At 43.4% G+C, this 141,781-nt stretch overlaps 9 protein-coding genes and 1 long non-coding RNA gene across 23 annotated transcripts in view; 4 read left to right on the top strand and 6 right to left on the bottom strand.

The window, feature by feature from the left end:
• The window catches only part of LOC308471747, a 12,473-nt gene extending 4,818 nt beyond the window's left edge, over positions 1–7,655 (bottom strand). Inside the window, exons 1-2 of one of the 2 annotated variants that reach the window (XR_013983137.1) lie at positions 7,000–7,655; positions 455–576 (exon numbers count right to left, since the gene is read on the bottom strand). This is a non-coding gene — a long non-coding RNA (uncharacterized lncRNA). Of the gene's footprint in view, positions 1–454; positions 577–2,382; positions 4,482–6,999 lie in introns of those variants that run through there. The other variant, XR_013983138.1, reaches the window with a different exon arrangement.
• CTNND1 (catenin delta 1) overlaps positions 1–21,252 on the top strand; it is a 60,786-nt gene extending 39,534 nt beyond the window's left edge. For 6 of the 10 annotated variants that reach the window (XM_080994240.1, XM_080994237.1, XM_080994245.1 and 3 more), the window contains 15 exons: positions 7,669–8,132; positions 8,227–8,410; positions 9,211–9,328; positions 10,265–10,418; positions 10,780–10,797; positions 12,529–12,597; positions 13,542–13,669; positions 14,313–14,463; positions 15,309–15,501; positions 15,635–15,749; positions 16,700–16,787; positions 17,217–17,264; positions 18,228–18,319; positions 18,748–18,804; positions 19,078–21,252. In XM_080994240.1, coding sequence (XP_080850366.1) covers positions 7,669–8,132; positions 8,227–8,410; positions 9,211–9,328; positions 10,265–10,418; positions 10,780–10,797; positions 12,529–12,597; positions 13,542–13,669; positions 14,313–14,463; positions 15,309–15,501; positions 15,635–15,749; positions 16,700–16,787; positions 17,217–17,264; positions 18,228–18,319; positions 18,748–18,804; positions 19,078–19,089 — 1,891 coding nt within the window. In that variant the 3' untranslated portion in view covers positions 19,090–21,252. The remainder of the gene's footprint in view (positions 1–7,668; positions 8,133–8,226; positions 8,411–9,210; positions 9,329–10,264; positions 10,419–10,779; positions 10,798–12,528; positions 12,598–13,541; positions 13,670–14,312; positions 14,464–15,308; positions 15,502–15,634; positions 15,750–16,699; positions 16,788–17,216; positions 17,265–18,227; positions 18,320–18,747; positions 18,805–19,077) is intronic. The other 4 variants (XM_080994241.1, XM_080994244.1, XM_080994242.1 and 1 more) reach the window with 4 other exon arrangements.
• A 14,088-nt stretch (positions 21,253–35,340) lies between these two features.
• Positions 35,341–42,547, top strand: OR6Q1 (olfactory receptor family 6 subfamily Q member 1; the record flags this gene model as incomplete). Its single annotated transcript, XM_080982049.1, has 2 exons — positions 35,341–36,537; positions 41,597–42,547. Exons 1-2 carry the CDS (start codon positions 35,401–35,403, stop codon positions 42,545–42,547), a joined length of 2,088 nt encoding a protein of 695 aa, XP_080838175.1. The 5' UTR covers positions 35,341–35,400.
• Positions 42,548–44,836: 2,289 nt separating this feature from the next.
• Positions 44,837–52,932, bottom strand: LOC308463540 (vomeronasal type-2 receptor 26-like; the record flags this gene model as incomplete). The annotated part of the gene is made up of 4 exons (XM_080982032.1): positions 44,837–45,768; positions 47,083–47,206; positions 50,121–50,942; positions 52,873–52,932. 4 exons carry the CDS (start codon positions 52,930–52,932, stop codon positions 44,837–44,839), a joined length of 1,938 nt encoding a protein of 645 aa, XP_080838158.1.
• A 9,073-nt stretch (positions 52,933–62,005) lies between these two features.
• Positions 62,006–62,959, bottom strand: LOC308463534 (olfactory receptor 10W1-like; the record flags this gene model as incomplete). The annotated part of the gene is made up of 1 exon (XM_080982018.1): positions 62,006–62,959. The coding sequence occupies one exon, from the start codon at positions 62,957–62,959 to the stop codon at positions 62,006–62,008; it is 954 nt and encodes a 317-aa protein (XP_080838144.1).
• Positions 62,960–67,322: 4,363 nt separating this feature from the next.
• LOC308471346 (olfactory receptor 10Q1-like) lies at positions 67,323–68,622 on the bottom strand (the record flags this gene model as incomplete). The annotated part of the gene is made up of 2 exons (XM_080995302.1): positions 67,323–68,243; positions 68,383–68,622. 2 exons carry the CDS (start codon positions 68,620–68,622, stop codon positions 67,521–67,523), a joined length of 963 nt encoding a protein of 320 aa, XP_080851428.1. The 3' UTR covers positions 67,323–67,520.
• A 5,456-nt stretch (positions 68,623–74,078) lies between these two features.
• Positions 74,079–79,449, bottom strand: LOC308471078 (olfactory receptor 10Q1-like). Of its 3 annotated transcripts, none has more exons than XM_080995021.1 (2): positions 79,244–79,449; positions 74,079–75,398 (listed from the first exon to the last, which is right to left on the bottom strand). In XM_080995021.1, the coding sequence occupies exon 2, from the start codon at positions 75,385–75,387 to the stop codon at positions 74,428–74,430; it is 960 nt and encodes a 319-aa protein (XP_080851147.1). In that variant the 5' UTR covers positions 75,388–75,398; positions 79,244–79,449; the 3' UTR covers positions 74,079–74,427. The 3 variants fall into 3 exon arrangements, with proteins under 3 accessions (XP_080851147.1, XP_080851146.1, XP_080851148.1); XM_080995020.1 differs by lacking the exon at positions 79,244–79,449 and adding an exon at positions 75,740–75,769; XM_080995022.1 differs by lacking the exon at positions 79,244–79,449 and adding an exon at positions 75,697–75,737.
• Positions 79,450–85,103: 5,654 nt separating this feature from the next.
• LPXN (leupaxin) lies at positions 85,104–101,702 on the bottom strand. The gene is made up of 9 exons (XM_080994939.1): positions 101,482–101,702; positions 96,900–97,069; positions 94,913–94,968; positions 93,126–93,228; positions 92,327–92,494; positions 91,811–91,984; positions 90,798–90,879; positions 87,898–88,046; positions 85,104–86,331 (listed from the first exon to the last, which is right to left on the bottom strand). The coding sequence occupies exons 1-9, from the start codon at positions 101,492–101,494 to the stop codon at positions 86,065–86,067; spliced, it is 1,182 nt and encodes a 393-aa protein (XP_080851065.1). The 5' UTR covers positions 101,495–101,702; the 3' UTR covers positions 85,104–86,064.
• A 6,746-nt stretch (positions 101,703–108,448) lies between these two features.
• On the top strand, positions 108,449–126,054 carry ZFP91 (ZFP91 zinc finger protein, atypical E3 ubiquitin ligase). Of its 2 annotated transcripts, none has more exons than XM_080994751.1 (11): positions 108,449–110,114; positions 111,267–111,292; positions 114,124–114,339; positions 115,108–115,144; positions 115,839–115,925; positions 116,237–116,365; positions 118,423–118,470; positions 119,376–119,454; positions 119,750–119,864; positions 122,504–122,603; positions 123,059–126,054. In XM_080994751.1, the coding sequence occupies exons 1-11, from the start codon at positions 109,720–109,722 to the stop codon at positions 123,567–123,569; spliced, it is 1,743 nt and encodes a 580-aa protein (XP_080850877.1). In that variant the 5' UTR covers positions 108,449–109,719; the 3' UTR covers positions 123,570–126,054. The 2 variants fall into 2 exon arrangements, with proteins under 2 accessions (XP_080850877.1, XP_080850876.1); XM_080994750.1 differs by having other exon boundaries at positions 108,453–110,114; positions 118,420–118,470.
• A 2,425-nt stretch (positions 126,055–128,479) lies between these two features.
• CNTF (ciliary neurotrophic factor) lies at positions 128,480–136,742 on the top strand. The gene is made up of 2 exons (XM_080995800.1): positions 128,480–129,866; positions 131,393–136,742. Exons 1-2 carry the CDS (start codon positions 129,753–129,755, stop codon positions 131,879–131,881), a joined length of 603 nt encoding a protein of 200 aa, XP_080851926.1. The 5' UTR covers positions 128,480–129,752; the 3' UTR covers positions 131,882–136,742.
• Positions 136,743–141,781: the final 5,039 nt, after the last annotated feature.

Genomic DNA, 141,781 nt, shown 5'->3' with positions numbered 1-141,781 from the left:
ACAGTCAAATGGGTGTTTTCAGATGGGGGCTTAAGGCTACAAATAGGTCAATGGCAACATTTTTTAAAAAACTGATTTCACCCAGAAAGGGTAAATCCCCCCAGAAAGGGTAAATGGGGTGGAGATTCAGATTATAGTAGGCTGATGACACCGGCATTGTGTGGATGCTGCGAAAAACTTCTATGTGTGAGAAGCACTGATCCCACAGTAAAGGCCTGTCCCCTTTCTTTGGTGTAGTATGATCTTGCGAATATCAGCTTCCATTGAAAAAACCCCGCATCCCAACCACCCAGACTTAAATACCCTGATTTGTTGTGGAGACACAGGGTTGATAATTTATCTTAGCTATTCAGATAGAAAGAGGGTTGTTAAAAGTTCAGGCTTTTGGCAAAATGGAGCTGAATAGTCGCAAACTCCACGGCATAGTTTCCATTCCTCTTCTGTGGTCTCCTACCTGTCTTCTGCTGCTTCATGTCAGTTTCTGTCTCTGCCTGTCCTTCGCTCAGTGTTGACCCAGAGTATTCATCCTCAGCACAATTTCAGTTCTGTTCACCCCCTTCCACTGTATACAGTATTCTGCAGATTAAAGTACATGGATTAAAGGTATGTAAAATGTCTATCTTGTCTAATACTCCTTTGCTGGTTGACATTGCTGTCAGAGAGGAAGAATTTTGACCACCTTGACTAACCCCTGAAGTAGGTGACTTTGTCATTAATCGGTTGTGGTAGCTTTTGGCTGCAGAACTGAGGCCTAGAAGGGGAGAAGTGGTGTCTTCTGCCTGACCTGCACAGCTTCTAAACTCTGCAGGTTTTTGATGGAGCAGAGTGATGGCTTCTCTTGCCCGACTGACTTCATGAATGTTAACAATGGATGTATTGCCCAGGACGCATCAGGGCAGGGTGGGTTAGGGGAGGCTGAAATTCTGCAAAACCTGCTGCTTGGGCCCAGTGGACAACTTCATCCAGTTTTGGCTTCTCAACAGATAAACAAGATCTCCAAATACGCATAGGAGATCTGTGTTCAGGATCTCCTGAGGATTCTCAAATTACTTCAGAGCAGCTGCAGTCCTACCCCATCCCAGTTTGGACTGCTCTTGCTGGACAGGTGGTGATGGTGCAGTGTTTTGTTTTTCCGTGGAAATGTTTCTGTTTCATGAGTTCGTCAGGAGCAATAAAGGGATGTTTTGATGCTGTTTTGAGCATGATTTGGTGGATAAAAATTTAACAATAACAAAAATAATGCCTGAAAACTCAGGACTGCTTAAAATGCCCATAACCTCAGGCTTTTTTTGCTGCTAATGCATGTGGCATCTTAAGTTTAGCCAGAGGAGTGAACAATTAAGCGACTTGCTCACATGATTATAGAAAAGCAGCTCCTTCCTGTTCTGTATTGTTCTGACCTGTGACCTGCACAGTTAACATTGATGCATAAAAGCTGCTCCAGTAGAATTTCCATGCGTGGAGTTTGACTGCCAGTTCTGAAATTGCTGTGCTTTGTGCAAGCAAATAAAGGTTGAATAAACTATTTATTATTTATATTTATTATTTTTTCCACCTTTCCTTCGAGAAGCTCAAGGTGGTATATATACATGGTTCTTTCCCTTTCCACATCTTTATCCTCATGACAACCGTGTGAGGTAGGTTAGTCTGAGAGAGTGCCTGAGCAAAGGTATGTTCATTGAGCTTCAACACTGATTGTGGATTTGAACCCTGGTCTCCTAGGTTCTAGTCCAGTACTCTAACCACTCTGCTACACTGGCTCTGTGGAATCCATGGAATTGTAGAGTTGAAAGGGGTTACGAGGGGGGTAGTAGTAGTAGTAGTAATAATAATAATAATAATAATAATAATAATAATACAATTTATTATTTATACCCCGTCATCTAGTCCAACCCCATGCAATGCAGGAATCTTTTGCCCAACATGGGACTCAAACCCACAACCCTGAGATTACTGTATTTTTCGCCCCATAGGATGCACCTAGGGTTTTTTGGGGGGGGGGGGGATAAAAAAATTATTCCCCCCCCAGGTGCAGGGCTGGGGCGGGGGAAGCGCCCCACGGCTAGCGGAGTGCTGCGCGAAGCCCGAAGCTTGGGGCGTGCTGAGCTCAGCTCCCCCCAAGCTTCTGGGTGCCAGCAAGCTCTCCGCTAGCCGTGGGAGAGCCGCGCGACTTTGAGAGCTGTGTCTCCCATGGCTAGCGGATAGCTTCCTGAAGCCTGGAGAGCGAGAGGGGTTGGTGCGCACCGACCCCCCTCGCTCTCTAGGCTTCAGCGAAAGCCTGCATTCGCCCCATAGGACGCACACACATTTCCCCTTCATTTTTGGAGGGGGGAAAAGTGTGTCCTATAGGGCGAAAAATACGGTAAGTGTCTCATGCTTTACCGACTGAGCTCTCTCCTTGTGCTGCCACCTCCTGTGTTGAGCTGTGTGTGCGTGTCTGTTGTCCATTCTCTTTCCTATGATGGTAACTAGCCAGATAACATCTTTACTTGTTCTGAGTAAGGAACTGAACTTTACTACTTTTTTTTTTTAACCATTGTGACTTGGCAGCTTGCCCTTGTGAAGAAAGGCCTCAACAGCCTTTTAGTATGTTCAGTGTCCTCTAGCTCAGTAATCTGCCATGAAGGTCAGGAGACCCACTTGTGAGCATTCTGCTAAACTTCTGAGGCATGCACGAAAAACACCAGGAGGTGATGTGGTCTGACAGTAAGCCACTGTAGAGGATTGATTCCCCCACCCCCCACCCTGTGCTCTCGTATTTTCACACGGAAAGTCGGTACGGGTTGGTTTGCTGCTTTGAGACGATATGACGGTTTTGATGAAGTTTCCCAGAACAGCTGCCAGGCCCAAGTGTTGCCTTTTGAAGAGCCCCAGTTTGAATCCCTTGCGGTGAGAAGGGAGGGGTTAAAGCTTGGACGAGTGTCTCTTGTATGCTCTGTGATCTAAGAGATTAGGGCATGTAGGGAACAGTATTTGTGGTTTCAAAAATAACCCAGAGCTATGCGACTGTCTTGTATGAACACGTTTTCAAGCTGGAAAGCAACTGCCAAGTCAACGGCGCTTTGCCTCCAGAAGGCAGCTTGGACACTTGCAGTCTGGTGCACAGTGGTCTTCAAACTTCCTTCCTTCAGGGACTTATTTCCACACTGACTTGTCTGATAAGGAGCTGGTATTTGCCTGTCCTTTTGTGTTTCAGTGGATATTAGGGTGCCTTCTCTGTTTATGTAGGCCACTGGCCAGGCCTTTCAGGCTGTGCTATTGTTCTGAATGTTCACTGTTGAATGAACCCCATGCAACAATGGCCATACAAGAAAGGGAGGTAATGGGAGGCCCCGCCTTAGATGGAAGCTTCATTGCTTTGCCATAGCAAATTTCCTTGATGGGTTTCCTACAAAATATACGCTGAAAACCACCAATCTGAAGCAGTACTTTGGAACTGGGCTGGGCATCATGCAGCTCCTGAGGAATCACTTGTGAAAATCTATGAAAGCAAAAGCTTAATGCACTTTAAAACAAAAATAAAAAACAGCAGCTTCCTCATAGAATACAGGCTGTTAAAATGCTGAAAAATTGGAAGTGAGGCATTAAGGCAGGCATAGGCAAACTCGGTGGCCCGCCAAATGTTTTGGGACTACAGCTCCCATCATCCCTAGCTAACAGGACCAGTGGTCAGGGATGATGGGAGTTGTAGTCCCAAAACACCTGGAGGGCCAAGTTTGCCTATGCCTGCATTAAGGAGTCAGAAGTCACCCTTTCAGCTCTCATTACAGCTAAATTAGTGGGCTAACTCAAATTTGTCCTGCTTGAACATAAGTTCCCTTCCTCTTCAAATCATCCACAATATATGCATCATGCCCTGCAAATGTGACTTCAACTAGGTTCTTGGTGTTCCTTAAAAACATGACAAGAGGTTCAGCAAGAACATTGAACCACAAGCCAGCTTGACAAGAATGTTTGCTACAGATATGGATATGAAATCTGAAATCATGTTGCCTGATAAGGGATGGGTCGTCCCCCCTAATTTGTGTTTGCAATTTATAGGCCACCCAATAATCAGAGTTCTCTGAGGCAGCTTACAGGATTTTTTAAAAGCACACATAATAATAGAAACAACAAAATAAAACCAAAGCAACAGTGTTAAATCACAAATCACTTTAAAACAAAGTGGAGGAAAATAAATTTTTCAGCAACCAATCTGTTTAAAACCAATGAAAGTAGGGGCTTTGCCTTTCCAAAGCTGCAGTGTGCACTGACTAAAACCTAGTTGCTTTCTGGATTATTCCCATCTCTGCTTAAAGAGCAGGTGAATCTTGAAACCTGTCCACTCTCATTCAGGCATTTAACTTTGAATCAGAGCAAACCATGACTAGGGAATTGGCTTCTTATTAGCTGGGCAGAGCAACATTTTCAGAGCAGAGGAACACATTTATTCGGTGGGAAAGTAGTTAGAAGCTGAATACTAGCAGTGGAGAGAATTCTCTCCCTCCCTCCCTCCCTCCCTCCCTCCCCCCCATTGTCTCTTTTTCTCTCCACTTTTTTGGGTGGGAGGTGCTGCGTGCGTTTTGCAGGTTTCCCACCTGCGTCTTAAAAAAATGGAAATTTGATCATACAAGCAGTCCCACCCCCCAGAATGTCTGCTTGAATATTTAAAGATGAAAATGAAGGCTATGCCTTCTGCCCTCCCCATGATTTAAGGTGGGATTCCTTGGGGCCACACACTCCTCAGTTGCCTCTTTCACCCCATGGGACCACTTGCTTCCTCCATTCCAGCTTTGGGACCACTCTGTCAGGATCCCACTCCTGGCCAAGGCTTGGGTATGGAGATCAGGCAGTATGCTGAGGTTATGAAGAAGTGCCTTCCTCTGACTTGGGCTGGTTTCCCAGCTACTCTGGTGTTGTCCATCACCAGCTCTAATTGGTCTTGCACAAGCATCTCTCCCAATGTTGCTGCTGCTACCCACTTCCTTTTCTTTTCTTAACCACAGGCGCCAGAGCCTGATCTCGAGAGACCGTATACGTGTAAAGCATGACAGCTCCACTATGCAGATATAATTCCTTGTCCCTTGGGAGGCTCCCCAGTCCTGGACCAGACCACTAGTGTGAAGTCTGCGCTTTGCTACTAAGCGGTGGCTCCCCCTAAGTTGATTCAGCAAGGAAGCTGCAAAGGAAGCAGCTCTTCCCATTAGGCCCCCTTTGGCCCAACATTCATGCGTGCAAAACCACTCCAGACAGTGGGTGGAGGAGGCCTTGGGTGTACGTCCTTGGCAGTGCATCTGCGTGGGCACAAATGACAGGTGTTGGAGATGCACTGTGTGTGTTTACACCCTGAAAGCAGGGTGGGCTGGGGGTTTCTGCTGGACCCCATTTCTGAAGGAGTCTGCGAAGATGCACATCTTGTTGTCTCCTTTCGGGTTGCAAAGCATTGGGGTAGTTTGGCAAAAGCAAAACAAGTCTTGAGTTTGGTCTCAGATTAGTAATCATCATCACCATCAACTTGGTGTGTGGGTGTCCAGGATAGAATATTTTTTTTTGGGGGGGGAGGAAGTTGGGTAATCTTGACATTGCTTTCTTTGTGCACGCTTGGTTTGGGTATCAACAGTGTGGGCTTACTTGCTCTTAGAACTATGCATTGCATATGGATATAGATAAGGACCCAGGGACTTGGTGCTGAGGATGCTGATCCAGGTTGCTGCATTTTAAATGGGGATTGGGGAAGCTTTGCAAGCTTTACAGATTGGAGAGATGGAGCACAGCTTAACCAGCCACACACAACTCTGCTCCCAAAGTGGGAGATCGGTTCCTGCTGAGACTTCCTGGGTCCTCCTTGTGCAGTTCTGTTTCCAGCAGTAAGAATGTTTTAAAGGAATATGGAGCCACCCGGAACATTAAACCTGTGAGGCTGATCTCAGGGTCGGGGGATCCTTGGCCATCTCCATCTTTACCTAAAAACCTTCCTTGGACACTGTTTAAGCTTCTTCCATGACTGTGAGTACCTGAAAGCTTTTTATATTACTATTGCAAAAGCTGAAGTGCTCTTGGTATCGAGTCTTGTCCTGTCTCCTGTGCTTGTATACTGAGTTATATAGGCCCCAAATGCATCCATTAACAGGAAAACCAAGTGTTAGAGGGACTACATTTCCATGAGGAGGCAAGGGTTCTGTTCCTTTAAGGCAGTGGAAGCATGGGTTTTCCTGCATGTTGCAGACCTTGCATCCATTCATGCCATGTGAATAGTTTGTGAAAAAAGGTATCCTGATGCTACAGACCCCTGTAACCATTTTGTCCTTGTAGCACCATGATGAAAGGGACTTATGCTTTCCTTGAGGATGTTAAAAACAGTCCCGAGACCTTTTCTACCACTCTCTCTCATCCCTTCCCTACCTTCACCTAGCCACTTTTCTCTTTCTCTCTCCTCCCTCCCACCTTCTATTGCTTCAGTCACACTTTCCAGGGTACAGGGTGTCTCTTAAGAGGGTGACTGGGACAGGTTGGGAATCTCATGGCTGAGCCAAGTTTGCAGTGCAGGTCTTGCTTTTATATTTAGAAGGGATCTTGGGGAGTTAAGCCAGCACCCTGCATGAAATGTAAGACCTCCAGAGGCATTTGCAGTCATTTGCTCCTAAGCAGATATTGAGTGTGTTCAGCTTGGGTGTGTGGTAGCTCAGTTGTGCCATGTCAGAATTTGGTGTCCTTGAAATCTCACCATCTAATCTAACGGGAGTGTCTGCCTGGCTTAATTACTGCACACTGGAAGTATTGCAAAGCGGAAGGCCTGGCTGAATAAAGCACTGGAAGTCTTCTTCTGAATCTTGGGTGTGTTTGGGGCAGGAGCAGGTTGGATGACCTACAAAATGCAATGCCTGCGGTTTGACACAGATGGTGCCAAGTTGCCCTCTGGTGGCCAGGCTGCAGTAACATATGAGAAATGTCTATATCTTAAAGGAGGCGAAAGGTGCTGGAAAAATCCCCAGTGACAAAACTACCTGGGAACTTGCTCACCTCTCTTTAAGAACAACAACCATTTCTTCCTGGGCCCAGCTTAAGCCGCTAGTGTAAGCTGCTGTCATTGTTATTGTCTGCTTCTAATTTCAAGACAATCCCAGCACTTGGGTGCTTGACCCCGAGAGCTTGTGGTCACCTACGTATCTGAAAACTTGAACAAGAAAGGAAAGTCAAGGTGATGCAGGGAAAGAGGGCCTTCTTACTTGGTTATACTAGGAAGTTCTGCCACCACCTGTTCCTTGCAGCGGTTCTCAACCTGTGGGTCCCCAGATGTTGTTGGACTACAACTCCCATCATCCCTGAGCTCTGGCCTTGCTAGCTATGGGTGATGGGAGTTGTAGTTCAACAACATCTGGGGATCCACAGGTTGAGAAAGGCTGTGCTGGAGGATTGGCTGTTCGGGCACAGCTTTTTGGGCCACACTTTCAGCTTTTAGCATGGCAGCAGTGGGGATGTTATGGCATGACTGGGTCCCTGCGTTACCTTATCCTACCAAGAAATTTAAACAGGTGGTTGGTGATGGTGGAACCCCTTCTCAATCCTTGTCCCTCAGGTCTCTTCTGTAGATAGGCAGACCAGCCTGGTTCCTGTCTGTGGCAGTTCAGCTGCTTTGGATGACTGACGGATCCTGAAAGTAACTTGCTTCTCTTCCTCCCTCCTTTGCAGGAGTTACGAGGACATGTTGGTGGATGATTTGGCTAGAGACCAGTACTACTGGGCCCCCCTGGCCCAGCACGAGAGGGGCAGCCTAGCCAGCATGGATAGCCTGCAGAAAGGGGGCCCGCCCCCGCCCAACTGGCGCCAGCCCGAGCTCCCCGAGGTGATCGCCATGCTGGGCTTCCGCCTGGATGCGGTGAAGTCCAACGCCGCAGCCTACCTGCAGCACCTGTGCTACCGCAACGACAAGGTGAAGACGGAGGTGCGCAAGATGAAGGGCATTCCGGTGCTGGTGGAGCTGCTGGACCACCCCAAGAAGGAGGTGCACTACGGGGCATGCGGGGCCCTGAAGAACATCTCCTACGGCCGGGACCAGGACAACAAGATCGCCATCAAGAACTGCGACGGTGTCCCTGCTCTGGTGCGACTGCTAAGGAAGGCACGCGACATGGACCTCACCGAGGTCATCACAGGTAATTTCTGGGCCCTGGGAGGGAATGTGGAGGTGGAGGCATCGGAGCTCTCCCAGGCACTCCTTGACCAGGCAAACTCTTTCTCTTGGCGCAGGAACACTCTGGAACCTGTCCTCTCACGACTCGATAAAAATGGCCATTGTGGACAATGCCTTACATGCCCTCACGGATGAGGTCATCATCCCACGCTCTGGATGGGAGAGGGAGCCCAGTGAGGACTCGAAACCCCGCCACATAGAGTGGGAGTCGGTGCTCACCAACACCATTGGCTGCCTTAGGTAAGCTGGGGCTGCCCTGCACCTCCAGGCACACCTTCGTGCTCCGTGTGCTGGAGGCCGTTGATCTGCATGTGAACTTTAAGCAGACACCTGAGTGACCCTGCTGTAGGTGCCTGGCTGATGTTCACGGCGAGCACATTCCAAAGTTGGATGCCACCACACAAAAGGCCCTGTTCTTAGCAGACGTAAGGCAAGCCTGATGTTTGCCAGCTTATTGGGAGGAGGCTTTGGTAGAAGTGAGATGAACCATTTAGACTGGACTCTTGGAGCTGAGATTGGTGCCTTCTAATAAACTGGAGATGCTATAACTTGAGAAGACCAAAGAACTCCTGCTTTGCCTTAATCTTGAATTCCTGACTGCAGGTCATCGGAGCAATGTACTCTGGTGTCTGCCCCCTAATTCTGGCTGGGCTAAAAGATGGGCCACACAGAGAAGAAACAAGATGAAGTTGCTGGTCTTCCTGGCTGCCTTGTGTTTTTTTGGTTTTCTTTTTGCTGCTGCAGCAGCAGAAAATTGGGTGACAGAGAGGCAGTGTTGGAGCTGAAATAGATAGCCCATGAGGTCTACAATCAGCCTGATTAGGACGGTGTAGCAGGTTGTATGAGGAAAAGGCTGGAAAAGGCTTCTGCCATGATGTTTGACGGTTCCCACCAGAGGCTTGAAATCTCCACACCAACCCAGCACAGACTTGAGAGTGAAAATGTGGCCTAAATTTAAGCACAGGAAAGCAGACAGGCTTTAACAGCCACTACCTGATAGTGTCTCCATCTTCCTAATGTTTCTTTTTCTCTTTTTGTAGAAATGTCAGCTCGGAGAGGAGTGAAGCCCGCCGAAAGTTGCGGGAGTGTGATGGGCTAGTGGATGCCCTCATCTACATTGTCCAAGCAGAGATTGGCCAGAAAGATTTAGACAGCAAGGTAAAGGGAGTGTGGGAGGAGGTAGCCCTATTCTAGTTGCCACTTGCCCTTCTGGGGGTAGGGAGAGATTATTCTGCATCAAATGCAATGTGCTGTGTTTGCCTGTCTTCTGATTTTCCCCTTTTCTGAGAGCGGCATTTAGGTGGTTATGAGAGGCTTTACAGGGCCTGAGTCGGAGAGCCTTTAATTTTCACCCATACCAGGAACATTTCTCCCATTTTATAAAGAGGAGATTCCCAATAAAGCACATAGATGTATCTGTTTTCTCTTCCCCACCCCAGATCCACCCTTGTAAAGTTGGGCATAATGTTTGCCCCGCCTGCCCTTTTGTAGGGAGCTGCCGCTTCACAAAGTGGTATTCCACTTGGGTGTCTGGGTTGTTTCACAGATGCACTAAGGCAGCTTGTCTCTCCCCACCTCCCCCCCCCCAGCTGATGCCTTTTACATCAGGATGGGGAGCTGGATCAGCTGGTGGGCCAGATCATTAATCCCGCACCAGCAAGCCGGCTTTGACAAAGCTCCACTGGACTGTTGTAAGCAGCTGGCTGGTGATTACAGGAAGCCCCTTTGAAGTCTGTTTGCAGGCACAGCTTGGATTCAGACAACACCTGCAAATGGACAACGGATGGTGGCCCCCCTCAGTTGCACTAGGCAGTTCCCAACGGGCAACATCTTGGTGCATCTAATCTTGATAGGGCTTGCTGTTAGTGCCCATCAGTGAGGAGAGGGCATATTGGCTCCTGCTCACAGCCTGAATGTGTTGCTGCTGTCAGATGCCCCCCCCCCCCCAATTCTTGTCCCAAGGTGCAGAACACTACCGGAGCTCCTGCTTTTCCACCTTTCTTGTACTTGCTTATTCTTGTGCACGCAACTCCCTACCTCTTGAATTTCTGTGACCTTGATGCCCATCTTGAGGAACTGTCTGTCTTTTGCCAGCTTGTGGAGAACTGCGTTTGCCTCCTGAGGAACCTGTCCTACCAGGTGCACCGTGAGATCCCCCACGCAGAGCGTTACCAGGAAGTGCCCCTCAATGCGGCCAACAACACCGGTCCCCATGCAGCCAGCTGCTTTGGTGCCAAAAAAGGCAAAGGTAGGATTGCCTTGTTCCCTGCCCAGCCTTGCATAGATGGGGTCAGGCTAGAGGACAGCAGGGAAAGATGTTTCTGAGTGCTGCTTAAGTTGTCCTTGGCCTCGTAAAGACAAGCTGCTGCTTTTCCACTGAAGCGTTCTACAGCTGCAGTAACTTTTCCTGGCTCTCCTGCTCTTTTGTCTCTCAAGGCCTGATGACTGGTCTTTTTGGTGTGTTAATCAAGGTGATGGATGGGGGTTTTCAACTAATTTGTGGCCTGTTTCCCCTTCTCTTTTGCTTTCCTTCCAAATGGCCTGTGAATCCTGCTGGCATCTCTACTCTCTTGCCTCCCTTCTCCCCTCTCCTCCTCCTCCACCCAAAGACGAGTGGTTTTCGAGAGGTGAGTTGAGCTTTTTTCCCAGGGGGTGGGCGGGGGCGGGACACGCTTGTTTCTATAAAACATGTGACTTTGCAATCTCCTGCCAAAGCTTTTCTCTGCCCTCCTCGCCGCTGTGACCAAACCTGACCAGTAGCACGAGCACACAGTACTGTTCTGTGTTTGAAGAATACATTGCCCTTGCTTGGGAGACAGTGCTGAGTTCATAGCCTTGCATTCTGCTGGGGTTGCACCTAAGAACTCCCTTCAAGAAAAGGAGCACTGGGTGCAGAGAGGACTAGCATCAAATCTGCCTGTGATGGGGAATCTTGTAGGCATCCAGCTATTTCTGGTTTACCGGATCCTGTCAGGCCCAACCAGCATAGCCCAGTAGTCAAGAATGGTGGGAACCAGGGGTCCAGCAACTTCTAGAGAGTCACAGGCTGGTCTCCCCTGCGCCACACCTTTTCAGATGCAAGTGCAAAATGTGAATGTGACAAAGCATGTTTGGAGATGCATGTATTGTATACGGGTGCCTGTTAGAAAGCTGCCGCTTGTCTGTAATTTTCAGCTGAGTGTAATCTCTCTGTGTGAACTGACCTTTTCTCTTTGAGACATGAAATCATGAGATGTCAGAGGGTGGGAGAGATAATAATGCCTATGGAAAAAACAGCTAAGTAACCTCCTTGTCGTTGTGCCTGACATCTGCAGCGAGAGGAGCCCTTTCCTTACTTCTCTGTTTCCTGCTGTGCTTGTTTTCCTTTCCTGCTTACTTGTGCCACTCCTGGTCTTTGCGACATTCACTCCTCCCCCACCCTGCAATAGTTAACTTGAAAAAAACACGGCTCTTGAACAGAGTAGATGGTGCAGATTGGGAGAACGCCAGCTGTGCATTATTATGCTCAGTTTGTATCGCCTCCCAAGGAAACCTCCCTCTTGGACCCTAACCAAAGACATTGCATTGACTTGCACGCTGCATGTTTCCTGGGTGCGGGTGGTGAAAGTGCCAGAGCAGGGCGTGTGGTGCAACAGCTGCCTGAGGCAGGAGAGCGCCGGCCCCAATCTCAGTGCTGGTGTGGCGTGGTTAGTGCGGAACAGCAAGAAATCAGGCCTGTTTTGCTTGACAGCTGTGCAGGGCTGCTAGTCTATGTGCTTCTCTAGCCTTGGCAGTTTTGAATTGAGTAGAGTGGGGTAGAGTGGGACCATAGTTCAGTGGTAGAAATCCTGATTTTTAAAAGTTCTTCTTTCAGTTTCTAAAAATACATATAACAAACAATTCCCCTATACCCCCACCCCACAGGAAGCATTCCTCGCATATACAATGTACTTAGTTCAGTCAAATGTTAGTAAATTGTTTAGAATAGATTGCATCCGTTAATTCATTCCTGGAATCTTCAGTTAAAGCAAGGGTGGGATGGGGGTGGAAAGAGCAGAAGTAGAGCCTGCTGGATCAGGCCAATGACCCTCTGGTTGCTGCTGGACTCCGGCTCCCGTCAGTCCCAGCCAGCATGCCCAGTGCTCAGGGATCATGAGAACTGGAGGCCAGCAACCTAGGGAGGACCGCAGGTTCCCCACCCTTCAGTAGAAGGATCTCTGGTGGCAGTACTGCACAAAGACTCTGTGACTGGAGATCCACTGCCAGTTATTGCCAACAGTACGGGGGTCAGTGTGTTGGTGATGAAGAGCTTTTGGAAATTCTCCCTCTCTCCAGTTCCTTTTCCTAATATTGTTTGTTTGGGTTTCCCTCCCTACAAGGTAAAAAACCGGCAGAGGATCCTTCTACCGATATCGTAGACTTCCCCAAAAGACCAACCCCTGCAAAAGGTAATGTTTCTTACCCTTTTTCTGGGCAAGGGCAATGGCTTGTCTGATTTCCCATAGTAGGGAAGCCTCCCTGCTTGAGACACTGAGTAGCCACAGCTAGTCAGAATAGACAACACAGAGCTAGATGGACAAACGTCTGATCTGGTTTAAGACAGCTTCTTAAAGGTACCCCTTTCTCACTTTTGGATGGGGATGGGCAGAGTAAATTTGTTTTAACTACTTCTCCTGTGTGGTATCTTGTTGTGTGAGCTCCCACATGATCAGCCTTTAATGCAGGCAAAGGACATGAGATGTGCACAGGGTTTGGGTGAAGGTGGGAGATTCTTGAACTTCTCAGCAAAGGTGTGGCATGCAGGTGTGCTGGGAAAATAGCCATTCTTGCTCTGTAGCTGCAGCTTCCTTACCTGAAAGGTAACTGAATAGCATTGATCCAGCAGTGTCTAGATCAGTTGGCAAAACCTATATGTATTTATTTTTATATTATTTATATTTATATAAGATATATAAATATTAAATTAAATATAAATTAAATATAAATATTAAAAATCTATAAATAAATAAAATTATAAAAATAAATAAAATACAGTATGATGCTAAGGGGAAAATAATACATATTTGCCATCATTTTAGTGCTAGGCAGTGTTGGCACCAGGCAGTTCTGCCACGGGGAGGGTTTTTTATTTTTTCTTACCAAGGGGGCACTGCTATTCCACCCCCCAGGCCACCACCCATATTGTGAGGAGCTCTTTGGGGAAGAGTTACAGCTCAGTGGTAACCATCTTCTTCTCGTGCAGAAGGTCCTGGAGTCATAATCAGTGTTCAGAGCACTGAACTAAATAAACCCAAGTGCATAAGGCAGCTTCCTTTGTTTCTGGTGGGGGGGGGTACCTAAAAGGGAGCTTGGCAGGCTTGACGTGAAACTTCCTTCTCTGCCGTTTTGCTAGGTTATGAGCTCCTCTTCCAGCCGGAAATTGTCCGCATATATATTTCCCTGTTGAAGGAGAGCAAAACTCAAGCTATCTTAGAAGCTTCAGCAGGAGCCATCCAGAATTTGTGTGCTGGCCGTTGGACGGTGAGTGGGCCACCCGAGAGAGGCAGGGACTGCAAACTGGGATCCGCCTTCTTCTTTAATTAAAAAAGACCTATCTTGGGCAAAAGTTTGTAGTTAAGGCTGCGGGCAAAGCAGAGAGGCCTCATTGTGCATAAGTGAGTAGGAGTCCCATCTGGTCCCTCCTAGCATCCCAGCACATGTTGAACTGGACAAGCAGGTCCAGTTTAGAAGGCAGCAGCCATGGAAGTCCCTGGCAATGTTCTCTGTGCTCCTTTCATGGCTGCAAGGACCGTCCATTCACGAATCCCTTGGATAGCTTTTCATGTCTAGGCTGTAGTCTCGGCCTGATGGGGAATTTCCGGAGTGGAATAGTGAAGTCAACATTGTGGTTAAGAAGGCATTTGGCAAGCTGGGTGTTAACTATAAAAACAAACAGCTGGTCTCCGCATTGGATTGACTGTGGACTTTTGCTATGGGAATTCCTAAGAAAACTGAGCTCTCACTGTACTAATGTTGTGGGAACGCAGAGGTAAGGCCAGGGGCATTTTGTTCAGGGGGAAAAAAATTATTCCTGGGTATGGAGCGCACTTTTTGGGTAGATCTAATAGCTTCTCATGTAGCTCTTTCACTAAAGCCAAGTGTCTTGTGTTTTCTCTCCTTGCAGTACGGTCGGTACATCCGCTCTGCGTTGCGCCAGGAGAAAGGCCTCTCTGCCATTGCGGACCTGCTGACTTATGACAGCGAGCGTGTGGTGAAAGCTGCGTCTGGAGCCCTGCGCAACCTGGCAGTGGATTCCCGTAACAAAGAGCTGATAGGTGAGAGCAGGAAGGGAAGGGACTTGGGTGGATTTCTTGTCCTGTCTCAGCAGTTGGGTGTGGGTAACACTTCGGGGGGGGGGGGCGGATCCTTTCCAAAACACATGCTAGCTGAGTTATGCCAAGAATCGGCCAAGCCAAACACAACTCATGCTGCTTCTTGAAAGATGCTAAGTGCCAGGGAACGCATTGGTGGTCAGGGTCCCTGTGCCCATAGGCAGTAGGATAATTGTTTGTGGGTTTGTGATCATTATTGATCAAGCGTCATAGAATATTGGAAGGTGGAGGTTGGCGAGAAAAGCCTTTGCCAACCTGGTGCCCTCCATCAGCCCCAGTCAGCATTGCCCAAGTTTAGGGGTCCTGGGAGTCCATCCTACAGCCACTAGAAGGCACCAGATTTGGGGAAACTGGCATAAAGTGATGCAAGGTTCAAGTGTTTTGAGGGTTTCTAGGCTTCTCCAGTATATATCTATTTATATAAAGTTCAATTTCCGTCTACTCCAAACAACATGGCTCCAAAGTAAGGGTTGATGGGAGTTGTAGTCCCAACAAGAGCACTAGCATTTTGTTATGGCTTTTCCTGCCACCTAGCTAAATGAGGCTTGGCTGGCAACTTGCTCTGCTGGGTGAATGAATGAAGTTCTGACAGTTGCATTCCCTTGAACAGCTCAGAACAGAATCCTCCCTCTCCGCTATATTCAGCCTGTGCCTTATATCAGTTTCATGGTAGGAGAGCCTTCAAGGTCTAAAAGAGTCTGTTGGGAAATTCTGCTTCTGTCTTCTGATTACTTCTGTTTATATTGTTCCTTTTCCCCTAACAAACCCTGATCTTCTCCTTTTCCTAGGCAAGCATGCCATCCCCAGTTTAGTGAAGAATTTGCCAGGGGGACAGCAAACGCCGGCTAAGAACCTCTCTGAAGATACTGTGGTCTCTGTGTTAAATACCATAAATGAGGTCATTCTGGATAACTTGGAAGCAGCCAAGAAACTGCGGGAGACGCAAGGCATTGAGAAACTGGTGCTGATCAATAAATCTGGGTGGGTGCAGCTCCCAAGGGGGTTAAGTAGAGGGTGCCTGCACAGATTCCTACAACCCCCCATCCTTCTCTTGGGAAGCTTATGGGCTGGGCTGTTTGTTCTTTTGTAATAATCTTCTGTTCTCTCCTCCTAGGAACCGCTCAGAGAGAGAAATCAGAGCAGCTGCTCTTGTACTGCAGACAATCTGGGGGTATAAGGAATTGCGGAAGCCACTGGAGAAGGAAGGATGGAAGAAGTCTGACTTCCAGGTATCTGGGAGTTAAACCAGGGGTGGAATTTTCTGAAAATCCCAATATTGAGCTTATCCACATGGATTTTTTTCTAATCCCCGCCTCACTCGCCAAGAAGAGAGTTCTCCCCACTTCAGTTCCACTAAAAACACAAACAATTCTCGCATGTTATGCAAAGTCTTAATATCTGTACAGACGTACACTCTAAGATTCCTAAAGTAAACAGCACATAAACAAAAAATACTGCACTGCATATAACTATACAAATACAGTTATATTAACTTACAAAATTATGCCGCAGAAATATAGCACAACGTGTGTTTTGACTTTTATACGTGTGACGGTGGGTTTCAACAAATGAGCCCCCCATCAGCAGAAAGGCTTTTGCAACGGGGGGTCCCCACACACCCTCCTAATTGACACTGGAGAGGTCAGGGGAGCCCCCAGAACAGCATGTGGGGGAGGAGAGGGGGTGTCATTTTGACTGGCAAGCAGAAATCCTTCCCCCAATCAGACACTTGACATAGTGCAATGTTGTTTCTTTTGTATAATTTTGCATATAAATAATTGGACTGGGTTCAGGCGCTTGATGCACAAGGGTGGTCCAGTGTAAGAGCAAAGCTTGATGAGGTCAGAACTGTCAAAATTATGTACAAATCGGTTCAAAATGGATTCCTACCTCGTCCAGCATTCTCACCTCTACGCCACACTGTGTCGAAAGAGCAAAGGGTGAATCCAGCCTTTCAGTTGAAGGCCTAGGTTCTCAGGGCAGGCTGCATTCAACATCTGCAAAAGCTTGTTTCTGCAGCCCTGTCCTCTTTAATGGGCGTGTTTGTGTTGTGTTGGGGTGCACCCAGAGCCCCCATGGATGGCAGCCTATGCTTTGAAGTGCTGAGGAAATACTTAGGTAGCTAGGAACATCAGCACTAATGGCAGCTTAAATATACCGGCTGGTTCCTTCTTTTCAGGTGAACCGGAGTAACAGTACTCGAAGCCAGGGTGGCAACTCCTTTGATGACAGCACCTTGCCCCTCATTGATAAGAACCAAAAAGGAGGTAAGTGCAAGATTAGTTGTAACTTTTAACATGATATTTATTTTGTTTAAGACACTCTTCATTATCACTGAGCTGCAGCAAGAGCCCATTAGTCAAAGAGCAAGACAAAAAAAAGAGTGAATGCATTTGTTTTTTGAAAGGGTGGCTTAGTGTTGCAGCAACACAAAATGTCATCATTCAAAACTGTCGAAAGTTGCAATCTGTAGAAGGATTTTAAGACTATTAATATTTGCTCCTAATCAGTATTTCTAGCATAGTGAAAGGGAATGACCAAAATTGCCAGCAGGCTTTCTGCTGGTGGGAAACTTCTGTGACCTTAATTGAATGGCTTACACTTAATGCTGCTATAGATAAGACAAGTCCCACATTAGTCAAAACAAGGAGCAAGGACTTTGTTGCTAACTGCTCTGATTTTTATATTCTGTGCAGACAAGAAATCTTCTCGAGAGGAGATCCAAATGGGCAACATGGGACCAGGTATGGGAAATTCAGTGGTAAGAGAGAGGTAGAGATTGATTGGTTGGTTGGTTGGTTGGTTGGTTGGTTGGTTGGTTGACTGATTCATTCATTCATTAATTCATTCATTGCTGCTGGATAAACTCCAGCACCCTTCTGTGTATAGCTGTGCAGTGTTCTAAACCTGTCTCCAAAACCTAGTGGGCCACAGGTGCTTTGTCATCTAACTCAGTCCTGTACATGTGAACACACCAATACATAGCCAGTCCAGCTGTGCAGATGCTGTGCTAGGTTCTTGCCAGTGCTGTCCATCAACCCCACAGAGGTAGCTAATCCTCCTGCCACTTAGTAGCTGGAAGGCTAGCTTTGATAAGAATAAAGCACAACCAGTGCTGTTACTGGTAAGGTAAGTTGAGTATAGTTTCTCTGGCTTCAGTGTGCTTGTATCCTGCTAATAAAACGCAGTAGGTAGCTGCATTAGGGGGATAGCCTTGCTTTTATGTAGGCAATCAGCCAATGATAGATCCCTTCTAGGCTTTCCAAAATGAAACAGGATTCATCTTTCCCCTCTAGATGCTTACAGCTAATACATTCTCGTTATCTTCAGGTTGACACAGCTTTTTCAGAAACTAAGGCTGGCGTATGTCTCTCTCCCTTAAATTAGCGGGCTTATTACACTCTAGGGTGTCCCAGGGCTAGGCAGCATTGTGGTGAGTCCTCTTTCCCCCCCAGTTCCATTGAGCTAGCTAGTAGGGAGAACTACCGAGTGGAGAGAAAAGAATGCGGAGGGGATGATGGTCAGTGCTCTGTGTGCACACGTCTTCTCATCTGTAAATCAGCAAGGAAGGAGATGATGATGCTTGTTCCCTGGCTGGCTGGGGAGATGTAAGTTGACTCTTGACGCAGAGGAAGGGAAGAGTGTGTCCTTGCTTACCTTGGGCCCATGTGACGTTTCCTCATATCAAGCCTTCCTCTTCATTTCAGACAACTACTCTACACTGAATGAGCGGGACCATAATAGGACATTGGAACGATCTGGAGAAGAAATGGAATCTATGAAGGGAGCCCCACTGATGGTAAAGACTGGGATATGCCCATTGAGGGAGACCTCTGGGGCATAGGTGTTTCTGGGCACGGGTAGCAAAAAAGATGGGGAGAGAACAAGAGAAGCTTGCTGTCCAAGCTTATTTTGTAATTTATATACCCCTTGACAGGTTTAAAGACAAACAAAACCCTCAAAGCTTAGAAAACCAAGGATTTCTAGAACTGAATAATGCATTGGGAATAGTGTTGATACAAACCATCTCTCCCCGCCCCCGCACCAGTGTGTTTTGGGGGGCTGCAGAGTTGTTAACTAAACACGTAACCCATGTCTTTGTTGACTATTCACACCTTCAGCTCAGCCTCTCTTTCATTTTCCCCAGTGACTTCTCAGACTTCTTGCTCCCTTTTCTCCCCTTCCTACATAACAACCCGTCCTTACTAACAATGTGTGTGTCTACAGCAGGAGGAAGGGCAGGAATCCTATGCGGAGAGTGATGCGTTGCTTTATCCTCCTATGGTATGTCCTGTGGCTTTGGTACTCTTCTGCTTCTGTATCCAAAAGCAGGGGAAAGGGAAATATGGCCTGTTCCTCAAATCAATAAATCAAGCATTTGCAGGGGCAAAATCTGGGACGTTGCTTAACAATCCACTTTTCAGAGACCCGCTTCACTGAGGACACTTGGAGTTTGGATTGTTTGATTCCATGCCTGCTTGCTCTGTATAAATCTTCTCCTTGTTTCCATTGGACTTGTGGCTATGTTAACCTTGGCTTTCTTGTCTCTCTCCACAGCAGAAGATCTAGAGCTGCCACCATCTGCCTTCTCTGTTTTGAGTTTATAACATACTTTGTATAACACTTTGTGGTGAAATGGACTGACTCTCTCTCTTTTTTAAAAATCTCTTGGGCACACAAGTCCAGCCACCCAGCGCCAAATGACTGGCCCCGCCTGAGCCCACAGGGCCTCACACCTCCCTGTAGCCGGCTGCGCCCATCCAATTCCCTGGACACTTCTTTTTGTCTGTATTTTTCAAAAGTGCAGCAATTCCTGAAGACCAAATACTCCGATGGATCTCACTCAAGCAACTAAGGCAGAACACTATGAAATTACAAGCTTCTCGTCTGCAGCAGATGATGGAAGCCCCATGGTGCAGATGGATCTCAGCTGAAAACCTACCATACTGGAACTAGGTTTTTTTTGTTTTCTTAAATGCAGTGTCTTCTCTCTCCATGGAGAAGAACTCAGAGGACCAGTCTCCTCCTTCTCTTAGCCTATAGAATATATTTTTGTGTGTGATTCTCTTTTTTTTTCTTGCAACAAAGGATGCTGGAAGTACTGGAACATTCCTGGTGGTGGTAGTGGTGGTGGTTTGGGAGGGAGGGAAGGGGGAGGGGATGACAAAGGAGGGACAGCTTGTGAGTGACTGCCATCTGGATGCAAGATGGCCTTAAAGAATATCTCTTTGAGATGACAGCCCTCTGTATCCTCATAGGCTGAGGAAGAATGTGTGGGTTTGCATCTGTTTCCTCCCGTTTTCTTGCTTCTTGGTAGTTTTAATCTGAGAGGGATTAAATCAGTGCCTAGGAAGCTATTTATTTGTGGGAGAAGAGCAGTTTGGGGTGCAGGGGGGTTGAGGGAAAGGTGGAATCGGACCAGAGTACGTTAAATGAAAGTTGGTGAAAGGGACGGAAGTCTCCATGCCTAGAAGCAGTGATGTTGGCTGTCGAGAGCGGAGGAACCACATTGGCTGTGTCTGGTTTTGGGGTTGCCGGTGGGTAGTTTTGGCTTAAGCAGTGGGTGCCTGGGTTGGGCTGCAAAAAGTGCAGAAGGCTGTTGAAGTTGGGAAGCTGGGTGATGTGGAAAGTTTGTGAGGGAGGGAAGACTTGTCTGTAAATATTGCCCAAATCCTCCCATGCAGGCAGGGGAATGAAAACTCTTAAATCTGTCACTATGTACACGTGCCTTTCTTCGCCACTGTGAAAAAGCTTTGTGCCCTTGGTAGTTTTGTGTGAGAAAGGCAAAAGGGCTTGGGCTGGGGAGATGGATATTTTGGCACAGAGTTGCGCTCCTGCTTCCTCTCTCTCTCTCTCTCTCTCTCCCCCTCTCCCTCTCCCTCTCCCTCTCTCTCCCTCCCTCTCCCCCCCCCCTTGAAGTAGAACCAGAATCCTAATTGTAATTGCCGTGGTGCATCCTAGTTGAGTGAGAGAGATCAGGAATGAATCTGTCAACCACCTAAAGGGCTCATGGGTTGGGGAGAGGTGTGAAAGCATGGTTAGGCGAGGGTTACGCTGTGCACCTTAATAGCTCACCTGTTTGGGGGAGCAAGAGGAACTTAGAGGGTCTGCTTACAATCTTTGTCCTAATCTGCAAAGCAGCAGTAAAGGGGACAATAGTGACTAGCTCTGGGCACCATATTGGTGACTCCCACCTTTCTTTTTTTCTACGGAAGATGACTGCAGTCTTTCCCTCCCTCCCAGCCTCCCAAGCTCTGCCTCTGCCTAGTAACTGGAAGGAACTCTGTTGCCCTCAACTCCTGGTATTCTCTCCACACTAACAATCCACATTGCACAAGAGGGGGTGGGGGAAGACCTAAAGTGGAAGATTTTTCGGTGCCTCTGATATGCTCCTATCCCAGTTTTTCTTTCCTTTTTGGGGGGAGTGGGAGGGATCAAACATGCAAATCAGCCTTCTGAGGGAGGAGTCACTTGACTTTTTCTAATGTAAAACACTATTTCCTTTTTTATTTCCAGATAAACCAAAAAAAAGCCCCTTCCCCACTGACCAATTCAATGCTGTAAGAGGGACTAATAATTCACTGACTTCTTTTGTTTTGCTTTTCCTTTGCACCCCTGGGGGAGGGGAACATCCTGCTGTTCCTTGAGTCCTGTGCTCACTCTGTAATGCTTTTAAAGTGAAATGATTTTTATATAAATAAAGTTTTAAAGTGTGTATTTGTTAAAATGGAATTGCCTTCTCCAAATATTGTTGAGTCTGTCATTTGTTGTCTTCATATGTGCTGCAGACGAATATCCCTGAATATTCACCAAATCAGACTGGATTCACTTGGCAAGAGTCAGACAGGCTTCTTCAGGTGAATTGTAGCTATAAAGTTAATCAGGGACCTTGAAATGTCTTCCCAGTGAAGATTTTACACAGACCATCCACAGTATAGTGGCAATCGTCCACCTCCATCTACATTGCAATGAACTAAACTTTTAAACCTACCCAGTAAACTTGTCCGTAGGATGATTTCCTGTTTTGAGAGTGCCTTGTTCTTCTTTCCTCTGAGCCAAGAGTTAGGAGGTTTTTGGTTTTTTTAAAAAATAAACTATTAATTTTTAAATTAAAGACAAAATACAAGTACTGTAACATCAAACATACTGATTCAAAGGTAGGGGGAAAGAGAAATACTAGGATGGATTACAGGGAAGGGAAGAAAATGGAAAATAATACCTTATATTAATTCATGCATCTTTTATCATCACAAGCAACAACATCAAGAAATCACTTTATCTCAGTATTCTGAAATATATCTTCTCCACAAACTTAATTGGACCATTAGTGGTCTATGTTCTGTCTGTAGTTGTATTCATGTATGTCAAAAATTTAGCTCAGCATAAAAATGATCTGATTTGGATCCTCCCCTACTTAACTTTTTTAAATATGTGAGATGCTCAGAGAGAGCTATACCTCAGACTCTACCAAGCCAAACAACCGAGGGAGGTGAAAAAGATTTCCATTGACTGGCTATTGACATTCTTGCTGCCCCTAATAATAGAAACGGAAGGGGCAGCAGTATTGCAGGATCACTAGAGAAAGCCCACTGACTGCCCACTTGCCATGAAATGCAATGGAAGGTCCAAGCTTCTGAAAACCAGAGTTTCCTCCCTTCCTTCCTTGCCACCATTTCTCCCCCAACAGATGCTGCAACTTTGATGGATAATATGAACATGAAAAACACAGAAAGAGAAGCCTTGTTTGAATGAAAACAATGAACTGGAGTTTTGTTTAGTTCTTCAAAAGATGAAAACAGGAGTTTTGCCAACATTTGCTGTCTCTTGCAACCAGAGGGGGGGAAAGGCAGAGGTTTGAGATCAAAAGCAACAAACCTATGATGGCGCGAAAAGGCAATTAAGAAACCAAGCTAGGAGAAGAGGGATCAGCGAAGAAATCTTGTTTCTTCCCGCTTGCCGTTTCTGTAGTGGAGATGAGAACTTTTAACATGAGAGGGCTGGTTTGTTTGCCCACTTCACAATACACCTCCTAAATAATTGGAAATAAAGCACATAAATGTATTCCATCAATTTAGTTTACAACATTTGCTAAATCTTTAGTTTGTCAGGGGGATTGTTTATTTTCTCTAAACTTTCGGATCCTTAACTGCTCAAATATATGAATTCTTAAAGGCTTGATATTCAATACAGTGGTACCTCGGGTTAGGTCCGTTCTTAACCTGAAACTGTTCTTAACCTGAGGTACCACTTTAGCTAATGGGGCCTCCCGCTGCCGCCGCGCGATTTCTGTTCTCATCCTGAAGCAAAGTTCTTAACCCGAGGTACTATTTCTGCGTTAGCGAAGTCTGGAACCTGAAGTGTCTGGAACCTGAAGCGTCTGTAACCCGAGGTACCACTGTATTTACAAGCCAGGCAATGGGCTCCTCCTAAGGTCTTAGGATATCCTGGGAGGGTGACTTCAAATGTCAGATTGAAGAACATAAGTGGGATCAAATTTGGATAAATGCTTCATTAAAAATTACCTCCTAGGATTCAGTAATCCACTCTAAAAATGATACTTGGGTGGATGTCCTCTTTCTCAGCGAAGTAATAGTTCCACTGCAGATCTAAAAGGTCCTAACCTTTTAGGTATCTGGAGGCGACCCACCAAATATGTGAAAATCCAGATGGAATGCCCCAGGAGCATAGAGAACTTTCACTGCAGATTCTACAGGAATAGTACCATCAAAAGTGTATTAATTAGGATTACATTTGTGTGTGAAGCAGTGCCCTGGAAAAGAAAAACCACTGCTGCAGTGATACATGTATGTACATATTGATGTGACATGAAGCATCTATTATTTATTATATTTATTAGTTGCAGGGCTGGCCCAAAATATTTTGGCACCTGAGGCAGGCCCCCAAATGGTGGTCCCCCTCCCTGCCAGGGAAGGAGGAGTGAAGGAAGATCTACATCAGGAACAAGTGGGGAAGAAATATCAACATTGGGATCTGCTGCCCAGGTGGATCCTGTTACCTCAGGTGGTCACTTCACCTTGCCTAATGGGTGGGCTGGCCCTAATTACCGTAATTTTCGCTCCATAACACGCAGTTTTTTCCTCCTAGAAAGTAGGGAAATGTCTGTGCGTGTTATGGAGCGAATGCCTACGGATGGCGGGGGAATCTGCTGCAGTTGTGAGCAGTCCGTGGCTCGCTTTGAAACAGCAAAGCGGGTGTAAGCGGCTCCTGTCAGCGAGCCGAGCCGGGGAGGAGGGAGAGAAGCAGAGCGGGGTTGGCTGCTTTAAAACAACCCCGTGCTCTATGTCCCTGCCTGCAGTTTTTTGCTGTCCGATTTTGGATTAGCCACTGTAGGGGCTGTGTGTGTGTGTGTGTGTGTGTGTGTGTGTGTGTGCGTGCGCTTGAGCTATTGTTCTCCTCCTCCTGCTTCCCGTTCACTCTCCCAGCGCCCTGGCTCTCCTGCGACTTTAGGATTGATACTCTGGGGGGGGCATTGTTCTTGTCTTGCTTCCCGTTCACTCTCCCAGCGCCCCTGCGACTTTAGGGCGACTTTAGCATGGATTCACATGGATCCTCAGGATTTTTGCATTGGGCTACCCCAAACTCACCGTCAGATCACATGTCTGTGGCCACAGCATGAACCACAAAAATCATACATCCACTGTTTCGTTTAGAATATTTTTTTCTTGTTTTCCTCCTCTAAAAACTACATGTGTGTTATGGTCTGGTGCGTGTTATAGAGCGAAAAATACAGTAGTTGTTGTTTTTACAAAATTGAAACTCAAATTGACTTACCAAAAAGCAAATAAAACAGGTATAAAACACCACTTTGAATCTATTGTGTTGGTGTGAATGTGACCATTTGGGCACAGAGTTTCATATGTGGTGTTCCAGGATACTGGCAAAGATTCTGGCAAAGAATCTTTCAAGATATCACTGCTATTCTGAACCAGATAGGTGGGGTTTTTTTGGACCCAGGGCTCAAAGTCTACATCTGGGCTGTCATGCAAATATATAATTCATTTTCTACTAGCTGCCACAGGACTGGGAATTGTTCACCAAGTTGATTGTAAGGTGCTGGTGGGTGGTTCTTTTATTTTTTAAATTTTTTATACCGCTCTTCATCAGTAGATCTCAGGACAGTTCATGGCACTAGCTGGAAAATTAACACAAAGCCACTGTGCTCTTAGAGGAGAGCACAGTGCTCTTGCATCAATTTGGCTCCTTTTTTGCATTATGTGATTAGTCAGGGAGGTTTCGTTAAACCTCTGGATTCCTACAGAACATTTTGGCTGGACTTATCACCAAGGCACCTATTATTTTAATATCTGACTGTTGTCCTGTGTTTTATCATGAACTTGTGGTCCTTTTTACCCTCTGGCGCAATACTCCTATGCATATTGTTTTTTGTTACATTATTTTTTTCCTGTATTACTGCTGCATGCATGGATGGATGATTTATGTGTGTAACAATATAAAAAGCAAATATTAAAAGTATAAAAACCTCTATATTGGATAGTGCCAGTAAGGAATAATATCTACCCTCTTATTTAAATACACAAAGCAGTTCAGAAAGTGCTTTATGGTCTTTGTTACTGTTTTCAAAAGTCTGTGAAAAGATGAATATTTATTGCAGAACTACTTAGGTAGATCCCTGCTTTCCCTTTTTCCCCTTAAAAAAAAATGAAGAACCAACTTTGAGCTATCCACTTTCTCATATCAATATCCTTTCACATCAGGAACATTTTCTTTTTGGAAATGTATGCCCCCCTGTGTAAGTCAGTGAGCCATATTCCTCCTTCACTCTGTTGTTCCATTTCCATGACTTTCAATCTACCCAAAGCATGATCAGAACTAAGACCACCAAGGTCATAAGGGAGGCATTGCACTATGGAAGCAATGATCGTATCTCCATCATCAGGCCACAGTGTGGTGGTATTGTTATATCAGAAAATATCATGCATAAAACTACAGAGGTGGTGTCTAATTTCTTTCTATTCACTGAAAGAGAGAAAACAGGACAATTTACATCCTTTCCACATCTCAGAATTGAAAATGGGATGGGGGCATTTCTCCAGATGATTACTTGGATGATTATTACTCAGAACCCAGATTATTACTCGGGGGTCTTGTTAAGTTTTTGTTTCTTCAGTAAACAAGGTCCTGGAGTTTATCACTGTGATGATCACTGTGTAGAAAGAGGAAAGGAGCATAGGAAGACGATAACTTCACTAAGGGCCCTCCAATGGGTGCCAGCAACTGCATAGCGTGGGGTGGGTGGGTTGTGGGGTGGAAAGAGACTGGACCAAAGTAGTCCTTTAAAGTTTTTTGGGCCTTCATGTGGATCTCCTCATCTCGAAACAGGGTGTCATTCATCCTCCATCTAAATTGACCAGTTGTTGTAAGTTTCATTTCCATCTTCACGGCGTTATGGTCGGAGCAAGTTTTTGGGCAGATTTCTACCTTCTTAATCTTTGGAGCCATCCCACTAGTAATCCAAATTTGATCAATTCTGGTCCAGGTCATCATTGCTTGAGAGAAAAAAGTTCCCTCTCTCTCAAGAGGGTTCCTCGTTCTCCATATGTCTATTAGGTCCATATTTTCAGTCATTTCAAAGAAGGTCTTCGGAAGTCTCCCTTCCTTGGAGATTGTCAGTCTTTGTGCCTTGTCCATATTTGTAGAGACCACACCATTCATATCTCCCATAATTATTACATTGTAATCCAAATAATCCATCAGAGTTTCATGAAGCTTCTTAAAGAATTCCGCCTTGCCTTCATTTGGTGCATAAACTCCAACTATTAAAATTTTTTCTCCTTGTACTTGTATTTCAACTGCCAGGTATCTTCCTTGTTCATCTTTAAACATCATTTTTGGGGTCCATTTCTCTTTTACATAAATCACAACTCCTCTTTTCTTGACTTTGTCCGATGAGATAAATTCTTGTCCTAATCTTTTATTTATAAGTAGTTTCCTGTGTACCCTGGTTACATGAGTTTCTTGTAAACAAATCAAATCCAATTGTTCTTTTTTCAAAATATGAAACACCTGTCGTCTCTTCAAAGGCATGTTCAGCCCATTGCAATTCCAACTGAGGAGTTGCAGGGCCATCCTATTGTTTCTCCGTTACTCCTCCTACTGCTCCAAGTTGTTGCTCTTCCTCTGATGGCGGTGGTTTAAGTCCAAACGATAGGTTCAAAATATCTAACGCTCTCCTTTGTTCTAGAATTGGATCCACCGTTCCCTTCTGTAAGTCCTCGTTATTTCTCTCCAGGAACTTCTCTTTGTCTTGGATTGTCTTTATTTTCACCTTCTTTCCCTTGTAGTTAAAGGACAGTCCTTGTGGAAACTCCCACCTAAAGAGGATGTTGTTCTTCTTCAGCAGGTAGACCAAATCCTTATAGAAGGTTCTCACCTCCAAGATATATTTAGGGATGTCTTTAAAGATTTGTATAGGTGAATTTTCAATTTCCAAGGCCTTTTGGTAATGTAGTTTTAATATTTTCTCTCTTTCTTCCGTGGATCTGAGAGTAATCAGACAATCCCTTGGGGTCTTTCTGTTCTGTCTCCTGCCCAATCTAAATGCTGTTATTATCTTAAATTCTTCCTCCTCCAAATCCTCCTGCCAAAAGTCAGCAAATGCTTGTGTTAGGAACTCCACGAGGCTGTCCCCTTCACTCTCGGGAATTGATCTTAATTTCAGGTTTCTCTCCTTTCTCTGTAATTCCATCAAAGACAGGGTCGCATCATGCTCATATACCTTCTTAGCAATCGGTTCTAACTTCTCCTGTGCCTCTCCAGCAATTTTTCTGGCGTCCTCTGCAATTTTACGTGTTGCCGAGTTTTCTTCAATCAGCTTATTTATAGATTCTGTATTGGATGTCACACTTTTCGTGTTCAAGTCCAATCTCGCTGTTAGTTCTGTTAGTTTTTGTGAGTTTTCTGTACTCTGCTTTGTCAAAGTCTCCAAAGATTGGTTTATCTTAAGTAATGCCTGTGTCACTGACTCCATGGAGGCAGCTGTCACTTTTTCTTGCCCAGCTGCTCCTGTAGGAGTTAGACTAGAAATTGAGCCTCTTTTCTTTTGTTGCAGTTGTTGCTGTTTAGCTTTAGCTCTGGTAGTTATCTCTTCTGCCGGGCCACTCATGTCCCTTTGAAATAAATCTAAAGGCCGATGTGGAAAAAAGAGTGATCTGGGACGCAAGCAAAGCTGTGATGCGAGGATTTCTGATTCAACAAAATTCAATAAAAAAGAGAAAGCAGAATGAGAAGAAGGAAAAGATTTTGGAAAAGATAAAAGAAGGAGAGAAAAAATTAAGATCAAAACCAAAGTCCCAGGAGATTTTGAGAGAGATCAAGTTATATCAAACACAATATATGGAATTGATGAATCAAGAGATTGAATGGAAGATAAAGCAAATGAAACAAAAGACATTTGAATCGGCAGATAAATGTGGCAAACTTCTGGCTTGGCAATTGAAGAAAAGGCAGAAATTAAATACAGTTACAAGCCTAGAAGTGGATGGAAAGAATATATCTAAACCTAACGAGATTAGAAACTGTTTTTTGAGCTATTTTAAAAAACTATACTCTCAAGGGCCACAAAATGAAAAGGACATAGATGAATTCCTTAATAAATATGGATTACAAAAAATCTCTCATCAAAGTAAGGTGGATTTAAACCAGAGAATAACAGAACAAGAGATAGAGGGTGCCATTCAGGACATGCAACTGGGCAAATCTCCAGGACCAGATGGACTGACTTCCAGATATTACAAAGCCTTGAAGGAGTGGTTGGTTCAACCGTTAAAGGAAGTCTGTAACGAGATTTTAGAGGGGAAAAAGGCACCAGAGTCGTGGAAAGAAGCTTATATTACACTCATACCAAAGACAGAGACTGAAAAGACTCAACTTAAGAACTACCGCCCAATATCATTACTCAATGTGGATTATAAAATTTTTGCAGATATTTTGGCAAAAAGATTTAAAAGAGTGTTGATGGAGAAGATTCACAAGGACCAAGCAGGCTTTCTCCCAAAAAGGCATTTATCAGACAATGTAAGGAATATAATAGACATTTTGGAACTACTAGAGGTGAACTTAAACACCAAAGCAGTGTTGATCTTTGTGGACGCGGAGAAAGCCTTTGACAATATTTCTTGGAGTTTTATGAAAAAGAATCTTCATGGGATGGGGGTAGGTCAAGGTTTTGAGAACGGTATGGGTGCGATATATTCTGAACAAAAAGCTAAGCTGATTGTAAATAATGTGATAACTGAGGAACTTAAGATAGAAAAAGGAACACGACAGGGGTGCCCAATTTCCCCATTGCTTTTCATTTCTGTTCTGGAGGTGTTGCTAAATATGATTAGAAATGACCAGCAGGTTAAAGGTGTACAGGTCGGAGCTAAACATTACAAGTTAAGGGCCTTTGCAGATGACTTAGTATTGACCTTACAAGAGCCAGACACTAGTACGAAAAGGGTGTTGGAGATAATTCAACAATTTGGCCAGGTAGCCGGATTTAAACTGAACAAACAGAAGACTAAAGTCTTAGAAAAAAATCTAACAGTCATGGAGAAGGAGAAATTTCAAGAAGAGACAGGTTTGACAGTGGTTAAGAAGGTGAAATACCTAGGGGTTTACTTGACATCTAAAAATTTGAACTTGTATAAAGACAATTATGAAAAGTGTTGGTCAGAAATTAAAAAAGATCTAGAAATATGGTCAAATTTGAAATTGTCAATGTTAGGCCGAATTGCAGTTATTAAGATGAATGTATTGCCTAGAATGTTATTTTTGTTTCAAACTTTGCAGATTCTTGACAAGATGGACTGTTTCAAGAGGTGGCAGAAAGACATTGCGAAATTTGTCTGGCAGGGCAAAAAGCCCAGAATAAAATTTAAAGTACTTACAGATGCAAAAGAAAGAGGGGGATTTGCCCTGCCGGACTTAAAACTGTATTATGAAGCAGCAGCGTTTTGCTGGCTGAAAGAGTGGATGCTCCTCGAGAACACAGATATCTTGGATTTAGAAGGTTTCAATAATACATGTGGTTGGCATGCATATCTATGGTATGATAAAATCAAAGTGCATAGGGCCTTTAAAAATCACATTGTCAGAAAAGCGTTATTTAATGTTTGGATAAGATATAAAGACTTGTTGGAAAACAAAACCCCTAGATGGTTGTCACCCTTGGAGGCTAAGGCATTGAAGAAACTCAATATGGAGGCCGAATGGCCAAAGTATTGGGAAATCTTGGAACAAGATGGAGACAAATTGAAATTACAGAGTCATGAGAAATTGAAACCTAAAGTACGAGACTGGCTCCATTATTATCAAATAATGGAGGTCTACAAACAAGATAGGAAAATTGGCTTCCAGGTGGAGAAATCAAAATTAGAAACTGAATTGTTACAACCCAATACCAAGAATTTATCAAGAATGTATAATTTGCTGCTGAAATGGAATACACAAGATGAAACAGTTAAATCGGCTATGATTAAGTGGGCACAGGACATTGGTCATAACATTATGTTTGCTGACTGGGAATGGTTGTGGAACACCGGTATAAAATTTACGGCATGTAATGCCTTAAAGGAAAATATTATGAAAATGATCTATAGGTGGTACATGACCCCAGTCAAGCTAGCAAAAATCTATCATTTGCCTGATAATAAGTGTTGGAAGTGTAAAGAAACTGAAGGTACTTTCTATCACCTTTGGTGGACGTGCCCGAAGATTAAGGCTTTCTGGGAAATGATATATAATGAAATGAAAAAGATACTTAAATGTACTTTCCCGAAGAAACCAGAAGCCTTTCTCTTGGGCATTGTCGGCCAATTGGTGTCAAAGAAAGATAGAATCTTTTTTATGTATGCTACGACAGCAGCAAGAATACTCATCGCAAAGTATTGGAAGACACAAGACTTACCCACTCTGGAAGAATGGCAGATGAAAGTGATGGACTATATGACACTGGCTGAGATGACTGGCAGAATCCGCGACCAGGGGAAGGAGACGGCGGAAGAAGAATGGAAGAAATTTAAAATCTATCTTAAGGACTATTATAAACTTGATGAATGTTAGAATGTCGAGGTTTTGAGAAAGAAAGGGTTACAGCGATATAAGATTAGACTGAAGGAAAGATTAAGAAGACATATGTTTGACAGAACTATTTAGAAGTTGCTGGAAAATTTTGGACATTGGGATGCAGAAAGGGGAGGTATGGGGGAGTCCGAGAAAGAAGGTTTATGAAAAAAAGGTCATGAAACTGTTTGTATGTCTTTTTATATGTTTGTATTGTTTTAAAAATTTTGTAAAACCAATAAAAATTTATATATAAAAAAAAGGGAAAGAGACTGGACCAACCTCTACCTGTCCATCCTGTTGAAGGGCAGCCATGGTACGCAGCATTCAGGATGGGTAGGAAATTGCAAAAAAAATACAACTAGCAAGCATAGGGCTAGTTAGTGCATGAAGGGGTAAAGGACCACAGAGTTATATTGCTAAATAGACTCGGCTAGGTCACACACCCCTCTTCTGGAGAGGGAGGACGTGAAGTCTCTCTATCATGCAACAATATGGACATGTGTAAGCTTGCTCCCAAACTTATAGCACATTCTTGGAACTCTATTCTGTACTTTCTACCCAATAGTGTTATATGCCTGTATTAGCCTTGCTGCTGCATGGTACAATGCATTATTGAGACCTTGAATCTGTAAGTAAAGCATTTTAAACTTAGCAGTGTGTAGTCTTCTGATTGCAAGAGTAGTAGAACGTGGTCAGCTGCTGTGTGCAGCTGAACAGAATAAAAATGGTGCAACAACTTATATTCCTAACATTATAAAGGTAAAGGTAAAGGTACCCCTGCCCGTACGGGCCAGTCTTGACAGACTCTAGGGTTGTGCGCTCATCTCACTCTATAGGCCGGGAGCCAGCGCTGTCCGCAGACACTTCCGGGTCATGTGGCCAGCGTGACAAGCTGCATCTGGCGAGCCAGCATAGCACACGGAACGCCGTTTACCTTCCCGCTGGTAAGCGGTCCCTATTTATCTACTTGCACCCGGGGGTGCTTTTGAACTGCTAGGTTGGCAGGCGCTGGGACTGAACGACGGGAGCGCACTCCGCCGTGGGGATTCGAACCGTCGACCATGCGATCGGCAAGTCCTAGGCGCTGAGGTTTTACCCACAGCGCCACCCGCATCCCTTCCTAACATTATACTACAGCTTAACTCTGCTACTGGGGCGTTCTCTCTGTAGGAGAGTGCACAATGCCCCACATTTTGAATCCAAGTACCCAGCTGGTTTATTTTGTTGCTCACCCACACAGGTGGGCCCACAAGGATTCATATAGCTTAGTCCGTAGAGCATGACTCTCTTAATCTCAGGGTCTTAAATTTGAGCCCAACTTCGGCAAAAGCTCCCTGCATTGCAGGGGGTGGAACAAGATGACCTTCATGGTTCTTTCCAACTCTACATTTCTACGATTCTAAGACCTATTTAATTCTCCCCACAGGAATTTCCCTGCATGTTTGCAGCCTTCAGGGGAGCCTGCACACAAGGCCTATAACAGAAGGCCTCCCCCCAGATGGTTTGTCCTCCTTAAGACAGGCAAGACCAGCCTCTTCATTAGGGTCACCCCAGGCTGATTATGGAGGACTGAGACGGTTTGCAGATCATCTTGTAATATTTATGTGGTTGCCACCTAGTGGCCAAAAGGCAAAGGTATGCTAAAAACTGTGTAACAGAAACCAAGAAGTTAAACTAGCTATTGCTCATCTTGCTGGTGTAGCCTGCATTTATTATACATATGAATGCATTGACAGTGAGCCTAGTGAGGAGTTTGAAGATCACCAATTTCTGGCTTCCCTGCATGCCCCTTTCCACCCACACAGACACCTGCTGCTGCAGGAGAACCACTTTCCACCGTGGGATCCCACTGGGCTGCAGTTTGTCTGTTGAATACCAGAGTTGTGTAGGTGCAGCAGCCAATCATTTGGATCAGTCCCTATAGAAATGTCACTCTCTCAAGAGGATTCAAAGGCCTCAGGTGCCCTTATAAAGTGATGTCTCTCTACTCCAGAATTTTTTATACTTGAATGCCTGATCTGTTTTCCAAGTAGCTCATCAAGGGATAATTGGGCTGTGAATCTTACACCCATAAGAAACAAAGTGTGAATCTCTTGGCCCCCCAGCTGATCTTATATAAAGCCAGCAGCTCCCCTGTTCAGTTTGCCTGCTGAGATGGCCAAAGGCATAGCTATGCATAGTCAGGTCTTGGGGGTTGTAATTTTTGGCGTGTGACTGATGCTCTGAGCAGTTAGAAAAGAAAAGCTGAGTGGGCCAGTTTTTGTCAAGCTAGATCCTGATTCTACTTAAGGATCGGGCTCATGGAGTCTGTAAGCAGAATCCTTCTCTGCATGCAAACGTAGCCCGCAGTAAAACAGGAGAAAAACCATTTTGACTGATTCCTTGCTCTTGACCTGAAGTCAGCTTGGCTGGTAAGTAGAGGAAGGGGTTTTGTGCTTTATTTCTGCAGAGGCTACATCTCAGTGACTGCAAGATTGGCCTTGTGATTTAAGGTATGTATTCTCTCCTCTCTGATCCCAGTTTGCTATGAGGACACAAGCTTAGTTTTCTTTCATTCTTATCAGAGCCTTTCAAGGCATTTTGCTGTGGGAGGCAGAAACATGCAAACACTTTCCCCATGTAAAGTCATGTGTGCATAGTACTGAAGACTGGTTTTCCTGGGAGTGAAAATACAATGATAAAAAATTAAAAGCCTAATAATTCACGCTCCTTCCATGACACCCAAAAATGGTTGCCTGAAATTTAAAGGCAGGGAAGCTAACATTTTTCTGTCCTTTCCCATGGCTACCCAAGCCTGTATCTACCTGCAGAAATTGGTTAGCTCCCAATACCACTCCTGGTAACTGACAAAACCAAAGACAATTTCTGAAAAGAAATGCTATAGGAATAAGCATGTGTATTAGGAACACATGTGTAATGTGCTTCAGCAGCAGAATGCTGTTATCAACTTTTGTTTGTATCATTTGAATTTCACTTTCATTTGGCATTCCAGGCTTATGTTCTTTCTTTGACTCAGAAGATCAGAACAAAATATGGTGTAAGTGTGCACTGTATAACATAGAAGAATCTGCTTGCATTTGTTCTGGAAAGGTTAGCCATTGAATCAAACACGGATTAATACAGAAGATGGAGTTGGATTGACTTCCAAATTGATGTACAGGGTTCCATCTTTAAGATGATTTGATCCCTCTTCTCATTTGCATTCCTTTAACAAAGTTACATATTATGTTTAGATCCCCACTGAGTATGACACCGGAATATTTGTTTTTCTGTTCACAATCTTACAGAGTTAAGCACATCTACAAATATTATTTAATGGGCTTGATTCTGCTTTGGGTTGTGGCAGTGTGCTTTACTAAGCAAAACAGGAAGTTGCCTTTATAATGAATCAAATTATGAGTTCATGTAGCTCAATATTGTTTTTGCTGACTGGCAGTGGGCTTCAGGCAGGAGTTGTTCCCAGCCTTTACTGGAGATGTCAGGAATTGAGCCCTAGACTTCTACATGCACAGCATGTGCTCTGTCACCAAGCTATGGTCCTCTCCCAAATAGTCTTCAAGAAAATGAGTGACAACTCCAGCTTTTAACTATATGAATATTAAGTGAATCTTAATTAACTTAATTTGTAGTTTTCATGGATTGTACAAAAACTAATTCCCATTAAATGTTGCCCATGAATGTTGCATGAACAAAAGGCAACTATGCTATTTGTTGCTTATCAGAGTTATCCCTCCTGGTTTTCTTTATATATTGTTTTAAAAGTGTATGCTGTCCCAGATTTTTCTTACACTCCACCCAGGGTCTTTTACACAATTCTGTTGACTAATTGCCACATTTCAGTTTCTTCAGCCTCATATATTTTTCTGTCTTTCTTAGGACAAAGAAAATATAACTAAGGGTCCCTAGGACCAAAAGCATAAACTCTCCTCAGGTGTTGGATTTTCTCACTCCATCCAAAGACAGCTGAAAAAATAAAATTGGAAAAACAAAAAATAAATAAATAATTGAGCAGTTGCAATGGATTTTCAACTGGTGTCCCATCTTCTTTTTAGTTTTCTGATTAATATTGTTTTGTTTTGTCTCATCAATGTAGTTTATGTTATACACACGGAAAAGAATATGGTACCTTTTTATATTTTGTTTATGCTTTGATTCTTCAAGACATGAGGGGCAGGGGATTAAGTTCTCTCTGTGAAGTCTTGCAACTTGAAATCAAATGTCAAGACTGGGGAAGGAATAATTTCTGTTCGACAAGGAGCAATAGGAGTTTCTTTCCCCAAGTAGGGCTGCAAGATACTGGTAATCCTTCCTGAAACTCTGAAGAACCACTTCCAGTCAGTGTAGACAAAACTGAGCTAGATGGGAAGATGGTCTGACTCAATATAAGGCAACTTCCACTGCGACCATGCTAATACTCCAACTAAGAGGTTGGAGATGGAGGCTTGATTGAGTCGTGCCTATTAGGAACTTGAGTTCCACCAAAGTAAGATTTTGAATTGTTGAACCAATCTCAGAAGGTGATTCACATAACTATATCCCGGTGGTTTCAAAATGCTGTTGAATAGGTTTTGTGAATGATTCAACACTTGTCCACTTTGTGAGTCACTACAACCAGGCTTAACCCATCCTTGGAAAAACGTCAATAATAGGGTGAATTGTGATTTTGGAAAAAATATACAATGTCCGTTACACATCCTAAATGACCAAAAAGCCAAACTGGGTTGACTTCATTATATGCAAATGTCTATGATTGAAACTTGAAACTTACTTGTATCATCCTGAGACAGAATTATGGCTTTGTTCAAATCAAAGATAATGAAAGTGGACTCAGATGTCCTTGATCTGGTCATTAGAACAGCAAATGTTGGGATTTTCCATTTGGTATCTCTTTATCACCAACACATCTTTGTCTGTTTCTCTCCCCCTCCTCCTGTTTTTGATGCTGGCTGTACATGCAACACCAAGACTATGGTGAACAACACCTCGGCCCCTGAATTCATCCTACTGGGCTTCTCTGGATTCCAGGAGTTTCAGATCCTGTTGTTCTTCAGTTTCTTGGTAGTCTACCTCTTCATTCTCCTTGGCAATGCCCTGATCATTCTCCTCTCAAATATGGATGTGGCTCTACATGTCCCCATGTACTTCTTTCTGAGCAATTTCTCATTCCTAGAGATGTGCTACACCTCAGTCACAGTTCCCCGGCTGCTGGGGGACTTTCTCCATGGCCCCCAAGCCATCTCCTTGCAGGCTTGCATCACCCAGATGTATTTCTTCTTCTCGCTTGGTACCACAGAATTTTTCCTCTTGGCTATTATGGCCTATGACAGGTACTTAGCCATCTGCCAGCCACTGCAGTATCCTGTGCTCATGAACAGCTGTGTCTGTGCTTGCCTAGCCTGCAGTTGCTGGCTGGGGGGCTTCCTGACTCCCTTCTTGCCCATAGCCTTCATCTCCCAGCTCCCCTTCAATGGCAGCAACCAGATCAACCACTTCTTCTGTGACACGAGCCCCTTAATTAACTTATCGACTGGAGACACCTTCATGGCTGACACAATGGTCTTTCTTGTCTCTGCAGTGATTGTGCTTGTGTCCTTTCTCCTGACTTTGACTTCTTATGCCCTGATTGTTTCTACCATCTTGGATCTCCCATCTGCTTCTGGAAGGCACAAGACCTTTTCCACATGTGCCAGCCATCTCACGGTGGTCACCATCTTCTACAGCACTGTCATCTTCATGTACCTCTGTCCACATTCCGGTCAGACTTCTGAACTGGAAAAAGTGGTATCTGTGTTCTATACTGTCATCACCCCAGTGCTGAATCCCATCATCTATACCCTCAGGAACAAAGATGTGAAAAAAGCCTTGGGAAAGGTCCTCAGCCGAGTAAAAAACACATGTCTGAAGAACACACAGAGAACTGCCCTTATTGTATTGTCATGAACCTCGGCATACTTAAGTTGTTTGTGCATTGCTGTGAATTTGCACTGAGAATTTTGTAACAAGACAGGTATTTGTTAAATGCATTTTAGTTTATATTAAAACTACATTTCAAGGTCTTTGTAAAGAAACATGGCGGCATCCCAAAAGATTCATCTAAAAATAATTACAAGCAGTATATTATCAACACACAATTTGTGCTGAGCACTTGTCTGCAGGGGTCTTTTGTTGTTGGGGTCCATTATTCTTTCAGTGACAGACATTAAAAAATTCATGCACTAAAGCCAGGTTAGGGAGATCTTTCATAAGTTCAGGACATTTCTTTTCTACGCAACTGTCATTTTCTGATATATTTACATTACAGTAACCCTTAGCCAACATTTGCTTAGGTGTTCCACATGGGCATGATAAATGCTCCAAGCTATTAGGACAGAATACTAGCAGTGATGGTGAGCACGACTGAGTAAAAAATATTAGAGCTGAGAATTTGAAATACACATTCAAGAGAAGCAGCTGCTGTTGCCTTTGCACTTCAGCATGTAGAAACCACACATTTGAATGTTCTCCCTCACCACCACGAACACATACATACACACACCTTATCAGGGAGAAGGGTTCTATCATAGTCTTTTTGCAGGCATGCCCATTTTCTATTCTTTGGAATTTTCTTTATATTCAGCCATGCAATACTATCCTCTGCCACCTGAAGTGGTCAATTCCATCAGAAGAAGCACTTGTTTCTGCTGATCATGGAACCTAGCTTGCAAGGTGGCTATGGATGACTGCAGTCATGAGCTGGTTCTCTGTAGTATCTGGCAAACATCGTGCAACTGCTGGTAGTAATTTTCTCACATTGTGTCTGGATTAGAGATGGGAAGGCCTGGAAGAAAACTGGAAAAATGGTCTCCACCCCAATTTTTCGGTTTCCCCCCAGGCCTTCCTATCTCTAGTCTGGATGCTGTAGGAACTGGCTTCCCACTTGGTGAGAGTGGGGTACACATGTCATACCTAGGATAAATGGTCGTTTGTAGCCACCCATATTTTATAAGGGGAAGCTGGAATTTTGATTTCTAATCCCAATGCAGGGATAACTTTAGTCCTGGGTCAACCACAGGGACCCCATGTCTATTTCCATTCCCTTCTTAGCTCCTGTAATGGAGGTGACATGTGATGTTCTTTAAACTCATGGCAATAAGGTGAACTAATGGTTGCCAGAGCGAATTCTTTACCCCATAACTTTCTCCACGGCCCTTTTAACTGGGTTGTGCCCATGCTCAGGGTCTCTATTTTTGTTGTCAGGCTTGTGGTTGGAAAACATTGTCCATCCAGATCAAACTGGTTAGTGACTCTGAATGGCTTGTTTTTGCCTGCCATTGTAGAATATGGCTTCACTTGCTTCCATGAGAAGCCCCATCAAAGGCTAAAAAGAAGTTGGGAGCATGCTTTGGGTCAGTTCACAAATCCACATTCATTCACTTTAGCATCGAATGGGGACATGCAAGGGTGGATCAGCCACTGTAGATATGATACCCAGACTTCTGCCTAGTGTGCTGCTTTTTGATTGAGTCAGTTCACACATTCAGCTGCTAGTTATCAAATGTACAGTGAACAGTTTATTTGAGTGACCAAAGCTCAGTGCAGATTCAATTCCTGGCATATCTCACTTCCAAAGTTCTTCCAAAGCAGGCTGAGAGAGAGATCTGCCTGAAATCCTGAAGGGCTACTGCTGGTCAAAGTAGACAAAGCTGGGGTGGGTGGACCAATAATCTGACTGTAAATGGCAGGTTCCTATGCACTCATCTTTTTGAGTCAAAGGCTTGGAGCTTTCTGTAGAGCAATGAAAATCACTGATAAAATACCAGAATTATTAGAATGGAGAACCAAATTTCTTGAATTTCTTGAATTTGCGGAGAGGGCAAAATTAACAGCATCAATTAGCGGCTACTCTAATCAAAAAATTAATAGAGTAGGAATAAATGAAAAAAGTCAGTGCTGGAGCTTAATAATTAATATGCAAAAGTTTAAAAGGCACAAGGAGATAGGATAATAATATATTAAGAATGGAAAAACAAATAAAGTGAATAACGCAACAACAAAAATAATAGTAGGTAAAGAAGATTGCACCCGGCTGGACGGAAGGACTGGGCTGTGGGGGAGGGAGGTGAACGGATTAATTGAAATTGTTAAAGATTGGTATAGGATTTAAGAGATTTAAATTTTATAAAGATTCTATAAGAAAAGCAGAAATCAGCAAGAAATATAAAGTAAAGGTATCAGAGAGGAGATCAGTGTAAATGAAAACATGAGATTTATGGTTTTGTTACATATGATTTTATTTTGGAGTTGTCTGTTTATTTTGGAGTTTGTTTGTTGTAAAGAATGTATATTATGTGAATAAAATAATAAAGGATTTGGAAGAAAAAAGAAAATAAAAAAAACTGCAAAGTGCTAATGAATGGGCATAAAAGATGTGCTCTCTACAATACACATCTGCTGCTTTGTACTTTGAGCTCCATCTGCAGATGTTTATTTTAAAAAAAAAAAAATTACCAGAACTTTGCAAACATACACACACACACACACACACACACACACACACATCTCACCTATGTGCCTTGGTGTTCCCTAACTACTCATTAGAGAGTCCATTCCCTGGTGTTGCAGTAAGAAGAAGGTTCATGCAACTATATTGTGACTCATTTTTAGACGGCAGATCTTCCTGGGGGTTTAGAGTCATCCAGCAAGCATGACTGTGAGGAAGTGATATGATCTAAGGAGGAGAGACCATCCCAAGCAGTATCTCTTCACTATACAAGGAGAATTTAAAGGCAAGCAGAGCTGGACAACTTTGTCTTTAGAAGCATGGGTGGTGAGTACTCTTAGCCTAGGGCAACTACTTTTAAAGAACTGCCATACTGAATGAAGTCTGTGGTCCAGCTTCTTCTAGATTCTTGATTTTAAGACCTGGTGGGTGTGCTGTGGCCACTAAATGAAAGTCCATTGAATTATTCCACTTGGCCACTGGACACTGCCCCCCAAAATGGGTATGGGGAACATCCAAATGCTTAGGAGAAGGTCACCTGAAACTGTGCATTAGATAGGAATGAGAAAAACCAAGGGTATGTCTTCCTAGTCTTCAAAGTCAGCTAAACATGATAATATCATCTATCCCACTGAAATTTCATACATATACTTTACTGCTAATAAGAACATGTAGTTTTTAGGAATACCCACCCCTGAAACACCTGTCAACCTTATTAAGTACTTGACCTTGATGAGGTCATATTCACAACCTATGGGTTACTGATGCTTTGGGTATAGGGAAAAATACATGCCTGTCATCAGTCACATTGACAAAGGGCTGGAGTTAATTTTTGCAGGGTGTGTACAATCAAAAGCAGAAAAAAGATAATATCACATACCTATGGGTTGGAAGGTACCAATCCATTTAATCTAACCACCACTGCCCCTCCCCCCTTCAGCCACCTCAAGGCAACAATGGTGCATTCACAGCTATTATGTTTCAATCAAGCTTGCTTGATAAACATTTGTTGACCTCTCAGATGATTCCAGATCAGCTGCTGCCTTTGAGAGCAAAACCCTGACATGCTTTTTTCATGCTGTGTTCTGGGGTTATCAGCTTGAGCCAGACAGAATTGTCCATGCTGGAAAAGAAAGCATCCACCCAGCCTTCTTTAGAGCTGATTTGGATATGTGTGTGTTTGGAGGCGGGGATTGCACTTTCTGAACTCAAAATGCATTCTTACTGGCCATACAGCTCTCTGATTATTCCACCTTGCATCTAGATCAGTTTTGCCCCATGGGATGGGGAGCACACATCTGTTCCCCACTTGTTTCCATATGAATCAGTCCTTAGATTTAGACATTTTTTCCTATTGTAACTGGAAAAAGTTATCCATGAGCTCTGGCTAGGGGAGAGTTCCTTGATGCCAGGAGTGGGGAGCCTGTGACCCTCCAAACACTACTGGACTCCAACCCCCCATCAGCCTCAGCCAGCAGAGCCAATGCTCAGGTATGATGGGAGTTGGAGTCCAACAACATTTGGAGGTCCACTGCTTCCCCATACCAGCTGCACACCATTAATAGCTCAGATGTGAGCCCAGGAAACAAAGTAAGATTGTGTCTTGAATCCTATAACTTGGAGTGAGCCCCATTGACTTCAACCCTGAGTAGACATGTGTAGAATTATCCTGTTAATGGATCTCACTTTACACCAAAGGTGCTACAAATAAACCATCAGATGACTGACTTCTGCCATAACAGAACCCTAGGATGACAGAGAACTTGAATCCAAACCTAAATTTATAGTATGTCTTGAATTCCTCCTGCATAATAATGACAGTCTGGAAGTCATCCCATTCTTAGGGATGATTTAAAGTCTATAGGAATAATTCCCTTTAACCTTGTGAGAATAGGAACCTCCATTTTCTAAGACCCCACCATTGTTGTGCAGAAAAGCTTTCAGAGAAGCGTCCATAGATCACTTGGATTGTTCCCTTAGTTTTAATCCTTACTACAGGGTTGTTGTGAGTGGCCCAGAGTTAACACAAGGACTTAACATTAGTTCAGTGGCAGAGCTTCTGTTTAGCATAAGGAGAGCCATGCTGGATCAGACTAAAAGCCCATCTAGTCCAGCATTTGGTTCTCACAATGGTCAGCCAGATGCATATGGGAATCCTGTAGGAAGGCCTGAGCACAACAGCGCTGAACGCCCTCTCCACTTGCAATTCTCAGCAGGTAGAACAAAGGGATAATGGCTAGTGGCTGTTGATTTGTTAGCAGCTGTTGGTTGTTCCATGTGCTACATACTGATCCACATTGGCTCTTTAGCCACATTGCCTTGGTCACTTCTTGGTGCAAAGGGGGCTTAGAAAAACTGAGAGAAAATAAATGATGTGTGTGTGAAAGAGAGACAGAATCTACCTTATTTTAAAAATAAAATCTACACAATATCTGAATGTTTAGAATTAACCTTCTGCTTTTATCCATGGGGCACAGTAGCCTAACAATGCTGTGCCGGTCCTCTTAGATGCAGCCTCAACATGAGAACTGGACCCTTGTGGAAGAGTTTGTCTTGCTGGGCTTCACAGGCATCAATGAGGGGCGCCTGCCTCTTTTTGCCTTCTTCCTGGTCATGTATTTGCTGACCCTGACCGAAAATGCCATCCTGGTCCTGGTGGTGGCAACAGAAAGGCGCTTGCACACCCCCATGTATTTCTTCCTCCTCCACCTTTCATGCCTGGACATGTGGTACACCTCCCTCACCGTGCCCAAGATGCTGGCCAGCTTTGGATCTCCTGGTGGTCGAATTATCTCCTATTCTGCCTGCTTGGCCCAACTTTACCTCTTCACCTTCTTGGGCAGCACTGAGTGCTTCTTGCTGGCAGCCATGGCCTATGACCGCTATGTGGCTATTTGTGTGCCTCTGCGTTACCAGGAGATGGTAGGCCGAGATGCTTGCATGCTTCTGGCTGCTGGCTCATGGCTAGTGGGGTTCCTCACCCCAGCACTGCCTATCTACTTCATGTCCCAGTTGACTTTCTGTGGCCCCAATGTTATAGACCACTTCTTCTGTGATGCTTCTCCACTCATTGTCCTCTCATGCACTGATGTCTCCCTGAAGGAGACGGTTGACTTCCTGGTCTCGCTGATGGTGCTCCTGGTTTCCTCTGTTGTCATTGTAGTATCGTATGTCCGCATTATCTCCACAGTGCTGAAGATTCATTCCGTCAGAGGGCGCCACCGTGCCTTTTCCACCTGTACTGCCCACCTGACAGTGGTGTCCATCTTCTATGGGACACTCTTCTTCATGTATGTACGTACTAAGGTGGCCTCATCGATCAACCTCAACAAGGTGGTGTCAGTATTTTATGCAATAGTCACCCCTGTGCTCAACCCCCTCATCTATAGCCTACGGAATGCAGAAGTGAAGGGGGCCTTATACAGGGTTATTTCCAAGACAAAGCAGCTTGCAACGTGACAAGAACACAACCTGATTTCTTCTGGGGGGTTGGGGGGATATTTTGCAGCATAAGCCATTCCTATCTACCTGAGAACCATCCTTAATAGCTCCCTTTGCTCCACTCTTCTTGTTCCAATCCCAGCTTAGCTGAGGGATCACAGGTAAGCTGTCACCTTTTAACCTTAGGTTGGAATTTTTGTAGATGGAAAACTATCTTACAGAATTGCTGTTGGTGCAAGATTGCTGTTGGCACGGTAACTGATCCAAATGAGAATCTACTCTAGAGTTATGGGCAGGGAGACATTTAACTGCATACTTATCCTCCCCCCATTTTATTTTCTGAAGAAAATGTATAACAGCTAATATTAAAAAGAAAATAAAAAAATCCATGCCTCTGTATCAAAATAACAGCTAATGATATTTCAACTGATTAAACAAAAATAGCTGTACTGAACTCCTATCAACACTACATCACATTCTTCTCTATCACTTCAGCTCCATTGCTGCTTGCTCTGAGGAGTGATACAATGGTCCTAGAAATCTAAATAAGTAAATCCCATCCCAGAGAAAGGCATGTATCTGTGAAACCGCTGACAACACAGCTTTCTTATCCCTACATCTTACTGACTAGACCTGGTTTTCAGTTTGGACATTTAAACATTAATACAATGTAAGTTTAACAAGAATATAACTATGTACATGGCAGCATTTCCTCCCTTTCAGCACGGGGCACAGTAAGCCATGAAGTCCCTGTGAAAACACTTTTATTATATTGGGTATTGGTGGAAGGAGTTCTGCTCCTTTCCACATGAACCCCGCTCAAAAAGGAGTGGAAACAGTCCAAAGAAGATGGGAACTCCATTCTTTTCCCCTAAGATACTTGTGCATTTATGTGCTGCTGTCCCTGCCACTATTAACTGCTTAGAGTGGAATTCAACATTGCACTCTTCCCTTCTTTCCATTTCTGCTTGCCTGATTCAATGGCCCCCTCTCTCCTCCCACTGTGTGCTGTTCTGGGGTTATCCTGGACCCACTCCCAGTCAATTTCAAGGGGTGCAGAGGGAGGAGAGAAGAGAAAGCCCTGTTGCATAAGCAGAAGTCTTTGTGCAGGGCCTTTGTTGACAGGACTCATTTAATCGAATGTCACCTTTAATTTTTAGTATGGTCATTGTTTGGAGTTTAATTGTTGATGTTGTAAGCAGTGCCGGATTTACGTATAAGCTAAACAAGCTATAGCTTAGGGCCCCACTCTTTTGGGGCCCCCAAAAAAAATTAAAGAAAAAAACACCTGGATGTACATTTGCAAAATATAAGAAAAAACAAATGAAATAAAACCTACATACAGCAACAGTGTTTTGTGTTGTGTAGGCTTCTATGATGTAAGTAATGGGCCCCGCCTGCTAGCCTGCTCCCTACAATATCACTGGTTTGCTCATTTTTAAAGGAACTTTTGTTATTACCAAATGCCAATGTGTTTACATTATTCAGTTTGTTATGAATAAAAAATCATTTTACGTTAGAGCTTAATAATTATTTCACTATCAATATATTTCTTCTTAATTGTATTTCACTATTAATATACTTCTTAATTGTATTTCAGTTCAACAATTACTTTCATAAAATATATATTTTGTTATGTGCAAATGGCTTTAGATACCTATTAGGTCGATAAATTGCCATATAGCATATATTCAACACAAAAAACAGTGACAATTTGTTGTTGACAAAGGACAGCTGGACATATAAAGGGCCCCATTACCTTCAGTAGCTTAGGGCCTCATCAAACCTAAATCCGGCCCTGATTGTAAGCTGCCTTGGGTGTAGAGCACCAGTGAGAAACCACCTGGCTGAGAACCAAGGCCCCTCCTCCCATGTGGCCTACTACTACTACTACTACTACTACTACTACTAATAATAATAATAATTTATTATTTATACTCCGCCCATCTGGCTGGGCTTCCCCAGCCACTCTGGGCGGCTTCCAACAAAATATTAAAATACAATAGTTTGACAAACATTAAAAGTTTCCTTAAACACTAGGTCTCCCCCCCTTTTTTTTTGCCAAGACACGCTCACTTGCCTCTACAGCTGATGTCATACATGGCATCAAGTGTGGACAGGTAAAAAGATGGCTGGGCTGGGCCAACAGGGGCTTCTGAAGCAGAGATCAGCTTCTAGGTGCTGCTTCTAGGTGCTGTGCTCTTTACAAGGGGCTCTTTCTGGCTCCCCAGGCCTGGTGTAGATAAACAGAAAAGTGGGACAGAAACGCTTTTCCTAAATACCATATACATGCTGTCCATTTGTAGCTCATGGAGCATAAGCAAAGTCTCCTTTGCGTGGAAGTTGTCTGCCCATCAGGTGGTCCCTGTTATTCTTCTTAGGGTGCAAGATAATTATGTAGCATTTGGGGAAGAAGAGGCAAGCCAGCAAACCAGCTCCAGAAGCCAGGATGGCGAAGATCTCCACGGCCACCGTGTACTTCCCTGTGGCACTGAGATAGGAGGGCACAAAGGAGACCCAGACGAAAGTGAAGACCAGCATGCTGATGGCAATGTGCTGGGCCTCATTGAAAGCTGTTGGCAGCCGGCGGGCTGGGAAGGCCACCCCTAAGCTGATGGTGGCTAGAAAGCCCAGGTACCCCAGCATGGTGTAGAAAAACTCAACTGAGCCTTTGTCACACTCCAGGGTCACGAGAGGCCCCCCATGTAGTGGGTTCTGTGATGGGAACGGGGGGCAAACTGTTATCCAGCAGACACATACAGCAGCTTGGACAAGGGAGCAGCCCAGAGTGATAGTGCCAGGGAGCTTGTAACCCACCCACTTCTGGAGGCAGCTGCCAGGCTTAGAAGCTCCAAAGGCCATCACCACAGTCACCGTCTTGGCCAGGGTTGCAGAGAGGCAAATGGCAAAGACCAGGCCAAAGGCAGCCTGGCGGAAGGAACACGTGAGCTGGGATGGGTGCCCAAGGTACATCAGAGGGCAGAGGAAGCAGAGAGCCAGGGAGGTCAAGAGGAGGTAGCTGAGCTTGCGGTTGTTAGCCTTGACAACTGGGGTGTGGTGATGCTGTATGAAGATACCCAAGACTGACAGCGAGAGCAAGAAGAACAGGGAACTGCAGGTTGCCAGCACCACACCCAAAGCTTCCGTGTAGGACAAGAAGTCAAAGATGGTTGGGATGCATCTGTCTTGCTGCTCATTGGGCCATTGTCCTGGAAGGCACTCCCAACAGGTGGCACTGTCTAGAAGGGAGGAGCATGCAGAACAGGGGTGTTCACTGTTCTGGTGTATTAAATAAGGCAGGTTTTCTTTTAAAGGCAGGGATGGAGAATCTGTGGCCAGTGGCGGAGCTTCATGCTCCGGCACTGGGGGGGGGGCAGAGAGCAGGCAGGGGCGGGGCTGGCGCGTGTCCCGGGGGCATGGCACGCCACCTGTGAGGGTGTGGTGTCCAGCACGGGTGGCAGGGCAGCTGCAATGGCACCCCACTGGGATCATGCTGCCGGGGGCGGTGTGCTCCCCCTGCACTCCTCTTCCTCCGCCAGTGTCTGTGGCCCTCCAGATGTTGATTGGCTACAACCCACAGTATCCCTAATCATTGGTCATACTGAGGTGAATGGAAGCTGTTGCCCAGTAATATCTGGAGGGCCACATGTTCTCCCACCCCTGTTTGAGGGCATGGCAATCACACAATAATATGCAGTGGCTACAGTGATTGCATTGGTAATTTAGTTATTTGCCGCCTCCGCCACTCAGAAGGACTTCGTGAGGGAGCCTTCATTTCCTATAAGGCACATTGTTTGGCTGCATGTGGCAGTGGGTCAGGGTTGCATGCCAGTGATTGGCAGGACTGAATCTAGCTGTGGGTGGGGCCTGTGTGCCTCTTCCCCCTCCCCAGCCTGCACACACACTTTCATGTGTATACAGCCTGTGCCCCCATTCTTTCCCACACTCATACACAATCACAATCTCTGTGATCCCCTTGCATGCCTCCTCGGTTAACTGGTGCTGGAAACAATTCAGGAGTGTTCCCCACATCTGTTATAAGCAGTAAGACCCATTGCTTTAGTGGAAATCCAGTGGGGAGAAAGCAGCCCCCCTCAAAAGGAAACTTGCACCATGTGCCGTTTTGCTGGTCCTGTCACTGTAGGACTTTGATATGAAAAAACAGTACCATGAGCAAAATGATGCCTTCTGTGCCAGTCTGAAAGAAGGGGTAGGGAACATGTGATCCTCTAGATTTTGCTGGATTACAACTTCCACAATTCCTGATAATTGGCTATACTGGCTGGGTTTGTTAGGTTGGCATCCCAGAATATCTAGAAGGCTACATGTTCCTGCACCTGCATCGGAAGCCTTCTCGTGGGCCTGGGCATTGTCCCATATTTAAGAAGTGGTCCTTTTTACCACTGCTGTTCAGAGTGTGACCTCTAATGCATGCATCTTGTAGTAACACACAAGTCTTGGGTACTGGGGGTGGGGATGTGGCTGGGGAGGCTGCCCGCCCAGTGGTAATCATCAGCCACTGAAAACCCAATGTCTGTTAAAGTGGTGTTTACCTGTTCCACTGGCAAACTGACCCTGGGGGCACTGCAGACAGCTGTAGCAGCAGTGTGGCATCCCCTGCAAAGGCAGCTTCCTATATCCAGGCAGGCAGCTTTCTGAACAGATTGAACGAGGCACCTAGGAGGAAAAAGGAAATGGAAGACTGCTTACCTTCCCCAGGTGCAGTGACATTGCGGGACCGACACTGTCTCACATGATGAGATCAGATGATGGGTCAGTTGCTGGCCGGAAGGGGAGGTCAGCAAGCCTTCCTCACTGGCTAGAGCTATGGATTCAAGCCTGCCCAAAAACTGGCCTATCGTAGGCAGGCTGCAGGGAAAGGCCATTCACAGGAGGCAGACCCAACTCAGCCTATAGGCTTCACTTGGGTCTGCTCTTTGGGAATATAAAGCAGCCTGCCTCCAGCCTTCTCAGCCACTTTGCCATTAGATTCAATCACTCAGTCAATCAATCAATCAATCAATCAATCAATCAATCAACATAGTAATAAATCAAACCTTATCAAGTGTCAACCAATGCATGATTATAAAGTAAGTAAACCATATTTTTAAACTTATTTCCCAAGTTGTTGCCTTATTATTTATTAAGTGGGGTAAGAAGGGGGATGCGTTTGCAGTGTGGTGCAGTGGTTAAGAGCGGTAGATTCGTAATCTGGGGGACTGGGTTTGCATCTCCGCTCCTCCACATGCAGCTGCTGGGTGACCTTGGGCTAGTCACACTTCTCTGAAGTCTCTCAGCCTCACTCACCTCACAGAGTGTTTGTTGTGGGGGAGGAAGGGAAAGGAGAATGTTAGCCACTTTGAGACTCCTTCGGGTAGTGATAAAGCGGGATATCAAATCCAAACTCTTCTTCTTCTTCTTCTTTGAAGCTGGACTTGCTCAAAACAAGGTTTTACAGCCTAATTTCTAAGCTTTAAATTTTTGTTGGCAAGGGTGGGATTTTAAAACTCTGATCAACCTGTGTAGGAGCCTGGAGGGGTAAATTGCAATTAACATACCCTTTCCTGCCCATTAAAACCCATCCCACAAAGAGAACCCCGTTAAACTGAACATGCAGGGTGGAGAAGGGAGAACAGTCTGCCTAGTAAGCAGAAATGCTTTTGTTTGCTCCATAATTTCTAGGCCTGATGTTACCTTATTAGAGAAGGGAGATAGGGAGAGGGTCAATACAAGTAAGGAACGTACCTGAGCAAGGCCCCCTGCCCACCTAATGGCATTGTCATGAATCAGAAGCTCTTTCCTCAGCTGAGGTCTGGAATGAAGAACTCCAACTTTTACAGCCCTGTAAGAGCCATTGGGCAAAATCTGCAAGTTCATAATATCAAATGTAGCCGGAATCTCACCGTTCTTGAAAAAAATCTCATCTGATGCAGTGGTAAAGTTGATATTCTTTAGGTAATGATGGACCTAAAATATCAGGAGAAAGGGAAGAAGTGGTTGTTTCTATATGTAGCTGATTGTGTGTGTGTGTGTGTGTGTGTGTGTTTGCTTATATAACCTGATTAATTCAGATGATGATGATGAGAATAATAATAATTTTATTATTTATACTCTGCCCCAGCCACTCTGGGCGGCTCACAGCACATATAAAAACATAGTAAAACACGAAACATTAAATAGCCTTGACAGGAACAGGCATTAGGGAACCAACAGAAATGTGTTTTCCTACAGGGAAAGCATTACATGTTTTTTATCCTGCTATATATTTTAGAAAGTGGTTTGTCTTTCTGCCCATCTGTTTTCGATTCATCTGAACACCTCTTGAGATATTGTTGCCAAATTTGACATGATAATTCCCAAGATGCAGGCACCTGTTTTGGTTTACGTTTGGAATTCAGGTGCTGAGTCAATACGTTGGACCAAAACATCTCAAACTTCACCAGTTTGGACACCTCTGAAGATATTGCCACCCACTTTGGAACAATGGTATTGCAGGAGGCACCCACCAAGACTGCAATCCTGCTGGCTGAAGGGGTCTGCCTTGCCATCACATTACCTGCAGTTTACATTGGCAAAGTAGCACCCAGAAGAGCTAAAGTCTCCTGTTTTCTGCAATGTGCTCCAGAGGAGAAGGAGACACAGCATCTCCTTCCTTCTCCCTGTTTCCTACCATATAGGTTTCTGAAGACCCTAACTGATTTGAGGCTGAATCCTGATTGGATGTTCCCCAAGTCAACCCAGGTCAGGTGGCAGGCAGGGGATATGGAGAGCTCTAGAAACTGATAAACAGGCTGGAGAATTTCAGAAGGCCATTTTCACACAACTCTCGTATCAAGCAGGTGTGGCTTACCATTTATTTTTTTAACAACAGTTATACGCTACTTGATTGTAATAGAGCATCAAAGCAGTTTACACAATAAAAGCGGGGAAATAAAATTATTAATAAAAGACAGTCAAAAACAGGTATTTTAAAAACATTCAAAACTAATTAAAATCAACAGTGGGCTAAAAACCGATTGAAGCACATATAACTTCTACACGTCTGGAAGTTGCTTGGTTTACCCAAGTCACTCAATAAGAACCAGTGGCCTTGGAGTTCTTTCTCCCTTCTGCGTCCTGATCCCTCAATATGAGATTTATTGGTGCAACATAGAAAAGTCAAATGGCCCAACCCGAAGCCACCTTAAGATCTGGGCATATGTTGCACTCATTCATATTGAAGATCCCAGTCCTGAGCTGTATTAAGTGGTACAGACTGGATAGGAAGATATCTAACTGAGACAAGTGGAATGGATGGATGGACTGGTTTTCTCTCCGGTTGTATTATAGCTGACCCCAGTGTGCATGTGTTTGCACATTTCCACTAAGCGGGCAGGGTGGGTCGGGGAGGCATGCTTGGTTCGAGTTCTTGCCCCATGTCCTCTCTCTGGCCCCCTACTCTGCCAAGAATATTGCTCCTTGCTAGCAATGTTTTCTTGTAACTTTTAGGACATTCAAGACTTCTAAAGTTCTTCCAACCTAGAACCCAGTTCTGCTGAACTCTACACAAGCAGCAACTGAGTCTAGACAAGAAGAGGAACAACTGACTCACTTGCCATGGCTGGAAATCCTTCGTTGTGGCACACCTTCCATGGGTGAAGGGCCCTTTGTCCCATATGCAGGAGATCATGTTGTGGTAGGCTGTGATGAAGGCCCTGGCTGCAAGATAGGCCTGATATGTGGCAGCCCAATTCTCTAGATCGAAGAGGAGCAAGTGGCTGGCACCCACCTGCTCTACCCCAGTGCAGAGTCGGGGTGTGTTTTTTCCATCAGTTTTTTCTAAACCTGGCCAAACACAGTCAAACAGATTTTGCCAGAGCACTTTCACCAAATGGCTGTTGGGATAAGCAGCAGGGCTAAGCGTGGTCAGGAAATGATCGAAACCTGAGATTTTATCCGAATGAATCCTCAGATCCAGGCTCCCATTCAGGAGCTGTAATGCCTCCTTGGTGAACATCTCTGGGATCACAGCAAGGCTCGTTGTCAAGATCCACGTCTTACCGGTAACGTTTTGTGCTTGTAGAGCACCGGCAAGCAGCTGGAAGTGGATGTTGTAGCAGTGGCACAAGAAAACACTTGCTAGTGAGTTCCCAATGTCCCTAGCAGCTGCACTCATCTCCAGCTGGGAATAGGGGTCATGGATTGTTTTGGACAGGGCAAGGCAGCCCCCTGTCTGGCCCAATTCCTTCTTCAAAACGGTCTCCATCTGAGCAGCATCGCTGCCAAAACTCACCACACCCACCCATGTCCAGTTGAAGTGCTGCAGAAGCTGGCAGAGCATAGAGGGCTGGTGGCCGCTGGAAGGCACGGTGCGAAGGAATGATGGGAAATGGAAGTGGTCAGAAAACTTGGGATCTTGAGAACCATGGCTGATCTGGGGGATAAAAGAGGGAATCATGGATTCTCTTTCCTTATTTTGTACCTTATTCCTTACTGCCTGCTCTCTAGAGACTTATCTGCCATAACTCGCCATTATGTCATGGATTTTTAATAAAGCATCCTTTTCATAACAGCGTTTTTAAAGAATGCACAAGGAAAGGAGATACACAGTAGTTGAACATCACCATCATTCTCAATAATAAAATGAATAATGTTTCCATGCAGCTCAGCGGTGGAGCATCTGCTTTGCCTGCAGAAGGTCCCACTTTTAATTCCAGGCAACTCCAGTCATTGTTGACAATACTGAGCTATATGGACCGATGGTCTGACACAATATAAGGCAGATTCCTGTGTTGCTAAGTGACTACAGCAGGTAAATATGGCACATGGAGCAAATGGGCACTGTCCTTGCTCAAAGGAGATACGATGGCTGAGAAAGGTAGAGGCTACAGAGTTAGAGAAAGGGAAAACAGAATATAAGGCACTGAGTCAAAAGAAAGTAAGATGAAGAAAAAGTAGCACTTTTGAAAAAGGAAACTTCCCAGCAGTTTTTTCAAAAGTGTTGAGATGAAAGCAGTGCAAATATCAGAGCTGAACTACACATTACACACACACAGATATGCAATGGAATCCACCAAGCCTTCTCCCTCTTCTTTTTGTTCTTTAGGAAAATTATTTTGGAGCAGGGTGTGTGTGTGTGTGTGTGTGTGTGTGTGTGTGAGAGAGAGAGAGAGAGAGAGAGAATATTCTTAATCATTTTCCTGCCTACTACTTTTACCCTCCTGCCTGTGCTCTGTTATCTGTGTTTGCATGTAATGTAAAGTCAAAGGGAATGTAATGACATTAATAAAATGTTAAAATAGATGGGTATGGGAAAAGCCTGAGGGAAGATGGGGTTTGTACAAGATTATTAAGTTCCAGGAGAATGAAGAGGGTGAAAAAGAAAATTGAAGGAAGATGAATAGGAGAGATGTAAAAGGAAGAATAAATATTGTATAGTGATTGCAAAGATGGAGAAGGAACTTGATGAAGATAGAGGAAAAATAAGTTGGGGATGTTAGATGCTAGCAAAATAAGTCAAAGGATTAAGCTGTTATGTTGCACTCCTAAGCACACCTACTGAGGAAGGAGCTCCCCTTGAATTCTGTGAGCCTTCTGAATAAATATTAATAGAACTGCGCTGCACACATTTAGGATGAAACATGTCAACAGCTATACCAGGACAGCATCACGTAACAATATTATGTTGACTGACATTACAGGCAGGCAGGTATATAGATTGTGGCATGGTACACCTAACAAACTTATTTAAAATCTGTCACCTGCATCCCTACATTACCAGGAAGCACAATAATACAGAAGCCAAGGCTGGTCAGCTGAAATCTGTCTTCTGTTTCCATTTCATCCAGTAATTCCTGCAGCACAGAGTTGCTTTATTTACATTCTCTGTTCAACTATGTGAGTTGCCAGTATCTTTTCTCTCTCTGTGTGTGTGTGCTGACCAGAGTGTGGAGATGTTCAGAGAGCTTGGAGCACCCTGAGCAGCTCAGCAGACTCCACCTGTGCCATAGACAGTACTGACGAAATGTTCCTTATATTTAGCACCCAGGGTATGATGAAATTAGTTAGCAAGGACACTTTCCCAATTCTTAGAATGAGAGATGGAGATTTCATTTTGAAGTTGGAAGAAGATTTTGATAGGAAAGTCCAAGGTCTCTATCCATCACACAGACAAAACTTCCTGCTAACTTAACACATTCCAGCTGTAGAGACAACGAAAGCTGGGGAAGCACACAAATGTGTGTGCATGTGTATATGTTTACAGCAATTCTTACAATTACCCTGTCAAACCCATTTGATTACTTTTTGTAAACTGAGACCATCTAGCAGGATATATAATTGATTTTCCTAGGTACGCTGCTTACCTGAGGGACTCTGTAGAGGGAAAGCACTTGTGCTATGGGCTCTGACTCTGGAGAAGTCATTGCGCCAATGATACCGAGAAGCAAAGGCCGAGAGCTGCAGCTGAAGTTAGGCACCAGTTCTTGTGGGCCTGATAAAAAAGAAAGGGCACCTTTCAGTGCTTTGGCTGGTGAGATGCATGAGTCATAAAGCTGGAGGCCCAGGGTGATATTCTGTACTAAGCCGGGGTCCTTATTTGCTTCTGAAAGGGCAAAGAGAATGGCCAGAGTGTGCTGGAAAAACCGAATGCGGAATCTGAAAAAGAAGTTTTGAGCACAGTTGGTATTTGTCTGAGCAGATGTTTATCAGAAGATCCACCCCGCCCCCCACAGAAGAAATGGTCATTTAAGCACAAGAATTATTCTTCAATGCAACCTCCTTCTCTAGGTCTAGCATGAATTTGATCCTAGTAAACTTGTGACTTTCTCCCTTTCAAATGAGAAAATGTTTGAGAGAAGGCATGGGTGAGCTTACTCATGTGTGCAGTGTGCAGTTATAATGCTCCTGCTCTGAGACTCCCATCCAAGCTGAAGAAAGGGAGCACAAAAGTCACTTTCTAGAACCTCAATTTGAGCTTTAAGGTTAATGATAGCCAGCATAATGACGTGTGTGGAGAGGTTTGAGTGTATTGGACAGAAGAAGAAGAAGAAGAAGAAGAAGAAGAAGAAGAAGAAGAAGAAGAAGAAGAAGAAGAAGAATAGTAGTAGTAGTAGTAGTAGTAGTTTGGATTTGATATCCCGCTTTATCACTACCCGAAGGAGCCTCAATGCGGCTAACATTCTCCTTTCCCTTCCTCCCCCACAACAAACACTCTGTGAAGTGAGTGGGGCTGAGAGACTTCAGAGAAGTGTGACTGGCCCAAGGTCACCCAGCAGCTGTATATGGAGGAGCGGAGGCGCTAACCCGGTTCCCCAGATTACGAATCTACTGCTCTTAACCACTACACCACACTGTGTTGTACTTTGACAAAGTAGCCTGCATTTTACTCCCAGTTCATCCGTGACTTGGGCCAGTCACAAGGCTCATCCAGACATCTTATTTTTGCTGCATTTCTGGGCACAGGTCCAAACTTTAAAGCTCCATGACTGAGCATTGTTTTTCTTTGTTTTGTCCCTGTGCTTTCTCCAGAAAAACCCACAATGCCACAAATGGCAATGCAACCCAAAAGGCAGTCTGGATGAGCCCCTCAGCCTAAACCTTCACAGAGCTGCTTTGAAGATAAAATGGGATAGCTCCTACAAAAGTCACCTTAGAGCATTAAAGTGATAATGCTCTTCATATGTTGTTAGACTCCAAATACCATTACCCCAGTCAGCATAGCCAATTGTCAGGGACAGGGATGATGGGAGTTGTAGTCCAACAAGAGGTTCCCCATCCCATTCGTAGACTGAGACATAAATGTAATCTTACAGCATAACCTGATTAATGTCTACTCAGAAGTAAAACCCACTGAATTCAATGGGAACTGCTTTCAGACAAGCGTGCATTGGATTGCAGCCTTAGTCTTTCTGGCAGTAGAAGAAGACAGTGTTTCCTTTACTTTTTGTAACAGCCACAGGTTTTTCTTCCATTAATTCTTCTTTATATCCGTTAATTTCCTCCATCGTAAGGAACGTACTGGAAGTGAGACTTACCCCTTGCAGCTAGCTGCCTGTGGCAGACTTTTGAGATGTGTTATTGTGGAGTGCACACTTGCATGGACAGGGGAGACTACCCCAATTACCACATCTCCTTGAACTGAGAAATCTGGCATGGCAGCAGACATCTGGGAGTGGCCTTTAAGCCATTTGTTGTTTAGTGAAGAAGCTTCCCAGAGCAGAACAGTAAAAGCGAGTGCAAGGAAGCCTATGGTAGTCATTTTCCAGTGGGTGGCAGTGTATAGGATCAGCACTGGGAGAAAGTGTTCCACATGGAGGTCAGGTCTGTGCTCCCCTTGAAATGCTACACAAGGTGAGCAAATCCTCTCTCAGGTGTTGATCATCCGTCCATTGAGAAGCTTCTTAAAAGCTGAGCGCACTGGCCTTCCTTGAAGATAATAGCTGAGCTTTCCACAAGAAGGCGCACAGAGAGGAACTACCCAGTCTCTGGCTAGTGAATTCAATTAACTTCTTTGTTGCGCTATGCATGTCCTTCTTGGTACATTAACCTTGCTTCATGTGTTCAAAGTGTGCAGTGAACACAGTCATGACATGTAGTACATGAATGTCTCCAGGATATTGTATTTCTTCTGTGCTTCTTTATGAAAGCAACTTCTTCCAAAACATCAAACTTACCTCTTTGGGGCATAGCATAATCAATGAAAAGTCTATAATTAAACTAATTATATATCTATATATCCCCCTCCCAAACTAATTATAACTTTGAGTCAAACTTCCTCTATCTACTATATATTTAGAAAACTGTTTGTTTGCTCTGCATTTGAATACCTCTTAGGATATCAAAGACAACTTTTGCATGATGGTTCCTGAGATCAAGGAGCAGGTTTGGATACAACTGGGCGCCATTTTGAATCAAGATGGCAGACCGCACCTTTAAAAACTGCAGTGATTTTAATGGAATACTCAGGATGAAACGGTGAAATCTGCTATGATTAAATGGGCACAAGATGTTGGACATAATATTATGTTTGCTGACTGGGAACAGTTATGGACCACAGGTATGAAGTTTACGGCATGTAATGCCCTAAGAGAGAATATTATGAAAATGATATACAGGTGGTACATGACCCCAGTCAAGCTTGCAAAAATCTATCATTTGCCCGACAATAAATGCTGGAAATGTAAAGAAACTGAAGGTACATTCTTTCACCTTTGGTGGACGTGCCCAAGGATTAAGGCTTTCTGGGAAATGATATATAATGAACTGAAAAAGGTATTTAAACATACCTTCTTGAAGAAACCAGAGGCCTTTCTCCTAGGCATAGTCGGCCAATTGGTGCTAAAGAAGGACAGAACTCTTTTTATGTATGCCACAACAGCAGGAAGAATACTCATTGCAAAGTATTGGAAGACACAAGACCTACCCACTGTGGAAGAATGGCAGATGAAGCTGATGGACTATATGGAACTGGCTGAAATGACTGGCAGAATCCGAGACCAGGGAGAAGAGTCGGTGGAAGAAGATTGGAAGAAATTCAAAGATTATCTACAGAAATATTGTAAAATTAATGAATGTTAGAATGATGTTGGATAGTAATTAAGTGGTTTCCAGCTGTAATGCTTTAAGGGAATATGAAAAAAGGGTTATAAATAGGCAAAAATCTAATATTATTACTTTTAAAGGATTTGCTGAACCAACATATTGAAGTGGAATACAAAAAAGGGAGGTATGAGGAGGTCCGGGAAATAAGTCAAAGGAAAATAAGTAATGGAAAATCTGTGTGTTTGTAACTATTTTTATTTTGTATTTTTGTTATTTTTTTTTCTTTTTCATTTTTATTGTAATATTTTAAAAAATCTTAATAAATATCTTATAAAAAAACAACTGCAGTGATTTTAACAAAATTTTGCTTCACAGTTCATGAGATTAAGGAGCAGGCTTTTGCTTATGCTTGGATACAACTGGGTGCCTTTTTAAAAAAAAAATCAAGATGGCAGATCTGCACTAATTTTTTATTTCCCTAGAATTCCCAAGCAATGGGGGTACAAGGCTGCTATTTATACCTTGTTGTGTTTTATAATAATCACAGACAGCCATCAGGATCCGAAAAGGAGAAAAGGAAACAACAACTAACTCGTCCTTCTAACTAGCAGCTGAGTAGCTGATTGGCAAGGGCGTCCTACGGCAATAGCTCTAGTAAACCAGGTTCCTCCAGGACGCTGAGATTGTTGTTATTCTCTTGGTTCTGTGTCTTATATAAAGGCATTCCCTCACCTAGGTAAGAACAAGGTGGTGTAGAAGTAAATTCTTACCACACCATCAAATTATAAAATGTATTAATTTAAATATGTATTTAGCATTGGGGTATATCTTTAGCACTAGGTTAGTAATAATGGACTGGTTTGGGGGCACATGGGGAAGAGAGGGAGAGACTGTCAAGGAACAGTGGTTTGCAGAGGGACATAGTTCAGAAGGCAGAAGCTGGGAAATACTGGATGGGGAACGGCTTGGAGAAGAAACACTGGAAGAGAGAGGCTTAACAGATTCACTGTCTCTGGAAAGCATTCCTCTGCTCTCCCCAAGGTCAAGAAGAGCTCAGAAAGTGGCAGAACAGAAAGCACACAAAGCACAGAGGGTACAAGCTCTGATTGCAAGACATAGAAATGAGACTTAGATTAATAGGGACGTAAGGGGATGGGACACGGGTGGTGCTGTGGGTTAAACCACAGAGCCTAGGACTTGCCGATCAGAAGGTTGGCGGTTCAAATCCCCACGACGGGGTGAGCTCCCGTTGCTGGGGCCCTGCTCCTGCCAACCTAGCAGTTCAAAAGCAAGTCAAAGTGCAAGTAGATAAATAGGTACCGCTCCGGCGGGAAGGTAAACGGCATTTCCGTGCGCTGCTCTGGTTCACCAGAAGCGGCTTAGTCATGCTGGCCACATGACCCGGAAGCTGTCTGCAGACAAACGCCGGCTCCCTCGGCCGATAGAGCGAGATGAGCGCACAACCCCAGAGTCGGTCACAACTGGACCTAATGGTCAGGGGTCCCTTTACCTTTACTTTAAGGGGATGGGATCCTTAATTGGGAGCACCACCATGTCTAGGAGATGTGTTATTTGTTCTCTCGCTGGGATTATTAAAGTTTCTAACTGGTAAGAAGACTCATTTTCCTTTGTCCTGCCTATCTACTGCCACAGGGAAGAAAGCCAATTCCCTGAAGCCTGACACCAACCCTGGAAATCGTTTGGGGATGCTGACTGTCCTGTCCTGAGCCTGCCTGCCTGCCTGCCTACCTGAGGGCAGTCAGTGCACATGGTGGTGGTGGCTGGCCCCAGAGGGTGAGGGCCAAGAAGGGCACCCAGCAGAACTGGTGCCAGGATGGGGGCGCAAACGTGTGGTGGAGGCAGGGAGAAGGCACCTCCTGGCTTGTGTCACTGGTCAATCAAAGGCTGCCTTCCCTTGCTTGGGCAGCAATCCTGAGGGAAGGCCAATTTATTTCGCAGCAACTCACATAAATGCAATGGCGCGTGAGTAGAATGCATGTAAGTAGTGGTGTCCCTGTATTCATGCCAGGCCCAGCTTTCCCTTGGTGCTCATTATATTAGTGAGAGGAATACCATATATCCTTCACAGCTGGTTTTCTCAATTCAGACTTGATTGAAGTGGCACTGGATGCAACCATCCAGTTCAGTTGACCACCCTATTCCTATAAGTGTTTGTAAAGTCCTCATGAAAATTCAACAGCATCGTTGAGCAACCTTCTCCTAATACACACATACAGATGGGTAGCCGTGTTGGTCTGCCATAGTCGAAATAAAAAAATTCCTTCCTGTAGCACCTTAAAGACCAACTAAGTTAGTTCTTGGTATAAGCTTTCGTGTGCATGCACACTTCTTCAGATACACTTCAGATACACTGTGTATCTGAAGAAGTGTGCATGCACACGAAAGCTTATACCAAGAACTAACTTAGTTGGTCTTTAAGGTGCTACAGGAAGGAATTTTTTTACTAATACACACATGTTCGTATTAAATTTGGCTGAACAGGCACATTTTTACAAAGCATCCCCCCCTAAAATAATGCATTCTTGTATGTTATTTTCAACAAAATTTGTCTGTTTTGTGGACATTTTATCCCAGTCTGTGCATTTTGGGACACATTATTTGGCTGGGGAACAGCACTGCAAAATTCAGATAAATTTGAATTTTGAAGGATGTTTTGGTTCTTGTATGGTTTTTGGAGCATGCAGATGACATAGGTTCACCTTTAAATGTTAACTGAATTGAACTTGTCCCCCATCCCTAGATGTGTACATAGAAAGTAGAAAGGTTGCCGTGAGATTCAGTAATAATGAAGGGAAAAGCTGAAAGTAAAATTTATTTAGGAAAACAAAAAATTAACTATACAAGAAAATAAATAAAATAGCACACTGACATAGGACAGGATGTGTGTGAAATGTCATATGCTGGGGCAAAATATCTAATAGGAGTAGAAGCTCATGAGAGCACCAGATTATGCTCCTGGACGGTGAAGTCACCTCTGTCTTGAGCAAGGCTTGAGATTGAGATAGGCATGCAGCTGGCATTTATGAAAACAGAACAGGTGGAAGTTTGAAGAGAAACTTTCACAATTGGTGTCCATGAGTAGCTTAGCAGGTAAACCATTTTGGCCTGGCACAGGTAAGACAGCTGCATTCAAGACATCTTTTATCATCAAGGCACCATTGCTATACAAGCACCTACGTTTTTGTCACCCCCTAGGTTTCCTGAACACTTTACTGTACATATCACCTCCTCTTGTACTAATGTTACCTGCTCTGAACTTCAAGATGAAAATATTCAAGGACTTCTCTGGAAGTTATATGGTGCACCCTATAGCACCATTCTAACCCTCTATTTCTCAACAACTTAGACCTTTGCATAGAGATTATTGTAATTTAAAAGAATAGCTGTTATTATCTCATCTTATTATTCTTACTTCAACGTGTGCCCCTTGGGCCCAATCCTCTGTGATTCTTGCACCTTGTCTTTCTCCAGTGCTTATTTCCTAGGAGAAGAAAGGCCAAGTCCCTGGTCAGGGAATGCTTTCTTTTGAGCGAAATATGTTCTGTTTTTTCCAAGTACACTCATAGAGGCTTCTTATATTGCTTTAAATATGTGTTATGTATGAAAGTGTCACTTAAAAACAATGTCTACATTGGTATCACTGCAGAGGTGAATTCAGAAACCAACCACAGGTTATATGAGTTCCTTTTTTCCCTTTGCAATGAGACAGATGGAGATATAACCATTCTTAAGTAACACTTGTACGCAAAGTAAGACATGGGTCTTCAGAGGCTTATCTCTGAAGTGTTATGTTGGAAGTGCTGCTAAGCATGGGTTGAGCTGCAGTGCCAATCTCTTCCCAAGAAATGTCATGTCGCCAGTTGGAAAAGGCTATTGCTTCTACCCTTGCTGCAGAGGTCGCCTGCTATTTCCACAATGTGCAAGTCTGTCCTCTGCCTTCTATGCTTGACTTCACCCATAGAGCTCAATATTACTTCCATAGTGGAAGTAATCACACATTTTGCCAGAACTCTCAGGATGTTTTTGGATGTGTGTAAATATGGATGAAATATGTTGTTGGTGCTCTGCATGTGATGTGATCCTTATTTTCACCAGTGGTCCCAGACCACATTTGCACATCAACATCCCTTCCACCTAAATTAGCACTTTTTGCAGTGAGTAGGAAGTGAAGGAAGATAATAACAAAGAACTACAAATAGGTTTGTTTTTTAATCTTAGCTGCTCCTGGGAATTCTTTAATATTGTTTTCTTGACTTAAACGTATCACTTCGACTTAGATCATCTTCACTATAGAAAGCTATTGCTGATGGGAGCAATTTAAATAACTTCTAATTCATAACTATTTCTTTCCTACCCTATCCCATGGGCTCCATAGGACTCACAAATACACAATTTTATTTTCAGCTGAGAGTAGCCTAGTGAGAGAGCTTTGCCTAAGGGGCGAAAAAGACATTATAAGTGACACAGAGGTGCCAATTAGTCATGCCCCAAACTTGGATCTTAGAATCCAGGAATTCTCATTTTTTATACTACTTTTTCCCCTCTTGAACCAACAAAAATGATGTGCTTGCCTTATGAGGAAAATGCAGAATGGGGAACTTTGTGTCTTTCATAGAATCATAGAGTTGGAAGGGACCACAAGAATAATCTAGCTAAACCCCATGAAACGTAGGAATCTTTCACCCAACATGGGGGTCAAATCCACGACTCTGAGATTAAGAGTATCATGCCCTACTGACTGATAGATCGTTATGTTCACTTCATTTCCCTGAACAATGAGTAGTACTAAAGGTTCAGATTTTATCTGGGTTTGGTTTACTTGGGAAAGAGGCCGCTGAAAGCTTATTTGACATTTTGTAATATTTGTGTTTAGTTACAAATATACATGTTGAGTACAGGTGGAGCCAGACAGATTAAACATTCTGACAGAGAACTGGACCTCGCATATCTCCAGGAAAGACAGCCAATGCCCTCAGATCTTTATACACTTACAGAGCCCCCAACCAAGCTCTTTGTCTCAGCTGCAGTCTATTGTTCTTTTCACACACAGAAGTGCTTTGCCCTCTGGCTAGAAGGGGGATACTGTATGCAGATGAGTTGCCCCTTCCGACCATCTTCTAGGTTTCTTAGAACCAGGCAGAGGGCCTTCCTGGTAGTGGCGCCCACCCTGTGGAACACCCTCCCGTCTATCTGACTTTTAGAAGACAGCTGAAGGCAGCCCTGTTTAGGGAAGTTTTTAATGTTTGAAGTTTTATTCTGTTTTTAATGTTCTGTTGAAAGCTGCCCAGAGTGGCTGGGGAAGCCCAGCCAGATGGGCGGGGTAGAAATACATTATTATTATTATTATTATTATTATTATTATTATTAGATACAGCAGTGTCGTGGGGTTTCAACACTCTTTCAGTTACTGCCTTGGGGCAACCCACACAGATAACCCTATTCCCAAAAATCATGTTCACAGCCTCTTTGTTTCTAATTGAATTCAAGTTGAGTTCTGCTAGATCTGACCGAAGACCTTTTTAGTCCAGCATACAAAATTCATCACAGTATAGTTCTATCTTGAGAGCACACAGATGGGTGTTAACTGTGGGTTGGGTACAGCTCATGCATGTTCAGTATTTTGTAGAGATCACATGACATTATCAGACCAAAGTGCCCTTTAATTCAGATTTACTCTTTTTTTGGGGGAAATCTGATAAGTTAAAACAACAACAACAGACAATTGCCAACGACCTATTTGCAATATCTGAATGGTCCATTTGCATCATTAAGCCTCTGTCTGGAATCACCCATCAAGATATTGCTCTAAGTTACCCAGAAGCTGCTTAGGCTGGCTGAGATAACACATGTTGGTCCTCCTCTGGGGCCTAGAAGTGATTTCTCCATGAAAGAGGTGAAGCAAACTTGTGACCACCAGCCCACAATGCATGAAGTTTAGTGGCATTCAGATTCCCTTTGGAAGATTCGGTGTCTGATGACTTTCCTCAGGGCTACTTTCATCTCTCTGTTCCTCAGGCTGTATATGATGGGGTTAAGTAGCGGTGTACCCAGAGTGTACACCATTGATAGCATCTGGTCTTGCTTTGGAGAAAAGCTGGAGCTTGGACGCAGGTACATGAAGCTGCAGCAACCGTACTGCAGGGCCACTACTGCTAAGTGGGAGGAGCAAGTGGAGATGGTTTTTCGGCGACTGTCTGCAGAATGGATCCGCAGCACTGTAACAGCGATGAAAAGGTAAGAGGCGCAGATCAATATGAAGGGTACAGCGATGGCCGTTATCCCAGTGAGGAACACCCCAACCTCATCGAGCTTGGTCTTGCTACTGGTGAGCTGTGATACAGGTGGCACATCGCAGAAGAAGTGTTCAATTCCATGCTCACCACAGAAGGGGAGGTGGAAGACCAGCCACACCAGAATGAATGAAATCAAGAAACCAATCAGCAGGGAGGCAGCCACTAGCTGAATGCACAGCTGCTGCGTCATGATGAGGGTATAGTACAAGGGTTTGCAAATGGCCACATAGCGGTCGTATGCCATGATGGCCAGTAAGAAGCAGTCGGCACTGCCCAGTCCAATGAAGAAGAACATCTGAGCACAGCAACTTCTAAAAGTGATGGACTTCCTTTCCTGCAAGCTGGTCAGCAGCATCTGTGGGACTACAGCTGCTGTGTAGCAGAGCTCAACCACAGAGAGATTCCCCAGGAAGAAATACATGGGAGTGTGTAGGTGAGGGTTGCCCCAGATAGCTACCATAATGAGGACGTTACCTGTGATTATGGCTGCATAGATCACGCTGATGCCCAGGAAAAGTAAGATCTGGCACTCTGGCTGGGTGGGAAAAGCCAACAGCATGAAGTCCAGCACTGCAGTGCAGTTCCCCTGGAGCATCCAACCGACTAGCTCCCATTCTACAGAGTAATGAGGATGAAAAATAAGATAGCACCAGTGCTAATTAGAGAGCCTGGATGTATCTGATATTGAAAAATAGGCTCCAACAGGAAAGGAAACATACTACCTGGAAGAACATCAAGTCCACTGACTAATGAGAACATCAAGGCCAGGACTCAGGTGTTCATACCAAGCAAAAATGATTTCATTAATAAACTGTAATGGTCAGCTTTGTGTTTTGATTACAAGTCCTTTGATTATCAGAGCTTAATGGGAGCCCCAGTTTTATGCTTCAGTTTCTAGCCCTCAAAGTTTAGAGATAAACTGCAGTTCATTGCTAAATATTTATAATCCAGAATTTGAGTAACAGGAAATAAATTAAATATAAATTATTTCTAAAGAATGTGTTTCATTTTTTTTTTTACAGATCACCCAAATTTAGAGAATATTGACAAAGTTAGATACGTAACAGGATTACAAAAATGTTGGGAATAGGATTTGTGTTATGCTATTGAGCCAATTAAATGGGAAATACTATGGAACAAGGTGCATATGAAATCAATCTCAGCGAAGATTCAAGAATAAAGTAATATTTTGTCACACATTAACCCCAATCTGTCCCTGAAATGTTAGCATTGAAGAACCCCCCCCCCCCCCCACAAAGGAATGCATTTTCTCTTATGGTGGGAGTCTTGCCCAGAGGCAAATGGTGTTCCTAGAAATCAATTTTATAACAAAGCAAGAATTGATACCAATCCCTTCATTAGCATTACTGGTGGTATGGGATGGGCCAAGTGATGATGGTTTGGATGAAGAATTGATTTTGTACTTTTAAGCTGACAATATGGTTATTGCAAGAAAAAAGGAAATATGTAGAAGGATTCAATAAGGAGTTGTGGCATAATCAAATCTGGTTCATAGTGAAAGCTGAAAAACTAACTCAAAAATAATTAAGATATACTAGGAGGACAAACAAAACAAGATCCCTTTTCAATTATGTTCACATGCCTCCTATGAAATATGCTGCTATTTGGAATTCTTAATAACATTTCAGCTTTAAGTGAGACTATCACAAGACTTAGATGACAATACCATATATATATATATATATATATAGTTTAAAAATACTACTCCCTCAACACCAAATATATAATTTTTTTCCAAGTAATGTGAATAAAATGTCCTGAATTTATACTTTGTGTGTGTAAGTTACATTTTAATTCAACTGTATTGTTTTTCTTTATTTCTGTATCCTTGTGTGTTATTGGAATACATGTTCTTGTTTAAATAAATAAAAATTCTTTTAAAAATCCTATTGCTTCTAGATTACTGTTATTGAGCTGAGGGTGGAAACAGATATTCGGCAGCAAATGTGGGAATGATTTCCCAGTGCCCTGTTTGTGGGGTGGAGGAGCGGGGAAGGGGCTGCTCAACTCTTCTTCATACCCACAGATTCTGGCTCCTTTCCCTCACTTGCCTGGGGATCACATGTGAGCTCCTACTCTGTAGGAAGTGTTGCAATGGAAAGGTGATGCGTAGCAGAAGGATTTCAATTTATACCTTGCCCTTCAGTTCAAAGAGTACACATGGATGGCATCAGATCACATCCACACCAGGCATTTAAAGGACTCTTACACCACTTTAACAGTATAGAATCCTGAGAACCCTCAACACAAAGAGCAAAAGAGTTTCTATCCATGGGTTTAGAGCAGTCTTCTTCAGTTCCAGGTACTAAGTCTTACTATCCGCAGGAAGCTTAGCCAACGGTGGTCAGGGGTGATGAGAGCTTTAATCCAACAACAAATGGGGAGCAAAGGCTGAAGGACACGGCTTTAGGGAGACAGAATTCATGCCATAACATTTGCATGTGAACATCCATAGAAGCCAGTCCATGGTTCTTGTGAAACAGTCAATTCCACCCCCTGGACTCTTTTCCCACTTTTCTATGCAGGTTATGATGTAAGCATTTGGCAGCAGGATCACACTGAATTATTGCAAAGTTCACAACTCACCCCCACAGGATGCAGAACTGGGAAGGACAGTGCTGGTGTACTGGTTCCTTCTTTTCACTGCTAAAACGAGAAGCTTCTTGTGATGTGCTTTCTTTCAAGACAGAGGCTAGGAGGTTTTCCAATGCGCAGATATGTCCTCCTGCCTGTAAAGCTTTGTAGATCTATGGATGAAGAAGTTTTCCTACTGCATCCTCCATGATATCCCCAAAGTGATCAAGCTTAATATATTTGCCTTGTGACACATGGGATCCAGCTAACTTACCTCCATGAAATACCCCAATGGTTTCCTTCTCTGTGTAGGGAACTGCTCTAAAATGGTTGTGTAGGTTACCAACTAAGCCATCAGATTTGTTTTTGGTGTTGTTTTTTGTTATGACTTCCGTTTACATGAGTGCCTTATATTGTTTGCACTTTCATGTAAAAAGTGATGTGCCTACTGTTTGAATTGGGAAGGATAATACAAGCCTCCTAAGCATTATTACTCACCTGTGAACCAATATGGAATGGCAAAGAGAATAAATTGGAGATTTGAGATATCGCTCTTCTTGATACGACATTAATTAAATGCCATACAAATTAAATAGAATCGTAGAATTGTAGAGCTGGAAGGGACTCCAGGGGCCGATGTTAGAATTCCTGCTCCATGATTGCAGTCATGAGATTGTTGTCTTTCACATGACGGTGTATGTTTTGACTGCACAGAGTGGGAAGTGATGGAGACAGGTTGTTTGTGTTACTTTTCCGTGAAGTGGGACTATTGTCCTTTGTTCATTCTCTTTTGCTGTCTGATGCTAGAGAGAGAAGGAGCAATGTTGCAGTGCTCCGTGTGTGTTTATATGTAAATAAAGTAGATTAGCCAAAATGCTGAGTTGCTGAGGTCTGTTACGCAAACTGCTAAAACTCTACAGATCCCTAAGTATGCCGATGTCTGTTGGCATCGGTCGCTGTGATGTTCGGGCAGAAGAAAGCTTTTGAAGCTCCCGAACGATCAACCAGGAGGGAGGGAACATGCCAGTCGGGCATGTGTCTCTGCCAGGGTCCTACTTGAGAGCAGGACGAGCTCCTGACAGTCCTTTAGTCTGACCCCCAGCTAAAGCATCAATGACAGATGGCTAAACAATCTCTGTCTTAGAACCTCCAATGAAGGAGAGTCCACAAGTGGCATAGTGTGGGTCCTCTGCACCTGGGGCATGTATGCATGCACCGGGATGGGGTGGGGAGTGGAGGATGGCCATGCCAGCCCCAAGTCCTCACCACAGACCAAACCTCAGCAGCCTGAGCCAGAGACAAGGGAGACAAGGGGAGAGAGAAAGGGGCTCGAAGGGGCACTCCATTTGCAAAGGAGGAGGCCGCGAGAGCCTCTTGCCTCTCCTTGGTGGGCAGTGGTAGTGGTAGTGGCACCCACCACATCCCTCTCTGTCGTCTGCCCAGGGGTGACAGGTGTGTGGACATCCCTTCACCGGCCATGAGGAGAAAGAGGCACCCCTGCTGCTGTCCCAGCCCTGAAGGCCCAGCCTGGGCATAGCTTGGCAACTGAGGGAGCCTGTCATGGGAGTGCCACGGGCCCCCACTACACCCCTGGAGTCCACAAGCTCCCGAGGGGGACCATTTCACTATTGAACAGCTCATACATCAGGAAGTTCTTCCTGATAGTCAGAATCTCCTTTCTTGTAACTTGAATCCATTGGTTCAAGTTCTACCTTCCAGAGCAATAGAAAAGAAGCTTCCATCCAAGGTAGTCAAGAACTAATTGAGCAGTTGTTTGTATTATTATTGTGGTGGCTGTTGTTTTTATTTATTGATCACTTTCCCTCAAGGCTATGTAAAAATAGAACGGACCAACTAAGACACAGTGATGAAACAACACAAGAGTAACAGAAAATAATTTCAAACACTATGCAAAATGGTGACCTGTGGCAGAGACTTCCATCTAGGAAAGCTTGCCTAAACAAAAAAGTCTTCATTTCTGTACAGTGGTGCCTCGCAAGACGAAATTAATTCATTCTACGAGTTTTTTCGTCTTGCAAATTTTTCGTCTTGCGAAGCAATGCACCCTGGGTATTAACGGTTTTAAGAAAAAGGAAACAAACTTGCAAGACGTTTTCGTCTTGCAAAGCAAGCCCATTGGGAAATTCATCTTGCAAAGCAACTCAAAAAACCAAAAACTCTTTCGTCTTGTGAGTTTTTCATCTTGCGAGGTACCACTGTAAAGTGCAGGTATGAGACACCTGTTGAATCTCCGTGGGAATGCTGTCAACAGGCCTGTTCTGTGGTTTAAACTTTTAAGACGAACCAGCCATTTTTTAAATTATTCAATTTTGTGATTAATTGTATTATATTTATCCTGTAAATCTTGCTGTACACCACCAAATATTGTGTGTGCTGGTCAAAGCTATGACCTGAGGTTCAGGGAGAACATTAGGTCTACAAACATACCTACATGTCAATAATAGCAATCCCACTGGCCTCTGGTAAAGTCCCAGTTCTAAAAATATTTGTTCTCAGTGTGGCTCCTCTCTTGAATCAGGCACCCATGGCAAGGACCCTGCTTACCCCACCCTAGTTCCAGCTCTGGTCCTAATCACCTTCTTTAGAGCCTGCTTGACATCCTTGTTCCTCAGGCTGTAGATGAGGGGGTTTAGCAGTGGAGTGACAAAAGTGTATATGAGAGCAAGATGGCGGTCGTCATCCTCTGACGAATCTGTCTTGGGACGCAGGTAGACAAGGCTGCAGCACCCATACTGGATGATCACCACTGTCAAGTGGGAGGAGCAGGTGGAGAAGGCCTGTTGCCGCCCAGTTGTTGAGCGGATCCGCAAGATGGCAGTCACAATGTAGATGTAGGAGATGCATATTATAATAAAGGGAATAGTCAGGACTGTGACAGCAACACTGTACAACACAGTCTGGTGGACATGGGTGTTGGCACATGCCAGGCGCAACACAGGTGGCACGTCACACAGGAAATGGTTGATTTCAGGCTGGTGGCCACAGAAAGGCAAGGTGAAGATCAGCACTGTCAGCTCCAATGAAACCACAATACCAAGCATTAGAGAGCCAACCACGAGCCATGTGCATATCTGCCAGGTCATGATGAGGCTGTAGCGAAGTGGGTGGCAAATGGCAACGTAACGGTCATATGCCATGACAGCCAACATGAAACAGTCTGTGCCCCCTAGTGCCAGAAAGAAGAACATCTGTATGCCGCAGCTTGCAAATGGGATTGGTCTGTGGGCATCTAAGATGCTGGACAGCAGTTGAGGCACTGTTACAGTGGTATCTGAAGAAGTGTGCTTGCACACGAAAGCTCATACCAAGAACTAACTTAGTTGGTCTTAAAGGTGCTACTGGAAGGATTTTTTTTATTTTGACTATGGCAGACCAACACGGCTACCTATCTGTAACTGTTACAGTGGTGTAACAGATCTCCAGAAAAGAGAGGTTGCCCAGGAAGAAATACATGGGGACGTGTAGGGAATGATCTGTGCAGGCCACCCAGATGATGGAGACATTGCCAAAGAGGATGATGAGGTAGAGCAGAAGGAAGAATGTGAAGAGGAGAGCTTGGATCTCAGGAACGGTGGAGAATGCCCGGAAGATAAACTCATAGGCAATGGATTGGTTGCTCTGTTTTGCAAGTGCCAAGGACATCTCATGAGTCACTGTACAAAAGAAACAGTGGGTTAAACATCAATATGCTGTTCTCAGTTATTTCACTGGAATGTGTGGTACTCAAATTCTTGGCATGATTATCAACCTCAGATGTTTCACTCCTTTCTCCATACATCTATGTTACACTGTACTGTAAATGTGGCAATCACCACAAATGCAGGGTGTCTGAAGGACAATATCCTCCCATATGAACCTGCCCGGGCTCTAAGATCTTTGGGAGAGGCCTTCTTCCAGTCCCGTCACCCTCACAGACATGCTTGGTGAGGAGAAGAGAGAAGACCTTTTTTGGTGGCGGCTCCCAGACTTTGGAACTCCCTTCCTAGAGAAGTTAAACGGGCTCCCTCCTTGTTGTCCTTCCATCTGCAGGTGAAGAATATTCAATTGCAACAAGTTTTGGGGAAATGTCTTTTTTTAAGGGAAAGGCTTTTAATAGTGCGGTGCTGTTGTTGTTTTTACTATGTGTTTTAACAATTTGTTCTTATATCATTTTTATAGGATTATAATTGAATTTCTTTTTAACTATTATACTTTATATGTACACCTTGAGTTCTAGGGAAAAGGCAGGTAATAATAAAAGTAACAACAACAATATAGAATGCCACTGCATGAATATGAAATAGATGCTTTGTAATTATTAGTACTATTTTAAACATCATGCGATTAATCTGTGTTTCCCCCTCACAGCATACTTAATGCTTAAGTCATTATAATCACCACTTATTCAGGAATACAGAACTTGTAGTTCTCCAGATATTGCTGGACTACAACTCCCATCATCCCTGACTGTTGGCCATGCTGGCTGGGGTTGGTGGAAACTGGGGTACAACAACCCATGGAAAGCCACAGGTTCCTTATCCCTGCCTTATTTTATTTTAAATAATTTTATTCATGTTATATTTTTTACAATTTGTAGCCAAAACCATTATACATTAAGCATTCTTCCTTGTGAAGAAGAAAAAGAAAGCAAATGGCATAGAAAGGAAAAAAGATAGAACATGACACGTGATTGGAGAAAGAGACAAAATAGCAAAAAAAACCCTCTATAGTACAGTGAATAAATTAAGAGGGAACATATCATCATTTACCTCAGGGCAGCTCAACCTCTCAGGCCAAGAGGGCTGCAACACAGAACCCATGCGCCACACACTGAATTAAATTTCCATATTATAAATTAAGGCTTTGAATTTCAATTTCAAATTTCAATTTGAAACCATACTGGACCCTGCTTAGCTTAGCAAATATCCTGGCAGTTTTATTGCTGCACCGCTAGGAGGGGTTGTATTCCCTTTTATGTAAGTTTAATCATTCAGATAGTTTGCCAGGTTTGCCCTAACCAGTCAGTTATGGCAGGGGGATTTTTATTTTTCAATTTTTGTATAATACACTGAATTGCTGTTGTTAGCGGTGTAGTAATCACCTGTACCCCTACTTTGTTTTATAAGCAGGAATTGAGACCCTAAAACTGAATGTAATAATATAGTTGATAATGTAGTAGAGTTACATCAAGACCTGTGTTCATGTTGCATTTCCTTTCATCGTCTTCCTAGCTTGATAATTAATTTGTGCACAGGGCCCACACTGCAGTGACCCCACTGCCAACCAAACTCAGGTCAATAGACATCTCCACACACCCAGTATCGACCAGGACCCCTAGCCCCTGGTGGCATTACTGAAGTGGCCAGCCTTCCTTTATCATGGATGAGCAGCCTTACCCAGTCCTGGCAGCAACCCAGTGCATTGGTCCCACTACACAAGCCCATGAGTGAGAACCACAGGGAGAAATCAGGGCAGCCAGCAGTCTCCCCTTAGTCTCACAAGCGAATAGTTTTGCTCGGTGTTTTCTCATAGTCAGACGATTTCCCCAGCAGCACGAGCTGTTCATTTTATATAGGCATCCTGCTACTACTGTTGTATCTGGGCTAAAAAAAAGGAATTTGCAAAAAATGTGGGGGTTTTTGGTGGGGGGATGAGTGTGATACAATTGTGATTGGTCTGGATAGAGTGGACTTAAGGCTCATCCACTCTTACCTTTGTTCTGTGATGTCTGCCAGTGTGGTGTAGTGGTTAAGAGTGGTAGTCTCATAATCTGGTGAACCGGGTTCGCGTCTCCGCTCCTCCACATGCAGCTGCCGGGCGACCTTGGGCTAGTCACACTTCTCTGAAGTCTCTCAGCCCCACTCACCTCACAGAGTATTTGTTGTGGGGGAGGAAGGGAAAAGGAGATTGTTAGCCGCTTTGAGACTCCTTAGGGTAGTGATAAAGCGGGATATCAAATCCAAACTCTTCTCTTCTTCTTCTCTGTGAATTCTAGGCACAGGTATGAGAGGTTATTTTTTCCCCATCCTGTCACTTTCCCTGAGAAAACCCACTGTTTATTGCTGAATCAGAACAAACATCCATCTGCAGAAAACTCGATTGCCATTTGTTTTGATTCAGCAGTAAACTGTGGGTTCTCCCACCCAGGGAAAGCAGTGGGATGAAATAAAAACCTCCCCAACCCACGCTCAGAATTCACAGGACAAACAGAAGTGTGAAAGAGCCCAGAGAGAAGTCTTATTTATTCCCTCCTTCATCATCGTAGCTGCCCAGGTCATCCAGTGAAGCAAAAAAGCAAGAGATTCAGGACGGGTTGGGGTGGGGGAAGGACTTCACACAGTTTTTTCAAACAAGGGGAATCACTACCGTTAGGTGTGCTAAAGGTCACCAACTGAAAAAGGATTAGACAAATTCGTGGAGGTTGAGGTGATAGTGCCTGCTACTTGTGACGATGGCTAGATATGCTGTCTTCAGGATCAGAGGAGTGGGCCTCCCAATGCCAGTCACTGGGGGCACAATAGCAGGAGGTACTTCTGGGCTTCCCATAGGCGTTTGGTTGACCACTGTGGGAAAGAGGATGTTGGATGATGCCTTTGGTCTCATCCAGTAAGGGTCTTCTTATGTTCTTAAGGAAATTCCCTCACATTGCTGTTTTGGAAAGATTATCCATCTCTGCTGGTCTGCCCTTCATATTTCAGCCATGAGATGTGTACCTCACGCAAAGCACTAAAAAAACCCCCAAGTGTAGGAACATAGGACTCTGCCTGATACTGTCCCTTCTTCCTCCACCACATGCTGGAGATGTGAGGGTTTGAACCAGAGACCTTCTGCATGCAAAGCAGATGTTCTACCACTGAGCTATGGCCCTTCTCCCACTGTCTATCTCTAGCTTCAGGTCTTCATCCATAATGCGGTTGGGGATATAAACTTGGTGCGAATGTTCAGAAGGTGAGTTGCCAGGCTACTACTCATCTTCATCTTTTCCCTTTAATAAGCTAGCCAGATTTGTAGCTCCACAACATTGCAGGAAGAGAACGTTGTTTCCAAAGCCTTGGAAAAATGAATGAACCAATGTAAGGGAGAGCCAGTCTTTGTGGAATGGACCCTTTCTCCACTGTGAAATGGACAAGTGCTATTGTGCTTTTAAAAAAGTGACAAAAGCAGTCTTGTGGTACTCTGAAGAGTAACAAAGGTATCATGACATAAGCTTCCATGGAGTACAGACCACTTAATCAGAGACATCCCATGTTATCCTGAGTCCACAAAACTTATAATAAATTTATTCTTCTTTAAGGTGCCGAAAAACTCTTTGTCCCCCCCCCATGACGTACTAACACAGTTTTGAACAAGAGGGAGGTTCCTCATCTCTCAACTGCAGCTTTCTATTTCCCAATCCTCAGAGCTTTGGAGGCTGCATAGTCCATCTCTCCTGTAGTGAAAACCAGATGGGATGGTGGGCTCAAAACTGGGTTCAAACCTTGTTCAGCCATGAATCTGACTTTGAGACCAACATGGAAAGAACCTGTCTGTTACTGACTATATCTGTAACATAATCTCTTCTTACCTGGTTAGGTTTCTTCGGACTCACACAGCCACAGTCAAAAGTCAATGCGGTGCACCTGCTTGCAATATCCTTTCTTGGGATTTTGGTACCAAACAGGAACGAGTTAAGTGCAGTCCCATTAAATATTAGTGTGCGGGAGGGACAGTATTATTTTTGCCCCACTCAGCTTTGTCCATTTTTAAATCCAGAATAGCAATGGTACTTAGCATGAATCTGATTTGTGTGCTAGGGTGGGAAGAGGTGTTTAAACCTTCTGCCTTCACTGAAATTACAGTGGAATCAAAGCAGCACCCTCTTCCATGTCCTGCCATTATCTAATTCTCAAGTCAATTAGGGTACTATTTATTTTTCTCTGAAAGAAGTGAATTATCCCCAGTAGGGTTGCCTGATATTTTTTGTTCATTGTTTTAGGAGAACATCAGCCTCCACTTCAGAATCCTACAGTTGGAAGTATATTAAACAAACAAATAAACTCCCGAAGGCCAATAACATATGATAAGCTCATTACAACCTTTCGGTCCCAACTTTCCCACAATGGAGGTAATAGCTAATTGTCGCAAACTTTGGACAGATCTCAGGCAAGGTATTCCATAATTAATGGAACAGTTATTTCTCTTTTTAATTTTTTTATTTCATAAAATGTATACATATCATAGAAAATCTCAAAGCTCAAAAAGAATAAAAGAATAAGATTGTTGATAAAAACTTTAAAATATTCAAAAGATTAAATCAGCGATAAACTAAAAACATTAAAAGACACATCAAATTTCTACATATCTGAGTAGGCTTATCTAAACCAAAATGTTTTCAGCAGGTGCTGAAAAGAGTACAGTGATGGAGCCAGTCTAATGTTAATAGGCAGGGACTTCCAGCGTGTTGGTGATGCCATGTTGAAAGATTGATTTCTTACCAATGTGGAACAAATACCACACAGCACCTGTAACAGTGCCAGTTCTGCAGATTGGAGAGGTTGGGTGGGCATATATGGGGTAAGGCAATCTTGCAGGTAAACTGGTCCCAAGTTCTTCAGGGCTTTATATACGAATAGTAACACCTTGAACTTGGCCCGGGAGCAAATTGGCAACCGGTGAAGATTTCAAGTGTTCTTTGCTAACAAGGTCTCACTCTGAAATGAAAGGCTGCAAATCCTGTGACCTTTCCTCAGAGGGGAGTTATTCCACCTCCATTATCATTTTGGTCGCCCGTTTCAGAACATTTTCCAACTCTACAATATTATTTGAGGTGAAGTGACCAGAACTGTACAGAGCATTCTCAATGCTGTATATTGATCTGGGCAATTTTAATTTCAATTCCTTTCCAAATGACCCTTTGTACTGAATTTGCTCATCTTATTTATTGTGTAAGAACAGCTGGGAGCAGTCATTATCTATCTATCTATCATCTATCTATCTATCTATCTATCTATCTATCTATCTATCTATCTATCTATCTATCATCTCTATCATCTATCTATCTATCTATCTATCTATCTATAATTTTTATTAAATTTTCTGTTTTCTTATTTAGAATACTCATTTAAACTTCCCTTCTTCTCTTTCCATTGTTCATTTTGCATATCATAAATCCCTGCATATTTTACACAAACTAAACCATTCAGTCTTCCATTATTACACCCATCAAAACTTATTTACACTGTTGAATTTATCTCAATGCTGCCAATGTTTTCAAGTGTACACTCTGAACATATGTTCTTCTTGTTCTCTTATTCTATAGGTTAAGTCCACAAGCTGCGCATATTCCATCAGCTTAAGTTGCCATTCTTCTTTAGTTGGGACCTAGCTTGTTTTCCCTTTGTTGCATAACCTCATTCTGCCTCCTGTTTCTTAGACATGGTAGATGGTTCTATGGAATGTTTGGTACTGGATTTCCCATATGAATAGGAATCAGACCTGAGAGTCATTAGTTCCCACCATGGCCTTCTTTAGAGCCTGCTTGACATCCTTGTTCCTCAGGCTGTAGATGAGGGGGTTTAGCAGTGGAGTGACAAAAGTGTATATGAGGGCAAGATGGCGGTCGTCATCCTCTGATGAATCTGTCTTGGGACGCAGGTAGACAAGGCTGCAGCACCCATACTGGATGATCACCACTGTCAAGTGGGAGGAGCAGGTGGAGAAGGCCTGTTGCCGCCCAGTTGTTGAGCGGATCCGCAAGATGGCAGTCACAATGTAGATGTAGGAGATGCATATTAGAATGAAGGGAATAGTTAGGACCATGACACCAACACTGTACAGCACAGTCTGGTGCACACGGGTGTCGGCACATGCCAGGCGCAACACAGGTGGCACGTCACACAGGAAATGGTTGATTTCGGGTTGGTGGCCACAGAAAGGCAAGGTGAAGATCAGCACCGTCAGCTCCAATGACAACACAAGTGCAAGGATCAGTGAGCCAACCACGAGCCATGTGCATACCTCCCAGGTCATGATGAGGCTGTAGCGAAGTGGGTGGCAAATGGCAACGTAACGGTCATATGCCATGACAGCCAGCAGGAAACAGTCTGTGCTGCCGAGTGCTACAAAGAAGAACATCTGTATGCCGCAGCTTGCAAATGGGATTGGTCTGTGGGCATCTAAGATGCTGGACAGCAGTTGAGGCACTGTTACAGTGGTGTAACAGATCTCCAGAAAAGAGAGGTTGCCCAGGAAGAAATACATGGGGACGTGTAGGGAATGATCTGTGCAGGCCACCCAGATGATGGAGACATTGCCAAAGAGGATGGTGAGGTAGAGCAGAAGGAAGAACGTGAAGAGGAGAGCCTGGATCTCAGGAATGGCGGAGAATGCCCGGAAGATAAACTCATAGGCAATGGATTGGTTGCTCTGGTTTGCAAGTGCCAAGGACATCTCATCAGTCACTGTACAAAAGAAACAGTGGGTTAAACATCAATACATAATTCATAGTTGTCTCACTGGAGCATGTGGGATTCAAATACCTGGAAACTTGATTATCAGCCTCAGACTTTTCACTCCCATGCATCTAATTTACCACGTAAATATTGTGGTCGCCATGAATACAGACTGAATTGGTTTTAGATCCTATACAATACCTCCCATGCAAATGTCAGTGAATCATTATGAAATATTACTAATAATTATAAAATATTTTTTGAAAAACAGCATGCAACTTTCTAATCTGTTCAAAACTTTACTTACAGAATTTAACTCCAAACAGCTTAAAACAAATAGTTACATTCACCTAGTAGCATAATTTCCCAGCATAAGGCATAATAATTTAGATTACAAATATATTGTATTCAGAGCTAAAATCAAAACTCAGTCTCTTCTCCATTGCAGCCTCTTTTAGCCTCAGGCTTTGTGCTTGACACAGATTAACACATCCATTCTCTTCCGCAGCCTCGAACAAAAAACACACACCCAACGTGGTTGCCTTGCAGATTAGCATATGCATAGATCTGTAATACTATCTCTTTCATGTGACTGTGAGCTAAAAACCTTGTGAATGAGCAACAAAGATACAGTCCCATTAATGATTAATCCGGTAAGCTCTTTTCAATGGAAATTTCCAGTCATGTCACTCCATATACAAAACTGGCACATTATACATTTATTTCCCAATTCAATATACATTAAACAATTAGGTAAAGGTAAAAAGGTAAAGGTAAAGGTCCCCTGGACATTAAAGTCCAGTCAAAGGCGACTATGGGGTGGGGCACTCATCTCGCTTTTAGGCCAAGGGAGCCGGCGTTTGTCCACAGACAGCTTTCCAGGTCATGTGGCCAGCATGACTAAACCGCTTCTGGAGCAACAGGACACCGTGATGGAAGCCAGAGCGCACGGAAACGCCGTTTACCTTTATGGCACAGCAGTACCTATTTATTTACTTGCACTGGTGTGCTTTCGGAATGCAAGGTTGGCAGAAGCTGGAACAGAGCAACAGGAGCTCACCCCATTGTGGAGATTCGAATCGCCAACCTTCTGACTGGCAAGCCCAAGAGGCTCAGTGGTTTAGACCACAGCGCCACCCGCGTCTCCTTAAACAATTATACTTAACAAGCTGTGCATGCCTCACTGCCTGTCCTGTGCCACATAAAATAGCCTGTTGGCCTCAGGTGCAGTAACAGACACTGTTCCTTTGCTGGTGTTGAATTAAGATTCAGCTGCCGGTCCAGCATAATTGATATTGGTGGGGTTGGGGGAGAGCAGCTAGGCCAGGGAGAGTGACTGGAAATGGAAAAGTGGTGAGCGCGAAAGGGCAACCTACACTTTGCCCCTAAGTAAATAGGTGATTGGCCACTGTGGGAAGCAGGATGATGAATTATCCCTTTGGTCCAATCCGGCAGGGCTCGTCCCCCTCATGTTGCTGCTTTTTAAAGAGTATCTCTCACTGCTGGTCTGACCTTAATGCTTCAGTTGTGAAAATATTGGATCCCCTGTTTTCATAAAGTTGAAGGTGGAACAAAAAGCGAGACTGGCTTCATTATTTTCAGATAATGGAGGCATTTAAATTGGACAAGAAAACTGGCTTCCAGGTGGAAAAATCAAAATTAGAAACTGAACTGTTAGAACCCAAAACTAAGAATTTATCAAGAATGTATATCTTGCTGCTGAAATGGAATACTCAGGATGAAACGGTAAAATCGGCTATGATTAAATGGGCACAAGATGTCGGACATAACATTATGTTCGCTGACTGGGAACAGTTGTGGACCACAGATATGAAATTTACGGCATGTAATGCCTTAAGAGAGAATATTATGAAAATGATATACAGGTGGTACATAACCCCGGTCAAGCTTGCAAAAATCTATCATTTGCCCGATAATAAATGTTGGAAATGTAAAGAAACTGAAGGTACATTCTTTCACCTTTGGTGGACGTGCCCAAAGATTAAGGCTTTCTGGGAAATGATATATAATGAATTAAAAAAGGTATTCAAATATACCTTCCCTAAGAAACCAGAGGCCTTTCTCCTGGGCATGGTCGGCCAAATGGTGATAAAAAAGGATAGAACTTTCTTTATGTATGCAACAACAGCAGCAAGAATACTCATTGCAAAGTATTGGAAGACACAAGAACTTCCCACGCTGGAGGAATGGCAGATGAAACTGATGGACTATATGGAACTGGCGGAAATGACTGGCAGAATCCGTGACCAGGGAGAAGAGTCGGTGGAGGAAGACTGGAAGAAATTCAAAGATTATCTACAGAAACACTGCAAAATTAAAGAATGTTAGAGTGATGTTGGATTAAAAATAAGTGGTTTCCAGCTGTACAGGATTCAAAGTTTATAGATAGACTAAGATTAAAGATTAGGATTAAAGAAATTGAAGGAAATGGAAATTTGATATTTAAGAGGTAAAATTTTAATGCTATATTATATTAAGATTAAAGATTGGGATTAAAAAAGTGGAAAAGAAATTGCTGGACAAACAATTTGGACTGGAATACAAAAGAGGGAGGTATGAGGAGGTCCAGAAAATAAGTAAATTTAAAAACGGAAATGAAAAGGTGATATTGTTTTTAATTGTTCTGTCTTTTTTATTTTTGTTTTTTGGTTTTTGTTTTCTGTATTTTTTATTCTTCTTTGGATTATGTATTGTGTATTTGTGTACTTCTTTTCTATGTTTTTCTGTTTAATCTTTTACTGAAATCTTAATAAAAATCATTTAAAAAAACAAAAAAACAAAAGAGGACTTGCTGCTCATGTACATATACACTTATCCAGCTTTTACCTCAGGCAAGCAAGTTTCAAAAACTTGCCAAGTCTGTTTGACCAGATTCAACAATGGCACAAAGGAAATGTGTGGACACTGAGAACTGAAAGCCTCTCTCAAAGCACTTCAGATCTTCAGATCTTCACTCACTGTCAGGTATAAGAGTGGGAGATATACACTCAGCCTGAGTGTGCAGAGTGGTAAAATATTACGCTGCTCTTTATCTTTTTTACTAGATGCCATTGGGAGAGGGAGGAGGTATATTATCTCTTTGGAGGAATTATGGAATAAACATAAATAAATAAAATTAATGCACTTTAAACAGGGACAAGATGAATCCAGATGCAGCTCTCCACCCACAGAATATAAAGGATTTCCACAAGACTGTTGCGAGAGTAAAATGGAGAGGAAGAGAGAATCTTGCATGCTGATAAAATGCTATTAATAAATACGTAGTACTTCACTGAGATCTGCAGCACTAATGAAAAGCTGCATTAGCAAGCATGCTCAATTGCATTACAACCCCCCCCCCCAGCTTTTCAGTCCACAGGAACAACCAGTGAGTAACAGCATAGTGAGAGAGCAGACCATTGGGTGCAAAAGCACTTGCCTTTCTGGCTCCAGAAAAAGTCCATTTGGCCCAACATTCAGTTTCCATCAGTAACCAGCCAGATACCTTAGAGAGCTCACAAGCAGGGCATGAAGATAATGGATAGCCTTTGTTACTTATCCCCAGCATCCTCCCTATCCATTGCACAATTGAATAAATGATTTTTCATGAGTATTCTGTCAAGCAGGGATGGAGAGTAGCCTTGTGGCTCTTTAGATAACTTTGACTGCATGCTGGTTGGAGCTGAGGGAAGTTGAAGTCTAACAATATCTGGAGGGTCACTGGCTCCCATCCCTTTGGCAAAGGATAAGAAGTGGATTAGGCATGATTTGATTGGTGGCATGTAACCCGTTTAAGAGTAACATGGAAACAACTGGCTACATTACTGGCTATGCCTGCAAGGGGCTCTTCTTACCTTGCTAAGTTTCTTCAGACTCACGGGATGACAGTCAAAAGTGAGTGCTCCTTCTGGCAATCTCCTTTTGCTGAGATATTGGTTCCCCAAAAGGAAGGCGAGTATCAGCAAGCAAGTGATATGTCCAGTGTTATTTTCACCCCACTCAACTCTGTCACCATTTCTTATGCAGTATAGCAGTGGATCTTAGGGTATTCTGGTTTATTTGCTAGGGTGGAAAGATATACAGAGACCTTCTCCCACCACTGAAATATCAACAGAATCAAAGCAACATCAACCATCCATGCATTGCCACCACCTAATCCTCCAGACAGGGTATCACTTAGCTTTTTTTCCAGAAGAAGCAAATTATCCCCAGTAGAGTTGTCAGATATCTGTTGGTTTTTGTTTAGAGGGAACATCACCCACTTCTTCAGAATTTCTCTGTTACAAATATATTTATCAAACAAACCCCAAAGGTCAATGAACTTATGATAAGCTCATTACAGTCTTCCTGTCCCAAACAGTACCTATCCACTATGGAGGCAATATCTAATTGTCGCAAACTTTGGACTGATCCAAGCCAAAGTATTCAATGACTAATTGACCAGTTTTTTGGCAGTAGACCTAATGCTTGTAAACTTCCCTGCTGACAATGACACCATCTTGAATATTTTCTAGCGTGCTCTATCCCCCAACAATATATAGATAGCAGGAAATTTGGGAAGCTAAAGACTACATTATCTTTGCACTTTCCCCACAGTCATGCCACAAAAAGTGCATCTTATAGATTCAGCACAATACATATAAAGAATCAACACCTGGAAGTGGAGTGGGACTAGGGATGGAGATAATGGTATCACCGTAAAAGAATGATAACAAAGAACTACATTTCTCAGCCATCTGTTCACCACTAGAGGTTGCCTATAAATAGTAAGAAATTTCCTCAGTATATGTTCCTGTGCTGTTCCATTGGTATTATAACGTCAGATCCACAAGATACATTTAAAGCACAACAAACTCACATTTAAATCCCCTCACAGAGCTATAATTTCCAGCCCACCCAACAAATTACACTTCCCATGATTCTTTGGGGGAAGTCAAGTGATTTAAATGTGTGTTGGATGTACTTTAAATGTATGGTGTGGATTGGTCTATAGTTTCTTTTTTTTTATAATGCTTTTTATTGACTTTTTCCAAAAAACAAAATAAAACAGTCTTTACAATCATTCTTAGTGTTATCTCATTTACATTGCATAAAATCACGCCTCGACTTTCTTCCTTCTCAGTTGCGGTTTTCTTAATATACATCTTCTCTTACAGTTTCTTCTACATTTCTATATGTGTCACAAGAATTATATTAACCCTGCTGTAGTTCTTAAACTTCTACAGTTAATTCCTATATATGTTACAAATTTACCCCATTCTTCTACAAACTTTGCCCCTTTTTGGTGTTGGATTTTATATGTCATTTTCGCTAATTCCATATATTCGAAAAATTTAGCCTGCCATTCCATAACTTTTGGGATCGCCGATGACTTCCATTTTTGGGCTACAAGAACCCTAGCTGCTACCATGGCATATTGGAATAATTTATGATGGATCGGTCTATAGTTTCAAGGTGGAAATAAAAGGAGTAAACCTTGCACGAAGCCACACTATCTTTAGGCACAGGTGAAAAATGAATTTAAAAGTCAGAGGGAAATAAACAACTAAGATTTCTAAACCTGCAACCACCAACCAGAATCTGCATACCTTTTGCAAACTGTGAGTTTTTTTGAGTGAAAAAACGTTAAAAGAAAGATAGGGGGAAATCATGGGAAAGAGCAATGCTCAACAACCTGCATTTTGATTCCACTTCCAGCATGGGCATAGCTCAGGCATAGGCAAACTCAGCCCTCCAGATGTTTTGGGACTACAACTCCCACCATCCCTAGCTAACAGGACCAGTGGTCAGGGATGATGGGAGTTGTGGTCCCAAAACATCTGAAGGGCCGAGTTTGCCTATGCCTGGTGTAGCTCAACTACTTTTCTGGATCCCCTAAAAAAAAGCCCCCTCCCCTAACAAAATCCTGGCTATGTCCATGACTTCCAGCACCAAAGGACTCTGCTGTTGAAGTAACCCCAATTCCATTGCACCAGTTTCTTGGAGCATTGGTGAGCCACAGTCCACTGCCTGGAATGTACCTCCCAACAAGAAATGGGAGGTCATCCAACCAAGAGATCCCAGAAAAAATTATGGGGCTTTGATAATGCTTTTGTCAAAGGTTATAAAGGTTCCATGTTTGAAGGCAGGTAGGAGATATTGTATATTTTCATTGATTTTTATGTATCTTTGTACATAAAAATAATTGCATTTGTATTTTGTAGCAATCTGTCCACCACTTTGGGGACTTTTGGGCCAAAAGTGGTATATTAAATAAAACAAATGATGAGGACGATATAAATATAAGGAAATAAATAAAATACATTTAAAGAAGAGATGTTTTCAGGATAGTCTCCAAGCTGAGCAGCATCCTCAAATTATAAAAAAACCCTGGCCCTGCTGATAGGAAGAGAACTTTCTCTGAAATTGCTTAACATTGCATTTCCTTGCTGCAAGCACTGCTGTGGTTATGTGACATCTATCGCACAATTTCCCTGTCTGCAGCTGAAATGACTGGAGGTGGGTGTGCACATACCATTGGAATAGCAATATCAGGTCAGAGACATATGTGAGAGATCTTTCCACCTTCCACACGTTCTATCCACTGGGGTGAATTTGTATATACAGTTGCTTGTTTTCTTTTTACGGCATTTAACAAAACAAAGAAGGGCTCATTTGGTTGATAGGAAAGCAATGCAAGAGATCTTCCCCAGCCCCAGAGTACATATTTTATTGCTGATTGCATTTTTCAAAGGAAGCTGAGGGAGATGAGTCACCACAAACCACAGGCAGTATCTTATTCATAGCCCAGCACTTGTTTCCGATAGTGCCTGCTACATCTCACAAGAGGAACCACCAGTTATGATGCTTCTATTTCCCTTGAGTAGCAGCGGAGCTTTCCTACTGTTTGAGATCCTTTAATCCACTTAGTCGAGGTAGCCCCCGTAGCAGTCTTAGGGTCAGCCCTCAAATGGTCTTCTTAACATTGAAGTTGTGTCAATTTACAACAGCCTCAGGGGTTGTCAGGTACCGTGCTGAGGAGGGCTGCACTGAGGAGGAATGGTGGGAGCCACCCCCTCCCCCTGCTCCCACTCCTGAATCTTCCCAGAAGCAGGAGGACAGTATAGATTTGGAACAGTGGTTTGCAGAGGGACATAGTTCAGAAGGCAGAAGCTGGGAAATACTGGAACAACTAGGAGGAGAAACACTGGAAGAGAGAGGGTTAACAGATTCATGGTCTCTGGACAGCATTCCTCTGCTCAGCCCAAGGTCAAGAAGAGCTCAGGAAGTCTCAGAACAGAAAGCATACAGGGTACAAGCTCAGATTACAAAACGTAGGAGTGATGTAGATTAATAGAGACGTAAGGAGATTGGATCCTTAATTGGGAGCGCCCACCATGTCTAGGAGATGTGTTCTTTGTTCTCCCACTGTCATTATTAAAGTTCCTAACTGTTAAGACGTTGCTTTCTTTGATCTTCTTATCTTACTGCCACAGGAGGAGAAAGTCAATTCCCTGAAGCCTCACAGGGCTGGATTTGGGCCTTTCAAATTTCAGCAACGCCAGAATCCACACACATCTGCCTCTCACCTACCGTTCTGCTCAATTCACTATGTCAGTTGGGTTGGGGAACCAGTTGCACTGCCCTAAATGCACTTCTGAACAGGCTTCACAGCTCTGATCATCTGTGGCAGAGGCAGGCAAACTTTAGGTTTGAAGGATCAACTTGTTTTTCACTAGAAACCTGAGGTCCACCAACCAGAGCCAGCAGCAAAATGGTGTTTCCTGGAGGATGGACACAATTATAGAACGTGGCACCTCTGAGCACTAGCTTAGCCTGAGGATTATTTTCAGTACGGTACCAGAACTGAAGTTTGCACCCAATTCTATTCCTGTTCCCCCTACCACCACCAAGGTTTCCTGATCTCAGCAGCCTAATTCAAGTCAGCGGATGATGGAGAGTTGTTTTGGGCTCTATTGTTAAACTATTAGACCTGGAAAGCCTGGCTGATCTTCTGCAGTTTATCTACAGAACTTAGTATTGCCTAACATATTCAATATACTTACAGCATCTACAAGATGTTTTGAAATAAGTAGGGGGATTGGTTCCCCATTATTTAGTCAAACGAAATGTTGGACAATTTCCTGTTTAAGTATTTAAATAGTACAGCGGAGCTTTCTCCCTAAGGGTGTTGAAGAGAGAAAAACTACAGCGATTTTTTTGTCATGAAAAACGACACTTCTTTTCCACAGTTGGGCAACACTTATACTGGGATCAACCATAATGTCACAAAAGCATGGCAAGCTTTTGAGTTCTCCAGAGCTTTTCATCTGGCAGAGATGTGATACAAAACAAAGGGGGGAGGAGGCAGAAAAATTAAAAATAATAAAGTGCAAAAAGAAGGTTGTCAGCTTGTCAACTTGGGTGTTTCCAGCTAACTTGTTTCTCAAGCAATCAATGTGTGTGAGTTGGGTTTTTTGGCAGGGAGATTAGATAACATTGCCTATTTAATAAGAAATCATGCTGCTTTGTGGGGAAATGCCACGTACTGGCAGGATGCAGAGGAGGGGTGGGAGGCACCAGCCGGGGAACTCCCAAGGGAAGAAGGCTCAGAGCCAGGGAACTGGTGGTGGGACAACAATGAGTGGTCAGTAGGAGAAGAGGAAGAAGACTGAGAGGAAGAGGTGTCGGAAGCAGAAGAGGTAACAGGGTGTGGTGAGCAGGAAGAGGCTGTGGCAGAGAGCAGTTCAGTCTTCAAGGCTGAAGCAGAGGCTGGAGAGGAGGTTGGCCAAGAGGCAGAGTTGAGACAGGCTGCTGAAGAATCTAGGGAGTCTTTCCCTTTTGCTACGACCAGCTCTCCTCCCCACTGGTCTCCTAGATCATGCTGAGAAATGAAAAGAGCAGAGCAGAGATTGGCTGTGTGCAGACACAGTTTGCAACTGCTTGGGAAAGACCCTGGAGAGGAGGAGCCTTAGAGAGTGATGGGAAGGTGGGGGCCTTCAGACCTTGCAACTGCTTCATTGGGGGCAAGACCTACTGGGAAGAGTTGCCATTGTTGGCACTGACTAGCCATATTCTCTTGTTATTTTTGTGCTCTAGAAACCTTAAAGTCAGCCCTGCATGGAAGTTTCCAGAGGGGCAACGCTGGTATGAATGTACCTTTTGTTAATTTTGTTAATTTTCTTCTGTCCACCATGATATTGTTTTGCTAATAAATCGATAAGGCCCCTGTAAGTACTTGCTAACTCAGATTAGGGATGGAAGAATCTGTCAATTTCAGTTTCTCTCAGTTTCTCATTTTTCCAATCTTAAATTCAGTTTTCCACATTTCCACATCATCTGAATTTTTGGGGGGAAAAAGTCTTTATGAAAATTCATCACCATTTTAGTGTGAATTTCTTCTAATATAAACATTTTGCAAGCACTCTTGCCTAATATAATGCATTTTCTCTATGCTGTTTTCTGTAATATATGTATTTTTATACACATTCCTTGGCTGGAGAACTGCATTGGAATATTCAGTGAAGCATGAATTCTAAAGGATGACTAGGTTTAAGTTTGCATAGCAATTCACAAAGTGTGAATTAGGCAGCTTCAACTTCAAATATGAATTGAAATAAATTTCCCCCCATCCCTTATTCAAATCCTCACTTCAAGCAACCATGATCCCTATGTGATACACACAAGAACTAAACTGTACCAAAGAGAGTCCTGGAACGCAAAGAAGCACTCATATTACCAATAGAAAAGTGATGTTTATTTTTCAGTGCATGCTACCTATTCACTTACAAACAACATGTTAAAAATATCTAGGCATCCAGCACAGTGTCCTTGAAAAACACGGAGAGTATTCTAAGATAGGAAGCTATTCTAATGAATTGGCGAAAGAGAGCTTGTACACACGTGTGAGATTCAGCAGGTTAGCAAAATGGGGGCAGCCAAGTTTGCCTGTGCATGGTACTCCTGCCAATCAAAAGCGCAAATGTGTAATGCACAACTATATGATATTCACCACCATCACACCTCTTTGGGTGGCATGTGGGCATTGCTGCTGGCACAGTCCCTGTTCAGTGGGCTTTGAGAGGAGGGTATGGTTGTTGCTCTCCTCTAGTGTGTATCTCAATTACCTGACACAATTAGTGAATAGGATTGGTTTGCCTGGGTACAAACATATACACATTTACCTTGGAGTAAATCCAAGTGGAACTTACTTCTGAATAGGCATGCATAGGATTGCACAGTAAATACCACATATCAGTGGAATATGTTTTGTGTAGATGGATATTTTTTTCAAAGAGTAAATAAAATACTTGCTATTGCCAGTAAGAAAGGATACGGGATGAAGAGCCAATATTACTTAGAGGCTACTGTTTCTGATAAACTACTGTAAGCTGGCAAAAGTTGTTTGAAACGCAGTGGAGTAGAGCAACTGCCTCGCAGTTGAGGATCTGGGTGTGTTAAAGCTGTTAGGTGCATTGATGGATATTGCTGCAGCAGCATATTTCCATCACTGCATTTCTTACAGCTTAATCCTATGCTTCTTTACCCAGGAGTAAGTCCTATTATGTTCAGTGGAACTCCCTCTCAAGTAAGTGGGCCCAGGATTGCAGCCTTTGCCCCTTCAAAATCGTTTTTGCCCTTGCCTGTTTCTCATGCAAAGGCCTGAGAGAAGAAATATGCTCCCTGCGGCTTCTGGTCAGACAAAGAGTTTGTTAAAGCAGGTGTGGCAGTAGGTCTTGCCATTCTGCTCCTGGAAGATGCCATTGTGCAACTGGGTGAGGCAAAAGGCACAGACAAAGTGCTCTGGGTGGAACTTGTGCCCCATGGCACTGACACAGCGCCCAACAATGGGCTTCCCACAACCAAAGCACACTGTTCCCTGGTGGTGGTGGTAGTGAAGCTCACAATAGGGACGTCCGTTTAATTCAAAGAAGGAACCATCTTGAAAGCTGCAATAACAGTCCTGAAAGCAGAGGAAGCCTGTGTCAGGGCATCAGAAAATAACTATTTCCGGGATTTACATAAGAACAAGCCAGTCAGCATACTGTACAGAGTCTGGATAGAGTTATCATGACCATCACCCGTCAGCTACTGTTTTGAAATAAGTTCTTCACGTTTGTGTTTTGGTTCTTGCTTTAAATCAAATTTTCAGCTTTGTAGTTCATATTTAGTGCTTTATAGAGTCCACATTTGTCAGCATTTGCAGTTTCCCCATCAAAAATAATTCTGCTCTTGTTTCTTTATTATTATTTTTGAAAAATGAAAATTTGAGTTTTAAAATAGAAACATTCTGTTTCCTTTTGATCTGAAACCAGATCCCCCTTCACATATGAATTGTGATAAGCAGGGAGTGGGCGTGCACTGCAGGCCCTGCTCCTGACAATGGAGCCTAGTGGTGGCCCCACTTATGGACATCCACAGATGCCTGCACAGAAGAAGCCTTCACACAAAGAAGCAGCTGCTCATGCACAGGTTTCTGTAGTGAGGATGTCTGCACCAACACATGGAAGTCTGTGGGTGGGGCTAGAGGCATGGACCAGGAATCACTTGAAGGATGCTTAGGAATCTGGCAGTTCAGGGTGTGGGTGTGGTACAGTATGCAACTAGTATTTAAATTCTGCAAATCAATTTTTTGTTTTCACGATTTGATTTTTAAAATCTGAACTTTGCTTTTCTTTTAGAATGTTTTTCTGTTTCTTTTATCTTTTTTATTTTACTCTTCTCTCTTTTTCTTTTCTTTCTTTCTGTTGTCCCTTTCTTTCTTTTTTCTGTTTCTCCTTTGTTTTTCTTCTTTTTCTTCTCTCTTTAGAGTCCTATGTGTAGGGCCTTTATTAAGGTCCAGAGATTGTATGCTCATGGGAGTGATATATGGGTTGATGGAGGACCCTGGATGAGAGACAGGAAATATTGGTCTCCCAGGGTGAGAGTATAGGAGGAGAAAGGAAATATTCCAGGTGAGGGTTGGAATAAGCTACTGTCCTCTGTGTATGGTAAGGGGCAAGAATTACTTTTAACTCTGTCTTTTACTTATTTGATTTGTATTTTCTGTAGTTGTCATTTCACTGTCTTAATCTTAATAAAATCTTATTAAGAAAATCTTAATAAAAATTTAATGAAGAATAAAACCTGAACTTTGCGGTTCAAAGAGCTTTGACAGTTTTCTATTTGGGAAAGGGCTGTCGTCCTGCACACCGACTCTTTAAACCCATTAAAGTCATTGCTTATTTGTTTTTATTTTGGAGATTTATTGTTTTATTGATATTTTAATTTTGTTACCTGCCCTGGAATCAAATTCAGTGAGGAGCAATATACATTTTTTCAAACAAAGGAATGAATCATGTTTTGGGGATTTAAGCAACCTAACTGCGTGCAGGATTGCAGCTAAATCCTATCTGAACTCTGTCTGGACTTCATAATTCTTGGTTCTGTTAGCAACCTCCTCAATACAAGTTTCGTGGCGTATATAAGTTTTCCGCCCAGCAACCCAGAATGACCTCTAACTGGAGCAGGCTATTTTGCATTTACTTACCCCACACACAAAGCACTCAGAGTGCCAGACAGCATTCAGTGCTGACAGATACTGATTCATCACAGGCTTGTCACAGCCTTTGCACTTGGAAGAAAAAAGGGCCATGAAATCCTTTTGGCAATATGGCTTCCCATCCTTCTCTTGGAAACCTGTAGAGTAAGTATGGGGAGATAGAGCTTTTAGAGAAGAGGAACAGCATACCATGGTTTGTATTCAACGTAGCAATAAGATTATTCCATCAGCACAATCAAATCTTCTTGTCCCACTTGCTGTTCTGGGGCTCCCCCATCCCACTGGTGAAGATTTGACATCACCCAACCAATGTTTATCTATGATTATCTCCTCTCTCTTTAGCAGATAAGTGTCCCTTCTCAGAACCCCTCTAGAAAATAAGCGTCCCTCCTTCACTGCAAAAAGGTGGTCGGCTGCACTTTGATCCCCTCAGCCTTTCTCTGCCTGTCTTCTCAGTGGTCAGAATCAGCCTTGTAGGTGGCTCCCTTTCACATGAAGAGTACAATGTCGAGCCAAGGGGGTGGAATTCAACGTCACACTATTACAAACAATCCATCTGTGCAAGTATATCACCTTATCAGATGGAACAATCTTCCCCCCTCTGGTGCTGTTCTGGGGTTTCCCCAAGCCAATTTCAGGGGGCTGGGGGTAGGAGAGAAGGAGAAGCCCCACTGCGCAAGTGGAAGCCCTACTGCAAATGGGTCTGTTACTTGAATTCCGCCCATGGTCTTATTCTTGCCTTCATTGGGATTTTGACCCACTACCTTCCAGTCAAATCAACATCAAAAGCCTGAATGTGATCAGCTTCTGCCGAATGGTTTTTCTGCATGGGCCCAGTAAGCAATGTCTAGTTTACCTTGGGTGTTTTACTCCCCGGGGTGCCTCCCTTGGAAACATTAAGTACTCAACAGGTCCTTGTGATCGAAATTCCTTCAACTGATCTGTCTGGTTCATGGTTTGTCTTGGGAACGTATTGTTTATTTACTTAATAGACCACTCCACATTTCAGCAGAAAATTCTAAGCGGTCCACCTGGGCTCAAATATATTTTTCACAACTAAAGCATGTTAATTATTGGGAAATTAGAGTACTCAGGTTCTAGGCAGGCTGCTCTTTTCCTCCCTAAAAACAAAATGCAACAACTCATCCAAGCAGATCAGGCTGTTCGTGCTGCTGGCCAGCTAAACTGCACTAATCCATACTGATTCCAAGAATAATCTGGTACAGTCATAGGCCAGTTGCAACAATAGGATCACACAGTGCTTTGCTAAACTCTTGCAGTGACAGTTCCCCTAAAATGCTTACAGCTCATCAATCCATAATTGCTCAAAGCAAGCAACGGAAGCTGAGCCATCGTCACACCAAGGATTAGGAAACTGTTGCAACGCTAGCACATTTCTCAAAGTTGCTTCTAATAGTGTGAAGCAATAACACTGGGGTGTTTTCAGGAGAAGCCATTCCAATGGCAAAGAATGGTTGCCATGAGCTGGCAAAAGGAACCAATCCACAGAGTTCAGGGACGAATCAGACTCTAAATTCACCCACAAAACTTTCTGCGCTCTAGTTATAATTAGCAGTCTGGGGACTTGAGCTCACCACTATGTGCTCAGTTAACCCACTTGGGGGCCAATTACTGGAGCTGGGCTCCTGGGAGCACATCAGAGCCAGTCTGTGATCAAAAGTCCCACAGTGAGCACAAGTGTGTTTACGCTTTTCTGATGGTTATTCAGAGAAGGAAATAATAAGTCACAATGCACTGACTTCCTCCTAGGACACAGACACAAGCTTTCAATGAGAACAGTGATGCTTTGGTAGAATGCTGATACCATAGTGACTCTGAGTCACTATAGAATTCCCAAAACAGTCTCTTACAGATCACAACTTAGAAAGAGTGATGCATGTTTTAGCCAACAAGTTGTCACTCATGAATCCTGGCTGGTTCTTATGTCAGGTCAAGTTGAGCACATTATGGGTGACTTCTATGTACTGCGTTGGATCCAGACATACTTCTGACGCATTTGTCCCACTTTTTTCAATAGTCTCCTCTAAGCATGCCCACGTCTTGAACCAACACAGTGTTTTTACAGCTTCAGGTCTTTTTGAAAGAGTTACAATAATTCCATAAACACTCTGGTCATCTCAACGTATTAGTTTAACACCCCTGAAGAGGTGACTGAGTTGCTTCTGCTTTTAGCCAGGCTTCTGGGGTCACACCAAGAGGCTTTAGTACTTATACTAAATACCAGGGTGATGATTCAATCAAAATTAAGCACTTAACTTGCCTCATTGGTTTCAGTGGGACAGTAAAGCATACCTCTCCCATTGAGATCAATGTGAATGAAAATGCTTTAGAGTGGGGACAAACAAATCTGCCAATTTTGATTTCTCTGTTTCCCATCTTAAGTTAATTTCATCGATATTTTAGTGTGTGCTTCTTCCAATATACACATTTTTAATACAATTCTGTCAAACAAACACATTCTTCCAAGCAATTTCCCCAAATATAACATACTTTTGAATGTATGCATTGGTATGACAGGCAGCTGCAGGATGTCTTGGCAGCTCTGTGGAAAGAGTACTCCGGCCTCCCTTATACCAAAATGCAACACAATGCAATCCTAAGCATGTTTACTCAGAAGCAAGTCCCACTGAGCTCAACGAGAATTGCTCCCTAGTGAAGAATAGTTAGGATTTTGCAGAAAACAATTGTGATTTAGCAGATTTTAGTCTGGCTGAAAGAGAAGGTGGGGTGGGAAAGGGAGGTTTCAAATGGCAGGGAGCAGCAAGTGAAGATTGAAAGGGCACAAATTGTATGGATTTCTACGGTGCAAGCAAGCACGGAATAGCTGAGGGAAGGGGCAGGGGCTGAAGGAGATGAAGAAGACATACCATCATTGCCAAACACTTTCCCACAGTGAGCGCAGAAGAAATGCTCTGGGTGCCAGGTGCGATCCATGGCTGTGAGGATTTTCTGCAAAGAAAAGGAGAAGAAAGGGTAGTGGGATTTCAACACTGGGAAGCCCTGATGGTTAAAAGGGAAAAGTAGGTGGGGGCAGGGAGAGTAAGGCAGATTGGATAAACTCTCAACTTGCTCTTGATCTGAATCAGAACCTTCTCTCAAAGCAGCTGGAGGAGGAGAGAGCGGGTGAAGAAAGAGATGTGAGTGGAGGGCCCCCTATTACTACTACTACTACTACTACTATTAAAATTTCCATACTATTCTTCATCTGAGGATTCACAGTATTATAGTTTACAGTATTAAAACACAAAAATGCCTAGCATAGTAGCAAACGAAAACAATAACCCCCACTCCACACACCTTTGGGGGCCATTGGGTGGTATAGAACTCTACAACTCCCCAAATCCTGTTCACTTTAAGTCCCTATTTGTATGTTCTTCATTGATGAAAGAAATCACCCCCTGGAAACTCAACAAACCTGCTGCACACCCGGAACTGGGTGCGGAAGCCTGAGGAAGTACCATCCACCTTGGGCCTGCCCAAAGAAACAAGTCTAGAGTGAGAGACTAGGGCGATGTCTGCTGTTTCCAGGAACTCTTCTTGATGTGAGACTTTTGTAGGTGGACCAAGAGTTTGTTTGGACCCTGGGTGTGGACCCAGAGGCTGAGAGGGAGGGTGTGCCAGTAGGAAAGAGAGAGAGAGAGAGAGAGAGAGAGAGAGAGAGAGAGAGAGAGAATGGTGTGTGTGCGTGTGTGTTGATGTAAAAATTTTATATGTAACTCTGTATTTTTGCAGTATTTTGTTTGAGTTGTCTGTTGGTGCTTCAGTTTTTTGTACACTGCTTAGAGATATTCCTTAATACATTAAGTGATACAGAAAGTCAATAATCGAGTCAAATCAAAGGGAGCAATAGCAGTCAGAAGGTGAGGCTAACATGACATACCTCCTTGATTGGTGCAGCACAGTAAGCGCAGTGAGGAGAGAAGAGATCGTGGTAGTCTTCGGGGCAGTAGGCCTTGCTGTCCCGCTCGTAGAAGGGGATAGAGCTCACTTCCTTTCCACAATGGGCACAGGTGAAGTGTTCAGGGTGCCACGTCTTTCCCAGCGCTGTAATTACCTAGAAACCAGCAGGAGAGTTTAGAGGCACACGTCCCATTCCAACAGGATGTCTCTCAGATGTTTGTCACGGGTCCATGTTTCTAATCAACAAGCCCCACATTGCTCAGTGCACCACAGGACCACTTTGGGTTGAGAGGGCAGGACCCTCAGCAATATGTGGCAGACATTAAATGGCCAATCTGCAGGAGAAGAAATCCCTTCCTTCTATCTGAGGCAAACCAAACACTTCACAAAGCAGATATGTGACAAACCATTGGTTGTTCATAACAAACCTCTAACCCAGTGGGACTGAAAACTACCGGAGAGGTCAATTCTCTCTTTGTCTCTCTCCCTCTCCTACCTTTCCAACGATGAGTTTGTGGCAGGAAGCACAGTGGCCCTTGGCCACAGTGGCAACACCAAGGTCCTGCATATCATGTGTCAGGCCCTGCAACATGCTGTCTAGGTTGTCAATGGTATTCTGTTTGGCTGGTGATGGCTTCTCAGGACCTTCCTTCCCATCTGAGATCTGCAGAAAAGCAAATGATTTGGGCTTTCACTTTTTCATTCATTTATTTCTATTTACTTTTTTATTAAAAAAAAAAAAGCCCTCCACTTTTCTTATCAATAACTCAAAAGTGGTTAACAATGGAAAAAATAAAGTGATAACACATCAAGCACAGTAAAACCAGCAAATAATACATAACAGCAAAAGAGGAGATAGATAGATATACTCAACATGGTGAACGTTAACAGTGCCACAAATCTTCCTCCCTATACATAAAAAATACTCTCATCTTCTGTATTACTCAAGTTTCCTCTCCCTCTCCACTTAAAACTCCCAAATCTCACTTATTCTACAAAGCTTTTCCTGGATCACCATGCATGAACCTTTTCTATCTTGTCCCACAGAAGTGTCCCCTCTCCCCACACAACCTACACCTTCTGTTAATTTTTATTGCACCCTGTCTTCTGCCTTAGTTTTTCTTCTGCCTAAGCTGGAGATGGGAATGTAACTTCTGCTCTTAATTTGCTATGGCTAATACAATAACCACAAAAAACATTAAGCATTCCTTAGGAACAGCCTTGGCTCTTCACTATCATTTCCCAGAAACTGCTGTTGTTTCTCCTGCAGAGGGTCAGCCGGGTCTGTGACTCACCTTGTCCTGGATTGTTCCCAAGCAAGCCAAAAGTTCATCCAACTGTTGAGCAGGTGTGGTGAATGAAGACGAAGAGAGCACTGGCTGTGGAGTTTGCACTTTGCTAGAGGGAATAGAAAGCCAAATTTATGACTGAAGGAAAGGAGGAAGGACATTCTTAAAATTCTACAATGAACCATGTTCCCTTTGTCCATCATGCATGTTCACACATAGACCCCAACCCTGGCTACTCCTTAACTGCTACCAACCTCAAAAACTTAGAAGGCAGAAATGGATCACTGGGTAGGGGTGGAGTCACTACGCTAGCTTCCTAGCAGGTGGGCCATCATTACTTACCAGGAGATGTGGAAGGACAGGTAGGTTGGCACATTGCAAATGCACCAGCAGGAGCACTAAATTGGGTCTGCCAGTGCATTTGCACCACACTGACCTCCCCACCACTTTGACCTTCTGCTTCCCGGTAAGCAACAATGACCCACATACCAGGAAGCTACTCACTGCTGCTACAATGTGCATGAGATCCTTTTAAAGAAAAACTCTCCCACATCCTCATTCCACAATTGGTGCATCAATTCCGTGTACTGTATCTGATTCAGGAAAGCCATATGGCAGCAGTATCTGCCCTCCCACTGATTCCCTCCATTTCTCAAGAGATGCTGCCAGTGGGGGTGGGGGTGTCTCAGTCCACCTTGGGATAAATCACACAGACCACATATAGCACGGCTCATCTCTCCCCACCCCTATATACATCCAACCATACGGAAGAAGGTCAAGTTGCAACAAATCTAATCTCATCCCTCACCTTCTTCGCTAAATTCATACATCTAAAGCAGGGGGGTAGCCAACATGGTAGCCTCTTGCTGTTGAACTACAACTCTCTTCATCCCTGGCCATTGCCCATGCTGGATACCCTTGACCTGAAGCCAGCCTGATACCATTATCTAGTTAAATACAGACAAGATTATATATGAATTATAGCTAATAAGCTGAGTTGTTTTTTCCCAAGAGGAATTTTCACCTTCTTTGGAGTCCAAAAATTATACTTTGTGATTTGCTTGAGGGTTCTTGGAAATGGGGAAAATTTCCAGCCCAGGTTCCCCTGACACACAATGCATGTAAAATCAGGCATATGAGTAGTACGAAAGAATGTTCCTTCTGCTTAAAATGCTGGCACGGTTCCCCATTCTGAAAAATAATCATGCTATGCTTAAATGAATCAACCTGTCCTTATTAACGTTCAAGAGTTTCAGAAAAGTTTATATCACCGATTGGGACATTTAAAGCTCTGGAATAAGAATGATAAAAGGACTATATGAACAGACAGGCCTCTCTGTTTGGTTCCCCCTTTTTGTGTTCAGAACGTATATGAGATGCACAAGCTTCTCCTCAGACCCAACACAATGGGTGGAGCCAAAGTGTGCTTTCCTTCAGCTCTCGGCCCCAGGGCAACCAACAGATTGTTCTTTCTGGCAGATTGTGGAGAAGCAAGCTCCTCGAAGCCATTCAACAGTTATTTTTGTGTTATAAAACTTACTTCTGGGGTTGTGGTATGGTATAGATGCATATGTATGCATATGAATGGAGATAAGCTTGCCTTTTACCAGTGACCATTTCTGGTAGCCTTTGATGCAATGCTAACTAAGCATTAAGAGAGCAAAAGTTTACATGCCGTACAGTTTTGATCCATTATCTGTGGAAGGCTTCTCTCAAAAACACACACACACAAAAAAAAACATGCAGCACAAGTGAGCCGTGTAACCTGCGTTCCTGATTCAGTGTTCATTTACCTGTAAATATGGTCTGCATCTTCTTCATGGCGTTGAACATCATGTGCTGGTGGCACCTAGAATCATAGAATCATAGAATCATAGAATCATAGAGTTGGAAGAGACCACAAGGGCCATCGAGTCCAACCCCCTGCCAAGCAGGAAACACCATCAGAGCACTCCTGACATATGGTTGTCAAGCCTCTGCTTAAAGACCTCCAAAGAAGGAGACTCCACCACACTCCTTGGCAGCAAATTCCACTGTCAAACAGCTCTTACTGTGAATATACACAAGATAAGATATACAAAAAGGACACTGTCTCCCCTCAAATCCACCCAGTCATATGCTTCTCTCCAATATTGGCTGTTATCCTGTATCAACCAGTTCTGAAAAGCATAGAACCAACAGAAATTGTTACTCTCCTCTGTTTCTCTTGAGCTGCTTTATAGTTAAGTTGCCATCTCCCAGTGTGAAGCCAGCTCCTATTTTAGAAGACTTTGGACCAGATCTCAAATATATTTTCTCCCATACCTCTTGACTGCCCTTATCTCCTGTTACTGCTGCAAAGTATTCAATTATATTCAAAACACAGAGGAGAGAAAAGCAGACAACTGGATCATCACAGCATAGGATCGGGGCAGCCATGCTATGCAACAGTCTCCAGATTGGGAAGTCTCATGTGTGAAAGGATATATGCAGTTTGAGGAGCTGCTGTAAACTGAATCAAGCCAAAGGCTTCTCAAGTCCACTATAGCTCAGTGAGCAGGTCTCCAGAACCAGGGGCAGAGGTCTTTCCCAGGCTGCTACCTGTGGTGCTTAAACCCCAGGGTGTGGAAAATGTGGCCTTCCTGATGTTGTTAGACTCCAACTCCCAACAGCCCAAGCCAGCATGGCCCATGGTCAGGGGTGATGGAGTTGTCATCCAAAAACATCTGGAAGGCCATAGGTTCCCTACCCCTGCTCTAACCAGAGTTGAAACTTGGGGACTTATACAATATATGCAAACCATGTGTGTAGCTTTATGACTCTACCAATGTATAGTTATGTATAGTTATGTATAGTTTCATTTCCTTTTTGGCTGAAATGATCAGGATGGTTGCAACAAGAAATAAACTTTTACTTTTACAAACTTTGACTCTACAAATATAGCTGATTTGCTGAAAGGGGTTCAGTTTTCTGAGGTCGTCAGGTAGGTCTTTAGTCTGTGTTTTGCAACTTAATGGACTTTTTATGGGTTAGCCACATTTTGTGATCCCCCCCCCCCACCATATATAAGACAAAGTGCTTTTACCCAAACTCTGGACTAGGTGAAGAATGGCAGTAATGTGGTGGATTAAGCCAAAAACTGGAGTGGATTGTCGGCTGGGGACACAAACTGTCATGTGGTTCCCCTGTGAGCTGCAAGCCATATCCAGCCTGTTAAGCTGTGTGTGTGTGTGTGTGTGTGTGTGTGTGTGTGTGTGTGTGCCTCCCCAAGACTCCCTGTACTCTGGGAGTGCAGGGAAAACAAACAAGCAAGCAAGCAAACAAACAAACAAACAAACAAAATGCTGAACTGATTTTCTGATGCTCCTTATGAAGTGTCATTTCTGCAACGTTTGGGAAGCCTAGATGACTCATGCAAGACCGCGATACAGATCATTCCCTCTCCTCCACTCACCACAACCAGATCAATTATCTGGTAAGCAGAGTGAAGGAGGATCTGCATCCTCAGCCTGGCCCTGGGATGAGCAGAGAAACTGAAACCTCTCCACCCACCCCAGTGCCAGGATCAGGATCTGGGTGTTTCTGAGTGTGTTGCTGACTGTGTGTGCTCTGGTGTGTGTGCGGTGTACATGTCTGTTGTGGGGTGGCTGTGCCTATCACTGGCATTTGGCACCTGGAGGGCTTGGAAGCCGGGGATGTCTCCCAAAGACCCCCAAAGTGTAGTCACCCCAGTGTAATTCATCTTGAAAAGCTGAATTAACCTGCAACTTGCTAAGGAGGTAAACAGCTTAAGGAGAATACCTTCTTGGCTGGGGCAACTGGTTTCTTCTTCTGGATGACATTGGTCTCTGCTGCTGCCGCCGCCGGTTTCTCCTTGTTGTCACGTTCCAGAAGAAAGTATCCCTTTGACGTTACTGGATCACTCACAGTTAAACTTGCTGAGGTTTGTTCCAGTTCTGCCAACAAAGCATCTGAACAAAACGATTATAGTTTAAATTTTGTCATTCCCATCGTTCATCCTCTCTTCCTGCCCCTATCATGCCCACTGCCAACATCCACACCATACATTTAAAGCATTGGTGCAGTGGTACCTTGGTTCTCAAAAGCCTTGGTACTCAAACAACTTGGAACCCAAACACTGTAAACCCAGAAGGAAGTGTTCCAGTTTGCGAACCTTTTTTGGAAGCCAAATGGGCTCCATTTTGAGTGTTAAGCTTCCAATTTGAATGTTACGCTGAGGTCTGTCTGGTTTTGCTATTTATTTTGCATTTTTGTGGCTTTTTCGTTTTGTTTTTGTGACTATGTGGAACCCAGTTCAGCTATTGATTGATTGATTGATTGATTGATTGTGTGGCTGCAGTACATTGTTTTATGGATCAATAGTCTTGTTAGATATTAAAATTCATGTTAAATTGCTGTTTTAGAGGTTGTTTTTAAAAGTCTGGAATGGATTAATCCATTTTGCATTACTTTCTATGGGAAAGCAGGCCTTGGTTTTGGAACGCTTTGGTTTTGGAACGGATTTCCGGAACGGATTAAGTTTGAGAGCCATGGTACCACTATACAGTATACCTTTTCAACTCATGGCTTCCCCCAAAGCATCCTGGGAGCTATAGCTGAGTGTGCCAAGATGAGAATGGGGGCTTTCTAACAACTTTCAGAATCCTTAATGAACTATAGTTTCCAGGATTCTTTGTGGGAAGCAATGACTGTTAATATGGTATAATAGTGCTTTAAATGTAAGGTGTGGATTTGGCCCTGGATGCCTCTTTTCTTGAACTTGTGGAACAGCTTGAAACAGAAGTTTGATAAATCAGTATATGTGTTCTCTTTCTTTGCCTTGCATCTCTCTTGTGCTGACACACGTACAGTTGTCTCACAGACGCTCTTGGGCTATGTGCCACCTATTTATACAGTGCCCAGCCCAATTCAGTACATCTTCTGTCCCAGGTGCACCTTCAAAGAGAGCTATTAATACTTGCTGGCTTCCTCTAGCACACACTTTGCTCTCAGGAAGCACAATTGTCTCATCTGTGGGAGGAGCTTTCAATAGCCTTTCTCCTTGCCCTAATTTCTGCTTCCTTTAGTGTGTTGTACATGACACATAATTTCACCTTTAAAAGATGTAGTTATAATATCCGGTGGCTTTTCTCTCTCATGAAATGAAGTGTCCAAAATCAGAAAAGTGAGAGCCACAAGGTTGTTGTTCAGACACCTCCTCTCGCGGAAAGGAAAGATCGTTGTCATAGGGCCTAACAAAGACCTCAAACTTACATCCAGTTAGATTCAAATAACACAAAGGAATGTCAAATAAAGGACAAAAGTTGCCACCTTTTAAAGGCATGAACCATATTCCACAAGTTCAACAGGCAATGTATTATTGCAGAAGCCTGAATGGTTCAATTATCTCATTTTTACGCATGTATTTTTCATTATGGCCAATTTCAGTACAAACTGAAATTAAAAATTGTTATGATGGAAAATCAAACCTAGACAAATTGGAGTCTGATCTGATCTTGGTAATTATGCCATTTTAAGAGTCAATAACCAAGTTTATTAAGTCACTTGTAATTGGTTGTGCTTAATTCTGTTTTATTCTTCATTACATTATGCTGCATCTCTCTGACCCACCACATTGATTTGTGGCTTTTATTGTATGCGTGTGCGACTGCACCTACCCACACACAGAGGATTACCCATTTATGGCAGTAGCTCTGATGCACAAAAGGAAGTGAGATATGGGAAGGGAAGGATGATAGAATTAAATGTGAGACCACAGTGAAAGAGAAAGATATCCTTTCTGACAGGAAAATTGGCTTCCAGGTGGAAAGATCCAAATTAGAAACAGAATTGTTAGAACCCAAAACTAAGAATTTGTCAAGAATGTATAACTTGCTGCTGAAATGGAATACTCAGGATGAAACGGTAAAATCGGCTATGATTAAATGGGCACAGGACATTGGACATAATATCATGTTTGCTGACTGGGAACAGTTATGGACCACAGGTATGAAATTTACGGCATGTAATGCTTTAAGAGAGAATATTATGAAAATGATATACAGGTGGCACATAACCCCAGTCAAGCTTGCGAAAATCTATCACTTGCCCGACAACAAATGTTGGAAATGTAAAGAAACTGAAGGTACATTTTTTCACCTTTGGTGGACGTGCCCAAAGATTAAGGCTTTCTGGGAAATGATATATAATGAATTAAAAAAGGTATTTAAGTATACCTTCCCCAAGAAACCAGAGGCCTTTCTCCTGGGCATAGTGGGCCAAATGGTGTTAAAAAAGGATAGAACTTTCTTTATGTATGCAACAACAGCAGCAAGAATACTCATCGCAAAGTATTGGAAGACACAAGAACTTCCCACGCTGGAGGAATGGCAGATGAAACTTATGGACTATATGGAATTGGCGGAAATGACTGGTAGAATCTGTGACCAGGGAGAAGAGTCGATGGTGGAAGACTGGAAGAAATTCAAAGACTATCTTCAGAAACACTGCAAAATTAAGGAATGTTAGAGTGATGTTGGATTGAAAATACAGTGGTGCCCCGCAAGACGAATGCCTCGCAAGACGGAAAAACCGCTAGACGAAAGGGTTTTCCGTTTTGGAGTTGCTTCGCAGGACGAATTCCCCTATGGGCTTGCTTCGCAAGACGAAAATGTCTTGCGAGTCTTGAGATTTTTTTTCACTCCCCCCCCCCCTTTATCTAAGCTGCTAAGCCTTTAATAGCCTTTTAGCAGCTAATCCGCTAAGCCTTTAAGCCTTTAATATCCGCTAAACCGCTAATAGCGCTAATCCGTTAAGCCGCTAATAGGGTTGCTTCGCAAGACGAAAAAACCGCTAGACGAAGACACTCGCGGAACGGATTAATTTTGTCTTGCGAGGCACCACTGTAAGTGGTTTCCAGCTGTACAGGTTAAAGTTAAGGATAGATTAAGATTAAAGATTAAGATTAAAGATGTTTAAAGAAATGGAAATTTGATAATAAAAGGGAAAAATTTAAAGTTACATTAAGAGTAAGGATTAGGTTTAAAAAAAAAAAGTTGAAGTTATATATTTTAACATTTTATTAAATTAAAGATTGGGCTAAAAAAGCGGAAAAGAAACTGCTGGACAAATAATGTGGATTGGAATACAAAAGAGGGAGGTATGAGGAAGTCCAGAAAATAAGTAATTTAAAATTGGAAATGGAAAAGAGAGTTTGTTTTTAATTGTTATGTTTTATGTTTTTATTGTTAAGTTTTGTATTGTTTTTTGTGTGTGTTGTTTTTCTTTTTTCTTTGTTTAAAACCTTAATAAAAAATTATATAAAAAAAGAAAGATATCCTTTCTGCATGTATCCAGCACAATCTAGAATCTTCTAGAATTTAAAACTGCTAATACAGTAATTTCTAAAAAATGTTCTCCCCTATTTTCCATATAAATTTGTTCAGATGTCATTTGCAACCACAGGTTTCTCTAACCATTCCTCTTCTTTCTTACCAACCATTACTGCCTTACCAACCATTATCTTTCTAATGTATCACCTTTTGCAAACGCCATACAGTGGTATCTCTGGTTACAGATGCTTCAAGTTACATACGCTTCAGGTTACAGAATCCGCTAACTCAGAAATAGTACCTCGGGTTAAGAACTTTGCTTCAGGATGAGAACAGAAATTGTGCTCTGGTGGTGCAGCGGCAGCAGGAGGCCCCATTAGCTAAAGTGGTGCTTCAGGTTAAGAACAGACCTCCGGAACGAATTAAGTACTTAACCCGAGGTACCACTGTATATTGGAAACTAACAAGGACAAGCTTCTTTCATCTCTGTGGATAAAGTTTTCCCCTCACATAGCTACAATTCCCAGCACCCTTAATGAACTACAGTTCCCAGGATTCTTGGGAGAAATCATGGGTTTTAAATGTGCTTTGAATGAGATTTAAAGGTATGCTGTGGATCCTTGGTTCTCCATTCCTCAAATTTATTCAAGTTCCTCTGTCCTAGCTTGAGCTCTTCCTTCTGGAACACCAGTGACTCAAATAAGGCTGGAGCTTTTCTGTAAAGAAAGTCTTTGTGCTTTTAACAGCTGTCCGAGAGGTAGAAATTCAACATCTACAGCTCTTTTTTCTTCACCTTCTTTTTTCTTGTTATGGAAAAAGCTGTACCTGCTGAATTCTTACCTGTCATGTAGCTGTGAATGTTAAAGGCACAAAGTCTCTGCCAGATGGAACTGTGTCATCTCAACAGTCGGTGTTCAATCTCTTCACATCTTCAATTCTCCCTGTTCCCTCGCCCTCCATAAAAGAAAAGATGAAATAGTGTGCAATCTTCTTGTGCTTTCTGCACCATGTCAGTCCTTGCTGTTTTGGTATAATGCGAAAGAGTTACTTACCGAAATCATCCATTGCCTATATCCACATACGGTGTCTTCTCTCTGCAAGACAGCTCAAAGGATCCCCAACACAGAGACAGGTTTGTTGGGTCTTGGAACTGAAGGGGAAATGAACAAGATGGTGAGTGAGCGGGACCGCAATTCGTGCAGACTTTTTCAGTTCCTCTCTCTAGCCGTACTTCCTTTCTTTAGAAGCTGAACAGTTCTTTCCCCCCTGCGAGTCACATTTTGCGCAGCTAAAAAATGTACTCAACATAGCTGAACAGGAAGAGACAGCAATCCAAGCTTATGCAAATCTGACGTGGCTGTTTTGTGAGATCTTTCCTGTAGATTTGGTGTGTGCCCTGTTGCATCAGGCAGATTGTAACATACCCCATGAATCTCTTCAGAATCGGATAATGACCTGGCTCAGAATAAGTTAATAACTGAGGTTAACACTTAACAGGTGCTGAAAAGTAGAAGGCATCAGTTATACATTTTCCACCACATCTTTGGAAAATGCAGGGCTTGGCTGCACCTTTAAAAAGGTAAAGCTAAAGGACCCCTGACAGTTAAGTCCAGTCACAGACAACTCTGGGGTTGTGGCGCTCATCTTGGTTTACAGGCTGAGGGAGCCGGCGTTTGTCCAAAGACAGTTTTTCCGGGTCATGTGGCCAACATGACTAAGCTGCTTCTGGTGCCATGGAACACCGAAACCAGAGCAGCGCACGGAAATGCCATTTACCTTTTTGCTGGAGCAGTACCTATTTATCTACTTGCACTTTGACGTGCTTTCGAACCGCTAGGTTGGCAGGAACTGGGACAGATCAACTGGAGCTCACCACAGAGTGGGGATTTGAACCGCCAAACTTCTGATCGGCAAGCCCAAGAGGCTCCGTGGTTTAGACCACAGCACCACCCGTGTCCCCGGCTGCACCTTTAGGTAGAATGAAATGGCCATCCCAAGGCAGTGGGCGCTGTTTTTCTGTTTTTATGATATTGTTTTATTGTTTTTCTGTAATCTTGTATATTGGCCTGAATAGTCGATGCACTTTTTTCCAGATTCCGACCATGAAAATTAAAGTGCAGCTTAAATTCGTGACCTTACAAAAATTGGCTTTTACGATATCTCTGCTGAAACAGACATACGGTAAAACGGAACAAAAAAATGTTTTATTGCTGATTTGCGAGCTTGAGACTGTTCATTTGCCTTTAATGGGTGTGAGTGCCTGCGGAATTGTAGCAATTTTCAGCCTGTAACCCAATTTTAAGGGAGCGGCTTATATTTGGGTATTGCCTTTTTTTCATGCCCCCCCCTCTTGAATTTTAGAGGTGCGGCTTATTTGCAGGTGTGGCTTATATTTGGGCCAATACAGTAGTAAGCTGTTTAGAAATTCTTTACAATGAATGAATGAATGAATGAATGAATGAATGAATGCTGTGTGTGTGTTTGTGTAACAGTATCCCCTGCCCACTCCTCCAGAGGAACCCCACCTTCCCATCCTTCTAAGCTGGCACTCCACTGGTTTTAACGCTGGCCTGCTGCTTGCCTGTGCTAGTTGGCTGTGCTAACTAGTTGCCTTCTCCCTAAGCATCACAGAGAGTGCCAGAGGACTTCTGACCAAGCAAGGCGGCAGAAAGGCAGCCAGTATAGGCCATGCATTTCAGTAGGGATTGCATGTGCTCATGCATTGTGCTGTTCACATGACACACAGTGGCACATCCAGGGATGGAGAAGGAAATTCGATTCAGTTTGTACTTCAAGCCAGTTTCATCTAATTTGCACTTTCCAAAACTAAATGAGAAAGAGTTTTCCTCTCCTTCAAAATCCAGACTTACCCAGCAGCGCTTTAAAAATGCACGATATAAAGAGGAATCTGTGCATACAAATGCATATATTAATTAAAAGAGCATGCAAAAGTGCATTATGTTAAGAGAAAATGCTCGCAAAAATTTGGTGTTCGTTAGTCAAAACTGCATGCAAAAATCTGTTTACTAGGAGAGATTTGCATTTTTAGATTCGCCGATTTTTAAAAATGTGGAAATTACTGCAGAAATGTGAAAAACTAAATTTATGGTTGGAAAAATTAGAAATGGAGAGAAATGGAATTGATGGATCTTTTGATCCTTTGTGGCACAGCTGCCACCACAGATGCATGGTAGCATTTGTCTGTGCAGGTAGTGAGTGGGTGCAAGGGACCGCAAGAGACAAAATGGGATGCAGTGGAAACACTGCTGAACTGGAAGCACATTTACATGTGCCCAAGCGTTATGGCAGTCTTCCCCAACATGGTGCCTTCTAGATGTTGTTGGGTTAGAGCTCCCATCATCCAATACCACCAACTATGCTGGCTGGGGCTGTTGGGACTTGGAGTCCAAAAGGTGTGGAAGGCATCAATCTGATCTATGGGGCTAGTGTTTGGAGGCCCTGGCACCAAATCGTTGGGGGGGGGGGAGCTGTCCTTTGGTACACTAATTGCCAACAAATACAATAGACGACTATGCTTTGGAATGGTCAAGGAACTGTTTAGACATGTTATCAAATTTAGCAGTATATAAGTGCAAGTTGGCCAGAGAATCCAGCAAGGCCACATTTAATTTCAAAAGAGGAAACATTGCAAAACTGCAGCGATTAGTTGCAAGGAAATTGAAAAGGGTGAGTCTAGGGAGTCAAATCTCTTCAGAGTGCTTATTGAAAACCACAGTCACTGAAGCTCAGCTAGAATGTATACCACAGATTTGAAAATGTTAAGTCCAAGTAGAGCAGGGGTGCCCAAACTTTTTTCAGAGAGGGCCAGATTTGATGAAGTGAACATGCCTGAGGGCTGACCAAGGTGGTTGAGGGTTTTTTTAGGACATGCCTGAAGTAGAGGCTAGCATAGTTATGGAAAGAGTTGAGGAAACTAGGAAAGGCAAGAAGGCTTCTTTGAAATAAATGAGACTTGCTCAAATGAGAAGAAATAAGAACATAAATTCTAAGTACAAATGTGTCAAGTAGACAAGTTTGTTTTGTTTTTTTTAAAAAGAAGTGCTTAGCAGTATTAATATGAAAAAAATGTTTAAAAGTATATTAAAAACAGGTAACCAAAGCAGGAAAACTGGCTGGATGCTAGAAACAGATCAGTTTTCAACGTATAGAAAACAAAACCTTCATGCTTTTCTCAAAACTTGAATCACGCACACATTTATGACATCAGAAGGGAGAAAACAATCCTACAGTTTTAATAATACACAAGTGTTGAAAGCTGCAACACGGAGAAGTCACCCACCATTTCTCCTACCAGTCCTCTTTACCATTCACAAAAAGAAATACTGGCAACTCCCAATGTGGGGGTTATGTTCTATACCTCCATGCATATAACTGAAACTGTGTATATTGGGAGCACCCTAGAGAGTCCTCCTGGCTCACGAGGAGACCCTCCCCAGGGCAAAGAGAACATCTCCAGGGTGCTCCCCATTTCTGGGATCAGCTTCTGGGATCCCACACCATGCATGTTCACAGTTGCATGCAGGGGGGGGCGCACCACAGGGCCTGCAGAGTCTGCCTTCCTCTTCCCACTCAGCCACCCTACAGCTGGGGGGGGGGAGAGGGAGGCAGCAGGCAGACCATTTGGGCAGCTCAGAGCCTGCGTGCTCACAAGCCACCATGTCTCTCCCAGGAGAGACGCATGGCTCGGGTGCACTGCAGGCCCCGCAGTGAGTGCTGCCCAGCATTTTGTCACCCCCCTCAGTGGTGACACCCGAGGCGAACCGCACCCCTTGCACCCCTCTTCCTCCGCCCCTGGTTGCACGTGAATAGAGCACTTGTAAATGGTGTGTTGCCTGTACACTTAAGGAAGAATAAATACTGTACTAGCCCGAATATAAGCTGCACTTTTTTTTCCAAATTCCAACCGTGAAAAGTTAAAATGAGGCTTAAATTTGCGACCTTACAAAAAATGGCTTTTACAATATCACTGCTGAAGTGGTAAAATGGAACAAAAAAATGTTTTATTGCCAATTTGCAAGCTTGAGACTGTTGTGCAATTAATTCTAATGTCATTCATTGCTTTCCCCATATTTTACAGTGCAGTATTGATTTTTTCATTTGCATTTACAGTGCTACAAATGGGTGTTTAACCCACTTGTGGGTCATCTCCAGTACCCATAGGATGTTCTTCTACACTTGCCATTTTCGGGTGGGAGTGCCTGCAGAATTTTAAGGGAGCGGCTTATATTAGGGTACAGCTTATATTTGGGCCAATACGATATTTATTAAAGAAGGAACATTGTGTCCACCATCTCTCTCACTTGATAAATATTAATTCAAAAACAAAATGCTCAAAATAGCAACCATACCCTCCTCATACATACAAAAATGTGCTTTGAGCTGTTTGGAGGTGTGGCCTTCAAGGAAACATTTCTGAGCATCCTCAGCAGGCAAGGAGGTCTGCTCTTCTTCTGCCTTGTCCTATACAGAAGCTGGAGCTGCTCTCATAACAGCAGGAGGGGGAACCTTGACAACAGGGGCTGAGACACTGGCAATCCTAACACTCAAATCTCACATGTGTGTTTTTTCTGCCCAGAGACACATGTAAGTAATCTCTTTGCCATAGCTTCACCTTTTGATTAGGACTGGCTGAGTGCTGCAGAGACCTGGTTGGCCAGAGAATAGATTGGCAGAAATGCCTCCGCAAGCCTCTGTAAGTTCATAAAAGTATAAAATGTGTGTGGGACTGAAAGTAGTAGTAGTAGTAGAAGAAGGAGGAGGAAGAGGAGGAGGAGGAGTTTGGGTTTGATATCCTGCTTTATCACTACCCTAAGGAGTCTCAAAGCGGCTAACATTCTCCTTTCCCTTCCTCCCCCACAACAAACACTCTGTGAGGTGAGTGGGGCTGAGAGACTTCAGAGAAGTGGGACTAGCCCAAGGTCACCCAGCAGCTGCATGTGGAGGAGCGGAGATGCAAACCCAGTTCCCCAGATTACGAGTCTATTGCTCTTAACCACTACACCACACTGGCTCCCAATGAAATGTCACCACACATGTGACAAACAGCCCACTGAAGGAAATGTGCTAACAGCAACGACTGCAGGTGCACAATTGGTTATTTTTGCTTATTGGCTTTTCAGTGATGAGGGGAAACCCAGAATAAATGGAAAAAGAAAAAGAAAAAGGATGATTTGGCATTATGATGGTGGCATAAAGTGGATGCTGGGGGGGGGGGGGGAGGTCATGCATAAGCAGAACTGATTCTACAATGAACTCCCATCTGGAAACACCCTTGGTATGTAAGCATACCAGTATCTTTCAGCTTTTAGGCGCTGAGTGGACAAAACAATCTGCATTACTTGAACTGATCACTAGGTGTCAGAGACACACCACAGGAGAGAAAAAAACATGTGGGGAGGGGGGAATGCTCCTGTATAAATCCTGACATGCCCTCCAACATTTCTCCAATGAAAATAGGGACGTCCCATTCCATAATGATAATTTTACTATTTATACCCCACACATCTTACTGGGTTGCCCCAGACACTCTGGACAGCTTCCAACATATATAAAAACATAATAAAACATTAAACATTAAAAAAAACCCTTCCCTATAGAGCATTGCCTTCAGACGGTTCAGGGGTTGGATAATTTCATAGCCTCCAACATTTCTCCAATGAAAACAGGGACGTCCTAAGGAAAAGCGAGACATTCTGGGATCTAATAAAAAACCAGAGTGGCTTCTCTAAATCAGGGACGTCCCTAGAAACCCTGGAAATTAGGGACACCTGAAGAATCTTTCCCAATGGAATTGTATGCTAATTTACATATAGCCCTGGAAGTATCTGTTCAAACTGAATAGAATTGTTGTCTGTAAACATACATATTACCAGTGCTTTTTTTCCCTTAAAAAATGTTTAGGGATACTCTCATTTTTACTCAAGAAAATCACCATTTTATAGTTCAAATAGGGAAAAATACAGTAAATGGACAAAAGTACAGAACGTTTAGGGGTATGCGTCCTCCTGCGTCCGTCCCCCCCAAAAAAGCACTGCATATTACTCAACACAAGTATAATCCTTCAATTCTGTCAACATTTAAAAAACAAGTCATGTTGCACCTTAAAGACTTAGGGCCGAATTCAACCAAACAGTTGTGCTAGCGCAAGAGGGTTTCACCCCCCCTCCTTTTCCTGCACCCCTCCAACTCAGCCCTGGGGAGTCAGGTGAAATCCCAGAACAACTTGGGAGGCAGGTGGAGGGAGATTTTTCCATCTGAGAAGCAGAAATGCTTTTGCTGACAAAAGGATTGCCTGAGTGCAATGTTTAATTCCACCCTAATAACTACATTGTTGCTGTTACAGACTGCCATGACTTCTCCTCTGTAACATTTTGAAAATATTACATTTAGCAAAAAGTATCATAATTGTTATTATGTAACATTTTATATAATATCTAACCATGTTTGGTGTGCTGTCTTATCTTTGGTACCATACAGAAGTTAAAGCAGCTCAAGGTGTATACCTGAAGGCCATAGCCAGTAGAGTTTTCCTAACCTGGCTTTAAACTAGTCTCAGCTTCTTCTCTCCTCTCTAACCCAATTTTAATGCCACTTGGCTGGTTCCTTAACAGTACACTCTCGCACATGCACAATGTGTAGCAAGAGATTATTTTAAAATTGCATGCATATATGGAAAGTGATACAAAGGTTTTTAAAATATCCATTGGGAACAGTTGCACCATCATGTATACAACTCAAGCATGAGACTGTTTTCTTTCACAATGACAGCCTCTAGGTCAGAGTTTGGTCCTAACAGCATCATAATGCTTTGCAATAAAATTATTTTTTATTTTGCAGCTTGCTCAACTGATGGGGCTCTGCTTACTTTTGTTACTGAACTGAACTCTGGATTGTGTGTGTGTGTGTGTGTTAAGGCTGTAACAAAATATGAATATGAAGGAGGCAGGCAGAAAACTCAGAAATAGGTATTCAGACTAAGAGTTTAATTTGGTTTACAATTAAAAGTTACAAAGTGTTTTGGAAATTCAATGTTACAATAAGTTACAAGAAAGCAGATTCCAACTAAACATCAGGAAGAACTTTCTGATAGTAAGAGCTGTTTGACAGAGGAATGCACTTCTTCAAGGTGCAGATATGCATGTTGGTCGTTTGGGAGTGGTCAGTGAATTATCCCAATAGAAGCATGCATTCTGGCCTTATAATGCTTTCCAGTGCAACCTTATTTAGAAATAGGTTCCATTAAATGTACTGGGTACTGCTACCTAGGTAAGAGAATGCGGGATTTCAGACATACAGCCCAGCTCTATGCATGTCTACTCGGAATAAATCCTGCTGTGGCCAATGGGACTCACTCTTGTACGCGTAACTATGAATATACTATAAACTACAATTCCCATAATGCCGGCTCGGCCGGCGGCTGCGCAGTTCTAGCCGCGAGAGCGGAAATGCGCGCGTCCTCCGCAAGTCCCGCCTCTCCTCATTGGACGCCATTTTGTCACCGACTTTCACCCGCCACACGACGGTGCTTTTTTTTTCTTAAAGGAGAAGCTACAATGTTTTTTTTTCCCTTTTAAATCCTTCCCGAACGTGAAGCTCCGAGAAACGCGGACGGCGTGAAGCTCAGGGAAACAGGTTTTCGGAAGGTACCGAATCTCTTTTTCGTTTCGTTCGTCCAAACAAGAGGCTGTGGGATACCAGACCGGCCCAAACTGCGGAGCGGACGGGGGGGGAGGGGGCGACAACGACAGGACTGAGGGCTTCGCGGGAACAGCGTTACTGCGCGGCACTGAGGGTTCCGTAGCTCGAGAGAGAGAGCGAGCGAGAGAAGCCTCCGCAACGATGCCCCTTCCTCAGGGTAACGAAGGACATTTGGCGCGCGAGAGATAACTGTTAAACGGCTCCGCTCTACGACGCGCGCGCCACGGTCAGGATTCCGACAGCGCGCGCGCGCCCCCGACGAAGCTCGCCCGTTGATTGGAGCGTCCTGAGCCAGCCGGCCTTGGCGACGCCGATTGGTGGAGTCGGAAGAGCGGTGGGTGGGGTGTGTCCGGCACCTTCCCTTCTGACTGGCTGGCGCAGAGCGAGGGGGGAGACCTTGCGTCCGGCCTGAACTCCGAACTCGCTCTTGATTGGCCTCGCTCGGCGCGGGAGGGCGGGGGCCCGCTGTACAGAGGCGGGGGGAGCGCTTGGCGCTGCTGTCACGAGCAGGAGGGGCAGCCGCTGCCGCCGCTTGGGCCGCCTTTGAGCCGCCGCCGCCGCCAGCTGCTCTGATGCCGGGGGCGCCCGAGCAGGCGGAGACCCAGGAGGAAGAGCCGCAGCAGGAGCCACGAGAGAGCGAAGAGGCGAGCGCTCCGCCTCCCAGCGGCCGCCGGCGTCCCCCGCCCACTCCCGCAGCCGCTGCTGGACAGGGGGAGGAGTCCGGCGGCAGTCGGGTGCTCCGAGGAGGCCGAGACCGGGGACGGGCGGCCGCCGCTGCTGCTGCTGCTGCCGCCGCTGCCGCCTCACGCCGAAGGAAGGCCGAATATCCCCGCCGGCGCCGCAGTAGCCCTGGCGCCCGGCAGAACCAGGGGCCCGAGACGCCGTCGGTGCCCGGCTCCGAGGCTGAGCCGCAACCAACCGCCGCTCCGCCTGGCGCTGCCGGCAGGAAGGAGAGCCCGCGCGCCGCGTGAGTATTGGCGCTGCTCGCTGGTGAAAGAGAAAGGGGTTGCTTCTCCCCCCCCCCCCCCGCGCGCGCTTCCCTGTCGCATCCCCACTTCGCCGCTAATGGCATTGAGAAAACGTACATTCAGGAACTTGGCCGCGTTGCCTCACTTTGAGCGCCTCTTTGCGTTATGGCAACGACCCCATGCGAGAATGCTTCATGCGCTGTGTAATCCTGAGCATGTTTACTCTGAAGTCAGCCCCACAGAGTTCAAGTCGGCTTTCTTCTAGGTAAATATCCCCAGAATTATTTCAGGCAGTGCTAGTCTGCACTGGGAAGCACACATCATCTGTGCGTGTTCATGTTAATTAGGGACGGTTACATTACTAATTGGGGATTAAGACACACGCCCCTGACTGTTGTAGGGCCAGTTTCTATACAGGGTCAGCTTAACTTCATAGGAGAAGTGGCTAGTTAGTGGTAATAAATGCTTCCAGGGGTGGGGGCCCTGAAGTGGGGGGGGTGGCGTTGTGTGGTCCTTGCTGAAGAAATCTGGCTTACGCTCAGTACTTTTATAAGCATTGTCCAGTTTCCCCCTCCCTCTTTTTTTGGTGGGGAAAAGTGTTGGGAGAAAGTATATGTTGCTTTCTGAGGACTTGGCCCTGAAAATAATGAAGAACTGTAATAAAATAAATCAAATAGCTTAGCACTTGAATGAAGTGGTTGTGTGAGAGAACTGGAAAACCAAGACTGACATTTAGGACATTTCTCAACATTTGTGGCAAAAAATAATAATTTCCTGGAATTTTTCCTAAACATATAGTATTAGCACTTGTGAGCACAGCTATGTACCTTTTCCTTAGTTACAAAAGGTTATCTCCTCTCTAAGGAGCTCAAAGCAATGTATGTGATGCTTTCTCTCCCAAACTTCTCCTCACAACAGTCCTATGAAGTTGGCTAGACTAAAAGATAGTGTTTGAGTGGAATTTTGAACATGTATTTCCTAGTTCCTAGTGCAATGCTTTAACCCCTACAATCATCCTTAATGATGAAACTTCCTGAGAAGGAACATATATTTTGTTGAAGCAGATATAATGCTTAGAATAAATCTTACTTTTCATGCTGTTGTGTTAGTGGTTTCAGCAGAAATTCACCATGTATTTCATTTCGTTTCAGATGCCTGGATAAAACTGTGGTGAAAGGTAAGATTTGAATGTATCACATATAATACAGTTACTCTCCTCAATTGTATTTAGCCTGGCAGTCCATTCCCAACTTGTAAACATCTGGATATCCTTGAGAGGTTCACATGAATAGTAGAAATTGTTTGTTACCAACTGTAGAATCACGGAGATGTATTGCTTCGGTCCATTGTTTTATTTTTAGCTATTATGGGTAATAACAGTTGGTTGATAGATTCTTTTCTGAACTTGACTAAACCTTTTTAAAAATGATCTTAATTCTAATGGTTATCAAAACATCTCATGTAAATGAATTCCATGAGTTGATTTCACATTGTCTGCACTACTTCAGTCTGTCCTAAACTACAGTACTGTCAAATTCACAGGCTAGAAGAGTCCCATCTGGATGTGCTGTCTTGTCACTTTTTTGCAATTATAACTTAAATTTTAATGTGATCGCTTCTTTTATTGGTCATATGTACGTATATACATTGGTCATATATCTTGTCAATGGATGGTGGATCAGGTGTGGCTATGTCTGATGCACCTTCAGTTAAAACTGATACCGATCATTCATTTGCTTGCTTTACACCTTTAATTACTTCAAAACCCTTTTTAATTTTTGCCATCCAACAGTTTTACTGTCTTTCTATCTGTAGCTGACATGTTTAAAGAAAACGTCTCTATTTAGATATCTTTAGTATATATTTCCTCTTGGGTTTCCTGTTAATATAATTAATTAAAATGTGGGAGACCTACTTCCAGGATAGCTACATTTCATTAATAATCAAATAGTACATTATTTAATTATTTGAAACTGGCATGTCTGAAGCAGGGTATGGTAACCACATCCTGTGTCTTCTAATATGAGTTGCAGGTCCTATTTTCTCTATTCTGCTAGCTAAGATTATGAGGGGTGAGAGGGGTTGATCAGCCTTTTTTTGGACCTTGAAGGAGCTGTTTCTGCCAAATAAATGTCATTAGACATAGACATATAAACTCTATTTCAACTTGCTGAGGACCCTCTGTCAAAGACTCAACTACTCTGTAGTAGTTTTTTCTTTCAGAAGGTTTTGGGTCCTTTGTAAAGACTCATTTGCTGCTGTTTCTACCAGTGAGAAATCCCTGTCCACTGAATTAGCAGTCTTGTTTCTTCTTAAAAGCCCAATCTTATTTTTCTCCTTCTTTAAATGTAAAAAATTAAGAGTTTACTCAGAGAGCAAAATATTGCAGGATAGGAAAAATTGTTTCCTATTGGAGAGCTTTGTGTGCAGGTGTCTTTCTCCTTACCGCTGCTGGAGCTTTCCTATAGTCAGATTTAAATTGCCTTACATTAGATAATCGCACAGCAAGTGTCCTGCATGTCAGCATTTATTGATTTATTCTCTAATTGTTCACACAGATTCATAGGTTAGGTTGTGGAAGGTAAGAAGTATTGGGATTGTTAGAGCAAACATTTTTAGACAGTGTATAGAGTTATTGGTAGCTTCAGACAAGTGTTGATAGTTATCTTGGAAAAATGTGTCCATTTTTGGTCAACTATTTTTAAGAAATGCATTTGATCCGGAATAGGTGCAATGAACAGTATCAAAAGCAATTATTGAAAGAAAGAATGTATAAGAAGAGGTTATTTGTTTTGTGTAAAAGTGATTGCACAGAGCAGCCTATTATAAAGAGCATTGCCTATTTACTTATTACAGTTTATATTCCTCTTTGAAACTAGAAGTTGCCAAAGTAGTGTACAACGTAGGTCAGTCCATTAAAAATCAAGCACATTGACCACCTTTAGAGTATAAAAATTATATCTATATCTAAGAGAAAGTAAAACTGGTCTAACATATCAAAGGCCCAGGTGAACAGGTTCATATTTACTATTGGTGCTGACTAAATATTGAAGGGAGACCATTTCACAGGGTGGGTAGTATCACAGCAAAAGCAATATTTATAAACAAAGTTTACATAAATGTTGTGCAACTTCTCTTGAGCTATTTACTCTAAGAGTGCCCTTCTCTAGCGCTGCACCTCCCAGCTTGTGATTCTTTGTGGTCTGGAGAATGCATTGCTTTTTGTTCCATTCCAGCTATATGATTCTAAAAGCAAAGGTGGTGTTGTTGTTTTTATTCTTGATTCAGATAAACTGACCTGGTCTCTGAGTACATCATTTGAGGCCCTTCTCTGTGGGCCCTGGGAAGTCTGTAGGATTGTAACAGGAGAGCAGGCCTTTTCACTTGGTGATTTCCTGCTTGTGGAATGCTCTCACCCAGGCATAGGCAAACTCGGCCCTCCAGATGTTTTGGGACTACAGCTCCCATCATCCCTGACCACTGGTCCTGTTAGCTAGGGATGGTGGGAGTTGTAGTCCCAAAACAGCTGGAGGGCCAGGTTTGCCTATGCCTGCTCTCACCCAAGAGTCTTGCCTGGTGCCATCTATATTTTTAGGCACAGGGGAAAAACTTCCCTTTTTACCTGGGCTTTTTGCCCTTGGAAGCCTTTAAAATACATCTATATTTAAAATAAGTGAGGCAAGATCTGTAATACAGGCAACTCCTCATTTGCGTGGCAGTTGCATACCAGGTTATTGCATGTGTCAGCGGTTGGGCGTCAGCCCTCCCTGCTTATTCCAGGGCCAAAAGTGGTGTGATTGTCGGTGGTCATACATCAGTTGGACACACGCAAAATGGTCGCTGCTTGTATCTTTTATTTGTAAAATTTGGGGGTTTTAAAGGTTTTTATTGATCATGTTTATTGTAATTGGTTATATTATTTCTGTTGTGTCTGTAAGTCCCTTTGCATCATTTCCATGAGTAAAGCAACTAATAAATAATAATCACCATCTGATATTTATATCACAGATCCCAAAGAAGAGACAGAAGAGGAAGAAGTCTCAAATATTCTTGCTGCTGGAACCCCAGTCGGTATAGCCAGGCCCAGTCGGGGCTGGCGTAGCAACAGGGCAGCAGCTGCTGTTCGTCAGTGTGATACAGATAATTCACGGAGCTCTAGATCCAAGACTGGGTCTTTGCAGCTCATCTGCAAATCAGAACCAAACACAGACCAGTTAGAATTCGGTATGTGCTGCTTTCAGTCCTTGAAAAATGCAAAGCAGGACCAGTAAGGAGTGTGGCCTAGGGTATGATGTGAAGAGAGTCCTAAGCACCAGATGGAGAGGCTTGGAAGACTGCATTTGAAGTTCCCCAACCTTATTGTAAAGCATAAAATTTATAGGATTTGAAAGCCACAAATTAGTATTGTGCCTTAAAGTTGACAGTTACTAAAAATAGTTTTTGCCCATGTAGTCACGTGCAACACAGACCAGGTGCAAATATAGCTTAATTGTTAAAATGCAAGCTATAAGCATTTCACACAACACATTTCATTACTATTGATGCCTGCGTGGCTTGGGTTGTAATTTTCTTACATATTATGTACTGTCCTTTTTGTGCAAAATTGGAAACAGTATCTCCATACGTAACCATGATACGGATATTTGACATGTTGCATCATTTTGATGCAGCACTACAGTGATATATACAGTGGTACCTCAGGTTACATACGCTTCAGGTTACAGACTCCACTAACCCAGAAATAGTGCTTAAAGTTAAGAACTTTGCTTCAGGATAAGAACAGAAATCTGTCTCCGGCGGCGCGGCGGCAGCAGGAGGCCCCATTAGCTAAAGTGGTGCTTCAGGTTAAGAACAGTTTCAGGTTAAGAAAGGACCTCTGGAACGAAATAAGTACTTAACCTAAGGTACCACTGTACATATAAATTCTCAGATGCTGATGATTACAGCCCATACTTATTAAGATAAAAATATGCTTTTGTTTCTAACTTTTAGAGGTCACAGAAGAGCATTCATCTCCAGCTGGAATCAGGTAAGTTTTGATTGCCGTGTTCTTCCATAATTAGTGTATTTAGAATATTGGTTTGTGCATAAGAAACTGATTCAAACAGGGTGCTGTCAGGCTAAAATATCGCTCAAAGATGCTTGGATTATACAAATATAACAGATGTCTGGTGTCTTGAATTAATTCAGAGGCTGACTTGCTTAGATGATGACCTAAAGTTAGGGAAAGCTAATCTGTGGCCCTAATATGTTACCTGATAGAAATATTGCCAGTAGCCGGGGTTGGAGGTTTGAAGCACTGGGGATTAACTGTCTACCATATAAATAAATGCTCAGCCAGTTTTAGAACTGATGAGGGCTAAGTTTTTAACCATTGAAATTGATAGGAAAATAGAAGATATATCTAAAGAGATTGTTACAAAGAGAGAGAATGATTTAGATAATGTTAGTTCTACTTGCATTCCCACTACCCTGCAATATGATTCCTGTTATTGGATTATTTGAACTATTGCTGATGCAGGCTCCTAGCAAGTGAACAGATAGTTTGCTGTCTCTTTTGCATATTCCAGAAAAAGTGCCTTTTGTCTAGTGTGTACTCTGTGCATAATATTGTAAGGCCCAGAAAAAGTGTATGAAGTTTATACTGTTCTCTTCTGTGTTCAGGAATATGTTGATATAAAAATTCTGTTCATCCTTTCACTTTCTTTTCACTGCATCAACAGTGATGAAGAAGAAATGCTTATCAGTGAAGAAGAGGTTCCTTTCAAAGATGATCCCAGAGATGAAACCTATAAACCACATTTAGACAGGTGTGTTCCATTTTCCAAGCAAAAAGGAATTTTATGTCGTTAATCTGATGGGCTAATGGAATAGCTGCCAGTTCAGACCCATAGTTAGAAACACACACTTAAATATTAAGTTTCCACTTTTGTGAGCAACTGGACTCTGTAAAAATTGGCAGAGACCAAGGCATGTTTACTAATTACAGGGATAGCAAACATGAAAACTTGGAAGTGCCTCAAAATCCATGTTGAAGAATTGTCTAAAAGATTCAGGTTGTTGCCAAACTGCAGATGAAAGGTTTCCTGAAGTAGAGAATATGTGATGTCTGTTTCTGCAGGGAAGCTCCAAAGCAGAAGAAAAAAACAGGGAAGGGAAAAGAAGAAAAAGAGAAACAGAAAGAGATTAAAGTGGAGGTGGAAGTCAAAGAAGAAAGTGAGTTCCGAGAAGATGAGGAACCACCTAGGAAGTGAGTAAAATTCTGTGGCTTTGTGTACAAGCCATGTAATGTGATCAAAATTAAAGGCCACGTATGTGCTTTGTACTGGATCTGGAATATTTATTTCTATATCACCCATGCTATGAAGTCTACAGTTGAGTGGTTGTGTAGATTTTTAAAGCCAAGAAGAATGTCTGGTTCATTACTTTCTGCTAGTCTACCAACATCGAAGTTATCTGCTGACTTTGCATGGCATTACACTGAGCACAAATAAGTTATTGAGTTGAATCTAACAAAGTCATTGCATAAGCAGAACAACTTTCATTCACCCAATGGAACTTCACTTCTCTCTCCTTCTTCTTCCTGCACCCTCACCCCAAATATTCTCTGGAGGGTTGAGGAGGAAATCCAGAACAGATTTAGGATGGGGAGTGTTTCATTGTACAAGCACATTAGATTCATTTGTTTTTGAAGAACCAGTTTTTAACGTGTGATATTTTAGTGTATTTTTGGTTTCTATGGAAGCCGCCCAGAGTGGCTGGGGAGGCCCAGCCAGATGGGCAGGGTATAAATAATAAATTATTATTATTATTATTATTATTATTATTATTATTATATCTGATCATTTATAGGAGATTACCTGCACTCATGGTTTTGGGTCTTTGTTTACTAGATAAGATGTAGAAACTTGCAGCATTTCTCTTTTTGAGGGGAAAGGGGTACTAGATCCTGCAGTTGTGTTGTGTACACAAATTAAATTTCAGAATGTTAAGGTGTATGAAAGCATTGTGCTCTTCTAACATCCATGCTGTATTGGTGGTACTGAGGGTAGGGGCAAATGATGGTCCTGGAGTTGGCTAATTGTTTCCCTCCTAAATAGATGCTATTGGCCAAATTGAGGACTGCATGCTAGGGCTTAGTGGGAAGGGAAAGACACCTCACTCTTCTCTTCGAGAACCTTTGTAGAGGTAATGATCAGGGATTTCTCACCCTTCCCACGGGAGTGTTCAAAGAAACAGCAACAGTGGCAAGGATATTGCTTGCATTTTCTGTAAAAGCCTATCTATATTTATTGTTATAAGTCACTGAGTTTTTGTAAGTAAATAAAAAACTAATAAGTTTAATAAATAACAATAATCTTGTGAGAGAGAGACTACCTCTTCTTCCCTTCACAGAGGAGAAGGAGGGAGGGATTATATCTCTTCCCTCTGCTTTTGAAGTAGAAGTCAGCAGTGTACTTTTCACAAAACCCCATTGCAAAGATTTTACTTTACTTTGCCTGCACACATATACCTCAAGACTAGAAGGGAGGAGTTGATAAGACCTCAAGGAATTGGTTTGATTAGGAAGCCAAGCGAAAATTTTAGGTCTCTGGAGAGATCCCTTAATGAAAAGAAGTTCCTATTAGAAAAAACATGTTGCAATACTAGAATTTATATCTTCTGAAAGTTGTACACTGGGACGCAGGTGACACTGTGGTCTAAACCACTGAGCCTCTTGGGCCTGCCCATTGGAAGGTTGGCAGTTCAAATCTTCATTGTGGGGTGAGCTCCCGTTGCTCTGTCCCAGCTTCTGCAAACCTAGCAGTTTGAAAGCATAGCACTGCAAATAGATAAATAGGTACTGCTGCTGTAGGAAGGTAAAAGGCGTTTGTGCTCTGGCACTCATCACAGTCCTCCGTGCACCAGTAGTGGTTTAGTTATGCTGGCCACATGACCCCAGAAAGCTGTGGGTGAACACCGGCTCCCCTGGCCTGAAAAGCAAGATGAGTGCCCCACCTCAGTTGCCTTTGACTGGACTTAACTGTCCAGGGGTCCTTTACCTTTACCTTACATCTGCTTGCTTGGGGGTTGGTTGCGTTAGAATGAGTTCTGTGCCAGCCGGATAACAGAAATATATGTAAATAAGTTACATTTTATTGTGAATAAGCTACTTGTTCTGTTCTGTACTTGTTTTATTTTAGTGGTAGATTTTTGTCATTAATCAACTTGCCATCTGAAGAATAGTTCCCTTTGCATGTACATCAGTAAATGTGCTTTCTTTTTCTCTTTGTTTTCGCTATTGTCCTTGTGGTCTTGTTCTAGAAGAGGAAGGAGGAGAAAAGATGACAAGAGTCCACGACTTCCCAAAAGGAGGTGAGCTTCTTTTACTTTTTCTATCTTAATATAGTGATACAATATAAACTTGGCTAACTGGATATTGGTTATCTAAAGTTCTGCTGAGGCAGATCCTCCCCATGCATTTAGTTTTGCATATAAAAAATGAAAGAAGACTCTTCTGTGTATCATAGCAGGTTTCCCTTCTCTGCATTCTGCATGGGAACAAACTAGTACCTTCTGTGGGCTTATTTAAAGGCTTGCTTACACTAGTCTCTTTTTGAATAACCTAATCCCATTTGATACAGTATGTTTACAGGAGTGATTAAATTTTTATCCTTGATTCAGGTCCATTCTGTGCTGCTTTTTCTATACTGTATTTCATTTGCCTGCTCCGTTCTTGCATACTTTGTAAAGTGAGTTGTTTTGAAATGTTTAATTATGTAACTCGAATGGAACCATTTATAATATTCATGGTTAAACAAAAGCAAGAAAACCTAAACGAAGCTTCGTAGTCCCAACCACAAACCATCCTGTTAAGAGGATAATGACGCAGCTTGTATACATTTCTAACTTCCAAATACATTGTGATCCAAAGAGTTGCTTCTGGGGATGACTGACCGCTTCAGTTATAAATTGTCCGTCTAAGAGTCATGCCCTAAAGGAAGGGGGTGCAGAAGTTGTGTTGAACACAACAGTGCAGATGTTTTTCTGCAAAGGATTTCGGAAACCACAAATACTCTAGGAAAATCATTTTTTTTTAAGTAACATTTTTATTAAGGTTTTTCAAAGAATTTGTCCATGTCAAAAGACTAATGTGTCTTCTTTTACTGCTAACCCCTTGCAGTCCACCTCTCTGTGTTCATTAGAAAAGTATAATGTCTACATTTGTAATAGTACTCCATGTCATTCTGTCCCCATCTTCTCTCCTGTTTTTTCCTTAGGAAAAAGCCCCCAATACAATACGTACGTTGTGAGATGGAAGGATGTGGCACAGTTCTTGCACATCCTCGCTATTTGCAGGTGAGAATAATTTATTACCATCTGTTTGCATCTATTTATTTTTAGTTATAAATAATTCCAAGGCCTGTGTGATCAGTGCTGTTTTTGTTAGCCCTCATAGTACCATGAGTTGGTAGAAAATCCTTTAGGAGGAAAGGCAGGATGTAAACTTAATAAAGAAAATAAATGTTGCATTATTGCCCTTTATATGCATGTACTAAAGTGTCACAAATGCTGGGCTTGACTTTACCAGTGAACCTTTCTTCTGTTACTATTTTTAATATTTGTGAACCTTCTAAGTTTCCCTTGTTTTCAGCATCACATCAAATATCAGCATCTGCTGAAAAAAAAATATGTATGTCCTCATCCGTCTTGTGGGAGACTATTTCGGCTCCAGAAGCAACTTTTGCGGCATGCCAAACACCATACAGGTAATATAGGCTATAAGACAAAATTGCCACACTTTGCTAAAGAACATAGGACGAAAGCAATAGTGGCCAGCAGGGTAGTGTGGTGTTGTTTACTTGGATTCCCAATGTGAAGGTTGTTGCCTCTAATGGGGGTGGGGAGAGCAGTGCAGTGCGGGCACAGTGACAGAGCCAGTCTGCTCCTCCCAACACTGCCCACTCCATGTCTCCTCTCAGTTACTGGTGGCAACCTCTGCATTGGGAAGCTAGGTAAGCAACACGACTCCACCAGGTGCTGCTGGAGGAAAATGAATAGTTTTTCTTTTGGGGTGTGTGAAACCTCAATCCAGGTGTGACGTGCACAACAAATAGAAATTGTAGCAATTTCAGTGTTTAATAAAATGCTGAAATAAAACCTTCAGTACAAAGGTGGAGGAGTTCTCTTTGTGTATTTGGGCCTTAAAAGGCCCATTAGATTTTTGGTCACAGCTTAAACTAGCTTTGAAAATAAGCACCTGCAGGTTATGCTAGATCACCAAGTTTTTATCACAAGCCAGCATCAAACCAACCCAAAAATATGAACTTGGGGGGGGGGGGGGAGGTTAATCTGTATACAGTGGTGCCCCGCAAGACGAATGCCTCTCAAGACGGAAAACCCGCTAGACGAAAGGGTTTTCCGTTTTTCAATGCGCTTCGCAGGACGAATTTCCCTATGGGCTTGCTTCGCAAGACGAAAATGTCTTGCGAGTCTTGAGATTTTTTTTTGCTCCCCCCCCCTTTTTCTAAGCAGCTAAGCCTTTAATAGCCTTTTAGCAGCTAAGCCGCTAAGCCTTTAATAGCCACTAAACCGCTAATAGCGCTAATCCGCTAATAGGGTTGCTTCGCAAGACGAAAAAACCGCTAGACGAAGATACTCGCGGAACGGATTAATTTCGTCTTGCGAGGCACCACTGTACCTAATCCTGGTGGCTTGTTCATCAGTTTCTTTCATATAGTGGAGGTTGGCATCCTTTTCCATATGAAAGGAGCTGCAATTACTCTTAACATACTGGGCAAAGGTTAATATTAAACTTACTATTTACTTATTATTACACTAATAGCCCACCTTTTCTCCAACAATCACACTTCTCCCCCTCTCCATTTAATTTTTGGTGCCTGAAACTTGTCAAGTGTCAGTATTTAGATCTGAACAATCCTGAAGAAATTTTGTCTGGATACATATATTCTGACATTCACAAAAAGTAAACTGAAATGTCCGTATTCAGATAAGAAAGTAGACCATCTGCTACACATATACACTCAAAATGTTGATGATGACTAGTACAGAAGAAAGCAGTAGGCAAAATACTAGGTCCAACCTCCTAAAGTTCTCTTGTTGTATTCCCCTCACACTGAATCTGATCTGTAGGGTAGGAGTGGGGAACCACTTTTGAAAAGCAGGCAGACATATCTGTAACCTAATAGCAGATCAGAAGGATCTGAACCCACCAGAGAGCAGTGGTGCTTGCATTCAGCAGTCAGTTTGAACAGTGGCAAATGGAAGCCCTGCTGCAAAGGAACAATCAAGAGAACAATCTAAGCTGCATGCTTCCTATTTTCCCTTGGCAGTGGGGCTTGTATTCTGCGTTCTTTAAATTTGCCAGCTTTTACTAAACATCAGGTGAATGATAGATGACCATTGCTGGCCACAAAGAGCTGTGATGGCCAAATTGGCTGGCCTTATGGGCCTGATTTAGCATGGTCTGGAGGTTCCCCAACTGATGTGAGGAAGAAGGCGAAACAAATGAAATACTAGTTATTTATAAATAAAAAAGAAATGACCAGCAACTGTTACTCAAATGCAAATTAAGTATTTTACATTATATCTATCAAGCTGTTTTATGTCCTTATAGAGAAATCTGGCCCTGCCTCCTATTTCTGGCTACTTCCCTATGGCTCTTGTTTGTTCTTGCATTTGTTTTGATCTAACCCAGACTGTTTCTTCCAAGGGCAGTGTCCGTTATGGGTGAAGTTTTGAAAGGGCTTTGTGCAAGTATGCACATTTATTTGCTTGTATATATTTGTATGGAAGTTGTGGCCTACAGGCACCTTAAAATGGGCAATGTGTAACTTTAATAGTCTTCAAAGAGAAATACTATTTACCTGTGATTGGCCCAGGGGAAAAAATAGTCTGGCCTGGATTCAACTAATGCAGCACAGTCGCCAGCACAAAGGTTCCCACTAGTTCAGTGGGGCTTCCCCTCCCATGCCTCCCTTAAATACACTGGGTTCAGAAGAGCTCCCAGAACAGCATGGGGGGGAGGGAATTGGTCCATTGGGCAAACAGAAATGCTTGCACTGATGAAGCAACTAGAAGAGTATACCTTGCAAGTCTAGTGTGGAGGTTTTCCATACCTTCCCTCTTCATTGGAGTCTTTTTGGAAAAGAAAAAGTAAGGGTGCATGAAAGTAACGTCTAGGAATGGCTTGGTAGTGATATACAAATGTATTTTCAGCTGAGAAATATATCCCTGCTACTGTTAAGCAGCCCCCCTCACTCTTACAAGGAAAACATTTTAAAACATGAGTATTATGATCGGAGCATTAAGGCATTTTCCAGTTGTACAAATAGGGATCTGATTAGGAACAAGACTTGATTATAGAATACTGTGTACTGCTTTACAGATCAAAGGGATTATATTTGTGAATACTGTGCCCGTGCTTTCAAGAGTTCTCACAATCTGGCAGTTCACCGAATGATCCACACAGGCGAGAAGCCGTTACAGTAAGTAATGTCATGCTTTATCCTGCGTCTCTAGTCATGAGGGATTAGACCAGCTATATCTTTGGGTGCCTTTCTTAGGCTACCCTTCTGTATTCCACTCTTATTTCTTTCTTAACTTATTTTGAATTCTTCTGCCCAACTTGATAGGCCAGAGGTGCTCTAAAATATTTGTTTAAAGAATCACATTCCTGTAGTATCAGCAGCAGAAATAACATCTGTATGCTGCCAGAATTCTTCAGGCAGAATTTCTCTGCCCTCACACTGGTGACACCTTTCAGCTACTTGCCTAACAGGGGACAGGTCTACTAAGGACCTCTGGGGCAAGAAAGGAAGTAAGGCGGAGCAACTCATTTGGCCAATGACTGAGGCTAGGTTTCCCTTGTGTTGTAAATTACAAGACTTTATTCTTACAGCCATATTTCATATTTCTTTTCCCACCCCACTTTTTTCTTTAGATGTGAGATCTGTGGATTCACCTGCCGACAGAAGGCCTCATTGAACTGGCACATGAAAAAGCATGATGCAGATACATTTTACCAGTTTTCATGCAATATCTGTGGAAAGAAGTTTGAGAAAAAAGACAGTGTTGTAGCACATAAGGCTAAGAGTCACCCAGAGGTGCTTATTGCTGAAGCCCTGGCAGCCAATGCAGGCGCCCTCATCACCAGCACTGAGATCCTGGGTACCAATCCAGAGTCTGTTGTCCCGCCCACTGATGGCCAGGGCCTCCCCCTTCTTCCAGATCCCCTTGGAAACACCACTCCTGGAGAATGTCTACTGCTGAACCCTGACGGGATGCCCAAGGCATATTGCAGTGGGGGTGATCGGGTCAATCTGATGGCCGACGGGAAGATCTTTGTTGGCACTGCTAGTGGCGAGAGTACGGAAGGGCTGGTCATGAACACCGAGATCCTTGGAGCGACCACTGAAGTTCTAATTGAAGATTCTGATTCTACAGGACCTTAGTAGGGAAAAGGAGCACATGGGTGTTGGGACAACTTGAACTTGTATTTAAAAAAATAAATAAATGGGAAAAGCTTATTCAGTATAGAGAAACTAAAACATTTAAATTACTAGTCAAATAACTAAAGGGCCTGCTCCCCCTCTGCCCCACCTCTCCTCCCTCCCAGAGTGGATCACTACACATTCTTTCGCAGTTCCCTTCTTGGAGAGGAATGTTGCCTTTACACAGAGACTGACAAAGCAAGGAATTCTTGTAATGCAGTGAAGGGAAGCAGCCAGAGCCTATCCCTCTCCCTGCCCTTCCACAGTAAGCAAACTTCCTGCTTCTTGACCCAATGTTGCAAGATTGAAGGTGTTTGTATTCTGGATCACTATCTCATTTTCGAAACCCTACTTTGCACCTCCCAGTCACGTCATCCTTTTCTATGCATTATTAAATTCTGACCCTTTGCAGGCTCCTACTTCTCCTAGGGCTTGGGAATATAGCTTGGCACTTTAGGACCCTTCAGCAGGATGAGCTGTAAAACAGCATATATTCCCCCTTTCTCTCATCCTTCCTTCTGCCTCACTAAGGAGAGAGAAGGGGATTCTGGCACTCGGGTGCTCGCTTTTTCATAAGGGGTGCCATCCTTTTCTACAGTTGCTCTGGCTGCAAAAGCCCGGTGTAGGAGAGGCAACAAGAATGGGTGCTAGACTGGTAAAAGAAAATTTGCACTTTGAACGTGTCTTGTTTTTAAGTTGTGATAACAAATTCCTTATTTATTTTATTTTTTAAAAAAGGATCTCTTAGCAGCTGTCTAGGGAGGATTTTCTTTCAAACGCAATTCTTCTTAAGGGGTATAAAATGGAAGCAGCCTCTTCAGCAAACCATGTTAAGGAATTGTCCATCTCCCTGCTTGAAGGAAGTGCTAGTGTAGCAGAATAGGTCTTTGTGCCCTTTCTAGTGAACAGGGAGATTTCAGCATTTGTTGTTGTTTGGAGGGGGAGGACTTCTTTGTGAAGAAGTAATACCCACTTCAAAGCTTTGTCCTGTGTCAGCCATTAATCTCTTCCCCCAGCTTTCCTAACGCTTTGCTCACTTAGGTTGCATTATTAGTTTTGCATTTCTCTAGTTTTGGTAAGATAATGCCATTAAGAAAAAGCCTGTTTTTGAGGATGTGTTATATATAGACTGCTGAATAGATTGACTGTCCAAAGACGCTTGGACCCAGTCTTTAAAAACCTATTTAGATGCAACACTGACATTGAGTGGTGGCGGCTCCAGACCTCCTTGGCCATATATCCAGCACTTTCACATAGGTGCATATCCTCTTGTTTCTGTCACAGTTGGTGACTGGGGTATCACTAAGGAGTGCAGTAGTCTAGCATTTTGTGGAGAGCTTAGAAAAGCAACTGACACCTCCAAAATTCACTTGGATATAATTTGCATGAGCTTTTGACTGTTACCCGACAGCTTGTGGTGACAAAGTATTCCAGCGAACCTACTTTTCTGTTTTACTGGCCTAGTGTATTCATATTAACAGGAACCGAGAATGAGGAATTATCTTAGGCACGATCCTGATTTTTTTGGTTTGGTAATGTTGCCGCCCTCTTTTAAATCAGTGGTTATAGAAATAGGTTTTTCAGTCTATACTGTAGTTCTACCTCGTGTAGTTCCAAATTACTCTGGATAGCACTAGCTAGCATCATTCCCAGCCACAGTTTTGAGTATCTGGAGAGATGTGTAAATGGAGCTCCTTTATTGAGTTGGAAGCTAAGCATCAACCGGGTATTTGTATGGGGCACTAAAATGATGCAAACTATTGCTGTCTGCCAGGGTTTTTATTTACCAACTTGTGTTCCTTCCGTTTCTGCAGACTGGTTGGAGGTTTGTCAACAACCTGCTAGGCTGCAGTGTGTAGCTGGGGTGCTGCATGTGGCTTTAGGCTGTGTGTTTTACAGGCTTGACATGAAGCTATGTATCCTGTGATTAGGGTTGACACCAGAAAGGTATTTGCAGTTGAGAGCTTCTTCTGTATACTGCTGAAGGGGCTGTCCTCTTTTCTACAGTATAAGGAATTTCACTGCTGTACCAGCAAGAACACATCATAGGCTCTTTTTCAGTGTTGTAGGGGCTGTGAACGTTTGCTGTAGGTAGGTAGTCTCCAAAGTACTTGAAGTTCTTTCTCACCTTGAGTTGCCCATCAGCTTATTACTTACCTTTCCTAGACAGCTCTGTTGATCTTTTTTCCCCTCTGTTGGTGTGTGTGTGTATGTGTGTCTGTGTATGATTTTGTCAAAGAAACATTGTCTTGTGTTTAACCAGGTCAGCTCCTTGCACTCTGGGGTGAATAACTTCTGGTCTAGATTTATGAACTGAAACCATTTGCCTTGACATAAACTGTTCCTGCTGCTTCCCCTTAATGTGTCTCCCACCATACGCATGCAGTTTTGCTTCAATCAATTATTATAATACTTGCAATAAACTATTTATATTTTCTTCTTATAAGCTTTTTCCCATGGGAAGGAAGCATGGTGCTGGAAGCTGAAGCTATATAATCTCCTTTCCTCTGTAATATGGGATAGTTTACAGTAACTAATTTGATACTGACCCACTCTGGAAGCAGTTTGTAGTTTTGTCCAATCCGTAGACTCACCTTGTCCGTGTAAGCATTGGATCCCCTTCCTGTCAGTGTGAGAGATGGTGTGCATCCTGCACCCCACCACCACCAAAAAAAGAGCTAACATAAGCCTATTTCCTAATCTGATATGTATGAATTCTCTCTTCGGCATTTATATGAACACCAATAGAAGTGATGTCAACAGGAAGCTCAGGGGTTTTTCAATGGTGGGTGAGCTTAGTATGTTAGAAATGGTCCATTTACTTCAAATAGTTTCTGAACAATGGCAATATGGTGGAGTCTTTGTAGGGTGGGGGAGAACTGCTAAATCCCTGGAGCAGCTTTCCAGGATGATAGTGAAGAACTAGAGGCGAACTGCACTAGCATTGTAAATTCCTACCAGAGAGGGAGCAGAATTTGCGATACTTAGCAGAGCTACCTGAAGTAGTAGCCACTGGGTGGCAACAGAGCTGTGTTGCATTGTGGCACACCCCTATTTTTTAGTGTTAAGGGAAGGGATGGTTGAATTGACAAGTCTTTGATTGCTTAAAAGCCTTGTTGCATATAAAAATTTCCACCAAGTGATGGAGATTTGGGGCAGGGTGTCGGGGGAGGGCAGTGATAAATCCATGTTGATTAAGGGTTATGTAAACAAAAATAAATAAAACAATAAAAAGGGATACTGTTTTTCATCTCTTGTGTTTAAGATGGGTAAGCCATAACCAAAATAAATACTTTTAAGGGGGGGAAAAAATATTTCATGTCTCATTGCATACTGTCTATATGGAAAAGACAAAGGAGGCTGCTTTCCATGCACCTGCATCAGTGCAGGAGCAATCCCATGCCACTGAAATGTCTACGAATGAAGCAATTTTGATATGAATTACACCACCTGGTGCCAGATTGTTTCCAACTGATGGGATGCATGCCAATCTATGTGGTTGGGTTCTACCTAAATGGTTGATTCATTCACATTCCTGAGAGATTATGGGCAGAATCCAATGAAGTAATTCAGTTAGCGCAAGGATTTCTGGTTGTGCAGTGAAACTTTCCCTCATGTGCCCTCCCCAAATCTACTTGGGAGATCTGCAGATCACAGGGGGGCACGGAGAGAGAGGGGGTACGGTAATTTCTGTTACACAGCCAGCAGTCTTTGTGCTAATGGCACTACTTCGTTAGATATAACCTTACATTATTTACACTGAAAAGATACTGGAAGAATAGCTATGGTTCATTTAAAGTGTAACTGGATTCTGTCTGGGAGACCTTACTGTTTACTTCCACAATAAAGTATAAGTCTGTGGGTGGGTCACCCTTAATAGAAAACAGAAAAATGAATTAATTAGCACCCATTTCAAGATTTTCTGGAAGCAGTTGTGTGGGATGCAACAGACTGATGAAGGAAAAAAGTTATTGGCCTCATTTGCATTATCAGGCAAGTACTAAGCAGGTTAGGTCACTGAACAGAAGCAAGCCCTGTTGTATGGGGTAGATATAACCAGATTAGGATATATAATGTCTTTAGGAAGAAAGTTTCACAGGAGAGGAGTGGGCTAGAAGTAAATGTCAAATGAGAGGGCTGTAATCATTTCAAGCCAAGTTCCTTAGGCAGCAAAATACTGATTGGTGACTTCTTCACTTTGGAATTGCTACTGTTTGTATATCACTAGTATTAACAACTAACAGTTGAAATACATTATACCAATTGTATGCCATCTGAGATAGTGTGTGTGTGTACAAAGGCACAGAAGGGAAGCATCCTGCCAGGCCCCAAAGCAAGCTGCTAAACAGATTTAAAAAAAAAAAAAGAAAGAAAAAAACATCCAGACTCTTCCTAAAACAATGAACTGAGAAATACCATTAGAACCACATAGGAATTTTAGCTGGACCCCCTTTTGTCAATTGGAGCTGAAAGTGGTGGCAGTAATGAGAATGGAGGTACTGTAATTCTCAGTGAATTTGTGGGTGAAGTTCCAAGTGTCTATGAATCCCAGATTGAGGCGGGGGGGGGGGGCGCTGCTGTCCCCATACCTTTGAGAGGAGTTAAACTGGCTTTGCAGAGACTCAAGTTGTCAAAATGCTGTGTGACAGATGGTTCGATTTATTTTTACAGGCAATTTTGGTAGCTGTCTGAAGTAGAGAATTTCCTGCCTCCATGCAGTTTGAACTGGGGGTACCTTGTAGCTCTGTTTCTACTAAGGATTCAGTTGACTTTGTCATATCATAAAGCCTAAAGATAAACAAGAAGGCATGCAACCTTCACTGAATGTTAGCCTGATGGCGACTTTTCTGCTGCAAAACATGGAAGGGGGGCAATTTGCAGTGGATCAGAGGAAATGCTTAATTCTCTCCCCCCCCCCCCCATGAAGGTGTAAATGTGCAGAGGGGCAGACCATGTCTGTGCTTTCCATGCCGGTGTAATGCTGACTCACACCCAGTTTCTTTTCATGGATGATGTGAACAGCGTGCATTACTGAAGCAGTTTGCACATGCCCTTGTATAAAGTAGGGAGCACCATGCAGAAAGAACCAAGAGAGGAATGTGGATCAATAGCATGTTCTCAAAAGATAAGGCACACACTTTGTGCTAGCAGTCTTCTCCAGCATTAAGTGTAGAGCTAACAGGGAAATGTGTTGCATATCCAGGCAAATATGTACCTAGCTGAGTCAGTCAGGTGATGGTGGGTTGTCTTTGGTTGTTTTTTTTAAAATAAAAATACGGTTCTGAGCAAAGAAACGGGGAGCTGGAGTATACAACCCTGCAGCACCATTTTTTTTAAAAAAAAAATATTTATTAAATTTTCCATTTTAACAATCCAATAAAAACCACATTATCTGCAGCACCAATTGGACTAGGCTTTGCTGAAAGGATTCACATTACAAGCCCAGTCCAAATGCACAGCGATGAATGGGAATGTTTGATGTTGGGAATGAAGCAAATGCAAAACAACTCTTTGCTGTGTTGCTGGTTCCATTTGGGCTTTTAACAAGATGTAGAAGGAAGACAGTTGCTGGAGGTAAAAATTGAGAACCACACAAAAGGTAATAATGCCTGAGGGAATGGTTCATTGGCATTAGACAGCTGCCGCAGAAAGTATCCGGCTAAAGGTGCTGTCAGTAGGGCGACTGGCTTCCTTTTGTGCCTTTTATCATGGATGGTTAGGCTTTGTGGCATCGAATTTACAGGGATTAGTAGGTCATTGAGCCGGCACGGGCAAATCAAAATAAAAGCGATAAAAAATAATGCAAGGAAGCGGGAGGGTACATGCAAGCCTCAGAAAAGGGAATAGACAACTCTGGTCTCAACATCTTGTACTGAGTGGGTTGGAGGTTCTCAACTGGGGGTGTGAGCGAAATGTCTGTGTTGCTCTCAGAGAGTTAAGCTCTGCTGCCAGGAATTTGCAGTTTCTCCCTAGGCCGCGGGGGATGGAAGAGGGCGGGAGAGCGGGCAGGCTATGCAACAAGTGGAGAATTCTCTATTGGCCTCTGGAATGCATGAGCTGAGCAAGGGATTTCTGTGGACACCCAGCCTTATGTGAGCTGTGCCTTGGCTCTCGCTGTCCCTTCTGGGGCAGCCGAACCGGGTGATGGCTTCATCAGAGTGGCTCCCTGGGATGTCCCACCACCGCGACCTCTGCCGCCGCACCGTTCATCTGCTGAGGAAGATGCGCTCAGATGTCAGTAGCCTCCTGGAGTCCTACGTGAGTCTTTTCTTTGAAACTCTTCTTCCCACTCTCTGCAGCTTGGATGTCTTATTTGCTTAGCCTCAAAAGCTCTGGCCACCTGTTTTCTTTGAATTTTGAAAGCAGGGCTTCATTTCAGAGGGAAAAAGAACCCTGTTGATCTTAAACTTCATTGAGCTTTCTGAGGGAGCAAAATGTTTGTCGTTCCACTGTAAGGAAAAAGTGATGCTTTTGCACTGATCAGGTGTGTTGCTTAGCTGAGTGTGGAGCCAGGGGAGCCTTTCCCTTGAGAAAGCATAATGGGCTTTGTACTCTTTCTTCTCTCACAAATTAGACCATTTTTACCAGATAAGGCATATTAATGCTCCCAGTATGGGGTGCCTTTAATTTGGATTTCTAGTGAGATTCATAATTATAGATAAGTGGTAGTTTTTCCTAATCAGGGCTTAGCTAGAGCCTTCTGTGCCTCAGGTTATTTAATTTTATTCCAGTTGAAACTGTTAAACCCCTAATCTCTACCTGGTGTTTCGGTAAATCCAGCCCTACAGAGGGCATCTAATCTTGATGGGAAGGCACCGGTCAGCTCCTCCTCACTCCACTCCCTTTGAAAGCAGTCTTCGTAGTTTTATATATTTAACAATGAAGGGGGAAATGAATCACTGTGGCACAGAATCAAGTAATTAGAAATGGCCGTATATCTTCCCGAGTCCACTCCCTGCCCACAGGCAGAACCATCCACCCACAACTCGGCTGGCGCTTTGTTACAGCAAGGGCAGAACAAATAGCTCCAGATAACTCATGCAGTAATTTTAAGGCACATATTGGGGATCAAAGAAAAATAAGGAAAACAAGCTGGTTTTGACCTGGAAGGGGTGTGGGACTCATTTCTATTGCCAAACCTTGGTGGTCCATCAAAGCACTTGTCCCAGAAGGAATATTTTGGAGCAGTCTTGTCATGGTAGGAAGAAGGTTTTCTATCCCTATCAGAAGTCAAGACAGAGTTCGAACCAGGGGCTTAATTTAATTATTTTGTAGCAGACCTGCCCTGGGACAGGGTAGGGGTGGAAATAACAGGATAGGAACCGCTCGGTTCCTATAATATAGCGCCATCTTGTGGAGGCTACATGTATAACACTCTCTTCTTGGAGTACCTTTGGAATCCATATCTGAATAAGGTTTACACACCTCTACAGACTTTCCACACTGTATACTGTAACTATTAGTTATTAAGTTATATACTGATTACATGCATGCCAAAATTGCCTAAGCGGTTTGCAATTATAAAGTCAATCAGTAGTTAAAATACAGTGCACAATAACTCTAAAACGTCCTGAATTAAAATATACAACAAGACAAGCAATTAAATAGCATAACTGTTAAAATACCTAAAAACTTGATAAAGCAATAAAATCGCAAGTCCAGTTCAGGGGAATGCCAGGGTGAACAGTTGTGGTGTAACAATTGCCTCGAGAAAAATATGGGCAGAATTTCTGAAAACCTTTTTATTTTCCCCACCTACTTGCTCCCTTTCTGATTTCTTCTAGGTTGAGAAACAAGGGTTGGACAAAAACTTCAACCTGGACTCGATTGACGGCGTGCCAACAGCTGGCACTGAACAGTGGGGCGAGATTTCAGATGCGGAGCGGCTAGCAGACAACCTGAAAGCTTATTGGGCATTTCAGATATTACTGGATGAAATCCTGGAAGAGCAGAGGTCCAGCTTGAGCCCGGACGACACAGCTTTCCATGAGTCTATCCAGTCCGTTGTGCTCCAGGTCTCGGGTCTCGCTTACCAACTGGAGGAACTGATGGCGATGCTGGAGCACAATGTACCAGCCAAAGAGTTGGGAAGTATCAGAGATGCTGGTGGAAAGAGCTCATTTGAGAAGAAAATGAGGGGCATGAAAGTACTGCAGGAGCTTGCCCAATGGACCGTCCGGTCTGTCCGGGACTTGCACCATATCTCCAAGTCTGTTCAGGCAGGCGCCATCCCACGTTCGAGTCGCCGCCTGGCTCAAGCCCAGAAGAAATGAGGCTGCTCTTCTCTGTCGAGGGTCTTTCCTTTCCAAAGGCCGTACCTCCCTCTCAGCTGTGGTGCATTGGGCTGGTACAGTATGGTCAGAGTGAGCCCTCTGATGAGAGAGTAGGCGTGACTAGCGCTTTCCAGATGTTAGTATTTATTTCCTTTTGAGAAATCCTCAAATTCAAGCCGCATACCAACATTAATTTTGATGTGGATTCACACAACCTTTGACTTGGAGACTTCAGCGACCACATGCCGGTTGGGGCTGACTTCCACGCCCTTCGTTCCGAGGATTCAGGGTGGGTTGCCGTATGTGTAGCTTTAGAGAAACCTCGGAATTTAATCTGGGGAAGGTCAGCCAGCAGGTATACAGGATGAACCAGAGATTTCAGCCTCTCCTCTTTCCCCTTCCTACCACGTTCTGAACCCTGCAGTCTTATTTGCTGTTACTGTTTCTTTGAAGTTCTCATCAAAATCCTTTTTGACTTCCACGCGCTGGGAGGGGGAGAAAACCTTTACTTGAGTTTGCCTTGACAGTAAGTCATCTGAATCCACCTCTGCTGAATTTCCCTTTGGCAAATTCAACTAAAGTGATTATGTAAGCTGGATCCAATGAAGCATTGCAGGGGGGTTGGACTAGATGACCCTCGTCGTTCCTTTCAATTCTACAATTCTGTGATTCTATGCCATGGTACATAATAAAGCCCTGCTCAGATCTGGGAACTCACAACTTGTCACAGGCATCTATTTGGCTGTAGTCAGTGGTGTCCCTCTGCAGCCTTACGTTGCCCCCAGATCTGCTCAAGAGGATTGGACCTTTTAGAAAAGTGTGATAAGGTAGCACAGGAGACTACAGTAGAAAAAGTGAATTTGCAAAATCAGCTCCCAACCCCCTTTCAGCTCACAGAATCCTCCGCTGGAATAAAGATTCTTCCATTCAGGGGAGGGACACAGTACATGGACCCTTTGATGTCCAGTTTGTCCCAGTTCACCATGGGGGTTCTAAAGTGGATCACAATCAGACCCAGGTCATGATCCGCCTGGATCAGATCAGGTTAAGTCTGCTTTGGAAGCCAGCTTCTGCGGATTCCTCCCTCCAGCCCTAGATACACAAAGGCTAACAGTTGGGGAAAGAATATTTGTTGGCCTGGAGATCTGACAAAGCTCCGCCACTTGGAGTAAATAAAGATGAAAATGTGATGTCCAACAACTGGAAGGAATTAAAGCCACCCCTTTCAAGTTCTCAGTTTTACCATTACCAGAAGAAGTTGTATAATCCACTTTCCAGGAATGCTTCCTTCTGCTTATGAACTGGAACAGGATGGAGGGATAAGAGCTCCTGCAAGCTGCTTCTCTTTTTTTTAAGTGCCAAGCAAACTAATGCAAATTCATTGCTAATTCATTCACTTCAATGAGAGGATATTATGGAAGTGGTGTTTCTGTGTCTGAATAGGGTTCTAAAATTGCCTGTGCCCCTGGTGCATTCTTTGAAAAGTCTCACAGCAGGCTCCAGAAGACCCTGTTGTTTCCCATGGAAGGCTGGCTGTCGACAGCGAATGCTGCTTGTGCGCCAGAAAACTCCTGCACTGAACCTGCTTTGCTAATGTTTTGTGCAGGGACAAGTGCTTCATTTACGCAGGAAAGGGGCCCATTTAATAGTTCTAGGCTCACTGACACTGAAACTATATTTAACCATGACGTTGAAAGACTGTATACAAAAGCAGATTAGTATTTTCTGGAAATGGCTGCTTTCAAACCAAAGCAGTTGGCATTTTGTTTTTGCTAAACTAACCGGTTAGGTTTATTACATAAGGCTGCAATCCTCAGCAGGCAGAGGAGTAAGCGATGTTGAACATATTAAGCTTTACTTCTCAGTAAATTTGGAAATGCACACCTTGGCAATGAGCTATGTGGCTGCGGAGCTAGCCACTTAAATGAACTGCTGTTTTTTTCTCTGGGGAAGGTGCAAAATCTCTTTTTTAAAAATGGATTTAATATATAAATGTGTACAGATTGGCTAATCATTCATGTGGATCCTTTAATCTATGCCAACTGCTATTTAAAATGAGCTAAAGGAGAGGCGGGGTTTACTTTTTAATCTGCATTGGTTCTATGTTCTTGGAGCAACTGGCATGAATGAATTAACCCTTAGGGTGACTTCTCTGAATGTGTGTGTGAGAGAGAGAGAAAGGGGGTGGGGAGACTTCAGAGTGTCAAAAAATCCCAACAGGAAATGTTAAATATTCGGTCCAGTGTGCCTAATTCAGAAGAACGAAACTAAAAGTGACTAGAATGAGTTGTTGTTTGGGTCGAAGACTCTTTTAATTGGTGGGGAAGAGTTTCTGCCAGATGATCTAGGGCAATTATAAAAGAACAGAGTGTTCGTTTACTGCACAAAGGAGATGGTAAAGGGACGGGTTTTTCAATCCATCTCTCAAATTAAAACCGGTTTGGTGATGGAGAGGGTCTGCGTTACATGGCTTGCACTAGCGTCCTGGGATTCTGCACCAAATTAATCCAAATTTTGCTCTCTGACTAAAAAAATGCAGGATTGTAAGTCCAATTTAGAGTAGATCCATTTAAATTAATGAACCTAAGTTGGCCGTGTCTGTTAACTTTAGTGAGTCTACTCCAAGTGAGACTGGCATTGACTGCCACTCATAGATACAACTCATATATTTAACCAGCTTAACTGATAGGAGTCTTTTGTTGAATCTGGAGTACTTTGGTGACAGAAGGAAAGAGACAAATAAGGGGAAGAGCAACAGAATGTCTGTGGGAAGGGGAACGTGACTAGAGTCCTTTGCATTCTTTCTAGGGAATGATCACCATTGAAATCAGTAGGATTTACTTCTGTTTAAACATACTCAGGATTGGGCTGGGAAGGTTATGAAGGAGAGCCAGGTCACACAGAAGCTCATTCTCTGAATAAAGGTAAAGGTAAAGGGACCCCTGACCATTAGGTCCAGTCGTGACCGACTCTGGGGTTGCGGCGCTCATCTCGCTTTATTGGCCGAGGGAGCCCGCGTACAGCTTCCAGGTCATGTGGCCAGCTTGACTAAGCTGCTTCTGGCGAACCAGAGCCACGCACGGAAACGCTGTTTACCTTCCCGCTGGAGTGGTACCTATTTATCTACTTGCACTTTGACGTGCTTTCAAACTGCTAGGTTGGCAGGAGCAGGGACTGAGTAATGGGAGCTCACCCCGTTTGCGGGGATTTGAACCGCCGACCTTCTGATCGGCAAGTCCTAGGCTCTGTGGTTTAACCCACAGCGCCACCCATGTCCCTTCATTCTCTGAATACTGGACTTTTAAAAACCCTGTCTACTTCTGCTGAATAAAGTTGGGCTTTTTTTCTTTCCCAAATACGACTTCCGCTGAATAAAGGTAAAATTCTAATTCCAGATTCTGTGTAAAATTCAGCACTTGTGGCAAATGCCCCCTTCTCTTTCCTGTGAAGGTGTGTTGGGTGGGGTGTTTTGCTTCTGCTGCTTTTCACACATGGGGAGTGAATGTCAAAGGACAGGTAATGCTTGGAGAGGTTAGACTAGCCTTCCCCTGTATGATGTCCTCCAGATGTTGCCAGATTTAGCCGCCAGCATCCCTGACCATTGGCTTGGTGATGCTAGCAGGGAATGATGAGAACAGGAGTCCCATCACAAACATCTGGAGGGCACCAAGCTGCAGAAGGCTGGGTTAGACCAATTCATATTTCCATAATCCATATTTTGAAGGAGCTCCTCTGAAGGCTATGACCTATTTTATATAGAGAGAAAATAGTGCTCTTTCATTGACTAGGATTCAGACTTAGCATTCTACGTATGAATAGATGGGCACTTTCTGTTCCTAAAAGTGACTTGATCTAGCAAGGGGAGTGATTTTTGTTAATTTCCCTATTCCCCAGTGCAAGTTCCCGTGCTGTTCTAGAGAGTCCCCCCAGCCTCTGGATCAGATCTGGCAGGGATTGCATGGAAAGAGGAAATTAGCGAAATATATATGAAAGGCACAATTCAATTTCCCACTAAAGGTCACCTTTATCTATTGTGCTGTTTCTAACTTGAATATTTATATTTATGCTATATTTTAAAATGTGAAATGTTTCTTCTAGCAAGTTTTTTTAAAAAATACCTTTAGAAATGTATGAAATCTATAATTATCGGAGGTGCTTCCTTATTTTATATTGTGAATTTTGAAGAAATGCCTCCCATAATAAAATTTTGAGTTTTCTAACTTGGAAGCAGAGTGAAAATATCACAGTTGCTTCCCAGTTGTGATCTCACTTGTTGCAAGATGGCTTTCTGCATCTAGAAAAAGAATATAACATTATTAAGAGGGTTGCAATATGTAATTGGTTGAAAATGTTGATCAACTAAACGCGTCCCACAGTTACTTGGGCAGATTTTATAGAGCATACATTTTAATATAAGTAATTAGAAAAACTTTAGATGGCAAGTGCAGTCTTAGGAGAAGCATTTCCCTCCTCATATCTCCCACATTGGAGAGAATGTGTCTCCTAAGAACATGGTGTCTAAAGCACATGCATCATCTAAAAGGTGGCTGGGGGAAACTGTAGCTCTCCAGATGATTTTTGACTCCATCTCCCATCAGCCCCAGCCAGCATGGCCAATGGTCAGGGAGAATGGGAGTTGTAGTTCAGCACATTTGGAAAGCCACAGGCTCCCTACCCTAATCTGTAAACAAAGTATGCTTACTATATGCTACCCATTTGTAAATTTAACCAATTAATGGATTACTCACCAAACTGATGTGATTAAAGATTTGTTTAATTGTGTGAGAGCCCTAATTATTGATTGCACCAAAGTGTGTTAAAATAATTTGATTAAATAAAGTTGATTTATTTTTTAACAGGATATTGTTCTGGTCTTGCTCTTTGTATTTGGGGTGATTATTCAAATAGTCTGCATTTTAAAGTTGTGCCACTATTTCAGGATGAATCTTCTGTGGGCGTTGAGTCGAGAAATTAGTGGAGCCGGTCTTCTTGCTGCCAGCAGAGTGCAGCTATAGGAAAATGCACAAATTAGCCTCTTCTGCCTGTGGAATTTTGCCCATCATAAAACAGCAGCACTTTGGGCCAGTGTTTCCTGGGTGCTTTGTTCCAATCCCAAGCATAACCAAGGAATCTCATTGCTCAGGATTTTATCTCCAGTCACAACTCCTGCTCCCAATTATCAACATTTCTGAATCAGCTTGGTTGCCCTCATAGTGAGTCATAGGATGGAAGAGAAGAGAAGATCCCATGTCCTATAGTGCAGTTTCTCATGTGGGCATTCTTTTGGGAGGCTGGGCAGGTAGATTTGGGGCTGAGAGCTTGCAGTACAAGTTATTCCTTCCGGTTGTTGTTGGCTAAATAAGGGGAGTCAACTGGAAGCTAAACCCTGTGGATGAATAACAGTACAGTGGTACCTTGGTTCTCAAACGCCTTGGTACTCAAACAACTTGGAACCCAAACACTGCAAACCCAGAAGTAAGTATTCTGGTTTGTGAACTTTTTTGGAAGCTGAATGTGCTCTGTTTTTAGTGTTACGCTTCTGATTTGAGTGTCACACTTCTGTTTTGAGTGCCACGCTGAGGTCTATATGTTTTTGCTATTTATTTTGTGTTTTTGTTTTTGCAGCTTTTTTGTTTCGTTTTTGTGACTGTGTGGAACCCAGTTCAGCTACTGATTGATTGATTGATTGATTGATTGTGTGACTGCAGTACATTGTTTATTGCTTTCATTTTATGGATCAATGGTCTCATTAGATAGTAAAATGCATGTTAAATTGCTGTTTTAGGGGTTGTTTTTAAAAGCCTGGAATGGATTCATCCATTTTGCATTACTTTCTATGGGAAAGCACGCCTTGGTTTGGAATGCTTTGGTTTTGGAATGGACTTCCAGAGCGGATTAAGTTTGAGAGCCAAGGTACCACTGTATATTAATGACGGTGATAATACACTCCAAAACACTTCTTAGTGTCATACTAGGTCTTGGGAGAGCAGCTTTGAAATCTCCAAGTAGCTGCGATGACTGCGATGATAAAATGAAGAGGGGGAGAAGCATTACACCACCTTGAGCTTTAGTAATAATAAACCAAATCACCATTTCCCTATGAGATTTTCACCACCTTTCCATTCTGAAAACTGACGGCTCAAGGCAGTGAACATCAGTGGATCCGCACCGTGGAGGTGTGGGAATAAAATGTGAAGGGTGAGTATTTATAACATCTTGCTGTGGGGCACATGCATTGTACGAGGCCAAGGGAAGGGAGGAGGAAGAAATGTGTTAAAGCTGTACCCTGTCATTGTTCTTAGGCATGGGTAGGCAAACTAAGGCCCGGGGGCTGGATCCGACCCAATCGCCGTCTAAATCCGGCCTGCAGATGGTCCGGGAATCAGCGTGTTTTTACATGAGTAAAATGTGTCCTTTTATTTAAAATGCATCTCTGGGTTATTTGTGGGGCTTTCATGGTGTTTTTACATGAGTAGAATGTGTGCTTTTTGTGGGGCATAGGAATTTGTTAATTCCCCCCCCCAAAAAAATATAGTCTGGCCCCCCACAAGGTCTGAGGGACAGTGAATCGGCCCCCTGCTGAAAAAGTTTGCTGACCCCTGTTCTTAGGGGTTAGGAGTTCAGGGAAGTATTGGGGGGGGGGGGACAACAACCTGCCGTATACTGTGAACTTTTCTCCAGTCAACTTTCTGTGGGGCAGCATAATGCCTCAAAACCAGCCCCTTGAGTCAGAGCAGACAATGCACAGCGAAACTTGAGAGCTTGTGGTTTATGTATTGACTCCTGGTCACGTTGTAAGTGACACTGTCTCCTTCCATCTCCCTCCCTCTCTCTTTAGTAACCAGAGTATGAAACCCATGACTGATTTGAAACTGAGCGGAAATAAACACTGAGGCTGAACCAAGTGTTCAATGAAGCTTTTCCTGAGACTTGCGGTAAACCAATGAAAGAAATCTCCCATTGGTGAACTTGGCAATTTTTGAAAATAACATAGCATTAGTTCAGACTTGATTAGCTCGGGAATGTTCCCATGGTAAGAGTCTGACTTAATTAAACTGGCTCTTTTCTATTCATCTTGGTCCTTGAATCCTGCTTACAGGATGACCTTCAAAACATCACTCTCAGTTGCCTTTCATTGCTCCCTCTGATGGCGCTGGTGCCTCCCTGGCCAAACAACACATCCCTTTGGGTAGCAGTTGCGGGAAATCACAGGTAGACAGAGAGCTGCTGTGCTCATGTCCTGCTTGCAGACTTCTTCCCACAGGTGCTGTGAGGACAGGAAGCTGGACCATTGGCCTCATCCTGCTGGCTCATCTTGCGTCATGTTCTTAACACAACCATTAAGTGAGACACAGCTCTCTTGTCTGATGTACAAGAAATAGGTTATTTTTTTCTTTTTGATGGTTGATTACAGATTACCAATTTAGTCACCAACTCCCCATTTTATGAATAGGCAAACCTAGGTGTCCACAGAGGTATCAAAACTAGCAGACCAGTCTTGGGCACCAAAGCCCCCGTTAGGGAGAGCAGTTAAGCATGGTTTTGCTTCTGGTCTTCATGTAGAATTTGGAAAAAGGACCACTGTGGAGTTAAAATATTTTACACTACATTCCTTCCATACTTGTCCCTTTTCCTGCAGTTGCCATGCCTGGCGGTTTGCTCAATGTTTAATGGGAAACTCTCATATTGTTGTCAAGCTGTATTCTGATGTTTTGTGTTGTCCTGTGTTTCTATAAAATGGGCTCTGGCCATTCCCCCTAAAGTACTTTGAGTGTAAATAATATACAGTGGTACCTCTGGTTACATACGTTTCAGGTTACATACGCTTCAGGTTACAAACTCTGCTAACCCAGAAACAGTACCTCGGGTTAAGAACTTTGCTTCAGGATGAGAACAGAAATCGTGTTCTGGCGGTGCAGCGGCAGCGGGAGGCCCCATTAGCTAAAGTGGTGCTTCAGGTTAAGAACAGACCTCCGGAACGAATTAAGTGCTTAACCCAAGGTACCACTGTACACTTTCAGGGCTCATTTAAAGTACAGTCATACCTCATGTTATGTTTGCTTCAGGTTGCATGTTTTCAGGTTGCGTCCTGTGGCAACCCGGAAGTACCGGAAAGGGTTACTTCCAGGTTTCGCCACTCGCGCATGCGCAGATGGGCAAAATGACATCATGCGCATGCGCAGAAGTGGCGAATCGCAACCCTTTTCAGGTTGCGAACGGGCCTCTGAAACGGATCCCGTTTGCAACCAGAGGTACCGCTGTACAGTTGTATCTTGGATCCCAAATGCCCTGGAACTTGGACATTTTGGCTCCCGAAGGCCGCAAACCTGGAAGTGATTGTTTCAGTTTGCGAACGTTCTTTTGGAACCCGAACGTCCGACGGGGCTTCCGCAGCTCCTGATTGGCTGCAGGAATCAGAAGCCACAAGTTGGTTTTTGAATGTTTTGGAAGTCGAAAGGACTTCCAGAATGGAATGGCTGTACATGGTTCTTCCCCCCTCAAGGATCCTGGGACCTGTATTTTACCCCTCACAGAACTACAATTCCCAGCACCCTTAAACTACAGTTCACAGGATTTGCAGGTGCTGGGAAGGAGTAATGTGCTTTAAATATGTGGTGAATAATGTGGATCTGCCCTTTGAGAAAACACTTTTAAAAATATGAGGCATAAGTATTTATTTCAGACAATTCTCCAGGAAGGTGCCCAGCACTTCAAGTGAAGGCTGGCTGAGTTCACAGTGGTTTTCTAATACACACTGGGGTACAATCACGTGGCCCCTTTTTGATCTTGGGTATTAACTCAATAAGAACAAGAGAGATTATTATTTAGTGTCTGTAGTGTGGATGGTGCTTAACGGAGTTATATGGGCAAAAAAGACACATCTCTTCCCCCAAAGAGTGTAGATTCCAGGGTGGGGAGAGAAAAGGAGGGGGCACTGCGGTTTTGTCCATGATGCAGTGCTTGGCAGCGCGACACAGGAAGATCAGATTGCAAACAAATGTGTTTTGAACTGAATTCTGAAAAGTTCCCATTGGAAGCCCCGCCCACCCGTGACTTTGGCTCCTGATGAAGGCAGCAAGCAGCTGCTTCATCTGGAGCAAGAGCAGCTGCCACGAGGAGTGACTCGACGTGTGCCGACTCGCCAAAAGGGTCATGTGCCTGTACATTGTCTGCTCCACCGTTGTGCAATCTTCCTATCCTCTAATAGGATGAGAGGGCAGCTCATGCATCCTTACTCTGCAGTCTGAGTAGGACAGGCGCAGGTTTATTCTCGGCAGTGTATGAAACTGCAAGCTTGTCTGTACAAGTACGATTTCCAGCCCAATCCCGAGGCAGGAGAAAGGGCTGCAGCGCAGTAGCTGAGGTTTGGCATGAAGAAGAAGGTCCCTGGTTCCATCCCTGGCACCTTCAGGGGCAACTGAGAGCCATAGCTGTCAACTTTCCCCTTTTCTCGCAAGGAATCCTATTCGGAATAAGGGAATTTCCCTTTAAAAAAGGGAAACATTGACAGCTATGATGAGAGCGCCCTGAAAATTCTGGACAGCCATTGTCAGTCAGTGTAGGCGACACCGAGATGGGCCAATGATCTGGCTCCCTATGAGGCAGCTTTCTGTGTTCCTGCTGTGATGCCATATTTATTCAGATACAAGTCCCACTGGGTTCGATGCATTTTACTCCCAGGTGTGTATGCATAGGATTGTAGCCTCAGACTCTTTTTTTGGTTGCTCCAAAATATTCTCAGAGGAGAGGGTGTGATGCAGTGGGCAGGCTATTGAACAGCACCAGCAATACCTGTGTTGAAATCTCTGCTGGGCTATAGAATTTAGTGGGTGGTCTTGGCCTTCAGCCTCCTGCAGTGAAAGGCAGAGCAGGCAAGAGGCAGCCATTGGCCTCCACCCA

This window comes from Podarcis pityusensis, assembly GCF_964106645.2.
Source record: "Podarcis pityusensis genome assembly, chromosome: 1".
NCBI classification, from domain to species: Eukaryota; Metazoa; Chordata; class Lepidosauria; order Squamata; family Lacertidae; genus Podarcis; species Podarcis pityusensis.
This window is presented reverse-complemented; position numbering and strand designations above follow the sequence as displayed.

Coding starts and splice junctions, on each gene's coding strand:
- LPXN (XM_080994939.1), bottom strand. Junction 94,969..96,899: donor CAGTTGCCCCAGCCAAGAAG/GTATTCTCCTTA, acceptor CTATGATTCTAG/GTGCCACCAGCACATGATGT. Junction 86,332..87,897: donor CTGAGTGCTTTGTGTGTGGG/GTAAGTAAATGC, acceptor CTCTGCTTTCAG/GACTGTTATTGCAGCTTTCA.
- ZFP91 (XM_080994750.1), top strand. CDS start 109,720: ATGCCGGGGGCGCCCGAGCAGGCGGAGACCCAGGAGGAAGAGCCGCAG. Junction 115,926..116,236: donor TATAAACCACATTTAGACAG/GTGTGTTCCATT, acceptor CTGTTTCTGCAG/GGAAGCTCCAAAGCAGAAGA. Junction 116,366..118,419: donor GATGAGGAACCACCTAGGAA/GTGAGTAAAATT, acceptor GTCTTGTTCTAG/AAGAGGAAGGAGGAGAAAAG.
- CNTF (XM_080995800.1), top strand. CDS start 129,753: ATGGCTTCATCAGAGTGGCTCCCTGGGATGTCCCACCACCGCGACCTC. Junction 129,867..131,392: donor GTAGCCTCCTGGAGTCCTAC/GTGAGTCTTTTC, acceptor GATTTCTTCTAG/GTTGAGAAACAAGGGTTGGA.